This window comes from Muntiacus reevesi, chromosome 1 (genome assembly GCF_963930625.1).
Source record: "Muntiacus reevesi chromosome 1, mMunRee1.1, whole genome shotgun sequence".
Lineage (NCBI taxonomy): Eukaryota > Metazoa > Chordata > Mammalia > Artiodactyla > Cervidae > Muntiacus > Muntiacus reevesi.
Window position 1 is genome coordinate 140485143 of NC_089249.1, and position 121896 is coordinate 140607038.

The 121896-nt window shown below is 39.0% G+C and overlaps 1 protein-coding gene across 2 annotated transcripts; it reads right to left on the reverse strand.

The window, feature by feature from the left end:
* Nucleotides 1-53496: 53496 nt before the first annotated feature.
* Nucleotides 53497-117552, reverse strand: UBE2U (ubiquitin conjugating enzyme E2 U). 2 transcript variants are annotated; one of them, XM_065928634.1, is made up of 8 exons: nt 117175-117209; nt 114694-114786; nt 99514-99634; nt 90959-91007; nt 81794-81882; nt 71400-71481; nt 59191-59285; nt 53497-53744 (listed from the first exon to the last, which is right to left on the reverse strand). In XM_065928634.1, exons 2-8 carry the CDS (start codon nt 114694-114696, stop codon nt 53569-53571), a joined length of 615 nt encoding a protein of 204 aa, XP_065784706.1. In that variant the 5' UTR covers nt 114697-114786; nt 117175-117209; the 3' UTR covers nt 53497-53568. The 2 variants fall into 2 exon arrangements, with proteins under 2 accessions (XP_065784706.1, XP_065784716.1); XM_065928644.1 differs by lacking the exons at nt 53497-53744; nt 59191-59285 and adding exons at nt 111288-111385; nt 115784-115865 and having other exon boundaries at nt 71396-71481; nt 117175-117552.
* Between the last annotated feature and the right edge of the window lie 4344 nt (nt 117553-121896).

The window sequence follows — 121896 nt, forward strand, 5'->3', positions numbered from 1 at the left end:
GTGTGTGTGTGTGTATGAGTCACTCAGTCGTGTCTGACTCTTTGTGACCCCATGGAATGTAGCTCGCCAGGCTCCTCTGTCCAGGGGATTCTCCAGGCAAGAATACTGGAGTGGGTTGCCATGCCCTTCTCTAGAGGAACTTGCCAAACCAGGGATCAAACCCAGGTCTCCTGCACTGCAGGCAGATTTTTTACCCTTTGAATTGCCAGGGAAGCCCTCTGTTGTTCAAAACCTCCTCCAATTGCCTCTTACCCCCACACCCACCCATTTCCCTGCCTCTTGGGCATCCAGGTAATCCACCTTCCCATACCATTTTTGTGTGGCCACGCTACTGAATTCTGGCCAACATACATATTTTCTATTATTTCACACTTAGACTCACCTTAAATTAAGTGTTTTGGAAGTCTTAACAAATAATCTTACAGCCATATTCTCAATTTGTTCTTTGCTTTGAGCCATTTCTTACTTTGAAACTCTTTGGCCCTCTAGAGAGACTAAAAATGTGAAACTTTTATTTTCTCATCCAGCAAGTCCTGGTTTCTCTAAGTTTCTTTCAAATTCTGCTTGCAAACAGAACAGTTCTTTATTTAGCTCATCTCTTGTTACAACTCTGGAGAGGGAAATGACAATCCATTCCAGTATTCTTTCTTGGAGAATTCCATGGACAGAAGAGCCTGGTGGGCTACAGTCCGTGGGGTCACAAAGAGTTGGACACAACTAGTGATTAATACTTGTTGTAGCTGAAAGCATCCAACTTATACTTTCAATATCTATTTGGAGCTCTCTTTAGTCAGATCTACTGATTAGTAATTTTCTATCTTTCAGATAACTGTTGGCAACACTTTGTCAATGGTTTTGCTATGACATAATATGGATTCATCCCTTTTCCAGCCTGCTATGCTAGTTCTTTTAATGGTTTTTCAGTCTCCACTAATGATGGGCTCATCATTTCCCCAGTTTTTGCTAACAGCCTCCTCCCCACATTTCCAGTTTCTCACTAGCCAGTTTCACTACCTATGACTGACCTTGTTTTAGGTCCCAACTCTCTTGGGTCTCAGGCCTTCAGATTCAGACAGGAACTGCACTACCAGCTCTCAAGTACAGCCTCTGCAGATTTCCCCAAATCAGCCTTCATAATTGCATGAACCAATTTTTTATAATTAATAAAAATCCTTATAAATATGAATGTATCCCATTGGTTCTGTTTTTCTGGAGAACATAGACTAATTCATCTAGTATTCCTGGAGTAGTGGCCTGGGTATAGGGAATCATTGCAACACCGATCAAGTGATTGTTACACCCTAGGCACTATTCTAAGTGCTTTACTTCTATTAACTCATTTAATTATCAACCCTATAAAGTAGGCATTTTTAATTTATCCATTTATTTAATAAATGAACTGGAGATATAGAGAAGGTAAGTACTTTACCCAAGGACACACAGCCACCAGCAACAGGACTGGATTTGCACCCAGGAAATCTGACTATAGATCTTGTGATCTAATGACTACACTTTATTGGCTTTCTAAGAAGAAAAGAAAATGGAGCAAGAAGGAAGAGGCAGAGAAGTGGCAAGAAGAAAGGAGTTAAGAGATGATGTGAGAAAGGTCTGTAAGACCCAGATCACAATGAATCTTGTGTGTTGAAGTGGGCACTTTGGGGGATGTCTGTATAGGCCACATAATCTCTTTTAAGTGTTTTCTCCAATCAGATACTCTCAGGAGTTGTGTATACACACTCTACCCCTTTTCCTGATCCTCTTTGTTGAAATGGATCCAATCTGGACAACTCCTATTCTTTCAGGAGTTTGGAATTTGAACCAAGAGATTCCAGATTGGTCTGGACTGGAAGAAGTACGCTCAGGAGCTCTGAGGGGCCAAGTCCTGCCCACCATGTGGCCTGGAGAGACTGAGAAAAAAGAAACAGATGCAAAGGAGAACAGAGACGGATGGATGGCAGGTCTCTGAGATACCCTTTGCTCTCAGTCCCAGCAGCTCCCAGATTCCTGATCTTTGGGTTTGTAACATTTCCTTGTGTCTGCCATTTCCTGCTTATGTTAAAGCCCATTAAACCGTGGTTCAAAGTTTGAGGAATTTTGTACACCCAGAAAAAAGTTTAAATTTGATTGGAAAGTGATGGAAGCCCTCAGAACAAAGGAAAAACAAGGAAGGTTGGGGTGGTGGGGGAAGGGCGGTTTAAATTGTTTGTCTGGACCAAAGTGTGGAGGATAGAGGGAGGCAGTTTGAGCTCAGGAGAATGAAGAACTTGCTGACTTGCACCCCTGGCTAGGGGGTGGCACAAGCCCAGAATAATCAACCACACAACAGAGGGAACTCAGACTTCTAGAGGTGCAGGAGTCGGATGAGGCAGTGACTTCCGGGGATGCTTCCACCCTGTAGTTGTATTCGGGATCCTGCTTTGGGACTCTGGATGGTTTTGGGGCAGGACTTTGTTTCTGGAGATAAAGAAAAGCACAGTTGTGCCATCTGCCTAAGGGAACATTTGGGCATATTTGGGCATTCTACACTATTGACATCTGGGGTTGAGAAATTGAATATTTCCTGCCGTATCAATAAACAAGGATGTCACAGTGATCAGTGATTCCAGTCCTCCAGGTCAATGAGAAAGGAGAGCAATACTGGGATCTGGCATCCATTAGGCTGCAGCCACTCCCTACCATGAGCACTGAGGAAAAACTCAGGATACTGGTCCCAGACCACTGAGATCCATATGAAAGGAATGATCTCAGTGAGCCCAGACTCTTGCATCTTCCCATACATAGAAAAGTGTTAAATTCCTTAACTTGAGATATCTGGTTTTCTTTAATGCACAAAAATACTTTTGATGTTCAGACTACCTGGTTTTGCCGAAAACATCTATATAACCTGACTCCGCCTGCTGCCTCCTCAGAGTAGCTCTCTCAGGGTCACTTGAGATGCTTTCCCCTGGGCTCAAACTCCTAAAAATTCCCACAGAATAAAATGTACCTCTCAACTTTTAGGTTGCGACTATTTTTAAGTCAACCACGTGGATAATGCTTTGTCGTGAGGGGCAGTTATGTGCATGTTAGGACACTTAGAAGCATTCGTGTTTACCTACTAGATGCTGGAAGCATCCTCCTCAGTTGTGACAATGAGAATCTTTTCCAGATGTTACCAGATGCTTCTGGAGGCAAAACCGTCCCCAGCTGAGAGCCAGCAGTGCAGAGGTTACAAAGGTGACCGTTGCAGCCTGACCAACCTGGATTCAAGGACTGACACTGCCCCTGACTTAGTTAGGGAGCCACATGAAAGCCACATGTTTTTTTAACATAGTTGGTGCTCAGTTTTCTCGTTTTTAGAACGCAGGCGCCTCTAATATCCTTTTAGTGGGAGAGCCTCTGTGAGGAGACAGCTGGCTTCCTAGACTGAGGCAGGAGCCAGGCCTTTCTTGTCTCATTAAACAACATTTCTTCCCCCCTACCCCTGACTGGCTGGCCAGTTCCTTAAGCATGTTAGTGAGCTTGTCCTGAGGCATGACCCCTCAAAGGCAACCAAGACTCTGAAAATTTGATGACTGGCTTTTGCTGTTCCACATACCTTTGTTTGCATCATCTTCCTCTCCCTGCTCCTCCTCCAGGAACTGGTGTTTCAGGTTCTGAAAATAGTAATTACTTATTAGTAAAGAAATCTAGAAAACCTAAAGAACGTGGAAATTCTTCACAATCCTCACACTCAGAAATAACCTCCACTCACTTTTTGGGTGAAAGTCTCTGAAATCCTTGTCTCTCACACACATGCTATAATTTAATGATCTCACCCTTGGAGCTGTTTTGTAAGCTGCTTTTTCATTTAATCACCTCTCCTGGACATGTTTTCATGTTGATCAACATGGACAGACCTGACTAGGCTCCCTCTTCTCCCTTCCTGATGGTTTTCCTGCTTCACCTGGATCATGTCTGCCATCCTAGCCCAGCCAGCCCACGGGCTTCCTTCCCCAGACATCAATAATTGAACAAAAGCCTTTGCAGAGTTGGGACTGGGTACCATGGTGGCTGCCCTTGGCCCAGAGCCTCTCTGCCCTCCTCAGCCACAGTATTCCTGCTGAGACTTTGGAAGGAGCAGCTGCTGGAGAAACCACACTGAAGGAAAAGTGACAACAAATTTCTTTTGGTTCCTTGGCTGGATTGATTGCCTCTTTCTTTATTTACAGAGTTCTTGGGTTTGTCTCTAATTATCTAGCACCTAGAGCTTCAGAGCAAGGCTGCAGCTGAGAGGAGGCCAAGATTCACACAATTTGTCAAGGGAGTTTAGGATCTTTGGCACCAAAGATACTATACAAAAAGGAATGAATTCAGCTTTGAACACATAGACTTTTGCAAAATGAGAGTTATGGCTTCTCAGGCAACAGGAATAGTGCCTGTAGGTGGGCCTGCCATCAGCGTACCCACTAGCATGTTTGTCCTGAACCCTTCCTCAGTGAAAGTGAAAGTCACTCAGTCCTGTCTGACTCTTTGCGAACCCATGGACTATAGAGTCCATGGAATTCTCCAGGGAAGAATACTGGAGTGGGTAGACTTTCCTTTCTCCAGGGAATATTCCCAACCCAGGGATCGAACCCATGTCTCCCACATTGCAGGAGGATTCTTTACCAGTTGAGCAACAGGGAAACCCAAGAATGCTGGAATGGGTAGCCTCTCCCTTTTCCTGACCCAGAAATCAAACTGACTCAGGAATCTAACTGGGGTCTCTTGCATTGCAGGTGGATTCTTTACCAAGTGATCTATCAGGGAAAAAACAATCAAAGCTTCTAAACCTTTGCTTCATTTGGGAAGCTTTGTCTTTCCTCTCAGTTGGTCAGTAGCGTATATCCTTAGTTGTGTTTGACTCTTTGTGACCCCATGGACTGTAGCTCACCGACTCCTCTGTCCAAGGGATTTGCCAGGCAAGAATACTAGAGTGGGTTGCCACTTCCCACTCCAGGAGATCTTCCCAACCCAGGTCTCTTGAACCCAGGTCTCTTGCTTCTCCTGCACTGGCAGGCAGGTTCTTTACCACTGCACCACCTGGGAGGCCCATCTTCCCTCAAGTTGGAGACAATAAACATGGTTTCTCAACCTCTGCACTGTAGACATTTGGGCTGGATAATGCTTTGTTACGAGGGACAGTCGCGTGTTGAGTAGGACACTGAGAAGCATCCCAGGTGTCTACCCACTAGATGCTGGCCGCATCCGCTTCAGTTGTGACAACAAAAAAAATTTCCTGGTATTACCATATGTTCCTGGAGGCAATATTGCCCCTGATTGAGAATCACTGGTGCAGAGGTAAAAGGGTGAGTATTGTAGCCTGGCCAACCTGGCTTCAAATCCTGACATTGACCCTCACTTAACTAGATAACCTCATGAAAATTATTTTTAGCATATTTGGTGCTTGGTCTTATCCTTAAGATGTGGTCTTATCCTTACCTTCACTAGGAGTTAGTGAGATGATCATATAATATGAAGGAAATATACTGGTTAACGAAGGGCTCAGTGAAATTTTTTTTCACAGTTATTCTTTCAGGTAGTTAATAGCAACAAACCCATTCTTCAGAAAAAAATTGAGACTAAGAGACATTAGGAAACTTCCTTGATTAATAAGTGTCCTAGGCTGTTAATTCCTAGAGAAAAAGGACATCTCAGGCATGCTTGGAATAGGTTACTGATACGCTGATATTCCAGTTCCCTTAAACCAGGGACAGCAAGCAGTCTGGGCAGCCCAAACTCATGAACTAGTTGACTTTGTTTACCCCAATGTGCTTCACAGATGCCATCATTTTCTCTGTATGCCAAGTTTTACATGAAAGCACTTTTGTAATTTCAAGTCGTTATACAAATGAAAGCTATTATTATACAGATTGTATCCCTTTGAGGATATAAATGCCTAAGGGAGAAGGTTATTTACTCTGTAGGAGTTGGACATTATTGACCTTTAAAATGCCTTTCACTGCTAAAGATTCTATGGAGCACATACCTTATGAATGAAGATGCTCAGAACCAGTGTTAGTGGTGAGAAGAATAGGAAAGAAAGTCTGAGAGTAGCTAGTGCTAAGGAGTTAGGAAGGGGATAAGACCCCAGAAAAAAAAAAAGTGAAAGTGTTAGTCACTCAGTCGTGTCCAACTCTTTGGGACCCCATGGACTGTAGCCAGCCAGGCTCCACTGTCCATGGAATTCTCCAGGCAAGAATACTGAGTGGGTAGCCATTCCCTTCTCCAGGGAATCTTCCTGACCCTGGGATCGAACCTGGGTCTCCTGCATTGCAGGCAGATTCTTTACTATCTGAGCCACCAAGGAAGACCCTAGACATACAAGTAATCCAGGCAGATTGCATTGCATGGTTGAACTAGAAATTGCTTCCTCTCTGAGGGTAGACTTTTCCTCTGGTCCATCCTGAACTTTCAGAAGCAAAACTTAATCATGAGTGAATAGAAGGGTGAATAGATAACTGATAAGCAAGTAGAGGGCTTCCCAGGTGGCACTAGTGATAAAGAATCTGCCTGCCAATGCAGGAAACATAAGAGATGCAGGTTTGATCCCTGGGTTGGGAAGATCCCCTGGAGAAGGGCATGGCAACCCATTCCATTACTCTTGCCTGGAGAATTCCACGGACAGAGAAGCCTGGAAGGCTACACAGTCCATAGGGTCACAAGGAGTCAGACACAACTGGAACAAATTCTTAACAGCACAGCACAAACAAATAGAGCAAAATGTTAATGGCAGCATCTAGGTGGTGGGTGTTTGGGTGTTCATTGTAAAATTATTTCACTTTGCAGCATGTTTCAAATTTTTCATGCACTTGCTGTGCATGTGTGTGTTCAGTCAGTTCGGTTGTGTCCAACTCTTTGCGACTCTATGGACTGTAGCCCACCAGGCTCCTCTGTCCAAGGAATTCTCCAGGCAAGAATACTGGAGTGGGTTGCCATACCCTCATCCAAGGGATATTCCTGACTCAGGGATCAAACCTCCATCTCCTGAGCTGCAGGCGGATTCTTTACCACTGGGCCACCTGGGAAGTAGTATTTATTCTCTGAAAGAAAAAATGGAGCAAAGAGAAACATCCTAAGGGCAGAGTTGCTGGCTGCAGGTACAGCCAGGTTCAAGGCTTCCTCTTCTCATTCTGACCCATTGGAAGCTTCAGTTGAGAAAATGATACTGGGTGTGGCCACCCCCACTTCAGCACAGTGTCTGTGGTCCTGCGGCTGGGGGATGTCTAGGTAGGGATATGGGAAGGTATAGACAGCGGCACGACTCTCTGCATACACTCCCAAGGCTGCAGTTTGATTTCTGTGTCCCCTCATTTCTTCTTTCCCTGTCTGTCTCATACACGCAGAAGACCCTGGAAGAAGCAGCTGCCCTTGCCATGGTCCCCAGCTCTGGGGATCCTTCTTCACCTTTCTCTGGGCTCTTCTCCACCTCTCAGTTTAGCTGTGGGCTCAAGACCCTCAGAGGCCCCACTGTGGCTTCTGACACTGAGAGTGAGAACAGTGAAATGGTAGTGGTCTATTACAGTCCCTGGTGGGTGTGCCTATTACTCACTTGCCAAATATATTTACAGTTTTACCATGAACCTGGTAGAGCAGATTTCTTTCCTTTGAATTTAAACATTAAAATATCTTTAAAAGTTTTTTAAAAAATGTTTTTAAAGCAAATGTTTCTAAAGCAAAACATTTCCCATAACTCCTTCCTCTGTCCCCTTATTTTCCCATCAGACATAGTTACTGGTTGAGATCAACAGCCTTGAATAGGTACAGGATTGGATTCTAGCTCTGCCAGCTACATAACCACGGCCAATCTCACAGCCTCCATAAGACTCATTTACCTCGCCTAACAGGTAACAGTTCTGCTTAATGTTGTTGTGAAAATGAGAATATGATATGTGTAAAGGTTTCTTTGTGTGATGCCTGACACAGGGTATGTTCTCAATTAATGGTAGCTATTAATACTCTTGTCATTATTATATTTCCCTGTTATCTTTTAGCTCTTGTTTGCATGCCAAGTCACTTCAGTTGTGTTTGACTCTTTGAGAATCTATGGACTGTAGCCTGCCAGGCTCCTCTGTCCGTGGGATTCTCCAGGCAAGAATACTGGAGAGGGTTGCCATGCCCTCCTCCAGCGAATCTTCCTGACCCAGAGATCAAAACCTGTCTCCTATGTCTTCTTTATTAGCAGGCAGATTCTTTACCACCAGTGCACCCTGGGAAGCCCTAGCTCTTATTTAAGTAAGTAAGAGTTAGTCAGTCAGTCATGCTCAACTCTTTGCGACCTCATGGACTGCAGCCCACCAGGCTCCTGTGTCTTTGAGATTTTCCAGGCAATGATACTGGAGTGAGTTGCCATTTCCTTCTCCCGGGATCTTCCTGACCCAGGGATCTAACCTGGGTCTCCTGCACTGCAGGCAGATTCTTTACCGACTTAGCAACAAGGGAAGCCCATATTTACAGACATCCAAATTTTTATGTTGTTGAAAGAATCGTTTACATACATATAGAATTTCTGACCAAATTTTTGACACCAAGAGGCACTGGTTACCTGGCTGCCAAGTACAAGGTTGGCATTATCAATCTCTCAGGAGCTGATTTATATTAATCAAATTCATAGACAGCTGAAATAATCCAAGTGTCAATGTCTTGATTTATTGAGAGAAATATAACTGCCTTAATTTTTTAAAAGGAGAAATGTAGGGTCTAAGGTCTTTGCTAATAAATAAATGTAAGAGCTTACTTGATTTATATAGTGATGGGTTGGTTTAGGGGCTTCCCAGGTACCACTAGTGGTAAAGAACCTGCCTGCCAATGCAGTAGGTAAAAGAGATGTGCGTTTGATCCCTGGGTCAGGAACATTCCCCGGAGGAGGTCATGGCAACCCACTCCAGTATTCTTGCCTGGAGAATCTCATTTTGCCCAGCAGGACAGAGGAGCCTGGTAGGCTACAGTTGATAGCAGAGTTGGACACAACTAAAGCGGTTTAGCATGCATGCATACAGAGGCTGGTTTAACACAAAGTTGGATGGTAGATTTGCAGTTTAAGAAACTGCAAACCTAAGTGTTTGCAAACTGCAAACTCTTTTCTGCAGCAAACATACTGGGGGTTAAATGAACAACAAGATATTTATAAGTTTTTGCGATCAATCCATGTTTTACTGTTGGAGGTTACATTTGTGTGAGATTAAATAGAAAGTCTGAATTGAATAGTCCTAGAAGAATTTCTAAAAATATTAAATATCACAAGGAGCTTCTTGCTACTTCTCAATAACATAATTAGACTTAAAAAAATCTGTATCTAAATGTAGTATTTTTATCTCTCTATTATTTATTATGTAGATAGCAGAGGCATATGATTAAAAACTCAAAAAGCGTAAAGGTGTAAAAGTGAAGAGTTTCCCCACCCACATCCCGCAATCTCCCACTTCCCCCCATAGGGTAAAGCACTGTTGTGAGTTTCTTATCCTGTTCTTTCAGAGGTATTTTATGCATATGTGAACAAATAGGATGTGTTACAGTTAAATTGCCCTTTTCCCCACCTGTCTAGACTCTTTGGTCCTTGTGCTTCTGAGGGCACAGAAATGTAAATGTTTTCAACTTCCTTTTCTTATCTCATGAGGGTAGTAATGACTAGCCCAGTGCTTTGAAATGTCAAAGTCCTTATCAACAAGGTTATTTCCTCTCAAAGACTTCTGATTAAATACCATTGTGCTTTATGGTTTACATTTTAATTTAATTCTAACGAAGGCTGAAACAAAGATTTTTAAGTTTATAATTTCTGTTTCCACACATTGAACAGTAACAACAAAAGCATAACAGTATTGTGCTAACCTTTGTAAGTAAACACTGGAGAGTATTATGGATCAGAATGCTTCCAATGGGCATGACGAGGCAGCTTTTCTCTGTAGATAGACCACTTAGGAACACAGACATATTCTAAAGTTTCTCAGTAAGAAAGCACAAGGAAATAATAAATAACTATGACTAGAGAAAGATAAAAATTTCCCTGTAAAAAACAAAAACAAAAAACAAAAAATGAGTAAGATTAATAGGAAAAAGACTAACATATGAAGGGACTTCTTGGTGATCCAGTGGCTAAGACTGCACTCCCAATGCAGGGGGCTCCAGTTCAATCACGGGCCAGGGAGTTAGGTCCTGTATGCCACCACTAAAGAAATCCCACATGCCACAACTGAAAGAGTCTGTTTGCTGCAATGAAGACTGAAGGTCCCACATGCCACAGTTAAGACCCAGCACAGCCAAATAAACAAACAAATGCATATATATATATATAAATAATTTTAAAGAAAAACACCGGAAAAGTTTTTGAAAAATAAATGGTAGAAAAATGATTAAGATTCTAATGCTACACAATGAACATTTGCATCCACACTTATGGCTGCCCACCATATTATTGTGAATAACTTTTTTACAATTGGGAAATTCCTAACTTAAGAGTCCAGCCTCCCCAGTGTTGAAGTCAAAGCTCAAATTCCCAGGTTTTCTTGTAGGTAAGTGTCAGATAGAGCAACATGAGACTCTGATCTGGAAGAGAGCAAAGAAAAAAATCTTTCACAGAGCTTCCATTTTATTGATGCTAGGTCAAATTCCTAATAGAGAAGGAACAGTGATTGAGGATGTGCTGCCCGTAGAGTTTAATTCTTAGAGGGTGTAATTCTTTTTTAAAAAACAGTATGGCTTAGTTAATTCCAAATACGTCCTATATTATTTTTCATTATTAACACACACTATAAATATTTTACTTAAATACAGTTTTAATGATGGAATGTCATAAACTCTGGTGGATTGTTGGGGAAACCCCTTAAGATGGAGGTAGCGGATTTCTGAAGATGGCCACAATATCTCCCATCCTTCATGCTGTTGTACAAAGTGACCTTGCCATTGAGAGATAAAGGCTTATTTCTCACTTTGAATCACAGCTGGCCTTACAAGGCACTGACAGCCCATAGAATGCAGCAGACATAATTCTGTATAATTTCTGAGGCTAAGTCAGAAAATGTTCCACACCTTCTACCTGATTTTCTTAGATCTCTCCCTCAAAGGGAAGCCAGCCACCTTGACAAGAGCCAGACTACTGTATGATTTCTGTGCTGGAGAGCTAACATGTAGACACTCAATTAATAGACACAGACAAGCCTAGTCCTCCAGCTCTCCCCACTAAGACCCAGACATATTAACAGAACAGTCTCAGACTCTCCAGTCTAGCCCATGTGCCAGCTGAGTACCACAGTCAAAGAGCAGAAGAGTCATCTGACCAAGTTCAACTGAAATTCTTTGCCTGCAGAATCCATATAAAGATATATAAAATGGCTACTGTTTTAATCCTCTGAGTTTTGAAATGACTTATTCCACAGCAATAGTAACTTGGACAAAGAGTTTTGGGGAACATTCCAATTTAACAAAAGAGTTTACTTGGGTCTTCCATGGGGAGGCACTGTATAAAGTTCTGGGGATTATAGCAAACAAGATTCCTATTTTCAAGAAGCTTATAAATCACTTAATGGAAGTTAACTTGCAAATAAATATAAACACAATCAAGTGCTTTAGGTGCTGTGATAGCACTAGGTGTGGAATAATGTTGGGGCCATAACATAGGAGTGGAAAATGGTTATGTCACTCATGATTCTAGAGGTGTTGCTATCTGCTTTCTCTTCTGAGCCTTTGCTTTTGACCTGATATTGTTGACTAGAAATAGGAATAGCAGACATCCATGATTCATTCTTCATCTCAGAGTAAAAACCTTAAATATTGTAGAGGGTAGTTTTTGCTGTATTTTGCAAATACTATATCGGATTAAGCCGAGACATCACTCTGCTGACAAGGTCCGTATAGTCAAGGCTATGGTCTTCCCAGTGGTCATGCATGGTTGCGAGAGCTGGACTGTAAAGTAGGTAGAGTGCCAAAGAATTGATGCCTTCGAACTGTGGAGATAGAGAAGACTTGTGAGACTCCCTTGGTCAGCAAGGAGATCAAACCAGTTAATCTTAAAGAAAATCAACCCTGAATACTCATTGGAAGGACTGATACTGAAGCTGAAGCTCCAGTATTTTGGTCACCTGATGCAAACAGCCAATTTATTGAAAAAGTCCCTGATGCTAGTAAAGACTGAGGGCAGAAGGATAAGAGGGAGTCAGAGGATGAGATGGCTAGATGGCATCACTGATGCAATAGACATGAATTTGGGCAAACTCTGGCAGACAGTGACAGGCAGGGAGGCCTGGCATGCTGCAATCCATGGGGTCACAAAAAGTCAGACACTACTGGGCAGCTGAACAACAACATCTCAGATTAAGGCAATTCTCTTCTCTTCTCCTATATGTACATACTTAATCTTTAATGGATATGAAGCTTTATCAAGTGTTTTTTTAAATTTATGGATACAATATGATTTCTTTCTTTACTCTGTTAATATAGAGAATTACATTGAATGATTTTCCATATTAAACTACCTTTGCAATCCCGGAATAAATCCAATTTGGTAATGATATATAAATTTTTAAATATATTGTTAGATTTGATTTGCTAATACAAATTGGCCTGAATTTTCATCTTGTTGTGTAATGTTCTTGTCAGTCTATCTCAAGCTATGCTAGCATTAAAGATATCTATCTATGAGAGCTTGTGGAAGATCAACCTATTTCTTCTTAAATGATGAGAGAATTTACCAATGAAATCATGTAAGCCTGGAGATTTCCTTGTGGGAAAGTTCCGAATTACAAAATTAATTTCATTTTAAGGGAAAAGACTATTTGGGTTTTTTATCTCCTCTTCCATCAGTATGCTAAGTTGTGTGTTCAAACTTTTGTTCACTTTATTTATTGTAAAAAATTACTTGAAATCTATAGATGGCTTATTTTATTTTGCTTTTGGCCACACTATGCAGCATGTGGGATCTTAGTTCCCTAATCAGGGATCAAACCCATGCCACCTGCATTGTGAGTATAGAGTCCCAACCCCTGGTTCACCAGGGAAGTCTCAGGTCACTTTATTTAAGATTTCAAATTTATTGGCATCACATTACTTATAAAATCCTATTAGCTTTTTAAAGTTTGTTCCTCAAGGCCTAGTGTCTGAGTTGGAACTGTCTTTTCTTTTTGGTAAAACTTTTACCATGTGCCATATGTCTTCTAAGTTCTTTTTACATTTCCCACATGTTTTGCTGTCTATGCTTCAGTCTGAATATTTTCTGTTGACCTATATATTCCAAGTCATTTGATTTTCTTTAACTCTGTCTCATCTGCTGTTAAACCCATCCATTCCCAACCCAGGGCTTGAACTCAGGTCTCCTAAACTGTAGGCAGATTCTTTACCATCTGAGCCACCAGGGAAGTCCCACTGAGTTTTTTAATTTCACTTAATATATTAATCTGAAGTAGAAAAGCCATTTTATTTAAAAAAAAAAAAAAAAAGAAAAGCCATTTTATTTTAAAAATGGAACATATTTTGAAATGAAATTTTATATCTTGTCATCAATTTCTCAGATCAAAATAATCAGCAATTCAAAAGTTTATGCCTGTGAAGAAATTATGGCTGAAAACTTCCCAAATGTAAATAAGGAAATAGATATCCAGGGACAGGAAGCATAGAGGGTTCCAAACAAGATGAACCCAAACAGACCTACACCATGATATATTTTAATTAAAATGGCAAAATTTAAAGATAAAGAGACGATTCTAATGCAGCAAGAGAGAAACAAAGAGTTAATTGCAAGGGAATCCTCATAAGGCTAACTGCTGATTTCTCTACGGAAATATTACAGACCAGAAGGGAGGACAAGATATATTCAAAGTCCTGAAAGGGAAAAGTCTGCAATCTAGGATACTCTACCCAGAAAGATCATTATTTAGAACAGAAGACAAGAAAAAGAATTTCCCAGACAAGGAAAAACTAAAAGAATACAGCAATACTAAGCATATTCTAAAGGAAGTACATGAAAGGTCTTCTCTAAAAGAAGCAAGAATCTATAGGAAAGAGAAAAATCACGTTGGAAAGTAAATCACTTAAATAAGTCCCTGCAGATTAAAAAAAAAATTAAAAGAATTTTTCTGACAGTGATGATAACTACAATGAATAGCAAAAGGATAAACATGAAGCTATAAAAGAAGACATCAAAATCATAAAATGTTGGGGAGGACAGTAAGAAAATACAAGATTTTTTTCATAATGTTTTTAAACCAATATGACTACCAGCCTAAAGTAAATAGATATATTAATGGGTTAACATATTTGAAAAACAGGGTCAGTTCAGTTCAGTTGCTCAGTCACGGCCGAATCTTTGCGACCCTATGAATCACAGCACGCCAAGCCTCTCTGTCCATCACCAACTCCCGGAGTTTACTCAGACTCATGTCCATTGAGTTGGTGATGCCATCTAGCCATCTCATCCTCTGTCATCCCCTTCTCCTCCTGCCCTCAGTCTTTCCCAGAATCAGGATCTTTTCCAATGACTCAACTCTTCGCATCAGGTGGCCAAAGTATTGGAGTTTCAACTTCAACATCAGTCCTTCCAATGAACACCCAGGACTGATCTCCTTTAGAATGGACTGGTTGGATCTCCTTGCAGTCCAAGGGACTCTCAGGAGTCTTCTCCAACACCATAGTTCAAAAGCATCAATTTTTTGGCACTTAGCTTTCTTCACAGTCCAACTCTCACATCCATACATGACCACTGGAAAAACCATAGCCTTGACCAGACGGACCTTTGTTGGCAAAGTAATGTCTCTGCTTTTTAATATGCTATCTAGGTTGGTCATAGCTTTCCTTCCAAGGAGTAAGTGTCTTTTAATTTCATGACTGCAATCACCATCTGCAGTGATTTTGGAGCCAAAAAAATAAAGTCAGCCACTGTTTCCACTGTTTCCCCAACTGTTTGCCATGAAGTGATGGGACCAGATACCATGATCTTAGTTTTCTGAATGTTGAGTTTTAAGCCAACTTTTTCACTCTCCTCTTTCACTTTCATCAAGAGGCTTTTAAGTTCCTCTTCACTTTCTGCCATAAGGGTGGTGTCATCTGCATATCTGAGGTTATTGATGTTTCTCCCAGCAATCTTGATTCCACCTTGTGCTCCATCCAGCCCAGCATTTCTCTTGATGTACTCTGCATAGAAGTTAAATAAGCAGGGTGACAACATACAGCCTTGATATACTCCTTTTCCTATTTGGAACCAGTCTGTTGTTCCATGTCCAGTTCTAACTGCTGCTTCCTGACCTGCATACAGGTTTCTCAAGAGGCAGGTCAGGTGGTCTGGTATTCCCATCTCTTTCAGAATTTTCCACAATTTATTGTGATCCACACAGTCAAAGGCTTTGGTGTAGTCAATAAAGCAGAAATAGATATGTTCCTGGAACTCTTTTGCTTTTTCGATGATCCAGCAGATGTTGGCAATTTGACCTATGGTTCCTCTGCCTTTTCTAAAACCAGCTTGAACTTCTGGAAGTTCACGGTTCCCGTATTGCTGAAGCCTGGCTTGGAGAATTTTGAGCATTACTTTACTAGCACGTGAAATGAGTGCAATTGTGTGGTAGTTTGAGCATTCTTTGGCATTGCCTTTCTTTGGGATTGGAATGAAAACTGACCTGTTCCAGTCCTGTGGCCACTGCTGAGTTTTCCAAATTTGCTGGCATATTGAGTGCAGCACTTTCACAGCATCATCTTTCAGGATTTGAAATAGCTCAACTGGAACTCCATCACCTCCACTAGCTTTGTTCATAGTGATGCTTCCTAAGGCCCACTTGACTTCACATTCCAGGATGAAAACAGGGTAACCACAAATAAAAACCATACAATAGATTCACAAAAACCAAAAATTGTACATAAAGCATAATGTGAAAGAAAATCATCAAACCACAAAAGCAAAAACAGAAAGAAATAAAAAAAAGAAATACAAAGTTAATTGGAAAACAGGTTTAAAATGGAAGTAAAAACATATCTGTCAATAATTTTGTTAAATGTCAGTGGGCTAAAAGCTCCAATCAAAAGACATAGAGTGGCAGATTGAACAACAACAAAAAGAGCCTACTATATGCTGTCTACAAGAGACTCATTTTAGGGTGAAGGACATTGATAGATTGGAAGTGGGGGGATGAAAAAAGGTATTTCATGTAAAAGAAAATGACAAGAAAGTGGGGATTACAATACTCACATCAGGCAAAATAGACTTTAAAACAAAGGCCATAAAGAAAGATAAAAAGGGAAAATACATAATGATAAAAAGGAGCATTACAAGAAGAGGATATTATACTCTTTAACATGTATGCACCCGATATAGGAGCACCTAAATATATAAAACAAATACTAAGAGACATAAAGGAAGAAACTCATGAGACTAAAACAATAGTAGAAGAATTTAACACCTCACTCACATCAATGAACAGATCTTTAAGATGGAAAATCAATAAAGCAACAGAGATCTTAAATGATAGAATAGAACAATTAGAACCGATAGATTTTTTTTCAGGGCAGTACATCCAAACAGCCCAGAATACACTTTCTTTTCAAGCACACAGAACATTTTCTAGGATTGACCACATACCAGAATACAAAATAAGCCTCAACAAATTCAAGAGGATAGATAGAAATCATTTCAAGCATCTTTTCTGATCACAATGGCTTGAAATTATAAATCAATTAAAGGAAGAGAAATGGAAAAAATGATTATATAGAGATTAAGCAACAGGCTATTAAAAAAAATGGGTCAACATTGAAATCAAAGAGGAAATTTAAAAATTTCTTGAGAAAAATGACAATGAAAATACAACCACACAAAATCTATGAAATATAGCAAAAGCAGTTCTTATAGGAAAGTTCTTAGTGATATAAACCTTCCTTAAAAACTAAGAAATATATTAAATAAACAACCTATCCTACCACCTAAAAGAGTTCAAGAAAGAAGAATGAACCAAGCCTAAAGTGAGAAGGAAGGAAATAATAAAGTTCAGAGAGGAAATAAATAAAATTGACATTAAACAAACAATAGGGGGAAAAATCAATAAAACAAGAGCTGGCTCTTTGAAGGGATAAACAAAATCAACAAATCTTTGGCCAGGCTCATCAAGAAGAAAAGAGAGAGGACCCAGATACAACAAAAATGAAAGAGGAGAAATCATAGCCAATATAGTAGAAATACAAAAAGCCATAAGAGAACATTATGAACAATTATGTGCCCCAAAATTGGACAATGGCCACCCAAAAGGAATGGCCAAGTATCTAGAAACATAAAGAAATTGGTTGCTCTTCTTTACACTAACAATAAAATGGGGCTTCCCTGGTGACTGAGATGGTAAAGAATATGCCTGCAATGCAGGAGAATGGGGTTTGACCCCTGGGTTGGGAAAATCCCCTGGAGGAGGGAATGGATACCCACTCCAGTATTATTAAGGAAAAGTAAAAAAAAAAAAAAAAAAAAAAAAAAGTCCCTTTTCAAATCACATACAAAAAATACTTAAGAATAAACTTGAGCAAGGAGGTGAAAGACCTATATGTTGAGAACTATAAAACATTGATAAAGGAAACTGAAGATGATTCAAAGAAACGGAAAGACCCACCATACTCTTGGATTAGAAGAGTTAATATTATTAAATGGCCGTACTAGCCAAAGCAATCTGTAGATTTAATGTGACCACTATCAAATTACCCATGACATTTTTTCACAGAACTGGAAAAAGTAACTCCAAAATTTATATGGAACCATTAAAGACCCAGAATTTCCAAAGCAATCCTGAACAACAAGAACAAAGTTGGGTGTATAACCTTCCCAGACATCAGGCAATACTACAAAGCTACAGTAATCAAAACAGTGAGGTACTGGAAAAAAAAAACCAGACATCTGGATCAACAGAACTGAACAGAGAGCCCCAAAATAAATCTAGACACCTAGTCAATTATTCTTTGACAAAGGAGGCAAGAATATAAAGTGGAGAAAAGACAGTCTCTTCAGCAAATGGTGTTGGTAAAACTTATAGCAGCATGTAAATCAATGAGGTTATAATGCTTTTGAACTTTAGTGTTGGAGAAGACTCTTGAGAGTCCCTTGGACTGCAAGGAGATCCAACCAGTCCATCCTAAAGGAGATCAGTCCTGGGTGTTCATTGGAAGGACTGATGCTGGAGCTGAAACTCCAATACTTTGGCCACCTGATGCAAAGAACTGACTCATTTGCAAAGACCCTGATGCTGGGAGGGATTGGGGGCAGGAGGAGAAGGGGATGACAGAGGATGAGATGGCTGAATGGCATCACCAACTCAATGGACATGGGTTTGAGTAAACTCCAGGAGTTGGTGATGGACAGGGAGGCCTGGTGTGCTGCGAATCATGGGGTCACAAGGAGTCAGACATGACGGAGCAACTGAACTGAATTGAACTGAACTGAAAAATGCACTCTCATGCTATATACAAAAATAAACTCAAAATGGCTTAAAACTTATAAATAAGATGTGACACCATAAAACTCCTAGAAGAGCATAGTCAAAATATTCTCTGACATAAATCATACCATTGTTTTCTTAGGTTAGTCTCCTAAGACAATAGATAAAAAAGCAAAAAATTAAAAATGGGACCTAATTAAGCATAAACTTTTGCACAGCAAAGGAAATCATAAACAAAAATGAAAAGACAACTTCCAGACTGGGAGAAAATATTTGCAAGCAACATGATTGACAAGGGATTAATTTCCAGAACATACAAACAGCTCATACAACAATACAAACAGCTCATACAACTCAATAATAAAAAGCCAAACAACCCAATCAAAAAATGGGCAGAGGACTTAAACAGGCATTTCTTCAAAGAAGACATACAGATGGTCAATAGGCACATGACAAGATGCTCAACATCCCTAATTGTTAGATAAGTCAAATCAAAATTACAGGTAGCACTTCATACTGGTCAGAATGGTCATCATTAAAAACTCTGTAACAAATACTAGAGAGGACGTGGAAAGAAGGGAATCCTCCTACACTGTTGGTGGGTATATAAAATGGTACAGCCACTATGGAAAATAGTAAGGAGGTTTCTTAAAAAAAAAAAAGAACAAACTTAAAATAGAGTTGCCATATGATCCAGTAATCCCATTCCTGGGCAAATATTCAGAGATATCTCTTATTTGAAAAGAGTTCAGTGCTCATGTGTCTGTGCTCAGTCACTCAGTTGTGTCCAGACTCTTTGTGACTCCATGAACTGTAGCCTGTCAGGCTCCTCTGCCCGTGGGATTATCCAGGCAAGAATACGGGACTGGGCTGCCATTCCCTTCTCTATCAATGCTATAGAGGCACTATTTATAACAACAAAGACATGGAAGCAATCGAAATGTCCATTGACAGATGAATGGATAAGATATATGCGAGATATATATACACACACACACATATATTTCTCAAAATCATAAATATATATATCAGTTCAGTTCAGTCAATCAGTCATGTCCAACTATTTGTGACACCATGAACTGCAGCACACCAGGCCTCCCTCTCCATCACCAACTCCCGGAGTTGACACAAACCAATGTCCATTGAGTCAGTGATGCCATCCAACCATCTCATTCTCTCTCATCCCCTTCTCCTCCTGCCCTCAATCTTTCCCAGCATCTGGGTCTTTTCAAATGAGTCAGTTCTTCGCGTCAGGTGGCCAACATATTGGAGTTTCAGCTTCGACATCAGTCCTTCCAATGAACACTCAGGACTGGTTGGATCTCCTTGCAGTCCAAGGGACTCTCAAGAGTCTAACACCACAGTTCAAAAGCATCATTTCTTCAGTGCTCAGCTTTCTTTATACTCCAATTCTCACATCTATACATGACTACTGGAAAAACCATAGCCTTGACTAGATGGAACTTGTTGGAAGGATAATGTCTCTCCTTTTTAATTGGTGTCTAGGTTGGTTATAACTTTCCTTCCAAGGGGCATCTTTTAATTTCAGGGCTGCAAGCATCATCTGCAGTGATTTTGGAACCCCCCAAAATAAAGTCAGCCACTGTTTCCACTGTTTCCCCAACTGTTTGCCATGAAGTGATGGGACCAGATACCATGATCTTAGTTTTCCTGAATGTTGAGCTTTAAGCCAACTTTTTCACTCTCCTCTTTCACTTTCATCAAGAGGCTTTTTAGTTCCTCTTCACTTTCTGCCATAAGGGTGGTGTCGTCTGCATATTGATTGATATTTCTCCAGCAATCTTGATTCCACCTTGTGCTCCATCCAGCCCAGCATTTCTCTTGATGTACTCTGCATAGAAGTTAAATAAGCAGGGTGACAATATACAGCCTTGATATACTCCTTTTCCTATTTGGAACCAGTCTGTTGTTCCATGTCCAGTTCTAACTGCTGCTTCCTGACCTGTGTACAGGTTTCTCAAGAGGCAGGTCAGGTGATCTGGTATTCCCATCTCTTTCAGAATTTTCCACAGTTTGTTGTGATCCACATAGTCAAAGGCTTTGGCATAGTCAATAAAGCAGAAATAGATGTTTTTTTGGAACTCTCTTGCTCCTCTGACATCCAGCAGATGTTGGCAATTTGACCTATGGTTCCTCTGCCTTTTCTAAAACCAGCTTGAACTTCTGGAAGTTCACAGTTCCCGTATTGCTGAAGCCTGGCTTGGAGAATTTTAAGCATTACTTTACTAGCGTGTGAGATGAGTGCAATTGTTTGGTAGTTTGAGCATTCTTTGGCATTGCCTTTCTTTGGGATTGGAATGAAAACTGACCTGTTCCAGTCCTGTGGCCACTGCTGAGTTTTCCAAATTTACTGGCATATTGAGTGCGGTACTTTCACAGCATCATCTTTTAGGATTTGAAATAGTTCAACTGGAACTCCATCACCTGCACTAGCTTTGTTCATAGTGATGCTTCCTAAGGCCCACCTGACTTTGCATTCCAGGATTTCTGGCTCTAGTTGAGTGATCACACCATTGTGATTATCTGGGTCGTGAAGATCTTTTTTTGTATAGTTCTTCTGTGTATTCTTGCCACCTTAATATCTTCTGCTTCTGTTAGGTCCATACCATTTCTGTCTTTTACTGAGCCCACCCTTGCATGAAATATTCCCTTGGTATCTCTAATTTTCTTGAAGAGATCTCTAGTCTTTCCCATTCTTTTGTTTTCCTCTATTTCTTTGCACTGATTGCTGAGAAAGGCTTTCTTATCTCTCCTTGCTCTTCTTTTGGAACTCTGCATTCAGATGCTTATATCTTTCCTTTTCTCCTTTGTTTTTCACTTTCTCTTCTTTTGTAAAACCTCCTCAGACAGTCATTTTGCCTTTTTCCATTTCTTTTTCTTGGGGATGGTCTTAATCCCTGCCTCCTGTACAATGTCACGAACCTCCATCCATAGTTCATCAGGCACTCTGTTTATTAGATCTACTCCCTCAAATCTATTTCTCACTGCCACTGTATAGTCATAAGGGATTTAGGTCATACCTGAATGGTCTAGTGGCTTTCTCCACTTTCTTCCATTTCAGTCTGAATTTGGCAATAAGGAGTCCATGATCTGAGCCACAGTCAGCTCCTGGTCTTGTTTTTGCTGACTGTATAGAGCTTCTCCCCCTTTGGCTGCAAATAATGTAATCAATCTGATTTCAGTGTTGACCATTGGTGATGTCCATGTGTAGAGTCTTCTCTTGTGTTGTTGGAAGAGGCTGTTTGCTATGACCAGTGCGTTCTCTTGGCAAAACTCTGTTGAACTTTGCCCTGCTTCATTGTGTACTCAAGGGCCAAATTTGCCTGTTACTCCAGGTGTTTCTTGACTTCCTACTTTTGCATTCCAGTCCCCTATAATGCAAAGGACATCTTTTTTTGGTGTTTGTTCTAAAAGTTCTTGTAGGTCTTCATAGAACTGTTCAACTTCATATATATCCATATCCATATATATAAGTATATATACATATATATATATATATATATATATAATGGAATACTACTCTGACATAAGAAATAATGAATTAATGTCATTGCCAGCAACTTGGATGGACATAGAGATCATCATACTAAGTGAAGTCAGAAAGAGAAAGACAAATACTACATGATATCATATTTTTGGAATCTAAAATATGACACAAATGAACTCATTTAGGAATAGTAATATTTCCTTCTCTCTAGTGTCTTGATCCCTCACATTCTAGCTCTCTCAATGGCTTCCTGCAGATTTTTTTTTTTTTTTTTTTGCTTATTTTTGTTTTTCTTTTTAATCTAGATTTGTTACTTATGGTTGTTACTTTACTTTTTTATCTAAATTTTCTGCTTATTTGTTTGTTCTGATTATAGTTACTCCATCACAGCCACAGTTAATTTAATTTTAAATGTAGAAAGATCCCAAATATAGGAATCATACATTTTCTCATGAAGTCATGTATTAGTTCTGTTTTATAATAAACCCTCAGTTTATACATGTAAAAAATTGCACATTCTCAGGTTACTATAATAAACTTGGACATAACCACAGAGGTTTAGAAAACTAAGCTCCATAAATGGAAACTAAGATGGGAAGTCTATTGATGCTATAGTTCCAGAAATGGCTGTTTTAGTACATATCTTTTAAAAATTCACAGGGAGTAAATTTTTGAAAGAAAGTGAAAGTGTTAGTCACCAGTCATGTCTGATTCTTTGTGACCCCATGGAACCTGCCAGGCTCCTCTGTCCATGGAATTCACCAGGCAAGAATACTGGAGTGGGTTGCCATTTCCTTCTCCAGGGGATCTTCTTGACCCTGGTACTGAACTTGTGTCTCCTGCATTGCAGGCAGATTCTTTACCATCTGAGCCACCAAGGAAGCCCACCTAAATTAAATTTCTCACTTTGCAGAGCAATAAGTGAATGAAAGAAAATTAATTCACTGCCTGACATGTGCAACTGATAATATTTATAAAATAAAGGAAAATGGGTTGAAACTGACAAGGTCGTAATATTCTGATACTAAAAAATATCATGCTTGAGTTCTGCCAAAATAAAAAATAATAAATTGATAAAAAACTGTGAAGATGTGGATTCTTTTGACTGAAGGGACAAGCTACTTTGATCTTTCATGCAATGAGTAATTGTATAGAAAGATGACCATATTACTTTATTTAGGAGGTCATGCAACTGAAACTATTTCTCGCCACATTCATGAGGAAAAAGAAAAATGTCTAGATAGCATCCAGATGGTAAGGAAAACAGATTTAACAAGTTTCAGGTTTGCACTTAAGTTAGAATATAGGTTCAGTTGTTCTGACAGACCTAAAAGAGTATGCTTTCAATTATATAAATCAAGAGTCAGAAAACCATGGCCTTGGGGCCAAATCTGGCCCACTACCTGTCTTTATAAATAAAGTTTTATTAGAACACACCCACACTCATTCACTTATGAATCATCTATGGCTGCTTTTGTGCCATGACAGCAGCATTAGTAGTCATGACACCAATCATGTGGCTTGCCAAGCCAAAATATTTACTGCATGATCCTTTACAAAAAAACTTTACCAACACTGGGTATAGTCATTTTTCTTTTGTGTAAACATATAAACAGTCTGTTGGCTCTGCTCTGTGATGTTTTCTGGGGCTCAGAATCTTTCTATCTGTCACTTGAGCTTCACTAAGTTGTTGATCCTGCCCGGAAGAGTAAAATGACAGACCATGGGGTCTACCTCACAGCCATGTGAGTAGTCATGTGAGTTCCAGTCAACATATACCTACTCATAAGTGAACTAGTCCTTCATTTATATAACAATCCTTTATTTCTTAAAAAAGTTAATCTCCCTTCAGCATGTCCTGATTTTTAAGGTAGCAAGGCAATGTATTCTAGAATTATTTCCATTTAAGATATTCTTTGCCTAAAGAGAAAACTTCAGTTATCTTGTTACCTCTTTTCCCAAGCATGAGGGATAAATGAGCTACTTCAGTGTACAAGCTGTATGGTGAAGTGGATGCTCTTTGAAGTCAGATAGATCAGACAGACTCTGTCCCTTACTAACTTGGGCTAAGTTCTCTGTCCCTCAGAGTCTCAGTTTCTTCACTTCAAAAATAGTTTGCTGAGCAAGTAGTTGTGAAGAGTAAATAGATATATATCCTATGCTGACAACTAGTAGGTGCTCTATAGCTGTTGGCTTGTTCTTCCTTCTGTGGATTTTCCAGCTGTGTCAATAAAAGCTTGATTCTTAGAAGTGTTAAGGAGACTAGAAGCTCATCGGTTCCCTTCCATAGAAATGTACCAGGCCCTACACACATTATTTATCTCTTATAACAACTTTGTGAAGTTAAGCCCCATTTATGTTGAAATAATTTGTGAAGAGCCTAGTAGGAATCACATATTCTTTCTCCAGATACTGATATTCAAGAGTTCTGTGACCATTCTTGGGTAGTGGGGCATTTGAATTGAAGAACATCCCTTATATATTCTGCTTCTAAAATCTATAGTTGAAGCCTTAAACGACAGTTTGTAATTTAGTGTAACAGAATTCTTTTGTGTTAATAAGTTACTCAATAATTTATTTCCTAGCTTTCTCACTGTTAATCATGATAAACTAATGCAGTTTTAATGAGGGTGTAATATATTCTTCCGAGAGAATCCTGAAGTGTTTTAACCATGCACCAAGTTTTTACAGCACTATTGTCTCAAGAGTGAGTGCAGTTCAATAACAAAGAAATGCCACTTTCAAGCTCCAGTGACAGGAAGTTCAACAAAATACTTTCTACACAGTTGTGGTAGAATCTGGAGATTAAATTGATTAACACTTGGAACAAAACAAATTCGAGGTTCTGGCATGAGATGAAACAATAGATTGCTTCCCTTCCCTGAAAACTACTGTCCACTATGGAAAAATTAAACAAAGAAAAGAGAATCATTGATGCTTTCAGCACTAATGGTCTTAAATGCAGAAACTAACCCATTCCAGGTGCTTGATAATATTCCTCTACTTTTTGAATTCCATTGTTCATTTTAATGGGATTGATGTTGTTTTGATGTTCATGGACCTTTAACATTTTGTTTAATCATGCAAGATGCTTCATACATTTTTAGAAGGAGGGAGAGAATTAATTCTAAACAGAAAGCCAAATAAACAAATGCATAAGACTTGTTTTCTCTAGAAACATCTGAGAACTGTTGTATATACTACTTAGACTTACCTTCTGATGCTCTAGGTGTTACATTATAAAATTTATCAACAAGGAAGATAAGTGACCACCAACACTGATTCAATTAAATAATCATTATTTATGCATCTACATAGTCAATATAAAATAAGATGCAACACATTATGAGGGCATAAAGATAAATAAATGCTTCTAGGATCTCACAGTAAAGACAAATTTATACACAAATAACATTGATATATAGAATTGCTTGAAAACTGTTATTATAGAGTACTATAACAACTTTAATTTGAATTATATATTACCTCTTATAAAAGGCCTTTATGACCATTATTGTTCATTTGGATCTCACAAAAATTCCACGAAGTATATGAAGATTATTATCCCAGTTTTACAGATGAGGAAATTGTGGTTCAGAGTTGTTAACTAGCCCAAGTTCATATGGAAAATAGAAGAGGAATGAGGCTCCAAGTCCTTCACTTGATTTACAGTATTATTCTGCTTTTCTTATATAATATGAAAGGGCAGAACATCTTTAAATAATGTTAAGCCCAATAATATGTAAATTTGTCCTGTAGGTGAAGGCTGACCTGCCCACCTCACAAGTAAATCCTTCACTGGAATCCTAAGCCCTGGATGAAGACCAAGCTCTTGGATCTAGTATAGGAGGCCCTCCATCACTGGTGGCTCTTTCTGGAGCGCTCAGCCTCATGGCTTGCCATTTTTGGCCTTGAACTCCAGCAACACCATCGCATGCATAGTTCTGCAGGTACTCTCTGTAGTTTCTTCAATTCAGTTCAGTCGCTCAGTCGTGTCCGACTCTTTGCGACCCCATGAATCGCAGCACGCCAGGCCTCCCTGTCCATCATCAGCTCCTGAAGTTTACTCAAACTCATGCCCATCGAGTCAGTGATGCCATCCAGCCATCTCATCCTCTGTCGTCCCCTTCTCCTCCTGCCCCCAGTCCCTCCCAGCATCAGGGTCTTTTCCAATGAGTCAACTCTTCGCATGAGGTGGCCAAAGTATTGGAGTTTCAGCTTCAGCATCAGTTCTTCCAATGAACACCCAGGACTTATCTCCTTTAGAATGGACTGGTTGGATCTCCTTGCAGTCTGTAGTTTCTTACCTCTACCCAAATTGTCTCCTCTGCCAGCAATGGACTTTCTTCCCATTTACCCAGACAATCTCCTCTCATCTTTATGACTTGGCTATTTCACTTCCATTGAAAGTGTTCCAAAGTCTATCAGAATCAATTAGGTTTTTGTTCTCTGTGTTTCTATAATATTTTAAATTGCATTTTCCTCATTTTATTATCACTATGTTTATAAGCTTGTCTCCTTTATTGAACTATGACCCCAGTGAGGACAGGGAACTAGGTCTTATTTTCCTCTGGTTCCTGATACATGAGAATGTGCTTAATAAAGGAGGCATGTGTGAAGATGGATTCACCTAAAATGTAATTGTCCTTGACATAAGGTTCAGGACAGTATATGGCACCACTATAAGCACCTTCTCTTATAGTTTACAGGATGAAATTGGCGGATGAGTGGAGAAGCCAGTCCCTAGTCAGCATCAGCCTATTCCCTGTGCTTTTCAGCCTAGATTAGAGGCTGTATTAAAAGCAGAGTATAGTAAATTTTTCCTAGTAAAGAGGAGAAAATAAATAAGGACAATCCCAGAATAGTAACATTATAAAAAGTTTAATTCAAAGATGTCTTATTTTCACATACACAATACTATGTATAAAAGAGAGAATTAATGAGAACCTAGTGAAGAGCACAGGGAACTCAATTCTCTGTGGTGACCAAAATAGGAAGGAAATCCAAAAGTGAGGGGATGCTTGTACACATATAGCTGATTCACTTTGCTGTACAGCAAAAACTAACATAACACTGTAAAGCAACTATACTCCAATAAAATTTAGAAAACAAACAAAAAAGATGTCTTTTTCCTAGACGCAGAGGTGCATGGAAGCCAAGAATACCTAGGCCAGTCCTAATGTGTGATGGACATACACACTCACATGCAGCTGAACTTGGCTACTAGGACAAATATTGCACGTGACCAAGACAGCATTCCTACCACTACATTTCTCCTCCAGTTGCTCTTCCACTCTCCCAGATGGCAGTTGTACTGACAGCATCTGGAGCCCTGAGCTGCTTAAAGGGGCACTGGGAACCACCCAACCCAACTAGTTCATCACCAGGCAGCTCAGAGGAAACTTCTGGGGGTCATCTGGCTGGCCAGCTTGTTAGTTTCTTCACAGACTCACCATGACCAAAACTAAACTCTCGATTTCCCACCAACCCCAAACCTGTTCCTCTGGCAATTGCCCCATCTCTTAGGAAATGGCAGTGATGTTCTTTTGTTCAGCCTACTAATCCTGGGGGCATTTTTGATATACCTGTTTTTCTCATATCCTATATTCAAAGCATCAGCAAATCCTGTAAGCTCAACATTCAAAATTATCTGATCATTCTGCTTGTCTCCCCTGTTACTACCCTGGGCTAAGCCACCACCTCACTTCCCTTAGATTTTTGCATAGTCTCCTCACTCATCTCTTAGCCACTGCCCACCCCCACCCTGCCTTGCCTGGATGGTCTATTCACCATCCAGGAGCCAGGGCAATCCTTTAAAACATGCCTTGCCTTGGCTTGAAACACTCCAAAGATTTTCTTTTCATTTGGAGTTAAAACTGAAGGCTTTTACATGATACCTCTCCAGCTCCTCCCCCACCTGCTCACTTGAGTCCAGCCATAGCTCCTTTTCACTGCTCTCAAAGAGCCCAAGTGGGCTCCTGTCCTAGGGCTTTTGGTAGCACTTTCTCTGCTCTGAACCAGGAAGATTCTTCCCTTAACAAAGGCTTGACTCAGTCCCTTATTTCATTCAGATGTCTGCTCAAGTATCCCTGATGAACAGGGCTTCTCTGGGCACAGTGTACGAAATTCTAACCCTCCTCCCCTCACTCGTTATTACCCTTATACAGTTATTTTTCCCCACAATACTTATTACCACCTGACCTATCATATATCCAGTATACATTTGTTATTACATATATTACCCTTTCTACCTCTAAAACAGTTCATCTTTGTGTGGACAGAGACTTTGTGTTTTACACTGAAGTGTCTCCAGGAAGTAAAATTGTTTCTGTCACATGGTAGGCATTTGTGTTGATTGAATGAACAAAGAGTCAATGAATGAACACCTCACTTATCATACTAATTAAACAATTAAAAAGATTAGTAATACTTAGTGGTGGTGAGGTTATGGGGTAATCGCATTGTATTCTGCTGGTGGAAAAATAAATTGAGACAAACACTTTAGAGAGCTATTCAGCACTTGGAAATATTCATAAAAATAAAAGACAAATATTCCTTTTGATCCAGCAACTCAATTTCTAGGAATATCCCCCATAATAGTACTAGGTTCAAAAAGATACATGGCCAACAATAGTTAAATATTTTTTTCACAGAATAAATCACAATGCACAGTACTAACTGCAAATCTAAAAAGAAAAGATACAAATGAACTTATTTACAAAACAGAAACAGACTCACAGACATAGCAAACAAACATGGTTATTCAAGGGCAAGGAAGGATAAATCAGGAGTTTGGGATTAATATATACACTACTATTTATAAAATATATAATCAACAAGGATCTACTCTATGGCTCAGAGGACTAAATATTTTATAATAACCTATAAGGGAAAAGTCCTGGGTGTTCATTGGAAGGACTGATGCTGAAGCTGAAACTCCAGTACTTTGGCCACCTCATGCGAAGAGTTGACTCATTGGAAAAAGCCCTAATGCTGGGAGGGATTGGGGGCAAGAGGAGAAGGGGATGACAGAGGATGAGATGGTTGGATGGCATCACCAACTCGATGGACATTGGTTTGAGTAAACTCCGGGAGCTGGTGATGGACAGGGAGGCCTGGTGTGCTGTGATTCATGGGGATGCAAAGAGTCATACACGACTGAGTGACTGAACTGAACTAAACTGAACTGATCAAGGAAAATAATTTTAAAAAAGAATATATATCCATGTATGTTTGCATAACTGAATCACTGTGCTACACATGAAACTAATATGATGTTGTAAGTCAACTATACATTAATAAAAAAAAAGAATCAGATAAATCAGAACAACTTAAATGCTCATTAATAAGGAATTGGTTAAACATGTTTCTGTGCCTTGGAAAATAAATTTGAAGGTCAGCAGGCTGATCTGTATGTTAAAACTCCCTGGGATGCATTGTTGACGGGAAGTACAGTCGGTTACAGAGTTGTATGAATAGGAGACCTCTCACTTTTCCCAAGCAGACATGATGCAGATGTACGTGTGCACATGCGTACCTGCACCACACAGGGCCTAACAGGACGTTATCAAACTGGAGCACTGATCGTCTCTGAGAGGGAGTGGGGAGGTAACTTTGCTTCCTGACTCAAGCACTTCTGTGCTATTTGAGTGTTTCCATCAATACCTACTTTATTTAAAAATCACTTTCAAATGCCATGTATCCCAGAAAGCTTAAAAGGGCAACGAAGATAGATATGAAGACTGGTTTGAATACTGACTTTGCAGCTTACTAGCTTTGTGACCTTCAGCCATCAATGTGACCTCTCCAGAAATCAAACCCATTACTTGACAGGGAAGCAGGGGTTGTATGACTCCCACCTGGCTGTGGGATGGGGGACCTTCTTGGACACTGAACCACAGTAAGAAGCAGTAAATAATGCAGTAGATGGGATTCGGGGAGAGGGTTAGCATAATGCTGCCTCATGTCATTGAATGTGGCATTAATAGGCTCCATAAAGCTCTTCCCCTTTTACCCAGGGTACAAACCAGAAGTCTTTAAGTTTGCAGCAGTTAATTTTATCCATCCGGGCTTCCAATCAATGCTTTTACTTGGAAGATATTTATGTTTAGGATGTTGAAAAGCTTCCCTGACCCTCAGTCAGATCCCCAAGGCATTCTAATACCACTTTCTCGAGTTAAGTGCTGAGACCTTGGACCCTTGATGTGAGAAACAATAAATAATAAGGACTGTGGCACTTGGCAAATACAAAGTTTTGTGCAAAGTTGTAGAAAGGATGCTCAAGCACTCAGAATAAACATGAGAAACAGAATGTAATGCCCCTAGCTTTTGATCCTAGCAATTAGAAGTGAAAACAGCCACTATAATTTTTGAGGGTTGGACCATCCCCTTCCAAGCATTTTGTGCATCAACTCTCATTGCTTAGTAGGGTGTGTCTCCTTTTCTTTTCAGCCCCTGTTTCCCTAATCTTCCTTTCCTCGCCAAACTCATAGTGCTTACGGTTCTGTTTATTCCCCAAATACTGTGGTTTTCCCTCTCTCCCTAGACCCTCAGGGGTGTTTGTTCTCCATCTAATCCAGAATATTCAACTTTTCACAATGTAATGTTAACATGTCCATCTTCTGCTTGAATTCTTCCTACTATGGGCAGAATTAAGTCTTTCTTTTTTTAAATGAATTTTTTTTGGAGTATAGTTGATTTACAGTGTTGGGTTTGCTCTACAGCAAAGTAAATCAGCTATGCCCACTCTTTTTTAGATTCTATTTCCGTGTAGGCCATTACACAGTACTGAGCTCCCGGTACTATACAGCAGGTTCTTATTAGTCACCTATGGTATATATAGTTGTCTGTACATATCAGTCACAATCTCCCAGTATATCCCTCCCCTCCTCTCTCCTTGGGGAACGGTAAGTTTGTTTCTATATCTGTGACTCTATTTCTCTTTTGTAAATGGGTTCGTTTGTCCCATGTTTTTAGATTCCACCTATAAGTGATATCATACAATATTTGTCTTTCTCTCTAAGTCTAACTTTCTTAAATTAGCACTCAAGAAGTGCTCTATAATCTGAATACCTCACTCTGGCCTAAGAGAAAGAATAGATGATGTGATATTAAGAGACTTGGGTTCAAGTTAAAGCCAAGTATCTTGTTTGGATTTCCTGATCTCTTTTAGCTTCAATTTTCTCATTTGTAAAAAGGGATTAATAATAATATCTACCTCTCAAGATTGTTGTGAGGAGCAAATGAATTCATGCCGGTGAAGCACTCTGTAAGCAGTAAACCTTGTAAAATATAATAACATTTGTGGAGTACTTGTATGAAATGCTAGGTAGCATGCTGCTGCTGTATAGTTGCTCAGTTATGTCCGATCTTTTGTGACCCCCATGGACTGTAGCCTGCCAAGCTCTTCTGTCTTTGAGATTTCCCAGACAAGAATACTGGGTTGTCTGTCATTTCCTCCTCCAGGGGATCTTCCCGACTCAGGGATTGAACCTGCGTCTCCTGCATTGGCAGGCAGATTCTTTACCACTGAGCTGGTAGGTAGCATACTTGCTCACTAAATCTCACTAATAGGATGTCTATTGTTATTTCCATTTTACAGTAAGATAACCGGGTACATGTTGGTTCTAGCATCTTAGGGACACAGCAGACAGTCCAACACGGGCTCTAATCCTTGAGTCCATACTTCGACCATCCTGCGGCTCTCCTATTAAATATGATGACTGCCCATTCCTCACAAAGAGGCAGCCATGCCAGTGATCACTTCTCCAAGTTTCAGAACAAGCCACACTCACCTCATCTTTGTCCATCCGACATCTTCTTTCCTTTCTGTAGAAACAAATGCTTCACAGCCCAGTTCAACCCTCACGCTTTTCAACAAATCTCCTTTGAACACAGGCCCTGTTAAAACCTCTCTTCATCCCTCACCCAGCCCTTCATTGCACCTCCCTTGTATTTGCCTTCTCTGTGGGCTTCTGCAGGCCGGAAGGATAGAATTCCTCTGTTTTCCCGGCATTCAGCACAATAGAAGGTAGTCAGTGAGTAGTTCTCAAACAAGGAAGTATTAGCTAACTTGGTATTCTTAAATTTTACCTGTTTATATAAATTACTTGGAGTAGTTGTTAGAGACATGTATTTCTGTGCCCTGCACCAGGGCTCCTGAATTAGCAACTCTGGAGGTGGGTGGAACCAGGGAATCTAAACTCAAGAAGCATTTCAGGTGATTCTCATGATCAGGTAAGATTAGAAAGGGCTGGTCTAATTCAGTGGCTCATAACCAGGGTACACATCTGAACGTGCTTGGGAAGCTTTTCATCCCAGGGAAGTCCATTTTCATCTCAACCCATTTCAGAGATTCTGAGTCATGAAGTCTAGAATATGTTTTTTAAAAGTTTCTTAGTTGATTCCTATGTTTTCGTTTCCAACTCCTGCCTCAGTTAACAATCCATTTCTAGTTGGGTTATGCACTGTATTGGGCAACCTTCACCCTCCCACCCCAAAAGAGACTAAAATATTGATGGTAAGTTTCAAGACCTATAATTCTGAATCTGATACAATGCCAAGCACATAATGGTGTTCAATAGGAAATTGGTTAGTAGAATTAAAATTTCTATTCCATTTCCTTACCCATACACCACTTCCCACCTAACTAGCTTTTGACTCTACCATGTATCCAAACCTATTCCTGGTTTAATTTACTTAGGTTTTTTCACTTGCCTGCCTAGCTATCTCTCGACACTGGCATCCATAATAGGTAAGTGACTTAAAAATCTACCCTCATTAGAATTCTACATCCTTTCAGTCGGTACATTCTGATTTTTTTCAGACCATTGACATAAACCCTGCATCACATTCAAAGCATGCCCTGGCTGCCCGTAAGCCTCTGCCTTGCCCTTAGTAATGACACATACACGACAAGATCAGTTCTACTGTAAATGAATCCTAGGTCTCCCTGTGATAGGCCTGATTGGACACAGCTGAACTGCTCACAGCTAAATTCTCCCCAGCAGAACTGCCCAGGTGCCTAGAATTTCGATAGAACAACTATATATTTTCTTCCCTTCAGAAGAAAATATGCCCACACCATGGGGCATATTAAGGTCTATAAACACTCACTAGTTTCTCTGGTTATTTCAGATGCAGGCTTTGAGGACACAGCATGGAACTAGTCAGCGTGATAAATGGGAGAAGAGGAAGGTTAGTCTGTCTAGCACTTGAGGGCAGAGACTTGAGCAGGATGCCCTGAAGCACTTGTCTTTGTGACTACCCACGACAGGTGTAGAAAAGGGTAGAGATATTTGATAACACTGGGAAAGGGAGGCCGAAAACATAGCTCACAGGTAGCACTTTTTCTGAGAACATAGGAATGAAGTAGGACATTTTCTAACCATTCAATTCACATAATGTCTAATTTCATGTTCTCCCTCAACCCAATAATCTTAATGTGCTGGTACTTGTTACTCATTTGGTTTTTTCATCCTCTCCTTGGCCCTCTAAGACCCACTCTCATTTCTCTTCCGTGTCTCTAATATCCTTTAAACATGCTATTTTCCCTTGGGATTTGATTTATCACTCTTTCAGAATACTCTTGAGAGTTCCTTGGACAACAAGGAGATCAAACCAGTCAATCCTAAAGGAGATCAACCCTGAATATTCATTGGAAGGACTGGTGCTGAAGCTGAAGCTCCAATACTTTGGTCACTTGAGGCAAAGAGTCGACTCATTGGAAAAGACCCTGATACTGGGAAAGATTGAAGTCAAGGGGGAGAGGGGGATGACAAAGGATGAGATGGTTGGATGCCATCACTGACTCAATAGACAAGAGTTTGAACAAACTCCGGGAACGGTGAAGGACAGGGAAGCCTGACGTGCTGCAGTCCGTGGGGTCACAAAGAGTTGGACATGAGTTAGTGACAGAACAACAACAACTCTCCTTGGATATAAGATGTGTTGCAAAGAAGAAGAAAAGGGAAAAGGCATCAACTTAGAATTCATCATTTGTCCCTTTCATAGTTGATATGTGTGTGAGAGAGAGAGACACTAATTGATTCTATATTTTCCTTAAAGAGAATTGTGACTTCACTGTATTATGTAATTATATATGAGGTTTGGACTTTTTTTTTTCTTTCACTTTCTTCTTTCTTTGCTCTCCTTCCCTCCCTTTGCCTTCAGTTGCTCTGGATCATAATAAATGCCAAACAATCTGCCATTGTATACAATTTGCACATAAGCTGCCAAACTGACTGCCAGTTTTAAGTCCTGATGTGATCAAGAATGGTTGAGTTAAAAAGGCACTGAAAAACCGGTTTTCTACAGGAAATAGGAATTTATTAAAATCAGGCCTCCTCAAATGTCCTGGCTGTTAGGCTGGCAGCCTTCCAGATCAGCCCAGCTGGGAGAGGAGGAGGAGGCTGGCGGATTCGATCCCCCTGCCAGGCTGGGGGCACTGCAAGGGCAGGAGAAGCAGCTGTCATCAAACAGATGAGAGAATCTCCCTGCAGCTTCTCCCAGGACAGCAGAACGATGGTTTCCTACTCTAATTCCCAGGTTTTCTAGGGAGTGCTGTTTGTGGATTCTGGCTATCCGTGGGCTCCCAACCTATATTTTAACTTATCTGTGATCTACCAATAGTTTTCCCCCAATAGACTAAAATGTTACTAACAACCTCATGAAGTCTTGGGTTCTAATCCCAACAGGGTTCTTTAACTTCAAATACCCACCCCCTGAATTGTGAGCTGAAACGAAATAACACCCAGTAACTGACAAGTATCGCTATGTCTATCATCCCAGCAGGGGGCACCCAGGACAACTGTCCTCTCTTTTACCCATTGGTTTGGACACCACTTCTGTTCAGGTGGCTCAGATGGTAAAGCGTCTGCCTGCAATGTGGGAGACCCGGGTTTGTTCCATGGGTCAGGGAGATCCCCTGGAGAAGGAAATGGCAACCCAGTCCAGTACTCTTGCCTGGAAAATTCCACAGACAGTGGAGCTTGGTGAGCTATAGTCCATGGGGTTACAAAGAGCTGGACACAACTGAGTGACTTCAGTCACTTTCCGTTCAGGACCTAAGGGCTTGAGAAGGTACCATCCTGGCTCGCTAGTCTTCCTGCTGATGTAATAATGGCTAACATTTTCTAAAGGTGTACTTGGACCAGCAATTGTTTTACCCGTTTTAAAAATATTGACTCTTTGAATCCTCATTGACCACCTCTGAAATTCAGGTCACAACAGGATTAAGTCACTTGACCAAAACCAGTAGTCAGATGAATCTGGGAGGTTTGGTTACAGAGCAGGCACGTAAGTGACATAGGACCTGCCCTCTTTCTTGTTGAAGGAAGGAAGTTGTTAATATATATATTTGCAGAATGCAGTGCTGGGAATTTGAGAAACAGATGAAAAGACAAACACTGAGGAACAATTAGGGGCAGAGAGAAGCAGGTCAGAATGTGTTTCTGGGGCAGGGAGCAAATGCATCTCCGGTCAGCCTCTCACTGGGAAGAAGTGTCTCGGGAGAGATGGCACAATGGTCTAGGGGCCCTAGTCTACTACATTTCCTCAGACCCTGTGTCTTCCCTTCTTCCCCTAAGCTCCTGCCTATTTTTAACTCCTGAATTTTCTGAACAGCATCTGGATCTAATGTTCTTCCTTTTTCTTGCCACCATTTTCAACACAGTAATTGTAGTTAGCATTTACTGAATGCAACACTTTGTGAAGCACTTTATATATAGTTTCCTATTTGACTCCAATAGCAACTCTATGAAACATGATGAGGGAGTGTAATTCATCATCCACTTGCATCCGTTCAGCCTCCTGTGTCACCCTTGAATCCATCCAGTTTTGTCTTCTCCCTGCTTTGGTCTGGTCACTATCACTTCTCACATAGCCTGCAATTTTGTGCATGGTCCGACCCCTGTCTCTTTCTCTTGCCTCACTTTTGTTGCCTCTTGCCCATCTACTCTAAGAAACAGTTATAATTAAGTACTTTGAGGTCTTCTCAGGTGTTGTGTCCTGTTATCTGTCTCACGCAGGTTACTAGACAAACTCTTCTGTCTGCCCATACCATTTCCTACAATTCTCCTCATTGCCTGGCTAACTCTACTAATTTTTCAGGGCTCAGCTTAGATGTTACTTCCTCTGAGAAGTTTTAGCTTAGTTCCCCAAGTCTCAGTTAAGGGTCCTTGTAACACCAACCCAGCTTGAAGTTCACTCATCACACCATGTCCCTTTATTCATTTATACTCTCAATTATAAACTCAGGGAGGGCAGGGTTCATCACTATCCCCAGCAATTAACTCAATATATATTTGTTGAATGAATGAATATGCACATGAATTTGAATATTTACATGTATTAGGGTTTTCTAGAGAAATAACTTATAGGATATACATAGAGGAAAATGCATTTATTATGAGCAATTGACTCACGTGATCATAGAGGCTATCATGTCCCAAAATCTACAGGGTGAGTGAGCAAGCAGAAAACCCAAGAGACCTGATGGTTTTGTTCCAGTTGAAGGCCAACAGGCTCAAGACCCAGGAAGAGCTATCTCTTGAATATCCATGAATTCAAGTTCATGTGTGTGGGAGTGCTCAATTGCTTCAGTTGTGTCCAACTCTTTGTGGTCCCATGGACTATAGCCTGCCAGGGTCCTCTATCCATGGAATTTTCCAGGCAAGAATACTGGAGTGGGTTGCCATTTCTTCTCCAGGGGATCTTCCCAACCCAGGGATCAAACCTGAGTCTGTTGCATCTCCTGCATTGGCAAGTGGATTCTTTACCATTAGCACCCCCTGGGAAGCCCATAAGATAGGGATGATACTCATGACCCTTACTCATGGGGTCATGAGTAAGGTCAGCCTTTTTGACCTATTCAGGTCTTCAACTGATTGGATAAGGCCCACCACACTGGGGCCCAAATGAATAATCAGACAGACCCTCAACTAAGCTGGATGCTGTTGCACGTACACATGACTGAACCCCAATGCTACCAGAAGAAATGAAAAGCTAAAAAAAAAAAAAAAAGAAAAAAAGAAAAGCTAAGTTCAACCTAAACTGCTAAAATAAAGAATTGTGAGCTAAAAAAAAAATGGCTACTGGTTTGAACCACAGAGTTTTAAGGTAATTTCTTATATAGTACAAGCTAACTAACACACTATTTGATTCCTTCCTTTTGTGAGCAACAAATCAACTATCACACCCTTGCAGATGTCAGGATAGAAATAATGGGGATACCATCTGTATGCAAAAGTAGATAACTGATCCATAGAAAGATTGTACTGATGACTCAATTTTAGGACAAATGGAATTAATTTTGGCAAAATTATGAGCTGCTGTTTTAAAGTGCAGAAATTCTTATTTTTCTTTAAATTCACTTCTCTCTTTTTAAATTGGATTGAGAGACAAATTGAATTTGGTAGACTGTATCTATTTTTATTTAAATTTCCTAAGCTTTTTGATGAAATTCAGGCTTTTTTCCCAATCTCGAATCCTTTATTTTAAAAGTTGTTATGTTTATTTATTTATTTATTTTTGCCAGAGACAGGATATCTTTTAGATGCTCTGATCAAAACAAGACAGTACATCCCTAGAGTTTACTTCTGTGTAAGTAAAAGTTCACGTCGATTTAGCTGTCTTGAGAGTCTGAACATTCTTTAGATTTTCTATGATAAGGTTCTCTTTTAATTTTTGGCCAAATTATATTCAATTCCAAATTAAAGATAGAGAAGAATTCTTGAGCTCTTCTGGTTCTCCCTTGCACAAATCAGATTTTTTAAAAATATAGAACAATGGCACAGGACTTCCTTGATCACTGAAGCAATCAACTGAAGGCTGGAGAGGTTGGATACCTAAGTCTCAGAATGATTTTATTTATAGAATGAAATCAGTTCTGCATGTCAAAGTCTTAAATGCTGAATCCTACCCTCCCCTACTCCTCTATCAATGCCCCATCTCCAGGACACTGTAGTTTATACTGTTATTAGACAAGTATCTAAATTTCTCTTGATCACGAGTGCATTGTTTTCCAGGGTGCATCAAAGTCTCTTTGACTCTAGACTGCAGTTTATAGTGGATGCTGACATTAAGCCTCTCTTTCTGGGGCCACCCTGGGTCTGACCATCCCTGACTGCTGCTATGTGTGCTGTAGCGCCCTGAGTTCTAAGCATACCCTAGTTTATGAGACTTTGGTGGACTGTCTACATCACTGAAGCCTAAAAATTCTGAAATACAGAATGGGCCTAATCATCCTATGATGCCTTCTTTCCAAGCTATTTTATGACTGAGAAAAAATTACTTCAAGGAAGATCTGATATTAGGACTCTTTTTATATCCTTGCTTTTATGTGGAATGTTAAAAGTCTTTGTGCTAGGCCACCCAGGATATTTGGTTACCTAACCAAGATATAAATGCCTAGAATTTCTGCAGTCTCAATTGCCTGTCTCTTATTTTTCTTTTTGCCTGTCTCTTATTTGCTTCAAACAGTGTCAATGTTTTTGTAAGAACAAAAATATAAAAATAAAAAATACAACTTATATATAGAACCAACCATTTCCTTCCTTATCAATTCAAGCACTTTAAAATGTTGCAGAGGATATTATAAACTACCTGCTGAATCAACCATGAATGAAAAAGTGAAGGCGTGGATAAATTGTATTACTAACAGAACTGATGTTAAAATTGCCAGCAGTTTTATTTTCTAGCATTGAAGACACTAAGTCATCTTGAGGTAGTCCTTTGCTCTGGAACAGAGGTAGCAGCCAGCAACACTCCTCGTTCTTTCCCCCCTCCCTTCTTTCTCTGTTAAAGATAGAGGAGAAGTCTCAGCTGCAGCAGCCATCTTGTAATCATGAAACAGAAAGTATGAAGACAAATGCCAAAACTGTAAAAATGGCAGTGTGGAAATATAGAAAAAGCTTAGTCTTAGATGGCATCATTGCACAACTAGCTGGACCACTGGCTTCAACTTCCCACCTTAGAATTCCTTGTTCTGAGAAAAATGAACTCTATTTCTTTAATTCTCTGATAGGGTTTCTGTTATTTGCATTAGAACAAAGGGAAACTTACTTCTTGTGGTCAGTAGGTGCCCAATATGTGACTGGAGATCAGTGGAGAAATAACTCCAGAAAGAATGAAGGGATGGAGCCAAAGCAAAAACAATACCCAGTGTGGATGTGACTGGTGATAGAAGCAAGGTCCGATGCTGTAAACAGCAATATTGCATAGGAACCTGGAATGTTAGGTCCATGAATCAAGGCAAATTGGAAGTGGTCAAACAGGAGATGGCAAGAGTGAACACTGACTTTCTAGGAATCAGCGAACTAAGATGGACTGGAATGGATGAATTTAACTCAGATGACCATCAGGAATCCCTTAGAAGAAATGGAGTAGCCATCATAGTCAACAAAAGAGTCCGAAATGCAGTACTTAGATGCAATCTCAAAAGCAACAGAGTGATCTCTGTTTGTTTCCAAGGCAAACATTCAATATCACGGTAATCCAAGTCTATGCCCTGACCAGTAACGCTGAAGAAGCTGACAGTGAACAGTTCTATGAAGACCTACAAGACCTTCTAGAACTAACAACCAAAAAAGATGTCTTTTTCATGATAGGGGACTGGAATGCAAAAGTAGGAAGTCAAGAAACACCTGGAGTAACAGGCAAATTTGGCCTTGGAGTACGGAAGGAAGCAGGGCAAAGGCTAATAGAGTTCTGCTAAGAGAACGCACTGGTCATAGCAAACAGCCTCTTCCAACAACACAAGAGAAGACTCTACACATGGACATCACCAGATGGTCAACACTGAAATCAGACTGATTACATTCTTTGCAGCCAAAGATGGAGAAGCTCTATACAGTCAGCAAAAACAAGACCGGGAGCAGACTGTGGCTCGGATCATGGACTCCTTATTGCCAAATTCAGACTGAAATGGAAGAAAGTGGGGAAAACCACTAGACTATTCAGGTATGACCTAAATCAAATCCCTTATGACTATACAGTGTCAGTGAGAAATAGATTTGAGGGAGTAGATCTGATAGACAGAGTGCCTGATGAACTATGGATGGAGGTTCATGACATTGTACAGGAGACAGGGATCAAGACCATACCCAAGAAAAAGAAATGCAAAGAAGCAAAATGGCTGTCTGAGTAGGCCTTATAATTAGCTGTGAAAAGAAGAGAAGCAAAAAACAAAGGGGGAAAGGAAAGATATTCCCATTTGAAAGCAGAGTTCCAAAGAATAGCAAGGAGAGATAAGAAAGCCTTTCTCAGTGATCAATGCAAAGAAATAGAGGAAAACAAAAGAATGGGAAAGACTAGAAATCTCTTCAAGAAAATTAGATACACCAAGGGAACATTTCATGCAAGGATGGGGTCAATAAAGGACAAAAATGTTATGAACCTAACAGAAGCAGAAGATATTTAGAAGAGGTGGCAAGAATACACAGAAGAACTGTACAAAAAAGATCTTCATGACTGAGATAATCATGATGGTGTGATCACTTACCTAGAACCAGATATCCTGGAAGGTGAAGTCAGGTGGACCTTAGGAAGCATCACTATGAACAAAGCTAGTGCAGGTGATGGAATTCCACTTGAGCTATTTCAAATCGTAAAAGATGATGCTCTGAAAGTGCTCCACTCAATATGCCAGCAAATTTGGAAAACTCAGCAGTGGCCACAGGACTGGAACAGGTCAGTTTTCATTCCAATCCCAAAGAAAGGCAATGCCAAAGAATGCTCAAACTACCGCACAGTTGCACTCATCTCACACACTAGTAAAGTAATGCTCAAAATTCTCCAAGCCAGGCTTCAGCAATACATGAACCGTGAACTTCCATATGTTCAAGCTGGTTTTAGAAAAGGCAGAGGAACCAAACATCAAATTGCCAACATCCACTGGATCATTGAAAAAGCAAGAGAGTTCCAGAAAAAATATCTATTTCTGCTTTATTAACTATGCCAAAGTCTTTGAGTGTGTGGATCACAACAAACTGTGGAAAATTCTGAAAGAGATGGGAATACTAGACCTCCTGACCTGCCTCCTGAGAAATCTGTATGCAGGTTAGGAAGCAACAGTTAGAATTGGACATGGAACAACAGACTGGTTCCAAGTAGGTAAAGGAGTACGTCAAGGCTGTATATTGTCACCCTGCTTATTTAACTTATATGCAGAGTACCTCATGAGAAACGCTGGGCTGGAAGAAGCACAAGCTGGAATCAAGATTGCTGTAAGAAATATCAATAACAGATGACACCACCCTTATGGCAGAAAGTGAAGAAGAACTAAAGGGCCTCTTGATGAAAATGAAAGAGGAGAGTGAAAAAGTTGGCTTAAAGCTCAACATTCAGAAAACAAAGATCATGGCATCTGGTCCCATCACTAACAGTGGAAACAGTGGTTGACTTTATTTTTCTGGGCTCTAAAATCACTGCAGATGGTGATTGCAGCCATGAAATTAAAAGACGCTTACTCCTTGGAAGGAAAATTATGACCAACCTAGACAGCATGTTAAAAAGCAGAGACATTACTTTGCCAACAAAGGTTCGTCTAGTCAAGGCTATGGTTTTTCCAGTGGTCGTGTATGGGTGTGAGAGTTGGACTATAAAGAAAGCTGAGCGCCGAAGAATTGATGCTTTTGAACTATGGTGTTGGAGAAGACTCTGGAGAGTCCCTTGGACTACAAGGAAATCCAACCAGTCCATCCTAAAGGAGATCAGTCCTGGGTGTTCATTGGAAGGACTGATGGTGAAGCTGAAACTCCAATACTTTGGCCACCTCATGCGAAGAGTTGACTCATTGGAAAAGACCCTGGTGCTGGGAAAGATTGAGGGCAGGAGGAGAAGGGGATGACAGAGGATGAGATGGCTGGATGGCATCACCGACTCAATGGACATGAGTCTGAGTAAACTCCGGGAGTTGGTGATGGACAAGGAGGCCTGGCGTGCTGCAGTCCATAGGGTCGCAAAGAGTTGGATATGACTGAGCGACTGAACTGAACTGAACTTCTGGTGGTAAAACAGTGTGAGAAATCAGTTATAATTTGAACATTTTTGGATATTAGAGTGGTACTGTCTTATTAATACCACTCGAGGGGCTTCCCTGGCAACTCAGACAGTAAAGAATCTGCCTGTAGTACAGGATTCAATCCCTGGGGTGGGAAGATCCCCTGGAGAAGGAAATGGCAACCCAGTATAGTATTCTCGCCTGGAGAATTTCAGGGACAGAAGAGCCTGGCAGGCCACAGTCTATGGGGTCGCAAAAGAAATATGGACACAATGGACACGACTGAGTGACTAACACACACATCTTATTAATAGCTCTCACTGATGACATAAACTAAGGTTTTAGACATTATTATACACACACTTAAGCAGAACAATACCTTAATTATGTAGTTTGACCTCAACATGTATAACAACTTGTGAGCACATCTATTATATATGATTTTCTTCTCTACAGGAAACATTTTTATCTATCAGTAATGCATCGTTACTGAAGTGACTTAGCATGCAGTGCATTGTTAACATGAACTAGTTGTTGAGACATGCAAAAAAGTCTCAGGAGATCAGATTGGATATTGTCATCATATTTGCTGAAACAGAATTCAACTCATAAATATAATTATCCTTGGTCATTAGAGCGAACGCTTTTCATTTGAATTCTGGTCTGGTCTCTAGCACTTAAGAGGGAAATGAGGGGTCTGAGGCAGGACTTGGACATTCAGGCCATGACAGAAGACAAAAGGGGCTGGGGTTGGTTAGTACAGATAGTAGATGATTACGGAGTATGGAGCACTTAAAATTAGCCTTCACATCTATTAAGGGATATTGTTCAGAAAATGAGAACCAGCTGTTTTCCAATTTTATGATGAAAACCCCCTATGGAGTGGGCTTATATTTTTGCATCTGGAATTCAGAGAAGCCAAAAAGAACTCCCTCCTGAAAGGTGAATATTGACTATTCCTCCTGGAACTGAATATTTATGTAAGATTTAGATCTTATTCTCTGGAGGTAGTGGCTTACATTTAATTGAGTCTCAAACAAACAAACAACTAAACGCTGAGTCTCCTTATCCTTTTTGTTAAGAAACAAAAAGTGGAGATGCATAAGACAGGGTCTCCCCTGACACCTCCACAGGCAAAGCTGCTGAGCATTTATTCTTTAGGGACACCCAAGGTCTATAAGTAAGAAACAAGGAGACAGAGGCCGTCTAGGTGGGAGATAGGCCCTGAAGCCTTGTGGCTCTCTGCCAGCCTTTAGAGAACTCCTTCCCTCAGGTAGGAAGTAAAGCAGCTCTTGGTGAATGCACTGGTGTCTGGAAGCCATTACACAAAACCCTGAGCTTTTCTAGTTCTCTTTGTACTCATTCTCATCTGTGTGGTACTGCCTGAAGGCATTGGTCAGAACTGACTGATTTCTCCAGGATGGTTCTATGATTTTATCACTGTACATGATTTGTAAGCTCTGGATTTCTTCCTTCTTAGTAAACCCTTCGTAGTACTGAGTAAACATCTTTCTAGGGAGGAAAAGCAAAATATTCTCACTCTTAAATTATGTTTGCCTGCTTTGCATACCTTTGAAATGGGAAGAAGATTGTATATCTGGCTTCCGGGAGAAAAATGTCAGTGCACCTTGACTCCAGTACACAAAATAGCAGCTAACTGGCGCCATCTGGAGGGCAAGAGGAGTCTGAACACGAAAGCAAATTTGAAAAACTTAGAAATATGACATATAGGCATATTTCAGAGATATGGCAGGTTCCAGATCACCGCTATAAAGCAAATAATGCAACGCAGTGAGTCATATGAATTTTCTAGTTTCTCAGTGCATATAAAAGTTATGTTTATACTGTGGTCTCTTAAGTGCGCAATGTTTTAAAACATGATGTTTAAAAAATCATTATACATAACTTATTTAAAAATATATTATCATGGTGACTAAACTTATGATGATTATTTTGAAATGTATAGAAATATTGAATCACTATATTGGGTACCAGAAACTAATATAGTGGTATAAGTCAGTTATACTAAACAAACACTCTCAGAAGAGACCAGATTTGTAGCCACCAGAGAAAGGGCACGGGGGGAAGAGGAACTGGATGAAGATAACCAAAAGGTACAAATTTCCAGTTATAAATAAGTACTGAGGATGTAATGTACAACATGATAAAGATAACACTGTATGTTGCGTATGAAAGTTGTTAAGAGAGTAAATCCTAGGAGTTCTCATCACAGGGAAAAGTTTTTACCTATGTCTTTAATTTTGTATCTGTATGATATGATGGATGTTCACTAAACTTATTATGTTAATCATTTAATGACCTATGTAAGTCATGACCTATGTATGTACTACGCTGTACACCTTAAACAGTATGACAATTATAATAAAACTAGAAGAAGAAAAATTTTAATAAAGAGCATCCAGAGATAAACAAAAATTGTTACTAAAATATACTAACCATCATCTGACAAAGCAGGGTTGCCACAAACCTTCAATATGTTAAAAAAAAAATTGCAAAGTGTAATAAAGCAAACCACAATAAAATGAGGCATGTTTATGAATCCAAACATCATAGAATTAATAGAATTTCCTGCTCCTTTTCTGCTCCTTTCCTGAATGTGCCGGGGCCATTCACAAGGAGGGCTGGGGGAATCTGTTCAGTTCAGTTCAGTCGTTCAGTCACATCCGACTCTTTGCGTGCGACCCTACGGACTGCAGCACGCCAGACCTCCCTGTCCATCACCAACTCCCGGAGTTTACTCAGACTCATGTCCATTGAGTCGGTGATGCCATCCAACCATCTTATCCTCTTCTTTCCTTATCCTTATCCCCTTCTCCTCCTACCCTCAATCTTTCCCAGCATCAGGGTCTTTTCCAATGAGTCAGCTCTTCGCATGAGGTGGCCAAAGTGTTGGAGTTTCAGCTTCAACATCAGTCCTTCCAATGAACACCCAGGACTGATCTCCATTAGGAAGGACTGGCTGGATTTCCTTGCAGTCCAAGGGACTCTCAGGAGTCTTCTCCAATACCACAGTTCAAAAGCATCAATTTTTTGGCACTCAGCTTTCTTTATAGTCCAACTCTCACATTCACACATGACTACTGGAAAAAGTCATAGCCTTGACTAGACAGACCTTTGTTGGCAAAGTAATGTCTCTGCTTTTTAACATGCTGTCTAGGTTGGTCATAACTTTCCTTCCAAGGAGTAAGCATCTTTTAATTTCATGGCTGCAATCACCATCTGCAGTGATGTTGGAGCCACGCCAAAATAAAGTCAGCCACTGTTTCCACTGTTTCCCATCTATTTGCATGAAGTGATGGGACCAGATGCCATGATCTTAATTTTCTGAATGTTGAGCTTTAAGCCAACATTTTCACTCTCCTCAAGAGGACACCAGATTTCTCTTTCCAAATCAGGTTCTAGAGTCAGTCGTGGGGCTTTATCACATACTGTGACACTCCCATTACCAGCTGATACCACTCGTCATACCCTGTTACTCATGTTTGAAATGAATCACGGAGTCGTATGGTCTCAAAGTGTCATCCTGTGATCACTTCCATCAGAATCACCTGGAGTATTTAATAAAACTATAGATTTATGGGCTTCAGTTTAGGCTCTCTGGATTTGATTTCTTTTATACTTTATTAGAACAATCAGTGGAAGCAAGTAAAGTTTATGTTTTTTTATTTATATGGTGGTTTAGCTAAGTTGTGTTCAACCCTTTGTAACCCGTGTAGCCCACCAGGCTCCTTTGTGGGAGGAGATTTCCCAGGCAAGAATACTGCAGTGGGTTGCCAGAGCACTTATTATAGGTTGGCACTGTTCTGAGTACTTTACAAATATTAATGTATCAATGCATGAGGACTTCTCAACAACGTAGGAACCTAGATGCCATTATTATACATCCCTGACTGATGAGAAAACCAAGATACTTGCCCAAGGTCCCATGGCTAGCTAGCACAGGATGATCCACCAGGCATTCTGGCTTCAGAATCTGAGCTCCTAACTACTATCCCATGCTGCACTGCTTAGGTTAAATAATAGGAAATATTCTCCTTCAGATTTTTTTTAAACTTTCTACTTTGGCCTTGATATATTTTTAGTGTATTTTTCTATTTGTGTCTAAAAGTCAAAAATATAAATAGAATTGTAGCCAAGTAATGAAAACATTCTGACATGTTAAGGAATGTTCTCACTGCCTTGACTATAGTGATAAGAAAGGCGGGAGTGGCGGGGAGAGTGGGGTTGGGATAATCTGGGCAATTGGGATTGACATATACACTATAGATACTATGTATAAAATAGGTAACTAATGAGAACGTACTGTATAGCACAGGGAACTCTACTCAATGCTCTGTGGCAACCTAAAGTGAAAGAGAAAGTGAAGTCACTCAGTCGTGTCCTCGACTCTTTGCGACCCCATGGACTGTAGCCTCCGTCCATGGGATTTTCCAAGCAAGAATACTGGAGTGGGGTGCCATTTCCTTAAGGGAAGGAAACTCAAAAACGATGGGACACGTGTAAACATATAACTGATTCACTTTGCTGAACAACAGAAACTAACACAACATTGTAGAGAAACTACACTCCAATAAAAATTAATTTTACAAAAGAATCACCTTATGATCCAAGAAAAGTTAGAGAATAGTATGTACCATAATACCCTCTTACTAGAACCACTGTAAGATAAACAGTTATTTATTATTATGGATTATTATGACATAATTCACGTAGCAAACTACTTAGCACAGTTAAAAAAAGAGAGAAGATATAAGTCACATAACTACAGAATTTACAGATATTAAAAGGATGATAAGGAAATATTATTAATTACTTCATACTAAAAAATTAGACCCCTTTGATGGAATAGATAAGCTACATGAAAGATGCAAACTAACAAAGGTCACTCAAAAAGAAATGGATAATCTAAATAGCCGTAAAGCTATTTTTAAAAATTAATTGTAATTAAATGACATCCCACAAAGAAAACTCCAAGCCCAAATGGCTACACTGGTGAATTATACCAACCGTAAGGAAGAAATAACATGAATTCTGCAAAAACTCTTCCAGAAAATTAAAAAGAAGGGAATTCTTCCCAATTCATTCTATGAGACTAGCACTACTCTGATATCAAACCTAGACAAACACATTTGAAGAAAACTTATAGTTGATTTTCCTCATGGACATAGATATAAAAATTCTAAACAATATGATAGCAAATCAAATTAATAATATATAAAAGGATAACATACCATGACTAAGTGAAGTTTACCCTGGGAATGCAAAGTTGGTTTAATATTTTAAACAATAAATCAATGTAATTTACCACATTAATAATCTAAAAAGATCATATTTTATCTCAATGCTAATGCTAAGTCACTCTTTGCGATGCTATAGACTGTAGCCTGCCATGCTCCTCTGTCCATGGGATTCTCTAGGCTGGAATACTGGAGTGGGCTGCCATGCTCTCTTCCAGGGGATCTTCCCGACCCAGGGATCGAGCCCACATCTCTTTACATCTCCTGCGTTGGCAAATCGGTTCTTCACCACTAGTGCCACTTGGGAAGCCCAACAGACAGGAATATCATCAGACAAAATCTAACTTCCATATTCTACACATGGACAACTGAAAATTAGAAAGAATTTTAAGAGATATTACAGAAGATCCAAATAAAGGAGAATTCATGAGTGAGAAGACTCAATATAGTAAATATGTCAATTCTTTTCAAATTGACCCAGAGATTCACTGTAATCCCAATAAAAATCTTCACATGACTTTTTTTGTAGAAATTGATAGGCTTCTCCTAAGATAATATAGAAATTATTTCTATATTTCTCATAGAGATATAAAGAATCTAGAATAGTCAAAATAATTTTGAAATAAACTAACAAAACTAGAGGGCTAATATTAACTTGTTTTAAAACAAGAAATTAAAACAATAGTATAATCAAGACAATATGGTATTGATGTAAACATACACAGGTCAGTGGATCACAGAGTCTAGAAATAGACCCATACATATATGGATAATTGCCTTCTGACAAAGATCCTAAAATAATTCAGTGGAGAAAGGATAGTGTTTTGAACAAATGGAGAAAAAAAGAAAGGGAAGAACGAAGGAAGGAAGCAAAGGAGGTAGGAAGGGAAAGGAAGGAACACACACATAATTTTGATCCATTCCTTATACCATATGCAACTCAAAATGCATCGTAGAACCTAAATGTAAAACCTAAAGTTATAAAATTTCTACAGGAAATAATAAGAGAAAATTTTGTTACCTTGGGTTAGGCAAGAGTTTTCTAGATACAATACACAATCTATAATAGAAACAAAACATATGTAGGACTTTATCAAAATTAAAAACTTCTGCTTTTTGAAGATTCCGTTAAGATAATGAAAAATCAGGTGGCAGACTAGTTACTTGTTTGTAAATTATAAATCTGTAAGTCACTTATCTGATAAAGGACTTGTATCCAGAAAAAATAAAAAACTCTAAAAACTTAATAACAGGGAAAAAACAATAAAAAATGGATAAAAGATTTGAACAGATACTTCATCAGAGAAGATAAAAGGATGGTAAATAAGCACATGATGCTTATCATCACAGTCTTCAGGGAAACATAAATATAAACAACAATGATATACCAATACACACCTTTTGGAATGACTAACATTTGAAAGAATGAACATGCCAAGTGTTGGCCAGGAAGTAGAGGAACTAGAACTCTCATGCACTGCTGGTGAGAAAGTAGAACAGCAAAATCCTTTTGAAAAATAGTTGGCCATTTCTTAAAAATGTCACCATATGATCCAGCCATTTCAATTCTAGGTATTTACCCAAGAGAAAATAAAGCATGTGTCCATTCAAGAATGTTTGCATAAGTGTTTCTATCAGCTGTATTAATCTTCTATTTTTGCATGACAAATTTCCCCAAATTTTAGCAGTTGAAAAAACACATATACTCACTATCTCACAGTTTCCATGGGTCAGGAGTCCAGTCATGGCTTAGTAGGATGCTTAAGATCTCTTAACTGCATCCAAGGTATTGGCCACACTGCATTCCTTTCTGGAATTCAAGCTTTTTCCAACTCACATGGTGACAGATTCAATTCCTTGTGGTTGTAGGGCCAAGGTCACTATTTTATTGCTGGCTGTCATCCAGGGACTATTTTTAGCTCCTAGAAGCCATGAGCATTTCCTGGCCACGTGGGCCTCTTATAACATGACAGCTTACTTCCTGAAAGCCAGCAGGAGAATCTCTCTCCAATCTGCTAAGATGGAGTCTTATATAACAAAACATTATTGACAGAGGTGAGTATCCAATCACCTTTGTCATATTCTTTTGGCTAGAAAAAGTCACAGGTTCTGTTTACACTCAAGGAGAAGGGATTCTACAAGAGCATGACTCACTGTGTCATCTTAGGGTGAATCTACCACAGCAACTTTTATATTTGTAACAGTTTCCAGTTTAAAACAACTCAAATACCCATCAACAGGTGAATGGATAAACAAGCTGCAGTATTTCTATACAGTGGAATACTACTTAGCACTAAAGATGAATGATATACACAAAACATGAATCAATCTCAAAATAATTGTACTGAGTGAAAGAAGCTAGACAAAAACAAGTACTTACAGTATGATTCCATTTATATAAAACTGTGGAAAATTCACACTAATCTATAAGGTCAGAAAGCAGATCAGGGATGGTCTGGGAATGAGAGTCAAGGGCAGGAAGTGCTGAGACAGGAGAGAGACATTACAAAAAGGCAGGAGTAAAGTTCTGCGAGTGACAGATATGTTTACAATCTTAATGGTAGTGATGATTACATGGCTGTTTCATAAAGTGTTTCAAGCTGCATGCTTTAAATAGTTCAATTAATTGTATGTCAATCATACATCACTGAAGCTGTTGTTTTTTTTTTAAAACATCTATTTTCAGAATCAAATTTGTTTAGATATTGCTGCTTGTTAATGAAAGCTTCCCTTCTCATCACTTGAGTTTTCCAAATTTATTTTTTAGTAGATTCTAAGACAATGCATTGCAGGCGGATTCTTTACCAACTGAGCTATCAGGGAAGCCCCCCAATGAAATAGTAGTTGGGTTTTTTTTCCAAAAAGCTTCATTTACATATTTAGCTATTTGCTTTATACCCACTTTTTAAGATTCTGTTCCAGTATAGGTCATTACAGAGTACTGAGTAGAGTTCCCTGTGCTAAACTGTAGGCCCTTATTAGTTATCTATTTTATATAGAGAGGTGTGTATATGTCAGTCCCAATCTCCCAAATTATCACTCTCCTCGCTTTCCCCCTTTGGTAACCTTGTTTTCTATCTCTGTGATCTATTTCTGTTTTGTAAATAGGTTAATTTGTACCTTTTTTTTTTTTAAAGATTTCACCTGTAAGTGCTTATCATATTTGCCTTTATCCGAAACAGCAGCTTTTGTTTGAGGTGGAAAGAATTGTGGCAGCTGTTGGAATGTGGGTCCTACATGATGAGATCTCCTAAAATGGATTTCTATCTGGTTAGCTTATACTTTGAAGATTTAGTGGGAGAGTCAGATGGGCAAACATATAACAATATAACTTTACACAGCTACACACACACTCTATGGGGAGTCTGGGGGTGGGTATGTGGTGTGCAGAGAAGATGTTGTGGAGATGGTACCTGAATGAGTTTCGGGGGATGAAGAGGAGTTGATCAAGTGAGGACGGGAAAAGGATTACGGGAAGAGAAAATAACATAAGCAGAGACAGTGAGATGGAAGAGAGCTTGTTACATGTGGGAAAGCAGAAGGAGTTCAGGCACAAGGTGGGGAATCGCAGTGGATGAGGATGAAGAGGGTGGGTGAGGGCTGACATGGTGCACACAGTGATGTGGACCTTATCTTTCAGGTAGAGATTCCCTGGAGAATTTTAGGTAGGTGAATGATGTCATCCAAAAAAAAAAAAAAAGTATAATCTCATCTGTGGATGAAAAGGGCTTCAAAATATACAGTGATGGTGAGGACAGGAATGAGAAGATGGATTTAAGATATTGAATGGACAATATGCTAAATCTTGGGCATCAACAAGCCATAAATGAAAGAGTGAAGTCTATAGTAATCCCCAAGTTTTTATCTTGTGGTTATTCCCTAACTGAAAAAAGAAGCATAAGAGGCAGGAAGTAGTCTGCTGGGGGTGGGATGAGGAGGAGGAAATGAGTTTAAGTTGGGCCTGTTGAGTTTCAGGTACACTGGAAAGTTAAAGAAAGCAAAGGTCTTTTAAGGCAGGTAGTAAAAAGTCAGAGAGTAAGAATACACATGGGTGGTGCAACTCTCATAGCGGCAAGATGTCCAAGAAAAATGTGTAGAGGACAGCACTGGGCTACAGACAAAAAGAACCTTCCACCAAGAGCTAGGAGTAAAAGGGAAATGCATATTGAAGACCCAGAATGAGTGGTCAGTGAAGGTAACTAAATTAACTATCCTGTTCTAACAATTAAAGTATCTATTACAAAAACTTGTTCTCTCCCCACTTGCCCCCACCACCCACTTTCACCCCCAGGTCTTCTGGTTGCAGGAAAGGAAAGTAACAAATGCAACTACTTTGCCCTAAAGAAAAGATAAGAAACAGACAGGATAAAATACATTATGAGACAGCTGATATCAAGGAAATATTTTTGATTGACTGCCCTGTCCAGGACTTCTTGGTGACTGTTGTTTATCTGTTGACAATTCACATGCTTGTCCTCCTAGAGAACTATCAGAGAAGAGTCAGAAGCCCAACCTCTGTTGGGACCATCAGCAAAATGCACCTTTGAGCTACATTCTGTAGTTTCACTGAGGTATGGGGTAGGCCATGCACTGTGGCTCTTTCACTAGATGTAGAAAGAACTGTAACTGCTATGGAGCGGGATGGGGGTGGTGAATTTGGCTCTGACTGTACTTTAGCATTGATAAAATGAGGAGAGATCTGAGACAGCTGCTGGAATTGTGTGGTTCTGGTTGGGGAGGATAACAAGATCCAGCACTACAAACTGTTGAGAACTTATTTTATGAACTACCACAGGGAGACCTGGAAATATCTACTAGCCAGGGAAGTGCCCAGACATCAAAGTATGTAGACAGAGCTTTTGTCTTTTTTCATAGCAACTAAAATCAGTTTCTCTAGAAATAAGGGAGAGACCTGTTTAATACCTCGATCCAAGGTAGGATGGATGGATGGATAGGTAGAAAGATAGGTGGGTAGATAGGAAGACACACGATTTGTGGTGTTTGGGGGAGAACTGTGTTGTGTAGGTAGGGAAGCTACAAGTCTCTTTTTTAAGCAAGGCTGAAACAAGGGTTTCACAGGTGGCGCTAGTGGTAAAGAACCTGCCTCCTAATGCAGGAGACATAAGAGACAGGGGTTCAATTCCAGGGTCAGGAAGATCCCCTGGAGGAGGAAATGGCAACCCACTCCAGTATTATTGCCTGGAAAATCCCATGGACAGAGGAGCCTGGTGGGCTACAGTCCACAGGGTTGCAAAGAGTTGGCCACGACTAAAGTGACTTAGCATTTAGCACATAAACACTAAAAAACACACACAGAGAAAAGTGATCAATAATATCCAATATAGCCTAGAGGCCCATTAAGATACGGCATCTGTTGAATTTGGGAAATATGGAAGTTTTTGGTGATCATAGTGAATTTTAACCTAGCATAAGATAGATTTTATTGTGCATTGCATGCAAACATGAACTAAAGAAATAGAGAGTCTGTGACAGATTACTATCAATAAATCTGAGAAAATATGAATGATATAGTATTGAGGGAGGTGAAAATGCAGGGTCAGAGGTGGAGATGTAGCTTAGGAGAGATTTCAGTGTATTTTCAGGTTGGGGTAACACAACAAAAAAAAAATGAAGGGAAAGAATAAAGATATGAGAATATAAGGGGATGGTTAGTTAAGGTCAAAGAGAAAATAGAGCATGTCCTCTAGGAGAAAACAACAGGAACACTGGTGAACTGGACAGATGACATCCTGTCCCTTGAACATGGAGGAAATAAGATGCTAAACCAGGCAGATGGAGATAAATGTATAGATCCTGTGTGAGTGTGTGTGTGTGTGTGTGTGTGTGTTAGTCACTCAGTCATGTCAGGCTCCTTGCAACCCCATGGACTCCTCTGTAGCCCACCAGGCTTCTCTGTCCATGGAATTCCCAGGCAAGAATACTGAAGTGGGTAGCCAGTCCCTTCTCCAGGGGATCTTCCCAACCCAGGGATTGGACCTAGGTCTCCTACACTGCAGGCAAATTCTTTACCATCTGAGCCCATGAATTCTCTACTTGGGTTAATGTCCAGCCTCTGAAACTCCTGAGTACTCCTCTCCAATACTAGCCTCTTCCTGATCCAAATCCTGCCAACAAAAATGTGTGTCTGGTAGTCTAAAACTCTGGATATAATACCACTAATTGGAAAAACATAATGAATACTGCTGCTTGGCTAACTTGGGGGTCAAACAATGAAAGAGAGCTCAAAAAAATCCAAAGCAACATATTCACTGATTCACACATATTTCTAATTTGTTCTTGCAGTGAAAGCATGAGACAAACTTGAAAAAAAAAAAAAAGGAAGCCAAGCTGTGAGTCTTCCAGAGTTGCCCCATGAAGCTGAGCTGTGGTTGAGACTGTTCATTTTTTAAATCCTGGAGCTTAATCTTCCAAAGCATCTGTATCAAGGGAGTTGGTCCAGGCAACCAGATCGTCCACTTCGTTTTCCCATGGCTCATTTACGCTAATTTCAACCGACTTTCTCTTCCACCATTCCTTTTTTTGGTCCTTCTTTGTGACAGTATCTGTTTCAGTTTGTGAATCAGGAGAAGTTTGAGCTATAATGAGAAACACGTAAAACAGAAATTGAATAGACATGGCAGGAAAAACAGTAAAAGAAAGTGTCCCTGCATTTGTACCATAACGCCTAAGATCATCTAAGTGAATGCAAGTAATCTTTTGAAAGTTTCTAAATTTTACAATTGCAATGAGCTTATTTTTCAAAAATCATTCTTTTCATTTTGGTCAATCTTCTTATGCTCATATATTTACTGAGCCCTTGCTAAGTGCCAGTAGGTGTACAAGCGAAAGTTGTCCCTGAGTGCTTCACACAGATGTGAGCACAAGGATGGAATCACTGGATCTAAGGGAAAACAGATGTGGGCTTTGAAAGCCAAGAAGTTTGCTGAAGAGAGAGGGGCAAAGGAAGGAGACGGGACCGCTTTAGATGGAGGACACAGCACAGACCACAGCACATAGGTATGAGAGAGAGAACTTGGCAGGTTTGGAGGTAATCAGAGTTGATGTTTCAGTATCCACGCTCTGCCAGGTGCTATGCTAAGCATGTGCTACATGCAAAATATAATTTAACTTATACACAATGCTTCTGATGGACAGGTATTATTATCTTTACTTTAAGGATGAGACAATTGAGACTAAGTAGCCTGCAGTAAATTGTCCAAGGACATTCAGCTTATAATAGTTAATCACTGGTCTGCTGGATCCCAAATCACGGTGTTACAGTGTGTGGACAGTTGAGTGGAGCTGGCTAGTTAGGCTGAGGCCAGGTTAGGAACGCCTCATATATCATGCAAAGAAGTCTCATCTTTCTTGTATCGGTCTCATAAACAGGGAAATAAACTTACTACATTTTAAAAGAATACAGATACAGTATCTTTATTTCTCAATATTTCTACTCAGTGAGGGGAACTTGCTTTCCAGGGATGAACTCAAGTTGGTGCTATTTATGTTCTGCTACCCCTACAATCCCACTGTATTCTCCTCTGTGTACCTGTTGCCCCTAATTCATTGTCCAGCACGTGGTCCAGGACAAATTCCGTCTCATAATAGTTCTGTGTTTATTTCCCCAGTAACAAATCGAATGAACCTTGTCATATTCATTGTCTTCTAGTTGTGCTATAGGCAAGGATTATGAATGAATTGTTCTCTTGATTTGATTATTGCAAAGATTTTAAGAGGATTTGAGTTTAGACAGCTGCCATTATTCTATAAGAAGTCTGATGTCACCAATTATTGAGTTTTTATTTTTATACTTTAACATTAATCTCTAGATTTCATTAATTTAGAACTAAATTCTCTTTTCCTTGAGAAAATCTTCTTTATGAACATATCATTGATGGATTAACTATGCTTCTTTCTAGCCATGTTTGAGCTGTTCTGAGTTCATATGCTTTTGGTCACAAGAAATACTGTTCAAACCAGTTTAAACAATACAGAAGTGTCTCATCTCATAGAAGAGGAAGATCAGAGGAAGGGCAGGACTGAATGATACAGTGGCTCACGATGTCATTTAGGACATTCTTTCCACAGTTTTGCTCTACCATCTCTGTTGTTGTCTTCATCTTCAGAGTCACAGTGAAGAGAGGTGTGGTCATTCTAGTAGTCATATCAGACACAGCAATATCCAGAGGAGAAATGGAGTCTTTTCTCCAGGGTCTCATTTTTAAAAGTAGGAAAACTATCTCTGTAAGCTCCTAGTATATTTCCTCTCAGGATGGTTTGTGTCACACCCTGCTCCTAAGCTAGTGACTGGCAAGGAAAATGAGATTACTATGATTGGTCAACAGCAGTTGTTAAAGTGGAATGAATATTGGGAGTCAATGACCTTGATTATTTGCCCTCTTAGTTCCTACTATTTTTTTTTTTTTAAAAAAAACAAAAACAAAAACCACACTCCCAGGAAGCATAAAGAGAAATTCTGGTTAGATTAGCAGAGCCTAATGCAAAATAAGCATAAAAATGTTTCCTCGTGACACAGAAAAAGTAAATATTATTTTGAACTTTGTTCCTCCAGAAAATCGTAAGCATTATAAACCCCTCTGAGAAACCTTGGATTTACTGGTTGGGATGAACCAATAGCTTTGTTACTACATTAAAATAAGTTACAGAAGCACGAATTCTCATTGCCTTATGGTTTGTATGCCTTCCTAGGGATGGATCCCCTGCTTCTTAAAATTTTTTTTCTAGTCTTAAAATAATTTTGTCAGTGAAGAGACTAAATTTTGTTCTGATTGGTGGGCTCTGGTTTATTGCCTGATGGTTAATTTCCATTCACTTCTGTATCATCCTCAGTTCAGATAGAAAAACAGAGCCCTTATAAGTAATATAAGGATGAAAGGTTTAAGATACGAAACAGGGATCACACGTGTGTGGAAAGACCTGGAACAGTGAAGTCTGGAAGGCCATAGCTGGAGAACTATGGAAGGCCATAGCTGGAAGAACATCACTGCTTTATGTCAGTCTGATGCAGGGACATGAGTGGAAACACCAGAAGTGCAAGGGGAGTACAAGATGCTGCATACAGCCAGCCACTCTACATAGGACAGACATTGTGAGCTCATGGAGGTTTCTATGAAGCCCTCACATCTGTAAAGTGAGAGTGTGTGAAGAGCTGCATGAAATTGCTGAGAAAACTGCCATGTATGATACGCACAGCTCCTCAAGAATTACGGCCTCTTCTTTACTCCCACCTCCAAAATTTGAGATTAATTTTTTTCACATTAGCAAATTATGATATGCTAACCCTTCTCTGCAAAAGGGAAGCACAGAGTTCATTTCTTTTATAGCTGAGCCATATTTCCCTTTGGTATCCTGGATAAGCTCACTCTTTCTACATTATAAACAACCACAAGATCCCAGTGACATATGACAACAAGCATCTGTTTAGGTTACACATCTACAGGTCAGCTGAGAGTTGGCCTCTCTGGGTTGGGAATGGCTGGGAAGCTTGGTTGCGAAGCTTGGTGACCAGCTAGTCCAGGCATGCTCTTGGGATGATGGCAGAGGTGAAAAAGAGCAAACCAAATTGCACAAACCCTTCCCAAACTCTGAGCACATCACACCTCACTAAAATACCATTGATCAAAGCAAGTAGTATGGCAAAGCTCAAAGTCAAGGGTCAAGGGAGTATATTTTGCCCGTGGTGGTAGAACATGATAGGGAGTGAAGATTTCTGAACAATAATCTAATTGGTCACAACCTCTTAGGTATAGTATCTTCTCTTAGCAGGAAGATTAGACAGAAAGGAGAGTCTACCTCAATTTCAAAGCGGACATGACTCAGCACTAGAAATTAAATGAGTTACTGGACGTTCTCTCTCCCAGCTCACATTTCTTACTTTTTCTCAATCACCACGAGTTCATTCCCCTTTTCTCCAAAATCACAGGGCTGCTGAAACCATGACAACTCTACTCCATTCTATCGTTCATTTACTCATTTGTTTATGAGCACTGAATGACTACTACAAGCCTATTACTGTGCAGAGAGGTCAGCAGCCCCTTCCCTCAAGGAAGTCACTTTCTATTGAATGAGACTGGCCATAAAGAGACCATTATAACATGGCATGTGTGGTGGACAGACTCTAAAGTGACTTGCTATGATCTCCACATTCTGGTGTTAACACCTTTGTGTAATCCTTTCCCTTTTGAGTGTGGGTAGGACTTGCTACTTGCTTCTAATCAATGAAATATGCCAAAGGTAATGAAATCTCATCTCCATGATTATGTCACATTATGTAAGATTCTGCCTTGCTATCGGACTTGTTCTAGAGACTCTCGTTGCTGGGCGGATGAAGCAGGAGGCTGTGTTAGGGAAGCCCACACGACAATGAACTGCAGGCAACCTTAAAAGCATAGGAAGGCCTCCAGCATACAGCCAGCAAGAAAAGCCTTAGTAAAGACAAAAGGGAGTGAATTCTGTCAACAATTCTGTGCATTCACCTCAGTGAGCTTACAACAAACAGATTCCCCATTCGAGCCTCCAGATGAGAATGCAGCCCAGCTGACACCTGGACCACAGCATAATGAGATCCCAACCAGAGGGTCCTGCTACACTTTGCCTTGTCTCTGAGCACACAGAAATTGAAATAAAAATATGTGTTGTTATAAGCCATTAAGTATATGGCAATTTGTTACATACCACTAGAAAACTAATACAGCATGATAAGGCATGATAGAAATGCTATGAGAGCCCACAGGGAAAGATTCTTAGAAAAACCTGAGTTGAATCTCAAAGGATTAGGTACTAGAAAGGAAGAAAAAGGAAGCAATGGTCTTTGAGGGGTTGGGGTATAAGAAAACGTTGCATCTCTCAAATTTTTTTGAAACGAAGACAGGAATAAACAACCATGACCTCCTAAGTCAGTGTGGTGTTTATGGTGTAAGTGAAACATCAGTAAATGATATCACGGGAAAGGCAGACAGATATTAGAGTATTAAGGACTTTGCCTTATCAAAGGGTAGAAATTTTATCCTGAAGGAAATGATAAACAAGAGGTTTTAGATATGTGAAAAACATAAGCAGATTTGAGCTGTAGAAAGCAGTCTGACAAAGCATGAACAGAAATTATTGTAATCATCAACTTAACCAGATAGATATGGAGCCTGGGAACAGGAAGTTAGAGATAAGGGAGAAGGACCCTGAAGAATCACTGAACGAAGGTTACTGCCTGCGCCTGGGAATTAGATGTGGTTGTGTTTCAAGGACAGGCAACAGCAAAAGCAGTAACTAATAGTTCACAAGACTTCCCAGTTCACAAAGACTTTTCACCTATGTGGAGTCATTTAGTCACAAGACTCCTGTGAGGCAGGGAAGGATTTTAGAAACAAATACATATTGAACATTTTTCCAGCTCTAGCTGAGGAAGAAGAAACTGAAGCTCAGAGGTTAAGAGGTTGTCCTATAATCACACAGACCTGCTGGGTCCACCCAAATTCTCTGACCCCAAACATTTTGCTTTCCCTTCTACAGTAGCTGATTTCCATGATAAATTACCAGCTCTCTCTTATTGCTTAAGACCTGCCCCCAATCTGCTCCAAATGTTTCTCTGAAAAACATTAATTCTAAAAAAATAAAATAACCAAAATATCTCAACTAACTTATTCCTTTCTTTTTAGTCATTTTGCAGTTCTCTCTAAATCTAAAATGAGCTCTAGGAGTCAGTTTAGTGTTTTGCTTATTTTTGCTACTTTTATACATTTTGAAATTTAGCCTTAGATTTTTAAACTGTGTATTCACCTATTAAAGGCTACAAAAGCTTGAGAGTAAAACTAATCCATTTTTTTTCAAAGCTCCAATTCTTATATAAGTAATTTACTGAATTTATTTTGTTAGTCAGAGTTAATAAAGCAACTTCAAAAGGAGAACAAACGATTAGACCTCACACATTTCAACTTAGTTGAACTAAACAAAAATTTAAATGCATTAATGCGACTAGTATCTTAGTCCTTAAAACAAAGTAAAACAAATAGATTGAACTCAGTTTACTCGGAGGTACGCAGGTATAACTTCTTCTAGTTTGATAATTGACTTTCTGAGCATTTATATTTTCTCTAGCAATCCGAGATATGGCAGCAATATACCTAGAATACAAAAAGAAGAAGCTGTCACTTATGAATATAAATGGATAGGCCAAACCAATTTCTAGAAAAATAATATTTAAAAAATCATTGCTAACTTTTGATGTCAATGTGTTGAATAAGTTGGTGAGTTTTTTTTCCCCTCTGTTTTCTGGAAGACTACGTATAAGGTTTGAGTGACCTATTCTTGAAACTTAGGTTAAAAAAAATCTATTAAAAACATTTGCACTTAGTTAAAAGACGAAGAAGAAATTGTCTAATTTCTATGAATTTTGGGACGTGTACATTACTTTTGAAAAAAATAAGGCCAACAAATCCAATGAACCCAAGAAGCAGAGCAATGAGTTTTGACTATGGTGCCATTCTGAGTATTGACTAATGCAATGGTAAACTGAAACTACTCTGTATGCGTTTTCCAGTGGAAGAGTATCTAGAAAAGTAAACAAATATGGTGTTAGAGTAATATTTTAAGAGCAATAAAAACATCATTTGGTATGTCAAGGTAGGTTAATTTCTTAGAGCAGTCATAACAAATCACTACAAACACAGTGACCTAAAATAACAGACATTTAATTTCTCATGGTTTTGGAGACTAAAGTCTAGAAACAAGCTGTTGGCAGGACCATGCTTCCCCCAAAGGCTTCAAGGGAGAATCCTTCTTTGCCTCTTCCTAGCTTCCACTAGTTCCCAGCAATCCTTGATGATCCTGGCTTCTACCATCATTATTCCGATCTCTGCCTCCATCACCACATGACCTTCTTTCCTGTCTCTGTGTCCTTTTCTCTTCTTATAAGGACACCAGCCATTGGATTTAGGGCCTCCCTTAATTTAGTATAGCTTCATCTTAACTAATGATATCTCCAAAGATCCTCTTTTGAAATAAGGTTATAATCTGAGGTGCTGGGTGGACATGAGTTTGGGGTGGAACACTTCAACCCTCTACACAAGAGAACAACTTCACCAGAAAAATTCTTGACATACCTGGTAGAAGACATCAAGGAACCCGTCAAGCTACCACAGCATTTCCTTAGAGAAGGAGTTCATATATGGAAATGAAAATTTTTACAAAAATTTCTTTTGGGGATGATTAATTTTTTTACTATGATAAGAAAACTTTCGGTGAAAACACTGCTTATTGTAACTGAAATTACGTAGGATAGAAATGTTTTTGCCCCACAGGTGTACCTTGTTCATACACAATACTACTAAAAAGTTCATTCATTTGAAAACTATTCATGGAGCATGTACCGTGTGCCAAGTGCTATTCTAGGAGCTAATGATACAGGGAGACCAAGGCAGACAAGGTCCCTGGCCCATCAAGAGGAGACAAAAATGAGCGAATGTGAAAATCAAGATATATCAGATGTGATATGTGCTATGATGAAAATAAACCTCCAATAAAATGTTGCATGGTGATGCTGAGGGAAGACAGCCTTGCATTGTTCCTGACATTAGTGGCAAAATATTGTCTTTTACTATCATGAATGTCGACTATAGTATTTTCATAGATGTACTTTATAAGGTTGAGGAAGCTCTTTCCTATTCTTAGTTTACTGAGAGCTTTTTATTAAGTCAGGATTTGATGTTGAAATTTTACCTATTGAGATGATCTGATTTCTTATTTTATTTTATATTGTTTGAATTTTTCAAATATTAAGCCAAGATTACATTCCTAGTGTAAATCCCACCTGGTCATATAATTATCATAATTACTTATTATATTTAATTGTGACCAACTGGATTTATACCAGGCATGTAACCCTGCTTTAACATTTTTTAAAAAAATATTTAACATTTAAACCATATTTAAAATGTATATATTTACATTCAGTTTGCTAAATTGTTTTCCTGTATGTATATATATAAGATATATTGATTTGTAGGATTTTTGTTGTTGTTGTTGTTTTGTGCTGTCTTTGGTGTTGTTATTGAGGTAATGCTGACTTTTAACAGATAATGGAATATACTCCCCTTCTACTTTCTGAAAGTTTGTGTACAGTGGCATTTTTTCTTAAATGTCTAGAAAATTCTAGACATTTGGCTTGGAGTTGTCCTTGTGTAAAGGCTTTTAGCTATCAATTTAATTTCTTTATTAGACATAGGATTATTTAGTTTATCCTTTTTTTTTTTCAAGTGAGTGTTGGTAGATGTTGTCTTTCAAGAAATTCATTCATTTCATCCATTTTTTTTATTCACTGATGCGAAAAATTCTTCATTTTAGAGAGATTTTCACAGGGTATAAACTCTGTCCTTTATTGAGCCCATCTTTGCATGGAATGTTCCCTTGGTATCTCTAATTTTCTTGAAGAGATCTCTAGTCTTTTCCATTCTATTGTTTTCCTCTATTTCTTTGCATTGATCACTTAGGAAGTTTTTTCTTATCTCTCCTTGCAATTCTTTGGAACTCTGCATTCAGATGGATATATCTTTCCTTTTCACTGGTAGCTCAGCTGGTAAAGAATCTGCCTACAATGCAGGAGACCCTAGTTTGATTCCTGTGTTGGGAAGATCTGCTGGAGAAGGGATAGGCTACCCATTCCAGTATTCTCAGGCTTCCCTGGTGGCTCAGCTGGTAAAGAATCTGCATGCAATGTGAGAGACATGAGTTTGATCCCTGGGTTGGGAAGATCTCCTGGAGAAGGGAAAGGCTAACCACTCCAATATTCTGGCCTGGTGAATTCCATGAATTGTATAGGATGGTCCGTCTAGTCAAAGCTATGATTTTTCCAGGAGTCGTGTGTGGATGTGAGAGTTGAATCATAAAGAAAGCTGAGGGCCAAAGAATTGATGCTTTTGAACTGTGGTGTTGGAGAAGACTCTTGAGAGTCCCTTGGACTGCAAGGAGATCCAACCAGTCCATCCTAAAGGACATTAGTCCTGAATATTCATTGGAAGAACTGATGTTGAAGCTGAAAACTCCAATACTTTGGCCACCTGATGCAAAGAGCTGACTCATTTGAAAAGACCTGATGCTGGGAAAGATTGAAGGTGGGAGGAGAAGGGGACGACAGAGGATGAGATGGTTGGATGGCATCACCAACTCAATGGACATGAGTTTGAGTAAACTCTGGGAGCTGGTGATGGACAGGGAGGCCTGGCATGCTGTAGTCCATGGGGTCGGAAAGAGTCAGACATGACTGAGCGACTGAACTGAACTGAACTGAACTGATGAACCTCTAGGTTAACAATTTCTTCTAAACACTTTAAAACTGGCATCCATTATCTTTTGGCTTGCAAGTTTTCTGACAAGAAGTTATTGGTTGTTCTTATCTTTGTTCCTCTATATGCAGTGTGTATGTGTGTTTAACCTTCATTGCTTTTAAGATTTTCTCCTATCACTGAGTAATAGCAATCTGATTTTTGTATGTCTTGGAATGGTTTCTTTATACTTCTGCTTCTTGGGATTTGTTGAGCTTCTTGGCCTCTGAGTTTGTATCTTTTATCAAATTTGGAAAATTTTCAGTCGTAATTATTTCTTTGCATATTTTTCCTGTCAGTTTTTTGGGAGTACACCAATTATGTGTATTTTGAAAGAAAGTGAAAGTGAAGTCACTCAGTCGTGTCCAACTCTTTGCGACCCTGTGGACTGTAGCCCACCAGGCTCCTCCATCCATGGGATTCTCCACCCAAGAGTACTGGAGTGGGTTGCCATTTCCTTCTCCACAGCCCATTGGGGCTTTAAATCTTTTTTCTCACTATGCTTACTTTCAAAAGTGTTTATTGCTACATTTTCAAGTTCATCAGTCATTTCTTCTTCAGTATCTAATTTGCTTCTTTCCATATAGTGTGTATTTAAAGTATTTTGTATTTATTTTATCTCTGGATGTTCCATCACTCTTTTGTATATCTTCCAGTACTTTTCATTATATTCATGATTTTCTTCAGATCCTTGAGTATATTTCATAAGATGTATAAAAGCTGCATTAAGGTTCACACTTACTAATTCTATTATCTCTATCAGTTATGGATCTATTTATACTGATAGATTTTCTTTTGGCTATGAATTATATTTTCCTGCTTTTTTGTACAACTGATCATTTTGATGGGATGATGGACAATGTAAATTTCATGTTGCCGGGTGCTGAATTTTGTTATTTTCCTTTACATATAGTTGTCCATTGCTGTGGCATGAAGTTCAGTATCTTACAAATCACTTTAGTCCTTCAAGGTTTGTGTTTAGGCTTCCACAGGGGTCCAGAATAGCCTTTACCTGGAGACAAGCTCAGTCCATAAAGCATCTGCCTGCAATGCAGGAGACCAGGGTTCAATTCCTGGATCAGGAAGGTCCCCTGGAGGAGGAAATGGCAACCCACTCCAGTATTCTTGCCTCGAGAATCCCATGGACAGAGGAGCCTGGCAGGCTACAGTTCATGGGATCGCAAGAATCGGACATGAGTTAGCCCTATCTTTTTTTATCTTTATAGCCCCATTCCTAGCGTATGACCCTTCTGAAGTTTCCATCCAATGTCCTTTGAATTAAGAGTTCTAGCCACTCTAACTAGCAGGAATGTACACCATGTCTAGCTCTGTAAGTCTTGTATGAATTCCAAAACAAGCAAAATCATTATAATCTTATTTTCCCCAAAACAAACATGACTTTAGTTAGAAAACAGTATAACTTGATTTATACCGTTTCTCCCCCAGTGGTAAATCTTTGTCCTTAAGAAACTATATACTATTGATATTTCCTCTTTCATTTAAACATTTGCCTTTATCTAACTGAAAACATAAATTGTAAAAAAATCTTGATTGTCACAATTTTAAAATTAAAAATGCAATTAAAATGACTATAAGGGAAGGTGCAATAAATATTAAAAGTAACAAAGCAAAAAACCCTAATGTTTTTTCTTATTAAATTCTTGTATCATTTTGGTGGCTCTGTAAACTGCTACACATTCTTGAGAAGTTGCTCTATGTACATAACAAGTGTCATAAAACTTATTACATCCTTCTATCTAGTAACCTGACTTTCAGTAACATGCTCTAAGAAACTTCTTGGTCTCCTTTTTATCCTTCCCTTCAGGTAAAATATACACTAATAAGCCTTTAGGGAACCACAGCTGTCTTCAGTCTTACCTTGCTTAGACCAAGGCGTAAGTAAATTCAGGCAACACGTTTCTGTGGCCTTGGGGAGTGGGGTAGGCAATGGCGAGAGGGAGAGAGAGAGAAAGAGAAAGAGAGACCACTCTCTCAGAAGAGTGTTCTATGTGGGAGCAGAACCAAAGAAGTGATTCCCTTTTTGGCAGGAGGAGGGGGGTAGCCTAGTATGTTTTTGAATTGAAACCCCTCTTTCTGAAGAGAGATGAAAGAGGAAGCAGCCTTAAGTCACACTGTCTATAACACAGGAAGATCCATCAGATTCTGTGCTACAGCCAAGATCCATGGTAAAATCTGGGGGTAACCTTCTGAGAGAAGAATTAATGAATCATATCCATAAGAGAGAAACAATAAAGACTAAAAAATTCATTAAAAAAAACAGTTGAGAGACCTTGGTGTGTTTATTGTGAGAAAGAGAAAACTCAAGAGGAGGAAAGAGAAAGACATGATGACTCTTTTCTGAGACTTAAAGGGCAAGTCCACAAAACAGAAGAGGCTTACCTGTGTTGCTTCGAAGGACAGTAGGAGTACTTTCTCATCTGCCACAACGTGCGTGCCTGCTAAATCTCTTCAGTCATGTCTGACTCTTTGCGATCCCATGGACTGTAGCCCGCCAGGCTCCACTGTCCATGGGATTCTCCAGGCAAGAAAACTGGAGTGGGTTGCCACGCCCTCCTCCAGGGCATCTTTCTGACTCGCGGGGATTGAACCCACATCTCTTACGCTTCCTGACTTGACAGGAAGGTTCTTTACCACTAATTCCACCTGGGAAGCCCCTCCTACCACAGCAATCGCCCCTGAATAATGCTTTCTACCCACATCCAAAGCCAAGGTGCTTGGTGTCTGAGCTGCTGCTCAATCTGATCAAATAAGGCATGCCTTGTAGCATCTGCTAGGTAGGCCTGGATTTGAATTTCAGCTCTGTCGTTCACTGAGTGTGTAACCTTAGCGAATTTGTTTTTTTCTTTTTTTCTGTTAAGATCTTCCTTATAAGATGGAGGCAATTTCTCACTTTCTGGATGGCTTTGCAGACATATGTAAAAGTGCATAATAGGTGTTCAAGAAAAGTCTGTTAAATGAATGAAAGAAATTTGGAGTAGCTGAATATCACAAGATGTTAGATTTAACTTTGAAATAAGGAAGATTAGAGCTACTTGAATGTTCCTGAAATACTGAGCTTCCAGTCTCTAAAAATATCTAAGCAGCCACTAAGTAAAATTATTTTTTAAAAGAAATTTTCTCTAATTTTTCCATGTCTTTATTTTAAAAAGAGACATTTGACTCATTCTAATGCCATTTCTCCCTTCAACCACAAGATGGCACCCAAGGTTTAACCTTTGGGGAATAAAAAAGTATGTAATTCCTGCTTTAAAATGCATTAAATATATAATTATGTAAACCTACAAAAACAACATTTAACGTCAATAATCCTAAAAGGATAACACAAGCAAACATTAAATTAACGTACCCAGAATAGATACTTTCTATATAACTGGAGAAACTGGATGATCACATATTTTTGTGAGTTAAAACACACAGTCAAAAAATCAGATACTACAGGAACTTAGAAACAATGAATATTAACTCCTTCACTTAAAATAAAGTACAACTAAGAGTACATTTGACAAATATAAGAAAGTTTTATGTTGGTATTTTGATTTAACACGTGATGATCCATTTTAAAATATGCTTACTCCTTGGAAGGAAAGCTACGGCAAACCTAGACAGCATATTAAAAAGCAGAGACTTGTTTTGCCAACATAGGTTCATATAGTCAAACCTATGGTTTTTCCAGTAGCTGTATATGGATGTGAGAACTGGGCCATAAAGAAGGCTGAGTGCCAAAGAATTGATGTCTTTGAATTGTGGTGCTGGAGAAAACTCTTGAGAGTCTCTTGAACTGCAAGGAGATCAAACCAATCAATCCTAAAGGAAATCAACTCTGAATATTCATTGGAAGGACTGATGCTGAAGCTGAAACTCCAGTACTTTGGCCATCTGATGCAAAGAGCCAACTCACTGGAAAAGACCCTGATGCTGGGAGAGATTGAAGCAGGTTGAGAAGGAAGTGACAGAGGATGAGATGGTTGGATGGCATCAATGACAATGGACATGAGTTTGGGCAAACTCCCGAGACGGTGAACGGCTGGGAAGCCTGGTGTGCAGCCGTCCACCGGGTTGCAAGGAGTTGGACACGACTCAGCAACTGAATAACAGTAACAACAATCCATTTTTATTAAAGGGCTTCCCTGGTGGCTCAGCGATAAAGAATCTGCCTGCAATGCAGGGGATGCAGGTTTGATCTCTAGGTTGGAAAGATCCCCTGGAGTAGGAAAATGCCCACTCCAGTATTCTTGCTTGGAAAACTTCATGGACAGAGGAGGGTGGTGGACTACAGTCCAGGGGGTCGCAAAGAGTTGGCCACGACTGAGCACGCATGCACAAACCATTTTATACAGAAGGAAAAAGGAACTAACACTGTTTAATAATAGAATTAAAATCGATCCAAAACCACAAAACTTTTTCACAATAGCAGACTTGACTTGTGTTAGTAATTGGGTAGGTAGTATTTTTACATGTACCTGAAAATTTTAAGCTTTTAATAAGCACATATTCATAGGCAGATGGGAAATAGAGTTTCAGTTTTCAAAAACAGTATGTTTTTATCAATAACTTTGGGCAAGTTAGTTATCTCTTTGTGCCTCATTTTTTCATTCATAACAGTTACCCTCTACATTTCCTCCACACTCCTGTCCAGAAACCTAGGCGTCACAATCCAGTTGAAAAGGGAAGCGAGGAACCTTGTCATGAGGCTCTGTCTGGATGACAAGGGAAGTGGTCTGACTTGGAGCGTAGGCTGATCTGCTGGGGCTTTGTAGGTGGCTGATGGATATTCTTGTGGGTTACACTTAGAGGCGTGTGCTTATGCTTGGAGGTGTAACTGTCCACTCCACAGTGTGGCCAGTGTCACATTAGGAAATGAAGAGCGAATGCACGACATACAGTAGGTGTATCACCACGTTAGTTCCCATTTCCTTTGTGCTTCAAAGTATGGAAAAGGGCAATATTCTCTCCCAAAGTCACACTGAATGTAAAACTTCTCCAGAATTGATAACTTTTATTTAGATAACTTGTAGACTGACAAAGCTTAGGTGACTGCCATAGTTCTTTCCATGACCAGATAAGCAATCACTAGGTATAGAGTATGATGTAAAAGTCATGTTACATGTGCTTAAGTAAGGATAGTCAAAAGAAAAGCTTGCACTGCTTTCCTAGTTTGTAGCTTTCATTTTCTCTAGAGAAAATTAATATGAACTACTGATTAGATTCTAGGTTCATATTCTTTCCCATTTCTTGGTAGACATAAAGCCTTTTCATGAATAGCCAAAAGTCCAGCAAGGCAATAGGAAAGAAAAAAGACCTTAGAAATGAACACCAAACCAAATGATTGGTTCATGAATATTTATGAGCTGCTAATAATGACAGTGAGTTCCTATTAATACTAACTAAAAACATGTGTAAAACTTAAGAATTTGCATAAAATATTCATGACAGTCATTTATATTTCCAGTTTTCAATCACTGATCTATGACTATACCCTTAGAATACCTCAAATATAACCATAATCAGTACATTAAAATGGGCCCCAACATTTTACTTTTCCTAAAATTAACTGCCTTCACATTTAATCCTTTTATTAAGTGGGAAAACAGGGTGAGTATGTATCATTCAACTTACACGAATCAAGTGCCTACTAGTTGCCAGGTACCAGGCTAAGTGCAAACAGTACAAAGCTACAAGAACGGTCCTGCCCCGATCATTCCACGTGAACAGATGAATTTCCCTACCACGGCACTGAGAAAGACAGGGACAGAATGCTCCAGAAGGAAAGGACGGGGGGACACGGGAGCCTGAAGCAGAGACCGTTCCACAACACACAGCTGAGCTGGGTCTTCATGCCATCCTTGTGGAGCGCTTTGCCAGGACAGAGAAGGGAAAAGAACCTGCGTAGAGTGGAACCTGCGTAGAATAAATGTGGCCTTGATAGGTGTTGATGTTTGGTTTCTAGACTGAGAAAATTTCAACAGTTTTACACGTTTCTATTTTTATTCTCTAAAAAGTTGGGGAACATGGGTTTTTGTCACCCCTTCTCCTTGGGAACTAATATTTACTGGATGTCCATGTGCTAAACATTGTGGGGTTTTTTATGTATGATCTCATTCAAGAGATCAAATGCAAAACCACTTCGTAAGGTAGGTAATATCTCATATAATAGATAAGGAGATAAGCTCAGAGAGGGTAAGACTTTCTCCAACATCTGTCTGACACTACAGCCCACCCGCATTCCCCATGCTGCCCAGAAAGAAAGAGTTCCCATGTGACAATCGAACTAGGGCCACAGTAAGGAAAAGATGAATAATAGTGAACCTCAAGTGGGGCACACTTTACATGTACCAGATACTGTTTGAAGCGTTTTACATGCACGTATCAGTATATTTAATCCTCACAATCTCCTTGGGAGGTGGCTAGAGTTATTACTGCCATTTAATAGATAAGGAAACTGAGGGACACAGCAGTCAGATAATATGCCCAAGGTCACAGCGTTGGTAACTGGCAGAGCCAGGATTCAGAGGCAAAAAGTCTGGCTCCCACGTCCCTGCATTTAAGTGCCCCACGTTCCACCTTTTAACTCAGACCAAAGCCTCACTTGAGATCCTGCTGGGAAAGATATCCCAGGCAGAAGGCACAAAGTGGTGAAAAGATCTCATGTTCCCAAACAATAGGGAGGGAGAAAAAAAAAGAATTTAGGGTAGCTTACAAATCAGTCTTGATTGATGAGGGGATGGGATTCCAGACAGTAGGGGGAAGACCATGAGGCAGAAGGGATAAGTCTCTTTCCTGAACTCTGTAGATGAAAGACTCTCAACTTGCATTTTCTGGGTCTTTTAAAACGGGGAAATTTCCGTGTGAGGAAAGCATTTTCAGATATTAAAAACAGAGAGATGCATAAGGTATCATATTGCATGTACACATAGACCAACTACTCACTTGCATAGATTCCCAAAAATTTTACTTGAATTTCGTGAATTGACCACTTTATTACACCTTATGTGTTTTGATAAACACAAGATTTTTATTAATTATTTTAAAAAATGGATTCCACCATACTTTATATCTTTGCATGCAATAAAATTATGCAGATAAATATATCTTTTAAACACTTTAAATATTGTTTAAATCAACGTTTTGTTATCATCTGATCTAAATATATTCTCATCAACCACCAGATGGCATAAGGTGTGAGAGTTTTATTCTGACAGGGTTACCTTGCACATGATAATCTGACCTATAACTTCAAAATAGTGTATTTTGGAAAATGTTCTAGCACTCCAACAGCTCACAATTATTTCAGCCATATGGGAGAAGTGGGTGGATAAGTTGAAAATGACATGGTCCTACTCTTTCTACATTTTGAGTTCTGCGGGACTGGCCTTACATAATGAATCAATAATCAAACAAATAAAACAAAGTATTTCTGTCAGAGGAAATCAAAAAGGAAGTCATGTCAAAGCAAAATTAACCTTATATTCTACGTAGGTTTCTTTAAGCGAAACTTGAAGCATGCCTTCCAGAAAAAAAAAAAACAAAAAGCATGCTCATACTTCTTCAACTTCTGCTCCATAAAAACTTTTCTACTGCTTGCAATTTACTCTGAAAGCAGAAAAGTATCTATCTAATGCAAAAGCTTTTCTCCATTTTGGCTCAAAGGAAGGTTGATGCAGAAATTAACTGAAAAAAACTCTCCAACCAAAAAATTCGATCTGAACTATGACATTAAAGGACAGGAAAGTCTATTTTAAGAGCCTTGGTGTCTACATAAATTCATAGTAAGCACATTATTTTTATTAATCCTGTATTTTCACCTAGTAAAGAGGTCACAATGCTAACAAGGAACTAAAAAATGAAGTAAATACAAAAAAATAGGAACTGTAATTCCCCTAACTTTGTGGTAGCACATTCACTGCATGCTTTGAAATAAACACATAGGAATAAATGACCACTGCAACACAGCCAGTACCATAGAGCAGAGATGGAATCTGTGCTCTAAGCAGATGAAGCAAAAAACATGCCTTCAGAAGTCAGAAGACCAAAGCTGAGATTAAGGTCCCTTCCTTAATGTGGTCTAAAAGTAATTCCAAAAGATACTGTCATAATTTATCATTGTATTTAGTTACATACTTCCTCATTAATTTAATATACTTGGTTCCAGAGTGAATAATCCTTTTGTGAAAGAGGAAAAGGTATTTGAAACTATGAGAAAGATGAAATGCTAACTGGTGATCTATACAGATGTGAGAGTTGGACCATAAAGAAGGGTGAGCACTAAAGAATTGATGTTTTTGAATTGTGATGCTGGAGAACTCTTCAGAGTCCCTTGGACTGCAAGGAGATCAAACCAATCAATTTAAAGGAAATCAACCCTGAATATTCATTGGAAGGACTGATGTAAGCTGAAACTTCAATACTTTGGCCACTTGATGATAAGAACTGACTCACTGGAAAAGATCCTGATGCTGAGAAACATTGAAGGCAAACAGAGAAGTGGGTGGCAGAGGATGAGATGGTTAGATGGCATCACTGATTCAGTGGACATGAATTTGTGTAAACTCTGGGAGATAGTGGTGGACAGAGGAGCGTGGCATGCCGCAGTCCATGGAGTTGCAGAGTTGGACACGACTTGGTGACTGAACAACAATGAGGATGGAAACAAGAAAATTAATAGGAAAAGTATGGTGAGATCCCTTCACGGTGGCTCAGGTCCTGTCTCCATCTTTGGAAGCCAGTAGATAGCAAAGATATTTCCCACCTGGGTTCATATGAAAGGACAAAATGATACTTAGTTTTATTCAGGTTTTAAAGAAACTCAATGGATTTCTTCTAATAGTTCAGTTAGTAGAAAGTGAATAATAGATATTTCAGGTGCATAGGAAAATATTCTAGACACTTAAAATTACTTACCTTAAACTCCATTCTTTAGTATGTCTTAGATCATCTTTCTTCCAATTATAATACTGTTTAATGAAATTTGGATCTTTAAGAACTGAAATTAGAACAATTAAAAAAGGAGCTATGCATACATTCTTTAACAACAGTTCAAAGTTTAAAATAATTCATGTCTTAAGTTGGTATGTGGCAATAACACATACTATCATAGTTCAAGTCACATTACAATCCTTAGACACTTCCCAAATTCATTTTACTTAAATTTTGTGATATTGGATGTTATTTGAATAATCAGATTGTAACTTTGTAACTTATACAAACTCTTATACAAAGACCATGTGGATCACTACAAACTGGAAAATTCTTAAAGAGATGGGAATACCAGATCACCTTACCTGCCTCCTGCGAAACCTTTATGCAATCACAAGAAGCAACAGTTAGAACTGTACATGGAACAGCAGACTGGTTCCAAATTGGGAAAGGAGTACGTCAAGGCTGTATATTGTCACCTTGCTTATTTAACTTATATGCAGAGTACATCATGAGAAACGCTGAGCTGGATGAAGCACAAGCTGCAGTCAAGATTGCCAGGAGAAAAATCAGTAACCTCAGATATGCAGACGACACCACCCTTACAGCAGAAAGCAAAGAGGAACTAAAGAGTCTCTTGATGAAAGTGAAAGAAGAGAGTGAAAGAGGAGAGTGAAAACTCAGCATTCAAAAACTAAGATCATGGCATCCGGTCCCATCACTTCATGGCAAAAAGATGGGGAAACAATGGAAACAGTGACAGAATTTATTTTCATGGGCTCCAAAATCACTGGAGATGGTAACTGCAGCCATGAAATTAAAAGACGCTTGCTCCTTGGAAAGAAAGCTATGACCAACTTAGACAGCATATTAAAAAACACAGACATTACTTTGCCAACAAAGGTTCGTCTAGTCAAGGCTATGGTTTTTCCAGTAGTCATTGTATGGATGTGAGAGTTGGACTATAAAGAAAGCTGAGCACCAAAGAATTGATGCTTTTGAATTGTGGTGTTGAAGAAGATGCTTGAGAGTCCCTTGGATTGAAAGGAGATCAAACCAGTCAATTCTAAACGAAATCAGTCCAAAATATTCATTGGAAGGACTGATGCTGAAGTTGAAGCTCCAATACTTTGGGGCTACCTGATGCTAAGAACTGACTCATTGGAAAAGACCCTGATGCTGGGAGAGATTGAAGACAGAAGGAGAAGAGGAGGACAGAGGATGAGATGGTTGGATGGCATCACCCACCTGATGGACATGAGTTTGAGCAACCTCTGGAAGCTGGAGATGGACAAGGAAGCCTGGCGTGCTATAGTCCATGGGGTTGCAAAGAATTGGACACAACTGAGCGACTAAGCTGAACTGACTGAACTTATCATTATACTGATGACTGTTTATGTATCACTTACAGAAATGAAGACAGTGTTAAAATAGCTCATATAGAAACTGACATCATTGTTTAATAAAATTCTAATTCAGCACTTCAAGCAAAAAAAACAAAACCTTGGAGACTGATGTGACATTACAGATCCATGATTTTTCACAAAGCAAGAATCTGCAACAAATGATCATCCAGCCTCTAAATAGATTCCTTGCCAATGACAGAAAATTCTCTGTATTTTGAGACTGCCCATTCCATTGACAGTTATTTAGGTCACACAGTCCTTCCTTAATCTGAGGGCTTAATCTGAGTTTCCTCTGTTCATCCTTCTGACCCCCTCAGCAATACTGAGTAAATTTATCTCTCTCCCATGGGCAGGATCCCTCTAATATTTGAAGATAGCTCTCAGGGCAGTCTCAGTTCCTTCAACTTTTTCTTAAGTCATGGTTTTCTAGAGATCTAATCATTCTCAGCCCAGCAGTGAACTTTGTTGATATTCCTATTAGAATTTGTATCCAGAACTGGCTCAGAATCTTGACTTCATACCAATAGCAAGACACAGGTGGGATTGCTGTCTCCCTCAAAACCGACAGATCAATTTAGTTTAGATTTGCCTTGGCATTCTGGAAATCACATTACACCACTGGCTCGTATGTCTGTGGTTAATTATAAGCCTTATGCCTTCAATCAGTTTCACATAGTTATTGAAAACCTACTAAGCTTAAGCACTGGTAGTTTTTACATGAAATGCTATTAAGCCAGATCATTCACATACACACACATATATATCCTTCCTTATCTCCCTTGTCCCCCCCCCCCCCCCGGCTTTCCGCCTCTTCCCCCTCTCCTCCCTTCCCCTTCTCCCCTATTCCGCACTTCTTTTTCTCTCTCTTTCTTCTAATTGTCCTGGTTTACAGCCCTGAACTATTTAACCAACCTGATGCTCCCTATCAGTCTTGTCCTTATCTGGAGCTTCCTTCTTAACAGTGATTAATTAACGCCTTCCAGCTTGATGAAATTTGTCATTAACACAAAAAACATTTAAACTTAGTCATTCTCCTCTTCTTCTATTAATGTTACATGATTGTCACCAGCAATGTTCCTATCTATACTTTAATGTATTTAATTCAAACACACATACATACATATTCTTAAAGACTTTGTTGATACTCTTTTTATTGTTATTTGGAATATATTCCTTCCTTCCTTCAAAGAGGCAAACCTGCACTCCCCAGAGTCCTTAGCAGGATTCATTATTACTTTTAGATGATTATAATAATTAACATTAATAGAATTCTTACTATGTATGGGGATATTTGTAGATATGCAGTCTTACCATCATAATACCCACTTCACAGACAGACAGACAGACAGAGAAAAGTTGAGAAATGTCTTCTCAAATGTACTATTGATTACTCATTCATTACTATTTGAATGATGTACTCTGCATATAGGTTAAATAAACAGGGTAACAATATACAGCCTTGATGTACTCCTTTCCCAATTTGGAACCAGTCTATTGTTCCATGTCTGGTTCTAACTGTTGCTTCTTGACCTGCGCACAGGTTTTGCAGGAGGCAGGTAAGGTGACCTGGTATTCCCATCTCTTTTAAGAATTTTGCACAGTTTGTTGTGATCCACACAGTCAAAGACTTGAAACACACAAAAAATTTTTTTTGCCACACTAGCAGCTTGTGGCATCTCAGCTCCCTGACCAGGGATTGAACCTGGACCACAGCAGTGAAGCAGGAGATATTAAGAGAACAGAAGCTGAAGATATTAGGAAGAGGTAACAAGAAGAAACAGAAGAGCTACACAAAAAAGATCTAATGATGTGGATAACCATGATGGTGCGATTACTCACCTAGAGCCAGACATCCTGAATTATGAAGTCAAATGGGTGTTAGGAAGCATCACTATGAACAAAGCTAGTAGAGGTGATGGAATTCCAGCTGAGCTAATTCAAATCTTAAAGATGATGCTGTTCAAGTGCTGCATTCATTATGGCAGCATATTTGGAAAACTCAGCAATGGCCACAGGACTGGAAAAGATCGATTTTCATTTCAATCCCAAAGAAAGGCAATGCCAAAAAATGTTCAAATTACCACATAATCGCACTAATTTCACATACTAGCAAGGTCATGCTCGAAATCATCCAAGTTAGGCTTCAATGGTACGTGAAACAAGAACTTCCAGATGTACAAGCTGGATTTAGAAAAGGCAGAGAGACCAGAGATCAAATTGCCAACATCCACTAGGTTATAGAAAAAGCAAGAGAATTCCAGAAAAAACATCTACTTCTGCTTCATTGACTACTCCAAAGCCTTTGAGTGTGTGGATCACAACAAACCATGGAAAATTCTTAAAGAAATGGGAATACCAGATCACCTTACCTGCTTCCTGTGAAACTTGTATGCAAGTCAAGAAGCAACTGTTAGAACTGGACATGGAACAGCAGACTGGTTCCAAATTGGGAAAGGAGTACGTCAAGGCTGTATACTGTCATTCTGCTTATTTAACTTATATGCAGAGTACATCATGCGAAATGCCAGGCTGGATGAAGCACAAGCTAGAATCAAGATTGATGGGGGAGATATCAATAACCTCAGATATGCAGATGACACCACCCTTATAGCAGAAAGTGAAGAGGAACTAAAGAGCCTCTTGATCAAAGTGAAAGAGGAGTGAAAAAACTGGCTTAAAATTCAACATTCAAAAAAATAAGATCATGGCATCTGGTCCCATCACTTCATGGCAAGTAGATGGGGAAACAATGGAAAAAGTGACAGATTATTTTCATGGGCTCCAAAATCACTGGAGATGGTGACTGCAGCCATGAAATTAAAAGTCACTTGCTCCTTGGAAGGAAAGCTATGACCAACCTAGACAGCATATGAAAAAGCACAGACATTACTTTGCTGACAAGGGTCTGTCTAGTCAAGGCTATGATTTTTCCAGTAGTCATGTGTGGATGTGAGAGTTGGACTATAAAGAAAGCTAAGTGCCAAAGAATTGATGCTTTTGAACTGTGGTGTTGGAGAAGATGCTTGAGAGTCCTTTGGACTGCAGGAGAGCAAACCAGTCAATCCTCAAGGAAATCAGTCCTTAATATTCATTGGAAGGACTAAAGCTGAAGCTCCAATATTTTGGTCACCTGATGTGAAGAGCTGACTCATTGGAAAAGACCCTGATGCTGGGAAAGACTGAAGTCAGGAGGAGAAGGGGACGACAGAGGATGAGATGGCATCACCCATTTGAAGGACAGGAGTCTGAGCAACCTCCAGGAGTTGGTGATGGACAGGGAATCCTGGTGTGCTGCAGTCCACGGGGTTGCAAAGTGCTGCAGACGAATGAGCAACTGAACTGAACAGAACCACTAGGCTACCAAGGAATTTCCAAAATTTGATGTTTCCATTTAAGGGTAATTCATGTCTTTGCTTAATTTTTTGGAATTGCCTATGTTTTCTATTTGAGTATGTATGGTACTCTCTCCCTTATATATTATGAAATCCCAAATGGCACGGTCATCTTTTCTGAATATTCCCATTATTCTTATATTACAGACTCATTTTCTCCATTGCTTTCTCTACTATCGGAGAGAGGACAGATGCCACCATATTTGTACAAACTTTTAACACAACGTTGAAAAAACTAAGATCATGATATCCAGTCCCATCAATTCATGGCAATAAATGGGGAAAAAATGGAGGCAGTGACAGACCTTATTTTGCTGGGCTCAAAAATCACTGTGGACAGTGACAGCAGCCATGAAATTAAAAGACACTTGCCCCTTGGAAGAAAAGCTATGACAAACCTAGACAATGAGTTAAAAAGCAGAGATATCACTTTACAGACAAAAGTCCATCTAGTCAAAGCTATGGTTTTTCCAGTAGTCAGGTGTGAGATGTACAGATGTGAGAGCTGAACAATTAAGAAGGCTGAGCACCAAAGAATTGAAACTTTTGAACTGTGGTGCTAAAGAAGACTCTTGAGAGTACCCTGGACTGCAAGGAGATCAACCCAGTCAATACTAAAGGAAATCCGCCCTGAACATTCATTGAAGAACTGTTGCTAAAGCTGAGGCTCCAATACTTGGTTATCTGATGTGAAGAGCCGACTCCTCAGAAAAGACCCTGATGCTGGGAAAGACTGAAGTCAGGAGGAGAAGGGGGTGAAAGAGGATGAGATGGTTGAATGGAATCACCGACTGGATGACATGAGTTTGAGCAAACTCTGGGAGATAGTGAAGGACAGGGAAGCCTGGCATGCTTGCAGTCCATGGGGTTGCAGAGTCACCCATGACTGAGTGACTTAAGAAAATTTTATTCTCATAGTTTTTTCACTCATCTGTCTCCTACCATCTAACTGTAAATGCCTCAAAAAGCTTATCATGATGCTTATCTTTTTGTCTTCAATACAACCTGCTGTCTAGACAGAGAATATGTTCAGTGGATGATGTTCAGAGGGGAATAATGAAGAAATGAGAACTGGTGAGATTTTGTGAGAAATTCTTCATTAAAATCTCTCATCACTACCAGAACTTGACACTGTGGCAATTTTGTAATCTTTGGTAGAAAAGCATCCTCCATTGCCTCCATAGTATAGTTCTTCCTGCCTTTACTTCTGATAATTACTGGACATCACTTCTACTGTTTCCTTCTATAATACACCTATTGTCCAATATCTGTATAGGCTGATCTAAAAAAATTTTTTCCACTCTGGGACTGTCATGTCCAAAGAAATATATAAGCACTAACTTACCTTAGTAAGTTCTATTTTCACACATACTACCTTATGCTAGCCATAGAGGAACAACTTAGGATAGAATATTTTTGTCAATGAATAGAAATGAAAAATGAGATACAAAGAGTTAAATGACTAACCTAAATTCACTTAAGTAGGAGTCTCTAATTTCTGACATAGGCTTTTCCTACAAGGGCCTTCCATTGCTTGAATATTGTAACCACCTAGGGAGCTGTAAAAACTACTCTCCCTGAGTCCTGCTCCCGAGACCCTACTGTAATTGGTCTGGGGTGCACCTTTTACATGGGAATTTTCACAAGCTCCTCTGGGGGATTCTAATGAGCGGTCGAGACTGAAACCACTGCACTGGAATTTGATGATACTGCTTCTTGCATCTAAATGTATTTTTGGAGATACCTGCCCTCATCGCTAGTTCAAAGGCTCAAGGAATGAAAGTATCCCAAGGTGAAAGCAAGCATTCCCACGATGCTTCAGGCTGTTTGGTCTGTCTTGCTGACAGCAAACAAATGCCAGGAAGCCTCCGCTCACTATCACAGGGTACACTAGTCTGAAGGAATTCTTTTCCTGTAACATAAACATTTCCTTATGGGGATCAGATTTTGTCATTAAGGTGCTGCTGCCCACAACCAGATGTATTGGTTTATTCTCTGCCAAACTTTTTATTTGCCATCCTATAGTGATGGACAGAGAACAGTGGATCATCAGTACATCTTCCCGTGATTAGCTATGATTATGAATAAACAATTGTAATTATTGAAAATATACCACACATACTTCAGAGTTTGAATTTAAATCTCAAGTTATATAGAAAGAACAATTTTATATCATATTATGAAGGCAATATAATAAAAAACAAAGAACAGTGAATGTGGAATCGGAGGATTTGGTTCAGGTCTTTGGGCCGCACTTACTGAGCACTCATTGTACACTAGGCATTGTTGGAGAGTTTCAGTGTTATGAGGCATGTTCTGTGATTATTCTCATCTTACAGATGAGAGAACTGGGACACAAAGAGGTTAAGAAACTTGCCCAAGGTCACACTTCTAGTAAATTGCAGGGTCTTCGCAATATACGTCCAGAATTTACACTGCTACCAATATGTCATATTCCATGTGTGATTTTAGGTAAATTACTTAGTTGCCCTTGATCTTGGTTTTCTCATGTGTTAAAGAGAGTAATAATAATGCCCAGCTCATTGGGTTCATATACAACACTGGATGACAGAAATTTGGTGTTCAGTAAATATTGGTTGATAAGTGAAAAAAGAATAATAATATTGAAATGATTAAAAAATACAGAATAAGAGGTACAAACAACTAAGCACAAGATAAACAAGCTACAAAAATATATTATACAACACAGGGAATTTAGCCAATAATTTATAATAACTATAAAGGGAATATAACCTTTAAAAATTGTGAATCACTATCCTTGTATGCTTGAAACTTACATAATATTGTACATCAACTATATCTCAATTTAAAAAAACCAATAGGGCATATACTTTGTAAACACTATTATACAGTTATTCTGTATCATACAAGAATAAACTTACTATTTGTGGCACAGATATATGCAATAGAGTTAAAACTCAAAATCATAACCACTCATCACTACTCATAAAATAAAAAGCTTTTTAAAATATGCACAAGAGTTTAATAATCTTTCCAGTGATAAAAATATAACTGTAAAAATGAAGTTAATAGAAGTTTCTTTTATTTCTGAGTAGTTGAAGGAGCATTCTATAATCTGAAAGCTTCATCTTTATTATTGCCAGGAAATTAAGCCATTAAAAAGATAGTATTGGATCTTATCCAGCTGAACTATCCAAAGACAAAATGGCCAGCAGAACATGTAAGGTTTACATTTAATTTTTTTTAATTAAGTGCTGGTTATTATTGAAGGAAAGCTTTTGAAACATTCTTATACAAATCTCTGTAGGAAAAAGAGGCAGAGTGATTGTGAAATCTTGCACCATGGGCTAGAATCAAAGTCTCAGAAATTCTTCTGGGCTAGAGGTAACCTTTACCAGCTATTGCCTTCACAAAAGGAATGAATTACATACTAGCTTAGTGACAGATGTAGAAACAAGAACCAAATTAATATTTTGGTGTCAAACTCTTTTGAAGAAATTTCAGCCAGTGATATTGCATTATTTCTTCCATTTTAAAGTTATTCTTTATTATAAGAAATCATTTCCAATTTTCTTTGATTGGGCATGTGCTTCTATTATTTCCTTAGCAGCCTGGAGTTTTCCAGAGCCTCTACATATTTACATGTTATCCCATAAAGCACCATCCTATAACAACCTGTTTGTTTTCTGGTTGAAGGAATTGGACACTGAACTGTTTCCTGAAGCAAGGCAACTGCCTCTCAACACGTCTGTTAAGGGTTATCATCTCCTGGAACCCATCTGAGCTCCTCAGGCCTCTTACATAACAAGTACTCAAGATGCATTTGCTGAATTGACTAAGAAGCAGTCAAGCAAAATCTTAGAAATGAAGTCAATGCTCATGTATTCTGGTACCAAAATCAATGAAACTCTTATATACTGATAGTGTTGCTAAAGACTATTTCTTAAAGAACCTTAAACAAATTATTTTTCTTAACCACTAATCCATGACTCAGTGAGGAAGATAAAGTGTAATTACAAAATAACTAATAACCAACATCCTGAGAGAGCAAGTAATTTCTAAGAAATTATTTGATCTCACATTTTTATATTTATTATGTTTAGTACTCCTTTTAGATGTTGAGTGCTAAGTTGCTTCAGTCATGTCCAACTCTTTGCAACCCCATGGAGCTGTAGCCTGCCAGGCTCCTCTATCCATAGGGTTCTCCAGGCAAGAATACTAGAGTGGGTTGCCATTTTCTCCTCCAGAGGATTTTCTCAACCCAGGGATTGAACCCAGACCTCTTATGTCTCCTGCATTGGCAGGCAGGTTCTTTACCATAGCGCCACCTGGGAGGTTCTTTTTGCTCTTATTACCAGATACGAATTTTTGGGGGGTGATATTTTATTCTCTTAAAACCAGACTATCACAAGGAAGAGATGAAACATAATGAGATCACAAATTAAGGCAGTGGTCACAGAGGTGGAGTAGAGGGAAAACATTTGTAATGTTGCAGGAGATAAAATCAATAAGGCTTAATGAGGGAAATAAAGAGGACTGGGAAATGTACATGATTCTGGCTCAGCAAGTAAATACAAGAATGGTGGTCTACTACTAATCAAGAGAAATAATAAGGGAGGGAGAAGAGGTGTGTGAGGGCAACATAATGAGTTCATTTTGGGACATCTTAGACATGAGGTTACCTTATTACACAGCTGGAAATATGTATTCAAAATTCAGAAGACAGTCTGGTTAGAGATGAGGTTTTAAGAATTATTGGCACGTGAGCTAATGAAAACCATAGTAATGGATGATGTCTTCCAGAGAGAGCTGGGCAGTGAAAACTGAATGAAGAAGTTATCGCTAAGGAAAGAGGCAGAGGAGCACTTGGAAAGGTAAGAGGAAAACCATGGAGTCATAAGGAGGGCATAGCCAACATGAGTTCAAGTAAGATAAGGACTCAAAAAAGTAATCACTGAATCTGAGAATTCAGAAGTCACTGATAACTTTAGAATGTACCATTTCAGTTGGATGGCTGGAGTAAAGTCACATTTCAGAAATGTGTGCATACTGGATAACCTACTTTGACACAAATCAGAAAATAGCACTCTAAAGATTAGATTAAAAGGGGCCGGAAAGTTTTCCAGCTCTCCCATTCCATCTTTTCAGCTCTTACTATATGATGGTAACAGATGATTTTTCACTAGACTGATATAATTGAGCAGCCCCAGGTTTTCTTACTGCTTTTCTACTTCATAATATCTCTGGCTTTGGGGATAATTGTGTTCAGAATTTAAAAGTTTCCTCCTGCTCTGAAGGCTTCCTTCTGGGGTGAGGGAGTAAAGTAAATCTCAGAGAACTGAGAACTTTATCTTTTATTCCTCCAACTGTCTATCTTTCCTTCTGGCTTTTGATCAGACTTTAGTCCAGGACTCTATACAAAAGGGACTAAATGAACAGTTATTGAATGATTAGTATATGGAGCCAACAAAGAAGCTTATCACCCTCAAATTCCAAATATGTGTCAATTAGTCTTTGAAGGCAAGACAAGCTAAGAATGTTCATAGATTAATATACCACCCCACTCCCCACAAAATAAGACAAGGCTAGATCACCTTACATGGAGTTCTGTAATATTCTGTGGCTTTTGATGTGGCTATTCCAGACCATGTCTTGTAGTAATCACTAAATGAGACTGATTTAATTGATCTGAAAATACAAAATAAAATCAGGCAGTGAGTAGCATGCAAACTTGCTTTTTAAAATTATTTTATCAGAGTGGACTCTTTCAGATATTTGGTTATAAGACATTAGTGTGTGTGTGTGTGTGCGTGTGCTAAGTCACTTCAATTGTGTCAACTCTGCAACGCTATGGACTGTAACCTGTCAGGCTCCTCTATCCATGGGATTCTCCAGGCTAGAATACTGGAGTGGGCTATCACACCCTCCTCCATGGAATCTTCCTTACCCAGGAACTGACCCGTGCCCTTTATGTCTCCTGTACCGGCAGGTAGGTTCTTCACCACTAGTGCCACCTGAGAAGCCCCCACAAACCATTAGGCTGATCTGCAAATTCTAGCATGGTTATTTCTAACAAACGAATCTAACATAATTTTCCACTAATACATGCAAATCACAAAAAAGATCTGCCCAAACCAGTTTTCAATAATAAGTATAAATGTGCATCCATGTGTATATTATGAAAAGAAAAAAATTAGGTTTAATATAACTGCCTTTTGTGACTAACAGTAAAAAGAACTTTAAATAAAGCATCACAGCTGTATATTTTCTCTTTCTACAACAACTTTCTTACATTTCTATGCCGAATTTTAGTAAAATCACCTTTATTTCTTTTTTATTATGAAGAGAAAAGAAACTCCAGAATTGAGATTAGTTTAATTTTTATACAGAAATCTGATCACTTCCAAAGAGGGAAAATAAACAACTCTTTTCTAATATTACTGCCAGCACATTTCCTTCCTCTGTGCTAATGTTACCAAATCCTAATGGAAGAGCAAAAACTGCTACAAAGCATTAAACAGGAATTATGAAACAGTCTCTTACTCTTAGATAACTGCATTTCTGATTTTTTTCCTACAAGCATTTTGAATGCAGGGATTCTCAATACTCTATAAACAAAACACTACTTTCAGATAATTTTTAGACATGTGAAATCATCAATTAACTGGCTTAAATGGGTGCTTAAACATCAAATGTAAAAGACCTTATGTCTGTTTTAAATTCCTAGCTCTGGAGGAAGAAGCAAATTTTCAGTTATAATAGGTTATTAGCATTAATTTTTATAGGTAAATCATAGGTGCTTAAATATTTGACTCAATTTTGAAAGTAATAGGGCAATACCTGAATGTGTTAATGCATTCATTTATTTAAATAATAATTACGGACATCTAAATTTCAAGGCTAACATTTTTCAAGTGTGCTATTGCATCTGTAATCACACTTAAGTAGAAACCTGAAACTTGGTGAAGATAAATTAATCACTACTACTATTGCTTCCAGAGCTACACTCAGTGCTTTATACTACTAAATGATATACTAAACTAACATTAATTTGCCAACAAAATGTTTCGGCATTTGGCAACGGAGGTAACAAAATGAAAGACTGCATTATATCTCTTGCATGAAAAAGCTTGTGATCAATCTGCTGTCACAGATCATTTAGCAGACAACAATGACCCAAGAGGAAGGAAACTGTCAACATACTGTCTACTGAAAAAAAATACACCATCTTTAGGCACAATCGTCTCCATTGTTTTTTGTCTGTTTCACGACGACCCATGACCCTCTCCCTTCCCAATGGTGTCCTGTTCAATTTCAAGCTGTTAGCCTTCAGGGGCTTTCTTTTCTTCCCCTAGAATAATTAAAAATATTACCCTAAAAGGTATAACTTTAGTATAGTGTGAATATACGAAACAGAATACCTTGAACACTTGGGAATATCTGTACCTTCAACTCTATAAACAATCCCTTAAAATAAGAGAACAATAATTATTTACTATTATTACTCAGATAAACTACTAATGGATAGATACAGCATAAAAACACCTGTGTTTATAGTTTCAACCAATAATAGGAATTTATTGGGTATTATTTTTGGCATTAAGAATACGAAAAAGTAGAAGACACTATTTTAAACTGAACATCAGGGTTTATTATCCTGTTGGGAAAATACGATATATACCTGAACTATTAAGTAGAATAGCTTTATATATTAACATAATAAATGGTCACATCATTTAACAGACATTTGGAGACTATGCTGAAAAATCTGCCTTTGGCAGTGGCAGTAAGGAAGAAAGTTAGAGGAGGGAGCTGTAACTTTTTTTTGAGCCACTTGGGAAAGCGTCACTTGGAAATAGACCTGGGACAAAGGAAGGAGGTATTTTAGGGAAACAGTATTAACAATAGCTTAGATGGCAAGGAGTACAGTGTGTTCATGCCTACATAGAGAGGATGCTGGGGGAAGAGGTGATTAGTAACAAGATAACTGACCAGAGGGAAAAGTTCCAATTTCAGAGGAACTGGCATTTAATTAAAAAATAGGTGAAATGAGGCAATGATAGGTCTTCAAATTTAGGCAGAGAATGGATTAGAGTTGATTCAGTAATCTTGATTTATTAGGTGATAGAGAGTAATCAGAAGTTCTCAAATAAGGCAAGTAAACTAAGAAACCAGTGTTTGAGCAAGAGTTTTCTCTAGCACTAGCATGCAGAGTAGATTATATGAGAGATTAAATGCAAGAGGACCAGTTAGGAAATAAATTCAGTAACTTAGGCAAGAGATCCTGAGAGCCAATACTAGGGTGGGAGCAAAGATTATGAAGGGGAGATGAATTTACGAGAATGCTAAAGAACTGACTGAATCAGCTGCCTGATAGAGTGTGAAAAGTAAAGGAATTTGAGGGTCACATATTCTCCTGAAACCCAGAAGGCCAGTTATTTTTGCTATTAATACAAAGTGTCTAGAGAAATTGAAGTAAAATATGAGTTTAATTTTAAACATGGGTTATAGGTGATGACCTCTAGGAGTGTGATTGAGAAATTGGAACTGGAAATAAGAGATTTAGGTCAAATCAACATAAAAGTTGATAGATGACAGCATTAGGGAAAACAAATTCCAAAAGAATAAGTGTTTAGAAAAGAAAGGGCAGAAACCAATTCATAGTTAAGGGGCAGGGGGCGGGGAGTGAAGGAAACCAAAAGGATCATTGAGTTCAGTTCAGTTGCTCAGTCGTGTCCGACTCTCTGCAACCCCATGAATCGCAGCACACAAGGCCTCCCTGGATCATTAAAGGAAGAGAATCACGGTAGCCCTGTTTCATGCAAGCAACACCCCAGCCATTGCCAAAGCCTAATGACTACATTCTTAAATATCTCTGGATAGGGAATGGAAAATGGTACAGCTTTTTTGTAAGACAGCATGGTGGCTTCTTACAAAACTAAAGATACTCTTACCACACAATGCAGCAATAACACTCCTTGGTATATACCCAAAGGGGCTGAAAACTTAAGTGCACACAGAATCTTATATGCAGATGTTTACAGCAGCTTTATTCATAATTGCCAAAAGGTAGAAGCAACCAAGATTCCATCAATGGGTGAATGGATAAGTTAAGTGGTATATATTCAGACAATGGAATATTATTCAGCACTAAAAAGAAATTAGCTAATAAGCCATGAGGACTTCTCTGATGGCTCACTGATAAAGAATCTGCTTGCCAATGTAGAAGATACTGGTTTGATCCCTGCGTCGGAAAAATCTCCTGGAGATGGAAGTGGCAATCCACTCCAGTATTCCTGCCTGGGAAATCCCATGGACAGAGGAGCCTGGCAGTCTACAGTCCATGGGGTCGAAAAAGAGTCAGACACAACTAGCAACTAAAACAATAACAACAAATAAATCATGAAGAGGCATGTAGTATCATGACTATGATTAGTTATGTAGTATCATGACTATGATTAGTCATGTAGTATCATGACTATGATTAGTCATGTAGTATCATGACTATGATTAGCTAACCCAATTAGCTGGCTTGGGTTAAAACACGGTGGCACCATTATTGATTAGCTATGTGACTCTGAACAAGTTACCTAACCTCTTCACGTTTTCAGAGACAGAATTTTCTCCAGTGGTGGTTGTGAGCATTCAATGAAAGCATGCATGAAGAGAGTCAAGGAGGGGTTCAGCACCCCTCAGCACCCAGTGTCAGCTGGTCTCCTCACTGCCTTGGATAAGTACCTCATCACTTTTCTCCTGCAAACTCCAAATAGCTTCCTAATTGCTGTTCTACCTTGTGCACGAGTTCTCAGTCACTTCAGTCATATCTGACTGCTCTGCTTTGGTCTCTCCCTATTCCAGGTTACCATGTCTCTGCTTGGAAGCCACAGTAGGTTATCTGCTTCTATGGCATGACATTGAAAAACTTTTACATAGAATTCGAGGCGTTTCATCATCTGGCCATTTCCAACCTTTTCTCCCATCATTCATCCTCACATCCAGAGGCTCCATCACATGGAACTGTTTCCTGATGATCCTAAGTGTACCACAATCTTACACATCCATATCTGTGCAAGCAGTTCTATTAGAGGCTCTTTTGCCCTCTGTGCCTGTCAAAGTCATACTCACTAAGATTCAGGTCCAATAAAACTAATACATACATGAAGGTTGTCACACTGGGTATTGTGGTGGCCTCCCCAAAAGCTGTTCCATTCTTCTCCCATTCCTTACATGCCTAGTGGTCTGATGTGGGGACTGGATCGTACCGCTGGCTCTAAATCAGGACCTCAGTGATAACTGGCATAGGGACAGGAATCTGACCTGAATAGCTCCAATAACAGTACAATTTATTCTAGTTTCCTAGTATGTCCTCGTCTCTGAGACTGTCGATCCTCTTTGTTCTTCTTCAAGACTGCAACCCTTTGCATTTCTAGGTCCATTTTAGACCACCTTATCAATTGCCAGGAAAAAAAATAAGGCTGTTGAGATTTTGACTGAGAGTGAATTGAATCTACAATTTGGGAAGAATTGATACTGTAATAATATTGAGTCTTTCCTAAGTAGTAAATATTGTATATCTCTATTCCTTTAGGTCTTGAAAAAAATCCTCCCATATATATTTTGTGATTTTCAGTATAAATGTCATACTCATCTTTTGTTACATTTTGATGCTGTTGTAATGGTATTTTTATTAAAGTTTCACTTTTATGTTTATTGCTCATATATAAAAATAGTTAATTTTTGAATATTCATCTTCGAGCTAAGATCCTTGCTAGATACACTTACTAATTTTCAAACTTTCAAGTTTGTATATTCTTTTGGATTTCAATATATATATAATTGTGTTATCTGTGAATACAAATGGTTTACTGTATTCTTTCCAAATTTTATAACTTTTGTTTTTCTTCCCTCATTGCACTGGCTAGGATTCCAGTACAATGTCAGATAGAAATGGTGATAATGTGGATATTTGCCTTGTTCCTAAACTCAGGAGAAAAGGATTAAACATTTCACATTTAAGTGTGAGGTTAACTATTAGATTTCTGCTCAATTCCATTCAGTCACTCAGTCATGTCCAACACTTTGTGACCCCATGGACTGCAGCATGCCAAACTTCCTTGTCCATCACCAACTCCTGGAGCTTACTCAAATTCATGTTGGTGATGCCATCCAACTACCTCACCCTCTGTCATGCCCTTCTCCTCCTGCCTTCAATCTTCAAAGTATCAGGGTCTTTTCCAATGAGTCAGTTCTTTGCATCAGGTGGCCAAAGTATTGAAGCTTCAGCTTCAGCATCAGTCCTTCCAATGAATATTCAGGACTGATTTCCTTTAGGATTAACTGGTTTGATTTCTGTAGATTCCCTTTATTGAAATAAGGAAATTCTCTTCTATTCCTAGTTTGGTGAGAAGTTTTATCATGAATGAGTATTAATGATTTCTTCTAGATTAACAGAGATAATTCTGTTTTTATTTTTCCTTTATTTGGTTAACTGAGTTACAAGCATTGATTTTCAAATTTTAAGCCAATCTGGATTTCCTGAAACAAAGCTCACTTAGTCATCATGTACTATCCCTTCTTTATATATCAGAGGGTTTAATTTGCTAATATTTTGGTTAGGATTTATACATTTCAGGTTTATGAGAATACTGACCTATAACTTTCCTTTCTTATAATGAATTCTGATTTTAGAATCAGAGTTTGGAAGTTTGGTAACATATTCACCGTCTCTATTTACTGGAAGAGTTTGTATGCCTTTTTAAAAAAGATTTTATTTGAAGTAACTTTAGATTTAGAAGAGTTGTAAAGTTAGTTGAATACCTTTAAAATTAGCTTTGTTAAAGTATAATTTACATTCAATAAAATGTATAAGTGTTGACTACAGATTGATGAGTTTTGATAAAAACATGCCCCTGAATAACCATAAGCCCAAACAAGTTACAGAATATTTTCACTCATCCTGAAAGTTCCCTACTGCCCCTTCCCAGTTAAGCTCCCCTGACACTTTGGGTTATCACTGATCCAGTCCCTATCACCATAGATGGGTTTTGCCTGTCCTAGACCTCATACAAATTGAACTCCACAGCATGTACTCTTTTATTACTCGGAGGTTTTTTCCCCAGCAACATAATGTCTGTATTACTTTTCCATGTTGTTGCACGTATCAACAATTTTAATGCTGAGAGTATTCAGTTTATAAATATAACACAATTTATTTATATATTCAACTGCTGAATATATAATATTGACTGTTGACAGATATTTTAGTTGTTTTCAGTTTGGGATATTACAAATAATCTCCTATGAACATTTGTGTACGTCTTTTGTGAATATATACTTTTATTTCTTTTAGGCAAATACTTAGGAGTGGGTAAGAGGGCAGGTGAACCTCTGACATGACAAGACACTGCTAAACTGTGTTCTGAACTGGCTGTGGGCAGTCAGTAGGCATAACCACACAGGAGCGCTACAGTACAATCACAGCTTCATCAATAACTGGGATTGTTAGTTTAAGCCAGTAGTGTGATCTTCCAATCTCTCCCATCTTAGTAAGTCACTGTGGTACCCATCCAGTTCAAACCACAATCTATTACTAATCCTTGATTCTACTTTCTCTCTTGCCCCAAATAAGTCAAGCTAAAGCCTTGAATCCAACCATTTCACCCACTTATCTCCCATTCCACATTTATGCCCTTAGCCCTAGCCCAAACCACACATCTTTCCCCGCAAATTCCTCACCTAGTTTATAAAGCCCTATCTACATCTCTTACTCCCTCCATACCCATCTCTTCTTCCCTCTTGCTGTGTTCCAGCTGCAGTGGCCTTCTTTCTGATCCTGTAACACATTTGTGTGCATGCTCAGTCCCGTCCAACTCTTGGCAACCCCATGGACTGTAGCCCGCCAGGCTCCTCTGTCCACAGGATTCTTTAGGCAAGAATCCTGGAATGGGTTGCCATTTCCTCCTCCAGGGGATCTTCCTGACCCAGAGATCAAACTGGTGTCTCCTGCACCTCCTGCATTGTCAGGTGGATTCTTTACCACTTGAGCCACCTAGGAAGCCCTCCACCACACCTTGCTCACATCCAATACTCAATTAGTCAATACTCTAGCTATTCCCTCTGCCTAGAATCTCACTGTACCTTTAAGACATTATTCTCTCCTCACTTTTCACTTTTCTTTCCCTTTCAAAGTCATGAATCTTGATTTTCCAAGAAAATACCAACTACGAGTTGATCTCAGCATGGTTCTTGAATCATTTCTGAATACAGTTCTAGTGAACTCTTTCTTCCAGGGTCCAGATTTTATAGTCCTGTGATGGGTGCTGGATCCTCACGGTGCTGTCTGATGAGGGACTCAGCGCCCCAGACAAAGAACCAAAGGGCCAAAGTTTCCTCCCTGTAACAGGGTTTCCCCTTCTTCCTGCTCCTGCCTGGGACAAATACCACCATGGCTACTGGCTGGGCTTCATATCTCAGTGTTGGGAGACAGATGAGGTCAGTGCTCTTGTTGTCATGTTCCAATGAACCATTTCGTCAGTTGTTCTGGGTCTTCTCGTCCTGAGCTTCTAACACTTCCAGGCACAGAGCCCCTTGGTATAACATTGTCTCACATTCTGGGGGAGAAGGCAATGGCACCCCACCCCAGGACTCTTGCCTGGAAAATCCCACGGACGGAGGAGCCTGGTGGGCACGACTGAGCGAATTCACTTTCACTTTTCACTTTCCTGCATTGTAGAAGGAAATGGCAGCCCACTCCAGTGTTCTTGCCTGGAGAATCCCAGGGACGGGGGAGCCTGGTAGGCTGTGGTCCATGGGGTCGCTATGAGTCGGGCACGACTGAGCGACTTCACTTTCACTTTTCACTTTCCTGCATTGGAGAAGGAAATGGTGGCCCACTCCAGTGTTCTTGCCTGGAGAATCCCAGGGACGGGGGAGCCTGGTGGGCTGCCGTCTATGGGGTCGCACAGAGTCGGACACGACTGAAGCGACTTAGCAGCAGCAGCAGCAGCAGCAGCACATTCTAGGACACAGTCCAGACCTGAGTGTTCCTTTTGATTTCAGTTTTGGGGGAACATTTTATACTGTTATTAATCCACTAAGAGGATCCTTGTTCTGGAGCATGTGCAGTATAAAACCAAGATAAAATAAGTATTATTTCAGCACTAGTAAGTTGACTATTTCTATGTAGAAATAGTCTGGCTGACTATTAAACTAAGGCTGATGCAAATGTTAGAGAACCTAACAGCTGCAGAACCCACACCTCCAAGCGTTCAAGGTCACACTGTCAGGTGGTCTCCCAAGTGCACGATGGCTTCAATCCTAACTCTCACCATTTCGCTCCAAGACTTATTCTTTTCCTAAACTGTTTGGATTTTTATGATCTTTAATGGTCAGGCTATAATGTAGACAATGGGCTTTTTTTTTCCTTTTCAGAAATAAAAAATAAGAGACCAGGCAACTAATATAGTTACATTCAATGCTAATTAAATAGTCTAGAAAGAACTCAAGATTTTCACATTCTTCCTCGAAAAAAAAAAATCATTTTTAAAAGGTATTGGAAGGGAAGATATATTTAAATGGAATAATTTTTCTAAGTCAAAAAATGAAAATACAATTATAGTATATTTAGTGTATAATACACTAAATACAATTTAGTGTATAAATTGGTATAGAACTGTAAATTTAGTGTATAGTAAATTTAGTGTATAGTACACTAAATACAATTTAGTGTATAAATTGGCATAGAACTGTATAAAGGAAAACTTACCTGTTAAGTTTATCTGGCTCTTTTGGCAACTCAGAACCATCATCTGTCGCTATAAAGAAAAATATGAAAAGATTCTGGTTTACTTAAGGAAGACTGAGTCTATGGCCCTATGTGCATTCTTTCCAAAGCCCAAGTAAGATAGTAAGAAAGGAATAAAAATAAGGTGTATGGAGAAGGAAATGGCAATCCACTTCAGTATTCTTGCCTGGAGTATACCCATGGGCAGAGGAGCCTGGTGGGCTACAGTCCATGAGGTCGAAAAAAAAAAATAAGGTGTAAAACCTCAAGAGCAAAAGTAAGATGGCAAGAAAAATGTTCAAGATAGAAAGCAGATGTCAAGTGGTAACTATCTTAACAGGTCATAGAAATTTGAAACCTAATGACATGATGAGAGAAGGCCAATAAAAAGCAAACAGATTTACACTTCAGAACTTGAGAAACAACTTAGGAATTGGAGGTACCAGATAACCCTGAAAGGTGAAATGTATAGCGTGGATACCAAAGACATAGCCTTCATCCTATGCAACCAGATGACCACTGCTGCCTAGGCAGGAGAGAAGATACCTTATTCTGGAGAGACTGAGCCAGAGAGATTCAGGGGACAGCAGAACAAGAGCGTGGTAAGGGACCGATGACAGATAATAAATCAAACAGATCATATTGAATAAGCAATATTCCTTACTTTCTCTCCTCGTCTAGCTCCTACAGTGTAAGTAGTTAACCTTTCTTTCTTCAGGCATATGACTGGAGGATTCATCTCAGAAGAAACAGTTAAACCTAGCTAATGGTAAGGTCAGATCCTCAGCGAATAATCCTATAATGAAACAAAACCATCAGCAAGTCTAGTCTGTGTCCAAAATTTCCAGTCTTTTCAATGAATGACTGTCATTCATCATTTTCATTCATCATTCAATGAATGATTTTCATACATTATACAGATGCACAGTTAAAGGTGGGTAGATAATTGAGTAAAGTCCTTATTTTGAATGATAACAACAAGAATAAACAGGAAGAAAATAGAAACGAGAAACATACTTTTCTGGACATTTTCCAGAATACAGAACAAAAAACAGAGAGAAGGATAATTGGAGAAAATAGATTTTTTAAAAAGGTTGTATAACAGATCAGTAGATCCGACATCCAAATCTTTGGAGATTTAGAAAAGAGGGCAGGGAAACTGGAGGGGAAGGGAATTATAAAAGAAATCAAATGAGAAAAAAGTCCAAAACTAAAGAATTAAGAGTTCGAGATTCAAACAGCCTATGAAATGCCCTACATGATGAATGAGGAGGAAAAAAAATGAAACTATATCAAGAAATACTTCAAGAAATTTCAGATCACTGGGAAGAAAGAGAAGATTTCAAAAGCTTCCACTGAAAATAAATCACATGTGGAGAAGCAGACATCTGCATGAAAGCGGATTTCTTAAGGGTAATACTGGAAACTAGTCTTTACAATTCTGAAAGAAAACTATTTTCAAACTAAAGTTTAACCAAATTATGAACAACATATGAGAGTGGAGTGAATACCTTTTTAGGCATGTGAAGTAATGAAAGATTTAGTGCTCCTGTACTAGAAAGCTCCTGGCAGAAGTGCTTCAACAAAATAAAGGAGCAAACCAACCGGGAGGAAAAGGAGAGCTCCCATTCAATAGGTGGCAGAACGGTCTCCCCAGGATTCCTGTGAGAGAACTGCCCTTTCAGAACTGGAAGAGGAGGATGAGTGAGCGCCTCAGCAAAGGCGTTTCCCAGGGAAGAAACCAAACTGAATACCAAAACTGTTCTTCGCGGTTTTGTCAGAAAGTTTGGGGGAAGAATAAATGGTAGATATTCTTCCAAAACACAAACCAAAATAAATCCAAAAAACAAAACCAAGGGAATAAAAATACAGGCCACTTGTCCAAGAAAAGAAAAGTCAGTCATGGCTCATCTGTGAAGAATATTTACTAAGTCATATCAATGTAAATGAATGATACTAGGAGAATGGGGGAGAGAAAATGTGAGTGGAAATGGCACCATAAAATTTCTATCTTTATCTTTCAGAAGAAGCCCATGAGTCATATCTAAACTGAAAATACTAGAATTTTAGTATGGAATACACTTAGAAATACAGTGGTAATTCCAAAAGAAACAGCTAAATGTGTTGAAAGCTGTTGGTACCTTGTGGGGGGTGGGGACAGCTTTTAGTTATGGATGGTGGGGCTCACAAGTCTGCTGTATTTCCTTAAAAACTGATTTGGATTATTTGTCCTTTAAAGCGATGAACAAATACTTCTTTAATAGAAAATAGATACTTAAGATTTTTAGTAAAACTGCTTTAAAACTTTACTTGACAGTTATTGAACTATCTGGTGCAATGAAGTACAAACAGGAAAAATGAGGTTTGTAACCTCAGCAAACAGATCCACATACACTATCCCTGCTAAAGTCACAATTTTTACATTTCCTGACATCTGTAGATAGCAGATCTATCTGTGATAATACTGTAATCATCAACAACAAAAAAATGGTTGAATGATGGTGCTAAAAGCTCATGTTCCTTAATTAGCAAGCTATACTACTGGACTAAATTTCTCCCTCCTGATATTCAGAAAGAATATTTTTCCAGAGGAAATAGAACTCTTATAGGAATACTCAACAACTAATATTCCCTTTGAAGAAAAAAAAAAACCTGAAATTCTGAGACATCATCTGCTTCAGCTGTAGAAACAAGTTTCTTTAAAACGTGTTCTATTGCAATGGGGACTTTAAAAAGAACAGTGAACCAACTGAGAACTTAAACTGAAGAAGAATCAAATGCTTATCACATCTTCCTCATTATAAGCAGAATGGGATATATTTGTGCAATCACCATGTGTTTTTTTTTTAAGTACTACATAATGTGAATTAGTAGTATAATCTCCCTAATATTTCTATAATTCTTCTCTATTCTCGTATTTTGACTGTCAGTAATTAAATTATAGTTTATTTAGATAAGAATCTGAAACTTAGTAGAATGACTCTTCTTTAATGAAAGCTAAAGGAATATGTCTAGCTAAGAGAAAAATTATTACCTTAGGTTTGGCTACTATTATTTATCTTTATATTCTTATACATTTTGTTTCAACCAAAGATTTTTTTTTAATTATATGAACTCTATATTTTGAATAGGGCTTCCCAGGTGGCTCAGTGGTAATCCACCTGCCAGTGCAGGAGACACAGAAGATGCCAGTTTGACTCCTGGGTTGGGAAGATCCCCTTCCCTGGAGGATCAAATGGCTACCCACTTCAGTATTCTTGCCTGGGAAATCCCATGAACAGAGAAGTCTAGTGGGTTACAGTCCACGGGGTCACATAGAATCGGACACAACTGAGTGACTGAGTATGCACTCATGCATGCTTTAGATATCAAAATAAACATGATAAACAAAAAATGACTTGACCATATTACCACACAGAAATAAAAATTCACTGGGACAAACTGAAAAAAAGATAAGATGCATGAGCTTACAGTAGTTCCCCATTATTGGCAGGGGATACGCTCCAAGCCCCCGAGTGGTGCTTAAAAACATGGACAGTATGAAACACTATATACATTATACTGTTTTGTTCCCTATACATACATACTCATGATGAAGTTTCATTTGTAACTTAGGCACAGTAAGAGGTTAACAAGAATAACTAATAATAAGAACAATTGTAACAACATACTGCAAGAAAAGTTATGTGAATATGGTCTCTTTCTCTCTCAAAATATCTTGGACAAAATGTCTTGTTTCCATCTTAACTAAGCACTTATGCTTTATGGCCATATCTTTTGCAGTTTGAGGTATGACAGCAAAATTAGCATGGACTTCTTTTCCCTTCTTCATAATTTCATGGATAGAAGATTTGTTCTTACTGTAAATCTTAGCAAGCTCAGATATGATATTTTTTCTTACTAAGTTGAGAACTTTCACTTAAAGGAAGCACTTTATGGCTTTTCTTGACATGTGTGAATGGCCAGCAGCACCACTCTTGTGCTTTGGGGTCATGATTAAGTAAGGGTCACTTGATCAGAAGTACTAAGATACCTCAGATATCAGACAGTTCATTTGATAACACAGATGGCTACTAAGTGACTTAACGGGTGAGAGATGCTGAACAAAGAGATGACTCACATGCTAGGCAGGATGAAGCTGGATGGCAAGAGATTTCATCATGCTACTCAGAATGATGCACAATTGAAAACTCATGAATCATTTATTTCTGGAATTTTCCATTTAATACTTTTAGATCGCAATGGACTACAGATGGCTAAAAATGGAAAGTGAAATGGTGGATGAGGGGGGACCACTATATATGAAATCCCTTTGTAACAAATTAGAAAGTCTCTAATTTACTCAGAATCTAGGAGGCAACACAGTTACTTTATACATTTTCTTCTTCCAGACCTCCAAGTTTTCATAAATAAATTGAAGTATAATTTGGGAGGCACTTGAAAAATCCCCTTGTCCAACTCCTGACACTGGGCAAAATATTCTTTGACAACATCCCTGAAAATTAAGTCATTAAGCTTTGCCAAATGAATGAAAGCTATGAAAGCATACCTTCGGTGATAGGGAGTTTACCATCTGTCAACACTGTCTTGCCCATTCGTAAGTGACTTGGTTAGAAAATCCTTCCTTGTGTTTGGCCGGCTGGGACCTGCTGGATGGACTTTCCCATGAGGGATGCTGCAAATGCAACATCTAGGAAGATTAGCTAATCCAACTGACTGTAACTCATTGCCCAAACTGGAATGAAGAGAGTGAAGGAAGTGGAGGGAGAGTGAACGGAGAACGCAACATAATTACCCCAGGACTGCTCCAGGTAGTCTGGTACGTGTGAGCACACAAACTCTAAGTAAGGGGGTCAGAGCCCAGGCCACAAGGAGGAGAGGCTGCCGAGACACGGGAAGGTCATCAGGATCTCCAACAGCTGGGTTTGAGCTCACAGCTTGTGCATTTTTGTCAATCCACCAAGGTAAAGACCTAGCTCTTCAGGCACACAGCAGATGGTAGGCAAACTTGGGGGAATGAGAGGCACTGGCATGTCTACATACCAAATGGGAGTCTTAGGCTTAGGATGACAAAATTAATTCCAGACCACTGATTATATGAGAATATAAAAAATGTCCCTGGTGTATACAAGGTACGTTCTGACACAATATAGGGCAAAGCCTGTATATCATGGACATCAGTGGCTACAACCTACCAGTCCTGGGGAAGATATGACTGACTTGTAGCTTCAATATTAGTCTGATATTAGTATCCTGGAGCAACGGAGAAGAAATTTCCCTTTTCTATAGGAAATCCCTTCAAATATTTGAAAATGGATTTTACAACTGCCTTTTAGCTTTCCTTCCACTAGCTAAATGTACAGTTTCTTCATCACAGGAAATGTGAGGGTCCAAGTTGAGCATGCTTGGAGGAGGGCACAGAAAACCAGAGTCAAGAAAGCTATCATCTTACACATGCTTGGTAAATTATTATTATTATTAATTAATTATTATTCACATTAGGCTTCTGTTCAAAGGGTTTTCTGATAATTTTTCATAGATTAATGTTCTGCTATGAAGTCAGGTCTCTTCTCTTCTGTACTTGGAAATTTTAATTCTTTTATCCCAAATGGATGACTTTATGACTTTATGTTCATTGCATTAAATTGGAGGTTTTCATTGCATTACCCCACTGGAGGGGCAATGGGAATATCCAGGTTGGCTCTCTGGCCTTGTAGCTTAGCTCTGTGTGGCCTTGAGCTAATCCTTTCATCACTGATCCTCAGCTTCCTCACTGAGGAAGAGGCTAAGGATCAGACGGATAAAATGCATGTGAAAGCACTTTGTAAACTATGAAGTAAAATCAGGATCCAAATTTATGCATTGACAATATTGTTGTAACCTAAAATTAATGCCTAAGAGATGATACAGTTAGCTGCCTCTCGAGTTTCTCATGTATGTAATTAATTATCTGCTCCAGTTCTGTGTTATCTAAGAATGGGATAATAATTCCTTCTATGTACTTTCTAGACCTCTTTATTAATATATTAAATGAATATGAGATCTGATTCTTGCAGTAATGTAGTAGAGACCTTTTATTCAAGTCATTGAAGTGAAAGTGGCTTAGTCGTGTCTGAATCTTTGCAACCCCACGGTCTATACAGTCCATTGAATTCTCCAGGCCAGAATACTGGAGTGGGGAGCTGTTCCCTTCTCCAGGGGATCTTCCCAACCCAGGGATCAAACCCAGGTCTCCTGCACTGCAGGCAGATTCTTTACCAGCTGAGCCATCAGGGAAGTCTAAGAATGCTAGAGTGGGTAAACTCTCCCTTCTCCAGTGGATCTTCCCGACCCAGGAATTGAACCAGGGTTTCCTGCATTGCAGGCAGATTTTTACCAGCTGAGCTACCAGGGAAGCCCAATTCATTATAGGTAATTAATTCTCACCAGATGCTTTTTTTCACAGAAATTCACATGGTACTATACGACCATCTAATTTAGAGTGAACATGGTTTTTTGCACTTTATTTTCCACCATAGCAGTTGCTTCTGCTTCATCACAGCAGTCTTTCCCTACGAAGCTGCAGAAAATCATTTTCTTCCTGGCACTAAAGGTACTACTCCAGTCCTGCTGTGAGGGCAGGCAAGCTGAAAACTATTCACTGTCTCGGATTTCCACATATTTCACCAACACCCATAAAGCAAACCGTGAAAACCTGCCAAAGCTCTATTTGCTTTGTCGCTCATTTGTTCGGTGATTTGGCAACCTGGACAGCTTTCCTGTCTGGGTTGATGGCAAAGCTGGGGGACTGAAAGGAGTGAAGGGTGACACTGCCTTGAGGGAAAAGAAGAAAAGAAAGGGCCAGCTTGTCTTCCAGTTTCTTCTCATCCTTCTCTTTCAGGCTAAAACCAAAATCTAATGCACAGAATCATTTATCATGAAAATTCTTTACAACCGGTTCTTAAATTTCCATTCACCAGAATATGAATATAGCTTTGTATAGAATAGTCTTGTGCAAGGATGGTACTGTAGGGCTTGATGAAAGATTAAGGGACAGGTATCATTCATTTGCTCATTCTACAAACATTTCCTGAGTGGAGAGGATACAGTGAGGGAATGCTACAGATTCTGGTTGGTCAGAAATATGATCAGTGTGAAGATCTACCATTCCTCTGTGGACACACCAGCCTTAAAATTGTCAAGAGAATTCTGGAGAACTCTGCAACAATCATGACATATTTGAAGATGCTGAAAAAGATGCCTGATCAATACTGCACCAGATTCAGATGCTCTGCGGAAAAGCACTTGAACTTCAATGCAAATTGTACACATTCAATGGACTGGCAGGTCCCAGAGCGGGAAAGAAGAGACCATGGACATCTAGTGAAGAGAAGAAGCACAAGAAAGATCAGTCTGGAAGAGTGAGCCTGAGCAGCAAGGCCTGCTGATTGGGGAGGCCACAAGGCCAGTTACCGTGCGATGCTGTTGGGTACCGCTGCAAGGAAGGGCAGAATGTAAAGGAAAACGCTATGTCACCAGGAGCCCAACCCTCACCTGTGGCTAACCCCTCTGGGCAAGAGGAGCCAACAGCTTTGCTCTTCTCATTGCAGAGAAAGCAAAGGAGCCATGGAGGTGACGGAGTTAAGAGTTAGGAAAGGGTTGTTGGTAAGAAGAGAGTGAAATGACCAAGGGTATCGGAAAAACATTGGTCCAGAGAACAGAAGGACTGCAAAGCCTCAGTCATTTCCACTTGGATTCTTTGACGGAAAACCTAGAAGGGGACCTCTCTAGAAAAAAAAAATGCTGACAGTTTTCCTAACCAAGGGGAAAGGAGTCTCAGATTAGTAAGATCTGGTGATTACTGAGGGTGAAGTCTGAGAAACAGCTACTATAGATCAAAGAGTTAAAAATTGATGCCATATCTTTATGACACGGGCACCATTTGTCCATATGACCATGACATTTAAAGATACTAAGCTTACAATTTTTGATAATTAAAAAAAAGGATCACACTAAACCAAATGGAGAAAGACAAATATGACATTGCTCATATGTGGAATCTAAAAAAATGACAGAAATGAACCTATATGCAATATAGAAACAGACCTACAGACATAGCAAACAGACTTGTCGTTACAAAAGGGGGAAGCAGGGGTAAATTAGGAGTTTGGGATTAACATATATACTCGACTATACATAAAATATATAATCAGTAAGGACCTACTGTACAGCACAGGGAATTAAACTCAATATTTTACAATAACCTATGAGAGCAAAGAATCTGAAAAAATACATATATAAAATAGATAAATATATGTGTATAACTGAATCATCTTGCTGTACATCTGAAACCAACACAATGTTGTAAATCAATCATACTTCACTAAGAAAAAGAAAGGATAACACAGACGGCTTTGACACAGATACAACAGGAAAGATCTCAGTATGACTTCATTACTGAAAATGGATACAGAAAATATTGCAAGTTACTTGCTAGATCATTTACCTGCTACGAATAATTAATACTTGGCAAATAACAATAAGTAGTCACTTCTTACATGGTAACGGCTGGTGGAAAAGTCGTAGAATTATTAGTCTGTACAGAGTTTCATCTTTCATCAGTATATGGGCTGCTTCCAAATTCACTGGATTTTCTAGAACTGGATTAGAAAGCATAACCTATAGGAAAACATATAAAACACAGAATTTTTAAAGCGACTTTTTTTCTTAGGGGAAAAAGACAAACCAGTACATACAACATTCAAGAAGCATTTATAAATGCTTACAATGTGTCCACCTGGAGACAAAGACAAATGAGACATGGTCCTTACTCTCAAGACACTCATGATCTATCCTGGTTTTATACCGTACATTCATGAGTCAAACATTAGGATCAAAGCAAGTTACAAGTTCCTCCCTGTAAATTATTCTTTCCTATCACATAACTTTAAATTGATTTATGTGTAAAGGGAACCAAACATTAGGAAACACTGAAACATTTCCATTAAAAAAATAATTACATTTTAACATGAGATATTTAGATCATGAATAAACAAACACATGTATTAAAAGCTTGCATGCAATTCAATATCCCCACAGATCACTGAATGCTTAATTTGGTATCACTAGTAGTTTTCTCTGCTGGGAAAGATTGAAAGGAGAAAGAGAAGAGGGTGACAGAAGATGAGATGTTTGGATGGCATCACATGACAGAAGATGAGATGTTTGGATGGCATCACCGACTCAATGGACAAGAATTTAGGCAAACTCCAGGAGACAGTGAGAAACAGGGAGGCCTGGCGTGATAGAGTCCATGGGGTTGGAAAGTGTTGGACTGAATTTTAACTGAAGTGTTTAACTGAAGTATTAGAGGTTGAACAACAAAAACAAGTAATTTTTTCAACATCCAAAAAATTAAGATCATGGCATGTACAGAATTTCATCTTTCATCAGTATATGGGCTGCTTCCAAATTCACTGGATTTTCTAGCACTGGATTAGAAAGCATAACTATAGGAAAACATATAGAACATAGAATTTTTAAAGCGGCTTTTTTCTTAGGGGAAAAAGACAAACCACTACATACAACATTCAAGAAGCATCTATTAAATGCCTACAATGTGTCCACCTGGAGACAAAGACAAATGAGACATTGTCCTTCTCTCAAGACACTCATGGTCCCATCCTTCATGGCAAATTGGGGGAAAAAGTATAAATAGTAATGGATTTATTTTCCTGGACTCCAAAATCACTGCAGTGACTATAGCCATGAAACTAAAAGATGCTTGCTCCTTGGAAAGAAAGTTATGACAAACCTAGGGAGCGTATTAAAAAACAAAGACATCACTTTGCCAACAAAGGTCCATATAGTCAAAGCTATGGTTTTTCCAGTAGTCATGTACAGATATGAGAGCTGGACCACAAAAAAGGCTGAGCACTGAAGAACTGATGTTTTTGAATTGTGGTGCTAGAGAAGACTCTTGAGTCCTTTGGGCTGCAAGGAGATCAAACCAGTCAATCCTAAAGGAAATCGACCCTAAATATTCATTAGAAGGACTGATGCTGAAACTGAAACTCTAATATGTGGCCACCTGATGTGAAGAGCCGACTCATTGGAAAAGACCCTGATGCCGAGAAAGACTGAAGGCAAGAGGAGAAGAGGGTATCAGAGAGTGAGATGGTTGGATGACATCACTGACTCAATAGACATGAGTCTGAGCCAACTCTTGGAGATAGTGAAGGTCACGGAAATGCGAATGCTGCAGTCCATGGGGTCACAAAGAGACATGACTTAGCGACTGAACAACCATAGTTTTCTACCACTGCTATAACAAATTACCACAAATTTAGCATCTAAATCAACACAAATTTATTCTCTCATATTTCTACAGGTAGGAAACTGGGGTTGGTTCTACTGGCTTCTCTTCTCAGGATTGCATAAGACTTAAATTAAGGTATTGGCTGGCTGGACTCTTATCAGAGGTTCTGGGAAAGATGTGTCTCAGTTCATTCAGGTTTCTGTTTAGTTAGTTCAGTTCACTCAGTTGTATCCAACTGTTTGCGACCCCATGGACTGTAGCACGCCAGGCCTCCCTGTCCATCACCAGCTTCCAGAGCTTGCTCAAACTGATATCCATTGAGTTGGTGATGCCATCCAACCATCTCATCCTTTGTCATCCCCTTCTCCTTCTGCCCTCAATCTTCCCCAGCATTAGGGTCTTTTCAAATAAGTCAGTTTTTCACATCACATGGCCGAAGTATTGGAGTTTCAGCTTCAGCATCAGTCTTTCCAATGAATATTCAGGACTGATTTCCTTTAGGATAGACTGGTTAGATCTCCTTGCTGTCCAAGGGACTCTCTCTTTTTATCTTTTATATTTTGTCCTACCTCCTTTTGAAGACAATGGGCTGCTTTTCTGGGCGCCTGATGTCCTCAGCTAGCAATCAGAAGTTGTTTTGTGAAGTTTGCTCTGCGTTCAATTGTTCTTTTGATGAATTTGTAGGGGAGAAAGTGGTCTCCCTGTCCTATTCCTCTGCCATCTTGGCTCCTCCCTCCTCCAAAGGACTCTCAAGAGTCTTCTCCAACACCATAGTTCAAAATCATAAATTCTTCAGCACTCAGCTTTCTTTATGGCCCAACTCTCACACCCACACATGGCTACTGGAAAAACCATAGCTTTGACTAGACAGACCTTTGTTGGCAAAGTGATATCTCTGCTTTTTAATATGCTATCTAGGTTGATCACAGTTTTTCTTCCAAGGAGCAAGCATCTTTTAATTTCATGGCTGCAGCCACCATCTTCAGTGATTTTGGACTTCCCCAAAATAAAGTCTGCACTGTTTCCACTGTTTCCCCATCTGTTTGCCATGAAGTGATGGGACCAGATACCATAATCTCAGTTTTCTGAATATTGAGTTTCAAACCAGCTTTTTCATTCTCCTCTTTCACTTTCATCAAACTCTTTAGTTTCTCTTTGTTTTCTGTCATAAGGGTGGTGTCATCTGTGTGTATGAGCTTATTGATATTTCTCCCTGCAATCTTGATTATAGCTTGTGCTTCATCCATCCATCCATTCATTCATTTGCTTCATTCATTCAGCATATCACATGATATACTCTATATATTTAAATAAGCAGGGTGACAATATACAACCTTGTCATACCCCTTTCCTTATTTGGAACCACTATGTTGTTCCATGTCTGGTTCTAACTGTTGCTTTCTGACCTGAATACAGTTTTCTCAGGAAGCAGGTAAGGTGATCTGGTGTTCCCATCTCTTTAAGAATTTTCCACAGTTTGTTGTAATCCACACAGTCAAAGGTTTTGGCGTAGTCAATAAAGCAAAAGTAAAGGTTTTTTTGGAACTCTCTTGCTTTTTCGATGATCCATTGGATGTTGGCAATTTGATCTCTGGTTCCTCTGCCTTTTCTAATTCCAGCTTGAACATCTGGTAGTTCTCAGTTCATGTACTGTTGAAGCCTGGATTGGAGAATTTCGAGCATTACTTTGCTAGTGTTTGAGATGAGTGCAATTGTGCGGCAGTTTGAGCATTCTTTGGCATTGCCTTTCTTTGGGATTGGAATGAAAACTGACCTTTTCCACTCCTATGGTTGTCTGTTAGATGAATTCAGTTCCTGAATTCACTGTTTGTAGGACTGTTTCCTGTTTCTTTGCTGATGGTTAACTGGGGGTTGCCCTCAACCCTGAGACATCTCTTGCTGAAACTTACACTGGGACCTCTATGTCTCAGAGGCAAAAGTGTGAGAAAAACCTGCTTTTGCTTGGACTTCTCCTACCATTTCCTTTCCTCCATCTTTACCGCATTTCTCTGAGAGACTCTTGTCTTCTTCTTCTATTGGTAAGTGCTCATGTGATTATTTTGGTCATCCCCCTGAATAACACAGGAAACCTTTCTATTTAAGGTGAGCTGATTAGTAATGGTAATTACTTCTGCAAAATTCCTTCACACCTAGAGTTTGACTGAGTAACCAGACAGTGAGAGTCTTGGGGACATCTTCAAAATTCTGCCTATAATAGTATCTGCACATCTGGATAATATAGGTGACCAGTAGGAACCCAAACATGGTGGTTGTTAGGCTATGTTCTTATTTATCTGGAATCTCAAAATTAATATTAACACAAATTTGAAATATTTATTCAATAATTTAGTATGCTGAATGTCAATTTACAACAAACAAACTAGATAATAAAATATAGCCAAAATAATTACAACCAGAATGTCTAAGTGTAGTTACAGCTCAGAGTGGATTATTGTGGCTTAAGAGTCATGGAAATGAAGGCAATCTTTCACTAATAAAACCAGAAATCTGACAGCGGATATTTCAAAAGCAACAAGAATTTTCTGACTTTTTTTTTCATATTTGGAAAACATACTGGGCTGTATTTTCAAGAATATTGCAACTGCTTAAACAAGGATTTGATGTGGATTTCACTATATCTTTCAAAGTGGGTGGGAAGCAGATGAAACTTTTCTTCAAGAGTAAGCTTTTGCTCTTTGGTTGGAGAGAGTTTTACTCAGAGAGACACATTTGGTAGAGTTTATTCAATGGTCTTTGCATTCACCACTATGCTTAAGAACTTGCATATAATATACACACAAGCTACATTTAATGATTTTTTAAGAATTGTAATGAAAGGAATAATTAACATATACAAATCAAATACCCTGCAGTAGTAGTAAAAGTCCAGCTTCTAAAGTAGCCTTGTGATAGCATGAAGTAACATAAAAAGCTATCCAGAGGATAAATAAATTTGAAGCATCAATAAACAACTATACAAGTTCAGTTCAGTTGCTCAGTCATGTCTGCCTCTTTGCGACCCAATGAACTGCAGCACACCAGGCCTCTCTGTCCATCACCAACTCCCAGAGTTTACTCAAACTCATGCCCATCGAGTCGGTGATGCCATCCAACCATCTCATCCTCTGTCGTCCCCTTTTCCTCTTGCCCCCAATCCCTCCCAGCATCAGGGTCTTTTCCAACAAGTCCGGTCTTTGCAAGAGGTGGCCAAAGTATTGGAGTTTCAGCTTCAGCATCAGTCCTTACAATGAACATTCAGGACTGATCTCCTTTAGAACGGACTGGTTGGATCTCCTTGCAGTCCAAGGGACTGCTCAAGAGTCTTCTCCAACACCATAGTTCAAAAGCATCAATTTTTCGGCGCTCAGCTTTCTTCACAGTCCAACTCTCACATCCATACTTGACCACTGGAAAAACCATAGCCTTGACCAGATGGACCTTTGTTGGCAAAGTAATGTCTCTGCTTTTTAATATGCTATCTAGGTTGGTCATAACTTTCCCTCCAAGGAGTAAGCATCTTTTAATTTCTTGGCTGCAGTCACCATCTGCAGTGATTTTGGAGCCCAGAAAAATGAAGTCTGACACTATTTCCACAGTCTCACCATCTATTTCCCATGAGGTGATGGGACTGGATGCCATGATCTTAGTTTTCTGAATGTTGAGCTTTAAGCCAATTTTATCACTCTCCTTTTTCACTTTCATCAAGAGGCTTTTTAGTTCCTCTTCACTTTCTGCCGTAAGGGTGGTGTCATCTGCATATCTGAGGTTATTGATATTTCTCCCAGCAATCTTGATTCCAGCTTGTGCTTCTTCCAGCCCAGCGTTTCTCATGATGTACTCTGGATATAAGTTAAACAAGCAGGGTGACAATATACAGCCTTGATGTACTCCTTTTCCTCTTTGGAACCAGTCTGTTGTTCCATGTCCAGTTCTAACTGTTGCTTCCTGACCTGCATACAGGTTTCTCAGGAGGCAGGTCAGGTGGTCTGGTATTCCCATCTCCTTCAGAATTTTCCACAGTTTATTGTGATCCACACAGTCAAAGGCTTTGGCGTAGTCAGTAAAGCAGAAATAGATGTTTTTTAACTCTCTTGCTTTTTTGGTGATCCAGCAGATGTTGGCAATTTGGGATCTGGTTCCTCTGCCTTTTCTAAAACCAGCTTGAACATCTGTAAGTTCTCCGTTCATGTATTGCTGAAGCCTGGCTTGGAGAATTTTGAGCATTACCTTACTAGCATGTGAAATGGGTGCAATTGTGTGGTAGTTTGAGCATTCTTTGGCATTGCCTTTCTTAGGGATTGGAATGAAAACTGACCTTTTCCAGTCCTGTGGCCACTGCTGAATTTTCCAAATTTGCTGGCGTATTGAGTGCAGCACTTTCACAGCATCATCTTTCAGGATTTGAAATAGCTCAACTGGAATTCCATCACCTCCACTAGCTTTGTTTGTAGTGATGCTTTCTAAGACCCACTTGACTTCACATTCCAGAACTGAGTTTTTCATTTTCTTTAAGTACTAATAATTTAAATTGAGATGACTCTCTGATTACAACCTTTTGAATAACAAGTGATACACATTTAATTATCACATTGTTATCCATGGGGTTGATACTTGAAATAGTGTTAAAAATATTTTCAAGTCTAATATGTTAATCATATGCTCCTAAATGTCTATGATCTTGATTTCTTTGAAAACTTGTCCTTTCATATATAAGCAAAAGTAAATATCAAACTTATCCACAGAAGGAATTCCAAATTCATGGGCTTTAACTAATTGGATAGTATAAAATATACTCACTGGTTACATTTTATACTATCCAATTAGTTAAAGCCCATGACAAGGCAAAAAGATAGGACCCTGAAAGATGAACTCCCCAGGTCAGTAGGTGTCCAATATGCTACTAGAGATCAGTGGAGAAATAACTCCAGAAAGAATGAAGGGATGAAGCCAAAGCAAAAACAACACCCATTTGTGGATAAGACTGGTGATAGAAGCAAGGTTTGATGCTGTAAAGAGCAATATTGCATAGGAACCTGGAATGTTAGGTCCATGAATCAAGGCAAATTGGAAGTGGTCACCAGGAGATGGCAAGAGTGAACATCGACATTCTAGGAATCAGCGAACTAAAATGGACTGGACTGTGTGAAATTAACTCAGATGACCATTGTATCTACTACTGTGGGCAGGAATCCCTTAGAAGAAATGGAGTAGCCATCAGAGTCAACAAAAGAGTTCAAAATGCAGTACATGGATGCAATCTCAAAAACGACAGAAAGATCTCTGTTTGTTTCAAAGGCAAACCATTCAATATCACGGTGATCCAAGTCTATACCCCGACCAGTAGTGCTGAAGAAGCTGAACGGTTCTATGAAGACCTACAAGACCTTCTAAAACTAACACCCAAAAAAGATGTCCTTTTCATGATAGGGGACTGGAATGCAAAAGTAGGAAGTCAAGAAACACCTAGAGTAACAGACAAATTTGACCTTGGAGTACGGAATGAAGCAGGGCAAAGGCTAATAGAGATTTGCCAAGAGAACCCACTGGTCATAGCAAATACCCTCTTCCAACAACACCAGAAAAGACTCTACACATGGACATCACCAGATGGTCAATACCAAAATCAGATTGATTATATTCTTTGCAGGCAAAGATGGAGAAGCTCAATACGGTCAGCAAAAACAAGACCAGGAGCTCAGATCATGAATTCCTGATTGCCAAATCCAGACTTAAATTGAAGAAAGTAGGGATAACCACTAGACCATTCAGGTATGACCTAAATCAAATCCCTTATGTCTATACAGTGGAAGTGAGAAATAGATTTAAGGGACTAGATCTGATAGACAGAGAGCCTGATGAACTATGGATGGAGGTTCATGACATTGTACAGGAGACAGGGAGTAAGATCATCCCCAGGAAAAAGAAATGCAAGAAATCAAAATGACTGCTGAGGAGGCCTTACAAATAGCTATGAAAAGAAGAGAGGCAAAACGCAAAGGAGAAAAAGAAAGCTATACCCATTTGAATGCAGAGTTCCGAAGAATAGCAAGGAGAGATAAGAACTGCTTCCTCAGTGATCAATGCAAAGAAATAGAGGAAAACAAAAGAATGGGAAAGACTAGAGATCTCTTCAAGAAAATTAGAGATACCAAGGGAACATTTCATGCAAAGATGGGCTCAGTAAAGACAGAAATTGTATGGACCTAACAGAAGCAGAAGATATTTTTTCTCTCCCCTCCCCCCCATTTTTTTCATTTATTTTTATTAGTTGGAGGCTAATTACTTTACAATATTGTAGTGGTTTTTGCCATACATTGACATGAATCAACCATGGATTTACATGTATTCCCCATCCTGAGCCCCCCTCCCATCTCCCTCCCCATTCCATCCTTCTGGGTCATCCCAGTGCACCAGCCCCAAGCACTTGTCTCATGCATCCAACCTGGAGTAGCGATCTGTTTCACACTTGATAATATACATGTTTCGATGCTGTTCTCTCAGATCATCCCACCCTCGCCTTCTCCCATAGAGTCCAGAAGCAGAAGATATTAAGAAGAGGTGGCAAGAATACACAGAAGAACTGTACAAAAAAGATCTTTACAACACAGATAATCACAAAGGTGTGATCACTCACACTCTCCTAGTGCCAGACATCCTGGAATGTGAAGTCAGGTGGGCTTTAGGAAGCATCACTATGAACAAAGCTAGTGGAGGTGATGGAATTCCAGTTGAGCTGTTTCAAATCCTAAAAGATGATGCTGTGAAAGTGCTGCACTCAATACGCCAGCAAATCTGGAAAACTCAGCAGTGGCCACAGGACTGGAAAAGGTCAGTTTTCATTCCAATCCCAAAGAAAGGCAATGCCAAAGAATGCTCAAACTACCACACAATTGCACCCATTTCACACTGTGAAGAAAGCTGAGTGCCGAAAAATTGATGCTTTTGAACTATGGTGTTGGAGAAGACTCTTTGAGAGTCCCTTGGACTGCAAGGAGATCCAACCAGTCCATCCTAAATGAGATCAGTCCTGAATATTCATCGGAAGGACTGATGCTGAAGCTGAAACTCCAATACTTTGGCCACCTCATGTGAAGAGTTGACTCATTGGAAAAGACCCTAATGCTGAGAGGGATTAGGGGCAGGAAGAAAAGGGGATGACAGAGGATGAGATGGCTAGATGGCATCACTGACACAATGGACATGGGTTTGGGTGGACTCTGGGAGTTGGTGATTGACAGGGAGGCATGGGGTCGCAAAGAGTAGGACACGACTGAGCAACTGAACTGAACTGATAGTATCATTGCAACTATGTAAAAACAGATTGGTTGCTTCAGTCATATTACTTAGTATCTACCACAGGAATTAAATTTGTTCCTGATCTTCAGGGTCTTACAGTCTAATAGGGGAAGACAGATAAGGAAGCGGTATTTGCATTATAGCATTATAGTTCTCTCACACACATACTTAGGCCAACACTTCACAAAGAAAGCCCCCCTCCCCAAACCAAAGCCATCAATTTCACCTAGGAAAGGAAATCAGGAAAGGCATTTCAGAGCAATCATCTTTTGACCTGACTCTTAAAATGTGAGCAGCTGCTTGCTAAAAGGACTGAGAAAGAGGGAATAAAGTGGGATGCTACTCAGACATAGAACTGGACTGAGGACTTCGTAAGGTCCAAGTTGACTTGGTTTGTAACTTTAGAGTTTAGAACTCTATAAATGCTTTTTAACCTGAATTGAACCAAGAACTGTGAGTTAAAAAATAAAAAAATAATAAAGATATAAATACGAGCAGGATGCCATGGTGTGTTTCAGAGGGTTAAGGCCAAGGTGTGAGAAGTAGATCATTTGTCAGGCAACAGAATTTGGCCTTGATCTTACAGGGAATGTGGAACTGAAGATTTAAAACCAAAACACAAGAGAAAAGATCAGAAGAAAATGTTAATAACAACAGGAAGGAATTTTCTTTATGATTACCAGTGATTTTCTTTTCCTTTCTACTATCTTAAAAATGTTTTCTAATGTGGGCATATTTGTTTTATAAAACTATTTGAAAAATAAAAGAAACTGTGTAATCTACTGGCTTTTCATGATATATTTAGGAACACTTTGTTGTCACTTTGTATTACTGGTTAAAATTAAGAACAATAAAATATTAACCAGATTTTATTGAATTCTTTTCTTAGACCACTCATGGTTCTAAGTACTTTACATGTATTTATACATTTAGTCCTTACAAGTTATATGAGTTAGCTACTAACAGCCCCACTTTACTGATGAAGAAATAAAGGGAATGATAAGTGGACAAAATTGTTCCAAAAGTGTTAAGTATTAAAAGTATTAAGTGCAGAACCAAGAAGTGAAGCCAAGCAATCTAAACTCACAGTCCCCAATTTACCTTATTAAATTATTCTGCAATTCAAAATGTTCACCATTTCATTCTGGTTTGCCCTCACTCATTACATTTTTTTTTCCCACTAAGAAATATTTTATTCATTTTTGAGAATATAGGCCCAAGCTAGTTTTTATTTTTTTATTTTTATTTTTTTTTCTTTTTTATTTTTCAGTGGGTACTCATTACATTTTTGAGAACATTCACTTTTACTGTTTTTAAGGCTGTTTCTACTTAGGTGGAAGAGATAGGATGACTCAGTTTGAAAGAATCTGAAAGATCAACCACAAATCTCTGCACATCACGCTCGCTTACTTCCTCAAAGGTTTTGCTCCAATCTCTCTTCCAGAGCATGGCCTGGCACCAGTACATATGCTCAACACACAGTTGTAGAATGAATGAATGATTAAATTCAACATTGAATTTTTAAAAATTTATTGTAAATTTAAATTTATTTTTTTAAAAATTTAAATTTTACTCAGCATATTAAGATGACTAGACAGAAAATCAAGGATAGTTTTATTTTTGAAAACAAGACATAGGAGAGATGGAATTTTTATTATAATTCTGTTACTGAGAAAATTCAATTAAGCCAGAATACTTTATTCTCCAGGTATTTCAGATCACAATTGAATACTTATCTCCAAATATTATTAATGATGAGTAGATAGAATTTTATCATGGATAAAATCTGGTGGATAGAATCTCACCGGGCCAGATGTAAGTGGTCAAAGCAAGTGATGCTCAAATCATTTAACATCTCAGGATGAGAAAGGAGGCTCTTTGAGGGTCAGGAATGACATAACACACTCACAACACAGAAGCATGCTTCTAAATACCATAGATTTAGGATGCAAAGGATGCATTCTATAAACAGGGATCTACTGAGCAGAGGAGGAAATTTCTGGTTTAATTGTTCACTGGGTTTGACATGAAAGCTTATCAAAACAGGTCTCTAGTACTGTCATAAATAAAGGATATAGCTGACTATTTTATGTTGTAGTCACTTGTTCACCTCTCTGAGGGAGGCAAGGTTCATGAATGAAGAAAGATCTAAAAGGCCTGTTCAACATTACAAAGTGACGTTAGGAGCCAAAAGCAAGCCTAAGAGTATATTTCCAGAATTGAAACCATCCAAACAGTTCTTTTCTTCTTTTATAAAATACATATTGTTTGGCTGTAAAGGGCCTAAGCTATCAATTTCACTTTAAAAATAATAGTTTTTATAGTTCAAGTTCCATTTTACAGTTTTGATGTAGAAATATTATTGAGTCATATAAGCTGACTCAAATCCTTTAAATATTTAAATATACATTGTATATTTTATTCCTTATACTTTGAATAATTGGGTAATTAAATGTATTAAAGACATCATTGGGCTTCCCTGGTGGCTCAGTGGTAAAGAATTCACCTGCCAATGCAGGAGACACAGGTTTGATCCCTGAGTCGGGAATATCTCCTGGAGAAGGAAATGGCAACCCACTTCAGTATTCTTGCCTGGGAGATCCCATGGACAGAGAAGCCGGGCGGGCAACAGTCCATGGGGGTGCAAAAGAGCCTGATACAGCTGAGCAACTAAACAACAACAACAAAGACAGCATTTTATTATTAATCTGTTCTTACCTGGAGGGTAAGTAAGATGCTGCTCAACGTATAGCTTCTATTCCATTTACGAGGGCTGTCCAAAAAATCTATACAGGGCTTGCCAGAATGTGGGTCTACTGCATTAAAATAACACATTAATATTTATACATAAAATTATCATTTAAAACTTATGAAGATCAACATATCATAGACTAAGTTAGAAAGCAAGTGACAGTCTTTGCAATGAATGTGACAGTCAACATAAACCAGTTGTTAGAGCACAGACTTTGGTGTCAGATACACATAAATTTGACGGTTGACTCCTCCACTTACCAGCAATGGACACTGAGCAATGAACTACCTCTCTAGGTCTCATTTTCCTAGTGTGTGAAGTGGGGAATATGCTTGAAGTACCTACTTTCACTGAAAAGAGTTTAAAAAACAAAGTCCTTAATAGAGTACCTGGCATAGAGTGGATGCTCAAAAAATGATAGTTATCATTATTAAAAATACTTTTATTAACATATAAACAATTTTTATAAAAAAATAAGAAAAATATTTATATCCAATGGAAAGATCCTGCAATCTTTAGGAAAGATCTGGGAAGAAAATGTTGACAAGGTGAAAAGAGGGGTCTTCGATTTGGGACACTGTGTTTTAAAACTACAATAATCGCTTCTCAGCCTTTTGGCTAAGATCAAGTGTAAAACTACAATAACAGTTAACAGTGCAATGGACAAAAGATGTGAGTGAACAATGTGATAAAAAAAAGTATTTAGAAAAAAATTCTAGTTGGTATTAAAACTGTGGTAAGTGAAAACTGAAATTATGACTCAGTGGTAAAAAAAGATGATCAAGAAATGATATGAAAAGTTTCAAGAACGTTACTCAAGGTCCTCCAGTGTTTGTTCTTCCTTTTCTCCATTTTTTCTCTCCATAGTAAGAAATATGATGCCTGCTTCCTCCCCATCCCCCTGTGTTGTTTTAGATGAATACACAGTTGCCCACATTTTCCCAGCCTTTCCTCTAACAAGATGTGGCCATGTGACTAAGTCTTAATCGTGGGACATCAGCAGAAGTAAAGTGTGCACCTTTTGGATCATATTTTCTTAAGGAAGCTGTTTGGCCCTCTTCTCTTTTTCTCTGTCCTCTCCACTGGCTGGAAATAGTGACAGAATAAATGTCTTAGGTCCAGAAATGGAACCCACAAGTTGATGATGGTAAAACCTTCCTGCCAGCTTTGTTCTATGTACATTGGAAAGTCATTTGAAAAGGTTAGCATATGCCCTAATACAGTCAATTAACTAAATTATTAGTAGTATTTGGGAAAATATACACACACACTTTTGTGTGTGTAGTTACTGTGTTTTTAAAATTAAATTATATTTTATTCTTCAAAGTATTTTTCATTTAATAGTAAATTGCCAACATATTTTTGGACAAATTTATTCAAAAAATATTTGAACACCAACTCTATGCCAGGAAGTGAAGATTCTAGGGACATAACAATGACCAAAGAGTAAAGATTTCATATATATTTCTTGTTATGTGTAAAAGCAATGTATATAGCTATAATACATTTTACTTAAAAATTCCTATACTTATGGACATTGTAGTTATTTATGGACATTTCCCTTTTCTGTATATCCAATACTGTTACTGGAAACAAATCTTTATTAATTAAATATGAATAAGAATATTAAACATATTCTTTATATAGAACCCTAAAGTTTCCATCCCAAAGTTATTAGAATAAATGAATTCAGCAAGGCTGAAGGAAAAAAATTAATATACAAAAATCTATTGATTTCTATACACTAATGATGAAACAGTCAATCCTAAAGGAAATCAACCTTTCCATTAGTCATGGAAGGACTAATGCTGAAGCTGAAACTCCAACACTTTGGTAACCTGATGCAAAGAGCCAACTCACTGAAAAAGATCTTGATGCTGGGAAAGACTGAGGGCAGGAGAAGAGGGTGGCAGAGTTTGAGATGGTTGATGGCATCATCAACTCAATGAATATGAGCTTGAGCAAACTCCAGGAGATACTGAAAGACAGGGAAGCCTGGGGTGCTGAAGTCCAAGGGGTTGCAAAGAGTCAGATACAACTTAGTGATTGAACAACAATGATGAAATATCATATAGAGAAAGTAAAAAAAAAAAATCCCATTTAAAATAGCATATAAAACTCTAAAAGTAAATTTAGCCAAGGAGGTGAGAGATCAATGCCCTGAAAACTATAAACCGCTGATGAAGGAAACTGAAGATGATTCAAAGAAATGGAACAATATCCTATACTCTTTGATTGGAAGAATTAATATTGTTAAAATGACCATACTATTCAAAGCAATCAACAGATTGCTATCAAAATATCCTGAATATTTTTCACAGAACTAGAACAAATAATCCTAAAATTCATATGGAGCCACGGAGAAATCTTGAGAAAAAAGAATGAAGCTAGAGGTATAACCCTCTGAGTGTTTAGACTATGCTACAAAGCTGCAGTTATCAAAACAACATCATGTTGCGATAAAAACAGACACATAAATCAATGGAACAGAACAGAGAGCCCAGAAATAAGTCCATGTGCTTGTGGTCAATTCAACTACAACAAAAGAGGCAAGAATATACAATGGAGAAAACACAGTTTCTTCAACAAATGGTGATGGGAAAACTGGATAGCCATATCAGTGAGATAAAACAATGAGATCAGAATATTCCCTCACACCATATACAAATTAAATTCAAAACAGTTTAGAGACCTAAATGTAAGACCAGAAACCATAAAATGCCTAGAAGAAAACATACATGGAATACTCTTTGACATAAATTATAGCAATATTTTCTTGGTTAAGTCTCCCAAGGCAAGCAAAAATAAACAAATGGGACCCAATTAAACTTAAAAGCTTTGCATAGCAAAGGAAACCATTGACAAAATGAAAAGACAATCTATAGAATTTGAGAATATATTTGCAAATGATGTTACCAACAAAGGGTTAACATCTAAAATATGCAAACAGTTCATACAATTCAATATTAAAAAAACCCAAATCAACCAAAAGTGGGCAGAAGACCTGAAAAGACATCTTTCCAAAGAAGACATACAAATATCATCCATGTTCAAAACTATATATTGAAGAATGTTTAACACTGCAGAAATAAATGTATTATGTTATTTTAAATAAAAAATATACATCTTTGTGTAATAACTCAACTATGGAAATAAAATACATATGTGGAAAAAAGGAAATAAATCTCATTAAATGTTTAGAACAGTATCTCTCTGAATTAGGATTCAGATGATAATTTTTTCCTGCTTTTTAATATTTTCCCCAATAAGTATGCTTACTTTATAATGTTAAAAATAAGCATTATTAAACACTAAAGAAGAATAACATTAATATGGACAGAATTTATGATAATAATTTTATTTGTTCCTTACCATTTGGATGAAAAGGAATTGTTCTGAATTTCACAACTGGAGGGACAAAATTATACTCTGATGTAAAATTTATTCTCAGTTGGAAGAATGCTCCTGTGATACAGAAATAAACATTTTTACTAAAGTGTCACATTAATGATTAACTGTAACCTAACATTGATGTTTATGCCTACAGTTTAGCCTCCCCAATGTCCCTAGAGTTTTACTATATTAATAAGTAAATTGGATTAGAGGATGCCCAGACACCTCTAGATGGTATAACAGACTACTCACAATCTAACCCAGTGTTTTCAGCCACAGTCTCACCAGTCCTTTTCATCCACTAACTTTGTCCCTCTAATACCAGCCTCTTCACTGGGTTTCTCATATTTACTCTCTGCTCCAGAATCCTCTCTGTTCAGCTCTTGCTAGGCTGTTTAGTCTACCTGCACTTCCTTCTGATTCTAAACCTGGTGAATTCTCAGACATTCTTCAAGACCCAATTCAAGTGCCACTTCGTTGGGAAGCTGTTCCTGACTCTCCAAGGCAAAATTAACTAACTACTGCCTCCTCAATTTTCCATTCAAAATTCATAACAGGACATGTTATATTTTATTGTAACTATCCACTTACATGCTTTTCTCCCCTATCTAAGCAAATGTATGTTGTTAATCTGCAGCTGTAAGAGGGCATGGTCATTAAAGTTTTTGGTTGCCTAGTCTTCTTGAGAACTTGACTTATGGACATTTGTGGGAAAATCATAGAGGAAAAAAAATGAGACATAATTGTGGGATTTTTCTGTCAATAGGGATTTTTTAAGTTATTTTCTGAATTCACGGAAAACTATCAGATGATATTCTCAGTTGACATGTTTTCCTATGTCTGCTTCTTAAAAACATGATAACAGTAAGACTGGGCATAAAGAAAAATTCAAACCTGAAATTTCCATTCATGTTGACAAATAGCAAAAAAATTAAGCCATACAATGAAAAAATTAACATGTGAAAACTTCAGGAATTCTAGAATATTTATACAGTGCAACCTTAAAGAAATTAGGCTAGTAATATAAAGGCTTAAAAAAAAAAAGTAAATTGGTTTTCAAAGCACAAACCATGCCAAATTGTATTCTGTAGACCTTCAATGTCAACATCCCATTGCATCATATCTTCACTTATAGGAAAGGCAGTAATACCCTAAGCAGCAAGAAAAATTAAAGCAGAAAAAAAAAAGATTAAATATTTATTGAAGCTTGGGAAATCAGATATTAGGCTACAATGAATTCCAAAAACTCTGAATTTTCTTTTATTGATAAAAATTTTTGATTTGAGAAGGTATTATATATTGTCTTATTACCCAGAAGTTTAGGTAGATTCCAGAAAATACATGCAATAGTAAATTTTAAATAAATCATTAGTATGAAAGTCACAAATGGGACCAGAAGGTCAAGAATGGAATATGTGACTTATATAATTCTATAGACAATTTAAGATTCAAATTAAAAAAGAAAGGAATAGTTGGAAAGCATGTATTTCTTCATAGCTTTAAAAAAAAAACCCCTACGGATGCTATACTAGGCATGAAGTAAGAAATTTTCATTAAGAAAATCTCAACTCTAAAATTATGCTCATATATAAAAATAAAATTTTCCTATACTTGAGGCATTATTCCAATGGAGGGAAAAGAATGTATTACTGTGCAAAACAATGAAGACCCAGCCCAAACCAAAAATAATAATAAATAAAATTTTAAAAATAAAATTATAAGGGAAAGACACTTATGTGTTATATGTCACAGCAATTGGCAAAAAGTGTACTAGACAGGAAGAAACAGAACTCAAGACTTAAGAGCAAGGGATTTTGGAGTCAAAAACCCTGTGATGGAATCCCGAGCCCAAATATTTACTGAAAGCTTTCTGAGACTTAGGTTTCTGGTAGGTAAAACAAAACACTACCTACTTATTTTACAATATTGTATTGATAATTGAGGGGCTTCCCAGGTGGTACAGAGGTAAAGAATCCACTTGCCAAAGCAGGAGACCTCGGGTTTCATCCCTGGGTGGGGAAAACCCCCTGGAGAAGGAAATGGCAACCCACTCCAGTATTCTTGCCTGGAAAAATCTCATGGACAGAGAAGCCTGGTGAGCTGCAGTGCGTGGGAATGCAAAGAGTTGGACACAACTTAGTCACTGAACATTCAGGCACAATTGATAATTAGTGAATGCAACCCTGCACCTACTAGTTATTTACTACCTGAAAGACTGTTACATTCAGGGATTAAAGTCCATAAATAACTCAGCACAGTGTGCTCAGTACTGTTAACTATTATTTTGAAATACTAATAATTATTATGAGACAGATTATTATACTGAAATAGTTTCATTAAACAAGTCTGTAGTGCAAATTAGATTTAACTAAATTATGCCTTGTAGAAAACAAAGAGATTAAACTGTTTTTAAAAACTCATACCCTAATGAAACACACCCTCCACGTCTCCAATACTCACCTCATAATTGTTGTTCTTCAACTCTTCGAATTCTCTTTTTAGCAAGATGTAAGCTCTGCTGTACATGATAAGGCAAAAAAGCCTCTGACCCTGTCCCCTCACTACTAGGGTTCGCTCTGAGGCAAGTGTCCGAGGTCACTCTCCTATACCTAGTAAACTGACATAAATATTTCCTTTCTCGAGCTTCAGAATGCTGTATACTCCCAAGAGAGGTGGCCCTATGTTGGGCACGTAGCAGCGACTTTCTTTCCTCCTCTGACTCTTCTAAAGGAGGACTTCAGAAGGAAGACGTGAGCATTTTCTTCACTGCGGTGTGTCCTTGCGGCGCCAGCCCACAGCCCAGCCTGAAGGTAAACGTGGATGAAACCCTGAGACCACTCGTGCTGTTTGTTCGTGAAGTGGGCGTAAAAGGCTTAAGCTTAGGTTGTTCTTAACCAGTCACCGTCTCCCCTTCACAGGTGTAACTAACTGGGTGCCGGTTGGGCAAGAAGATGCAAATCGGTTGCCAAGCAACAAGACTAACCGGAACTGTAGAGGAGGTGGGCACTTGGCTGCTCCTCATCCAATCAGCGATGTGGGGTGGCCTCTGGAAACCTCCGCAGCCAATCGTCCAAACGGTTCAGTTTGAAAGGCCAATGAGAACTGTTGTTAAGTTCTCCTTGCCCCCTCTATCTCCGCGCCCTGTGAGACTGCTAGGTCCATCAATTTTGTTGGGGTAGGGGGAAAAAATCAGAGGGTCTAGCGTTTAAGTCTAAGAGAAGACTTCACTAGAAGTCCTCCGAAATCATCTTTTCTTTTTCTTTGAATATTAGAAATTATCAGGTAACATATGACCGATAGTACTGGTCTGCGCTTGTTTATAATAACTTATATGGCACTTCCCTTGTGGCTCCGCTTATAAAGAATCCGCCTGCAATTCGGAAGACCTGGGTTCGATCCCTGGGTTGGGAAGGTACTCTAGAGAACGGAAGAGGCTACCCACTTCAGTATTCTGGCCTGGAGAATTCAACGGACTGTATAGTCCATGGGGTCACAAAGAGTTGGACACAACTATGCGTCTTTCACTTTCACATGGACTTCAGCGGTCATGATATGTTCGCATACATTATTATGTCATCGAATCCTTCAGTTACTCTGGAAGAATGCTCTGCAGCAGGACCTACTTAAAATTTCTCATCTCTTGCTGAGTTTTGCCACTTTCTGTTCCTTCTGTCTAGATACTTACCACGTTCATTTCATCCTTCCCCCCTCCATTTTTCCTTCACTCATCGTTCAGATTTACCTTTGCCTACGATTCCTTATGTGGTGTGCTGCGATTCATGGGGTCGCAAAGAGTCGGACACGACTGAGCGACTGAACTGAACTGACGATTCCTTTTTTTTGTTCCCCACTTATTTTTATTAGTTGGAGGCTAACTACTTTACAATATTGTAGTGGTTTTTGCCATACATTGACATGAATCAGCCATGGATTTACATGTGTTCCCCTTCTCGATCCCCTCCTCCCGCCTCCCTCTCCATCCCATCCCTCTGGGTCTGAAGATTCCTTTTGAAATCACCCAAGACAAGATTAGGCTCCCTTTTGTGATCCTAGAGGACCCTATATTTATCTCCTTGTTAGCGTTTGTTGGGCTTCCTCGGTGGCTCAATGGTTTAAAAAAAAAAAAAAAAATCCACTTGCAATACAGGAACTGCAGGAGACATGGGTTTGATCGTTGGGTTGGGAAGATCCCCTGGAGGAGGGCACGGAAATCCACTGGATATTCTTGCCCCGAGACTCCCGTGGACAGAGGAGCCTGGCAGGTTCTGAGCCCATAGGGTCACAGAGTTGGACAAGACTGAAGAGACTTCAGCAGGCAGGCATGGCATTTAGCAGGCTGTATCACAATTGCTCATTGCTTTCTTCGGCCAACTGTGAGACTCTTAAAGGTGCTAATTTGCCCATATCAACTACAGAAACTGGCATCTTTTCTCAGAGTAACTTTTCTTACTGTTTACTAATTTTGTGGAAAACAGGACATCAGTTTAATTAGTTCATTCATTTCCCAGATATTTCTCTCACACTTCTCATGTGCTATGGAACAATTCAGATGAAGTGACTACCTTTTTGGCTCCAGTATTCAATGAAAAAATATACAAAACAAAAACAAGTGTACAAAGCAAAATAATAATTTCAGATCACACATACTATAGACAATAAAACAGTAATGTAATAAAAAAGCAGCTAAGGGTTAGAAATGGTGGTCAGGGAAGTCCTCCATCAGGAGTGGGCAGTGAGATGACACATGATAGGTTGGATGAGAAGGAGCCAGTTATTTGAAATGTTGAGGGCAAAAAGTTCCAGGAAGAGGAAAAGACAATAGTTCTCCATCAGGAAAAAGCTTGGCTTCAAATGGGAACTGGCAGGGCCTGAGAGAAGATGTGAAGATGTGATTAGGTTGGAGCTCTATGAGTAGGGAAGTTTGGGTTTTATTTGAATAGAATAGCAGTGGGAATCATTGAATGGCTTTAGGGATGAGAGTGTTTTTCTCTACATTTACAAAATTACTCCAATTCTTTGTGGAGGATGGATTGTAGGGGAGACCACTTAGCAGACTCCCATGGTCAGTTTCATGTCCAGGTAGGGTAGTTGAGGGAGAAGGCAATGGCATCTCAATCCAGTACTCTTGCCTGGAAAATCCCGTGGACAGAGGAGCCAGGTGGGCTGCTGTCTATGGGGTTGCACAGAGTTGGACATGACTGAATCGACTTAGCAGCAGCAGCAGCAGCAGCAAGGTAGTTCAGAAATTTCCAACAATATCTTCACTTTGCTAACATTTGGCACAACAAAATGATTTGATTTTGTTTTATAAAACTGAATATTAAGGAATTTTTCCTATGAAAACATCAACTAGGACCTGAGACTGAATTTTGGTGGGGCTCTCCTTCAGAGCCCAACAGATATTCCTTTGCATTTATGGAACACTGGCAACGTATGGTGGGAGTGAATAAAGAACTGCTTCCATGAGAAAGGAGTGGGAAGCAATTAGGGAATTTTAACCAGGTTTCTTCAATGATACCATGGACTTTGATTCTGCTTTGACAGGAGAAATCTGTGATAGTAAATGCAGACTCTGTGTAAAATTTTGTTCTAGGAGAAATTCAGTTCAGTTCAGTGGCTCTTTGCAACCCCATGGACTGCAGCATGCCAGGCCTCCCTGTCCATCACCAACCCCTGGAGTTTACTCAGACTCATGTCCATTCAGTCGGTGATGCCAACCAACCATCTCATCCTCTACCATCCCCTTCTCCTCTCACCTTCAATCTTTCCCAGCATCAGGGTTTTTACAAATAAGTCAGTTCTTCACATCAAGTGGCCAAAATATTGGAGTTTCAGCTTCAGCGTCAGTCCTTACAATGAATATTGAGGACTGATTTCCTTTAGGATGGACTGGTTGGATCTCCTTGCTGTCCAAGGGACTCTCAAGAGTCTTCTCCAACACCACAGTTCAAAAGCATCAATTCTTCGGTGCTCAGCTTTCTTTACAGTCCAATTCTCACATCCATACATGACTACAGGAAAAACCATAGCTTTGACTAGATGGACTTTGGTGGCAAAGTAATGTCTCTGCTTTTTAACATACTGTCTAGTTTGGTCATAACTTTCCTTCTAAGGAGCAAGCGTCTTTTAATCTCATGGCTGCAATCACCATCCGCAGTGATTTTGGAGTCCCCAAAAATAAAGTCAGTCACTGTTTCCACTGTTTCCCCATCTATTTCCCATGAAGTGATGGGACCAGATGCCATGATCTTAGTTTTCTGAATGTTGAGCTTTAGGCCAACTTTTTCACCCTCCTCTTCCACTTTCATCATGAGGCTCTTTAGTTCTTTTTCACTTTCTGCCCTTAGTGTGGTGTCATCTGCATATATGAGGTTATTGATATTTCTCCCTGCAATCTTGATTCCAGCTTGTGCTTCATCCAGTCCAGCATTTCTCATGATACACTCTGCATATAAGTTAAATAAGCAAGGTGGCAATATACAACCTTGTCGTACTCCTTTCCCTATTTGGAACCAGTCTGTTGTTCCATGTGCAGTTCTAACTGCTGCTTCTTGATCTGCATACAGATTTCTCAGGAGGCAGGTCAGGTGGTCTGGTATTCTCATCTCTTGAAGAATTTTCCACAATTTGTTATGATTCACACAGTAAAAGGCTTTGGTATAGTCAACAAAGCAGAAATAGATGTTTTTCTGGAACTCTCTTGCTTTTTCAGTGAGCCAATGGATGTTGGAAATTTGATCTCTGGTTCCTCTGCCTTTTCTAAATCCAGCTTCAACATCTGGAAGTTCATGGTTCACGAACTGTTGAAGCCTGGCTTGGAGAATTTTGAGAATTAATTTGCTAGCATGTGAGATGGGTGCAATTTTGCAGTAGTTTGAGCATTCTTTGGCATTGCCTTACTTTGGGATTGGAAAGAAAACTGACATTTTTCAGTCCTGTGGCCACTGCTGAGTTTTCCAAATTAGCTGGCATAGTGAGTGCAGCACTTTCATAGCATCATCTTTTAGGATTTGAAATAACTCAACTGGAATTCCATCATCTGCACTAGCTTTGTTCAAAGTGATGCGTCCTAAGACCCACTTGACTTCTCAATCCAGGATGTCTGGCTCTAGCTGAGTGATCACACCATCATGATTATTTGGTTTCTGAAGATCCTTGTTGTATAGTTTTCTGTGTATTCTT

Excerpts from the sequence above, each read along its gene's own strand:
- UBE2U (XM_065928644.1), bottom strand. The coding sequence starts at position 117,240 with ATGTACAGCAGAGCTTACATCTTGCTAAAAAGAGAATTCGAAGAGTTG. Across the intron at positions 81,883-90,958 it reads GAGCCAGATAAACTTAACAG|ATCAATTAAATCAGTCTCAT; the intron begins GTAAGTTTTCCT and ends TTGTATTTTCAG. Across the intron at positions 71,482-81,793 it reads AGAATATTACAGAACTCCAT|TTCTTAAAGATCCAAATTTC; the intron begins GTAAGGTGATCT and ends TTCTAATTTCAG.